Below are 136,171 nucleotides of genomic sequence, written 5' to 3' on the forward strand. Positions count from 1 at the left end.
AGGTGTGGGTGAGAAATGGAGTGTCTGTGAACGTTATCTCTCTCAACATCTGCAGCCTGGGGGAGGAAACCAACCACAGCCGCTGTGATCCACATTGATGTCCTGTTCAACACATCTCATTGTTTCTTTGCTCATTCTTTCTGTTTTTGTCTTACTTTCTTTATTAATTCTATGATGTTCTGATATTTCAAGATGATAGTATGCTCCTAAAGTACTGGAAAATTATTCCGGCAGGGAAACCTAAACATTTCAGGACATGTACTCACATGACAACAGATCTCGAAGGTTGTGCAACATACTTCTTTTACAAGCCAATCACTATGGTAGCGAATAAATCTTTTCAGCCAATCAGAGGGGGCCTCTTTCTTTGACCAATCAACAGAGGTTCCCTTTCTTCTTTCTCTTGTCCATTCACAAAAAAACATAATGTAACTCTCTCTCATATGTCAATTGTGCTTTTTGTCACCATTGTGCAACCAATTTACAGGAATTAGGAAGTGAATGTGAGAGCTGTGTGCAACAACTTCCATTTTCATCGATTGAAGGCATATTCACTTCTACTTTTAGTTCTAATTTGGTTTATTTTCACTGTCACATTGAATAAAAGAAAAAAGCCCAGATAAATGTTGAGATTCAGTTGAATGCAGCCAGACCACATGCAATCCCACACCAGGTAACCCTGAGGCCCTTTAAAACAGTCCTTTAATAGACGGGGTTTCTCTTGCTACACGCTGCAGGCAGGGGCCTAATCCCAATCGGCTCCCATCTGCGTAGCGTTTTAATTTCCCTTGTTTCCGGGAACAAACTGCTTGGACCAGTCTGTGATTTCATCCAGCGTTAAAGGTAGCATTGGAGAGGGAAACTGTGAACCATACCTTCATACTTGTCCTTTATGGGGGTGCGGGGGGGGGGGGGGTGGCAGGACGTCTTACATACAAGGTAGTCTTTCAGAAATCAAATCCCTCCGGTTAGTTTTAGCTGAAATGGGAGCCCTCTCTCACTCCCTCTCTACCGTCTAGCCTGCTTATGTAATCAACCCACCATCCCCCCCGAAAAAATTAACCTCCTCGTTCTGCTCGGCTGTCGTGGGAGGAAGGAATCTATAGGGTTGATGTGGGCGGAGGCTTGAAAACCTGAACAATCTTTGTGTGGAATGATTACAAAGACATACGCTCCATTGCTCTAGAGGCACTTTGTGCAGGCAGGCACTTGAAAACAGACCGATTTTGAAGATAATACACCCTCTGCGTGAAAACTGATTGTCTGCAAACATATTCCAATTCGCTGTCCAAGTGCAGACAGACAAACCAGTGCAGTAGAACAAAAATAAAAAAGATAGTAAACCCAAACAGAAAGAAATCAATCCCAGGAGATGTTAGAGGATTTCTGACCTACTGTAGTGACTTACAGAAAAAGTCTTACATAGTTGGTTTTGCTTGGTAATCATAGAGAAACTAACAAGAAAATAAATTATATAAGCTTTCAATAACATCTAGTCTTTTCCTTCCCTAAATTTCAACTGATGAGCTAATAGCCTTCAAAATAGCTAGCATGCGCTATGTTACCAGTGCAGGAAGTACAAACGTCTTCACGTGCAGCCAAACATCCTCAAAACAACTTCTCTATTTTTCCTCACAGCAAAATGTAAGCAATTGATTTTCAAAAGTTTTCGGAGCCCCTTTTTTTGTCTGCTGATCGTTTTTCCCCCCTTTCTTCACGCGTTGTTCGTGTGCGGTATGGAGACCGAGTGTGAGCGTGTAGAACGTGAGGCGGGCTGCATGCTGAACGATAGGCCCAGAGCACATGGCTCGGGGGAGAGCTTACAGAGGAGCATTACCCTGCCTAGTGTGTGGGCTGGGAGGCCTTTGTTGTAGATTACCGTCCCATGAGAACCCGGTGCAACAACTAGCCGGGGGAAGCAGGTGGGGGCGGGGGACTGTGTGGAGACAGACAGGAGCTTCACCCGAGGAATGCATAACCCCACCACCCCCACGCACGCCCTTGGGCGTGCGCACGCCCGTGCACAAACCACCTCAGTCACACAAAGAAAAGAAACATACAGTGCTACCATAAACCACTAAAAGCAGGAGGAATAAACCAAGACAGGTTTTATTGGAACAGTACACTGTCCGCCTCAAAACAAAAGCAGTGAAGGGTGTGCGCGCAATAAGACTTCTGAGGCAACTGCAGAATTCCCAGCCAGATATTCTTCCCTGATGAAAGATCAATGCTTGGAATTCCATTGGATTTGGCCCCGCTTAAAGTTGCGCTGGCGGAAAGTCTATTTATATGAAGAGCAAAACATTGGATTTTGAGTAGGCTTCGGGTTCATAAAAACGTAAATTCCTATAGTGTGCTTTGTGTTTAACAACAGATCTTATTTCATATTCTTAGTGAAATGTAAGGAATATTGCTGGTCGATGTTGGTACGTTGTGACCCGTAACACGCTTTAGGTTTTCCACATTTGGTTGAATGGAATGCTTCGTAATTCCTATGAAGAGAACACGTCCACGTTGCCCACCACAAGATCTACACTTCAGTAGCTGCTTATTTTGTTCTCTAGAATCTTATTGCGTGGAAGCACATAACTGTACACATACATATGCAGTTACATGATGTTCTAGACAACTGAATTGAATTCAAATGAATTACTTTATTCTCCCAGTACGTACTTAACCTGCGGCAGCCGGTAAATTATGAAGATATACGCAAATATATGAACAGCAGCGTACGATGATACAAAGGCTTACAAGACAAGGTCATGTTAGTCATAGACAAAGGAGCAGTTTTAAATACAAGATGAACGTAGGACACATACATTTTCAAGAGGAGCCGCATGGCTTCGAATCGTTGTGTAGTGGGAGAGTGTGCCAAACAAAGATATCCCCATCATATGAAATGCAATCCCTCCGAAGAGGGCACTGCATCTTATCCTTTTTCTACCTATCATCTCATTACGCATTAGTTTCTTAACTCCTTGCTTTCAGAATAACTTCTCTGTGTTTGTTTTCATTCTAGCCCATTACTAAGGAATTATTTGGGCCGGCCGGCACACCGGGTTGATATAGAAACCCACCAGGTAGGATAAAAGAAATAGTCTTGGCTGAGAACCTCTGCACACACAGGGGCCTGGCCTGTTCTCATTACACCTCAGCTAAGGACAGGAATTGATGATTTCCAGTGGCTGGAGAACAGTGAGGTCTTGATTACTTGCCTGTTAGCTCCGTCTCTGGGTATCTCATTCTGGCACTTACCACTCCAGCCCAGACAGATCCCACGCCTAGAGCTGAGTTGGAATGCAAGCACCACCTAGGGGTAGCCACCAAGAACTGTCTGGGTCTCAGAAACGTGGTTCAACACACTCCACGAGGACCAGAGCATGCTTTTTCTCTCACATTCTCTCTCTTCCCAGCTACAGTTACCCCTGCTGTGAAAAAGGAAGCTGTTGTAGGTTTGCACTTCATGTGAACCAGATAGGTAGTTTGATATGCAATGAGCATGATTATTTGATGCAAGCAACAGGTAAATATTGCTATGATAATAATACAGATTTTATAACAAGACAACAGACTTTCATGATGTTTACATTCAGATTCTGGTAACCAGGTTTCATATGGAATCCCATGCTGGAAGTGAACTCCCCATTCCTAATGCCAGCTACTAATTAGAAGGTTTGCTAGCATTGAAAAACCCATCGATGAACCCTTTTACAGTACCCTTAAAAGGAGGGTCAAAGGGCTGTAAAGCTAGTTAAATGCGAGGGCTGTGTGTGTATAACTACGCCCTAAAGACATGTTGTGATATTGATAACAAACGCATATCTTTCTGACCACATTTAGACTTCCATAACTTGAAGTAACAATTTAGTGTATGGATCTATTTCTGTACAAATATAAATAAAGGCCATCCTGTGGGGATCTATATTTTGAGACGCAGCGTTGAGAAAATGAGCTCCATTAAGCTTCTATTGTGTGCATGTAGCATTCATGACAGGCACTCTTGTGTCCCTCTCTGATAACAACACAGCATGTAACACCCCATCTTTGTCTCAGGGTGTGTCACAACAGACAATGACAGCGCATGTTGTCCTCATGCTACTCTTGGCATGTACGGTATAGCTACTTCATAATGAACATTTGAAAAGCACTTTGTGATCTCTACAGAGATCTGGGGCACCACATATCATTCAAATTAGTGTTGATGACAGGGTCTGCAGCTGAGGGTTTGGCGTTTAAGCATGATTTCTTTGTTAAATATTGGATAGAAGAATTCTATTTTGGTATATTGTAATCATAGTCTCCCAAGAGACAAAAAGTGCACTTACTACTGTAAATCTCTCCAGATAAGAGCATCAGGAAAATGGATCAAAAACTTAATATTTCTTAAATGTGGTTGGTGAAGATGTAACTTCTTTACAACCATTTGAATAAAGCTTTGGTGTGACATTAAGGAAGCTCTGACATGAAAATGTCTATACAATGAAATTATGTGACACATGACTGAACACATCAAGCCTGAAAAAGGGGGACTATGTACAAAAACGTTGTTGTCATTTCTAGATGGTGTAACTAAAATGTATAAATATACCATCAACGATTTACAATCCATTCTTAATTCTTAGTACTTGTTTGACTTCAAATGAACAAATAATTACAGATTGTGCAGTATTTTGCTAATCTGTACATTGTTATTGAAACCATTTTCTAAAACAATGTAACTGTTGAGGAGGAACCTCACTACCAGGTGTGTGTGGATGTGTTCACTACCAGGTGTGCGTGGATGTGTTCACAACCAGGTGTGTGTGGATGTGTTCACTACCAGGTGTGTGTGGATATGTTCACTACCAGGTGTGTGTGGATGTGTTCACTACCAGGTGTGTGTGGATATGTTCACTATCAGGTGTGTGTGGATGTGTTCATTACCAGGTGTGTGTGGATGTGTTCACTACCAGGTGTGTGTGGATGTGTTCACTACCAGGTGTGTGTGGATATGTTCACTATCAGGTGTGTGTGGATGTGTTCACTATCAGGTGTATGTGGATGTGTTCACTACCAGGTGTGTGTGGATATGTTCACATGTGTATGCGTGTAGTGCTTCTGAGCATGTTCTTTTAATTGTAGATTGAATTGTGAATTGTAGAATATGAAAATATATTGCAAAATCAATTACTTCCAAGAATATACAGACTTTAGCAATAGGAATTGTCTGAAATGTAAATCATGTCATGGTTTACATTTAACCCCATTGCTTTCCATATGCCTAACCCTAAACTTAGCCCCACTGCTATCCATATGCCTATCCCTAAAGTTAACAGCACTGCTATCCATATGCCTAATCCTAAACTTAACCCCTCTGCTATCCATATGCCTAACCCTAAACTTAACCCCTCTGCTATCCATATGCCTAACCCTAAACTTAAATTACTTACATTTTCTTGTTCCATTTTTTTCTTGTGTTTATAGAACATATGTTGCTGGTTGTTAAAGTTAGTATTAAGGAGTGATGTCATCTTCACTTACTGCATTTATTATAATATTGCATAATTTCATGTTAATTTAATGTATTTGATTTTTTTAAAGATATTTTCAGGCATTTCATGCATTATTGGACAGAAAAGTGGTGGCACAGTAACCCACACCACACTAATATATGTTGTACCAGTCAACGGTTTGAACATATCCATTCCCCTGACTTTGACCGGTACTGTACATCTATTTATAACCCTTGACCACTTTAGGCCATGTCTTTTCATGCAACATATTAGAGAGAAGTTGCCTCATAGGACATTCCAAATTTGGTGTTCATTTTCTGTTCACTGTATGAGTTTGTAGACTGTAGCACACTACGCATTTGGTTGAAATGTTTTATTCACTGTATGAGTCCGCAGATGATCAAAACAAAGTATCTTCTTAACCCTACAATGAAGTGTTTTCACAAATGCAAGTAAGTTATGCATGTTTTCTGACACAATGGAGTGAAAGAAAGCTGTGGCACGTCAACCACCCAACTGAAGTTTGCCACTATTGTCCTTCCCTTGCTGGGAGGAGATTAGTTCAGCCTGTGTGAACCCAAAACATCCAGCTGTCACACAGTCCCAGTGAGCTGGTGAGAAACCGTGGAAATAGTTGTTTTCAATCTCAATATAGTCAAATTGTAGATAGTCATATTTCCATTAAAATGTTGGGGGATTCACATAATTGTATAGGAACGTTCAGAACCACCTGAACAAGATACATGGATTGGAGAATCAGTCCTCCGTGTGACAGTACGTTCAGTACTGTGTACGGTACAGGGGTACAGGGGAGACCAAGTGACCTTGAGAAGCTAGAAAGGAAAAATCATTCCTACCCTGCCCCGGGGACATTAGACCGGAGCACTCTGGGTGTATACAGCAGCACAGAGGGAAGGTCAGCCTCAGTGTAACCCCAAAACAGAACATCTCATATTTAGCCTGGGGCAGTGCTTGACCTGTTCATGATGCTATCAGTCAAAGTAGGATGTACCGAGTATCAGAACTGTATAGGTTTGACCAGGAGCCTCTCAAAGTTACCATTTCAATACCAGAGGTTCATGCTCATTCAGGCTGTCTGACCTGTTCAGTTGCCTTTGTAAGTGAGTCGAACAAGAACATGGACGTAATGGAAGTGCTGACAGACACCTTTAACATGTTACCTGCGTAAATAATATGAGGATTAGGCCTAGTGCTCTCAAGAGACTGAGCGCTTCAGGGAGAAAATAGAAAGGATGGATACAAACACTCCCCAAAGTAAACCATTCGTCCCTTGGGAGAAAACAGAGCATTGTTGTAGGGCCGTCATTTTTCATTTGCCGCTGTTGAATCTGTATTGACAAAACGACACAAACTTGTTTCGCTCTTCAGCAAGTTAAGTATTTTGTTCGACTGAATATAAGCTCAAACACCGAGACGCAGTCCATTTTCTTCTCATATTTTCTCTTGGCCCCGGATATGATAACGTGTAAAAGCACGTTGTGCTGAAGCCAGTTATATAACTGCGTTGTTAATAACGGCAACTATAATAACAGACTCCGTAGGTAAACACTGGTTCCACCTCTACTGTGTCTGCTTGAAGTTCCTTCATCCACCCCTGTTTGAACAGTGGAGGTGACTTATCTCCTCGGTATTTGTGAATGAAGGAGGTAGTCCCATACAGGGAGGGAGCCATTCATGCATTCCTGGCTCGCGGAGTAACCTAAGCCCTGTGGAAAGAGGGGGGGCCTTCAGCAGTTTCCACTGTGGACAATGAAACAGGATCCGTCAACCCCCCCATGACAAACACACCCTATCAAACATCATCATATATTCATCTTCAATCACAATCAAATACCAATACGCACATGTGTGAAATTAGAACTTAATGAGCGAATCGCTGATTGAGTGAATCAAAAGGGCTTCGTTGGCAGAGAGTCAAATCCTTTCATTATGCTGTGCAGACATGAAGAACAGAGAGGGGAACACATCCTTATCTCACACAGCACAATCCAGCCCCTATCTTGAACACTGTTTTATCATTTACATCCACAGGTCAGTATATCACCTTCTGCTTCCTGAGGAAGTACCAACAGTAGGTTAAGTGGCTGACAAGCACAATGATACTGGCAAGTTTTTTTCTATACATGCCCAATGCCGGCTGGCCGAGCAACTGCTATTCCTAGAAGTAGTCGATACGCTTCTCTGGCAGAAAAGCCACTGACAGAAGTGAAGGGGTGACTTTGACACGAACGTCAGCCTGTGTGCGGCTGATATAACTAGCCTGTCCCATTGCACGGTGGGTAACCAAACTCCATGGCCAGCTGTTGCGTGGTGGCTGTCCCAGAGGCTGGGGAACATTGTTCTTCACTCTGGCCCCTCTGTGGACGATTCTTCAGCTCACGTTATAGAACTGGGGGCATGGCCCTAGCGGACCAGCTCATTCCAGCACTCCTCCCTGACCTTCCCGCATTTAACCTTTGACCCGGAAGGCCAATATTAACTCTTGGGCAATTGTCTGGGGGCTCCCGACTTCCACAGCGCTGCCTGTGAGAACATTCCTGGGGTGGTTGCCAGGCAAGACTGGGTGTTTGAGCGTTGACCTCCAATATGTCCCGGGTTACCCTTGATCTTCTCCCCACCCCCTGTCCATGCCACATTGCACCCCCCACCCCCACCCCATAGTTAGGGCTACTGCTCTCTGTCTCTGGAGGAGGCCCACCCAGCCAGCCTGCCCTGCTATTTTGTCTCCATTCCCCTGTATCTGCCCCCATTTTCTCTGATTAACACAAAACACTTGCAGCCAAAAGGTCTTGGTAGGCCTATACATGATTGCAAACACAGAGCATTCACTCCGACACTGGTTCCCTTGTTCATATGCCATATGCACACAAACAGAGAGACTAACAATAACTTCCTGTGGTATTCCTAAAACCCCTAGCAACTAGTGGTTACCTCAGATTAAGGAAACATTTGAAACCAGCCTCAATTACAGGTACTATCCACTGCATTTTCCCTATAAAGCTCAAATACTCACTGACAGACAACAGAGCTTAGAGAACACTTTAAGGTAGCTGCCACTAATCTTATACATTTGTATTATTATGTTTGTTTTCTAGAAATGTTTTCTCTTTATATCTTTGTTTTTTACATTTAGTGGAGGGGTGAACTGGTTATCTTCCAGGCCATTGGTGTTTGAGAATGGGACGGAGTTAGGAGAATTTGGTATCGCTGCCTGCCTGTGTGGGAGGATGAAAGGCCCGACGCTATCAAGAATGAGCAAAGGGCAGCTGCACCAACCAAACAAACAAAATATAGCTACTCAGTTCACAGCAAAAACATGACCACAGTTTCACTTTTAGAATGAGAGACCCTTTTGAATGACATGCATGAGGCCTGTCAATTTGTTGCTCTCTGCAAATAAACCTTCAGTCAATGTGGACGTAAATGTAAAGGTTGGAAAGATACTATCTTACCCAACAACAAAAGTTCATACAGGCTCTATGTGCACGTAATGCCTTTACCATTGGTCAGAATTCATAACAAAAATGTAATGCACAGACACTCTCATTTACAAGGCATTTAGTAATATAATGGAAATAAAGCAGTTGAGCTATAATACATATGTACATACTGTACCAGAACAGTGATATTTCTCATATGCAGTAATTTGGGCTTGGTATGCCCTGTTTGCTTTGCTGTTCACTAGCCTGTGTTGAGTTGTTGAAAGCCAGCCTGTGTTAGGCTGTTATAGCTAGGCTCTGTTATAGTCCAGCCTGTGTTGGTCTGTTGTAGGCTATCCTGTGTTGGGTTGTTGTAAGCTAGCATGCGTCATAGTCCAGCCTGTGTTGGGCTGTTATAGGCTGGATCATGTTGGGTTGACATAGGCACATAGACAATGCCCAGAGTTTATTACAGGGCATTACATATTGGTTGTGAGATCCATCTTAGCTGTTGGCTTGGAAATGCATTCTCCTCCGGTGAGTGTGCAATAGCAAAAACCTTCTAGGGGTTTGAGAAATGTGATTATGAATATATATATATATATACATATATATATATATTTCATATTAGCCAGTTCTTTTACAGTTAAGTTTTCATTTTGAATGTTCCTTTTTATACCATTTAACTTTCATCATAATTTTTGAGAATTTGGCGATATGTCTAACCAGCCAGACAACTGTAGTGTAACCACACCAGTCCAAGGCCACCATATCTGCCATCTTCACCTGCAGGATAGTCTGAGACCGGCCACCCAGACAGCTGATGGAACTATGGGTTTGCACAGCCAAAGATGTTCTGCACAAACTGTCAGAAAACATTTAAAGGGAGCTCATCTGCATGCTTGTCATCCATACCAGGGTCTGATATGATGGCTGTTTGGCATTGTAACAGATTTTAGTGGGAAAATTATCACCTTTGGTTAAAAAATGCCTGTCTGCAAACATTGTGAACGCAGGTTTCTTTACATTGGCAAATGTTAAAGTCTAACCAATGTTCCCATTCTGTGGAATATATTTCAGAATATACTCTGTTCGTAAAAAAATAAATCCATCATGATACATCAGACTTTTACATCAAATGGGTTCTGATCCGTCTGAAATAATAACAATTAGTAGCAAGTTGGCTTGCTTGCTAGTTTATCACATGACTGAATCAGCAACTATTTAATAGGTGAATTGTCCCTGTTTGGGGTGTCTGTTGACAATTCAGCAGGCCAAGGATGTCTGAATGTGTGCCTGATGTCCTGCATCCATAACCGTCAGCTGCATCTAAGCTTGCCGCTTTCCACCAGTGTCGTTCTTCTACATCTTGCCTGGCGCAGCGGGAAAGGTTTTTTGTTGTGAATGCATATGCAGCTAACAAGGAAGATGTGGGCAGAGTCTGGGAACACAACAAGCTTACTTGAATCAGGTTTCCACTCAGTTACAGAGAGTCAGGCAACAGTTGAGTCCTGAGTTCTGAATGCTGAGGAGAATTGTAATAAGGATTGAACACCACACCAGTGAAATGAATTAATAAATGTTGATTCACATATGATAGGTTGCCTGAATGATATTTACATGCATTTACACCCACATCACCCATACATATCAAAGTATGTTGTGCAGAGAAGAAACTCTGTTCTGCTTTCGCATCTTACCATTCTAGAACAACAACCTTTGTCCCTCATTTGTAGAACAATGCGATATGACTCACAGGATCTATAGCGGTCATTAGTCAAAATGTTTATCAAAAATGCCAGTTGGGAGACATATGTGATTTTGAAATTTGAATACAAGTATGTACTCAACACATAATGTTTTTTTTTTTATCAGGGCAAAGGAGAGAGCCGAGACAAATTCTGATTCCCGGCTGCAGGATGAAATGACCGTAATTTTTTATCAATAGGGGCTATATCAAATGTACAGTCCCTGACAAACGTCTTATCGCTTATCTATTTTGTAGAAACACCTGCTATTAACCTGACTTTTAATTAATCAATTGGTGTTAGAAATAGCTCATATGAAAAGCTAAAACCCTCCCAAATTATGTTTAATGCACTGAAATAAATCAGTTTCACTGAAAAAAGATTTATCATTTAATCAAGACAGAAAGGTCAAATTTTGGCAAGACAAAAGTTTTGTCGCCTATACAGAAATTGAACAAATTTACTGCAAATACAAAAATATGTCAGCAAATCAAGTAGTGGTGCTGTGAGATCCAAATTTAATATTTTGTATGACTTCCATGAGCTTGAAGGACTGCATCCATGCGGTTTGGCAAGGATTCATACAATTTATTGATGAAGTCATCAGGAATAGCAAAGAAAGCAGTCTTGCATGCCTCCCAGAGTTCATCAATATTCTTTGGTTTCGTCTTCCATGCTTCCTCTTTCATCCTACCCCACATATGCTCAATGATGTTCATGTCTGGTGACTGGGCTGGCCAATCCTGGAGCATCTTGATCTTCTGCGGGCTCCAGTAGGTCTCCTGCAATATTTGTAGCGACTGTGGTGTAATTCAACAGAAGATTCATCTGAAAAATCCACCTTCTTCCACTTTTCCAGCATCCATCCTTTTAGCAGGTTGTGGGCCTTGGCAAATGCCGCACGGTTTTTCAATTGTCTTTTGTTTAGTGCTGGCTTCTGGGCACTGATTTGACCATGGAGGCCATTTCGAGAAAGAATCCGACAAACTGTTCTGGTTGACACAGGGACTTCAGGTGACCAGGTCTCATGGAGCTCTGCTGCAGTGGAAAAGGAGCTGGCCTTGGATTTTCGAGCCAACAAACGGTCCTCTCGAGCAGTTGTCTTGCGGGGTCTGTCTGACCTGGGCTTGTCAAAAACCTCTCCAGTGTCTTCAAATGTTTTTTTTTATCCTCTGTACTTGACGCTGAGACACATTGAAGGTGTCTGCCACATCAGCAGTGGATCTGATCTTCAGCCTCTTGATAATCAAAACTTGAATCTTAGGCATGTTTGCAGAGGTCTAATTGCAGTTGATGTGAAGGTCTAGTGTACAGGGGTTGTTTTTATACACACCTGAGACCTAATTGATCCATTATTAGTCACAGGTGAAGCTCATATGACAAGGCGACAACACTTATGTCTTTGCAAAAATTTACTCAATGGGCTTTACCAAGCTGTGAATATTAGAATACTTTTTGACAGTTTCGTTTTACACTGAAACATTATTACAAAAGCTATTGGGATTAAAATGAGCCATTTCTTGTAAAGACATCTTGATTAGAAATATATTTCAGCTGCACTTCAGGTAAATTTGTACACAAGCGACAAGACTTTTGTCAGGGACTGTATATACCACTTGCAGTGTTTATGGGGAAACAATACGTGGGGGCACAAATTCTATCTGCGGGGCGATGCCCGGCGTTGCCGTCCCGTGGATCCTGGCTTGATTTCAATTTAAAAACCTTCTCGATAACACCACTATTATTTAACCACTTTTGTGGTTAAATAATAGTGAAATTAAATAAAAAATGAAGAACTGTGTATGATCTTACTGTAGAAAATAACAATATAATTTTTTGTAGATTTTTCCTCCAGTCTAATTTATTTGCTGGTTCTGTTCTCTATGTTTTACACACACTCATTCTTGAGGTTCTTGTACTTCTGGTATAGAGAAATAAACATTTTTGTCACCTAAACCACAATCAATTAATTGTGACAGTTGTAATCTGTGTATTACAACTGCTTTTCATGGCAACCAAAGGTCATTCATAGATCTCCGGGTTTATTTTTCAAGCATCTATTTTCTAGTTTCTCTTTCACATATAGAGCTCCGGAAAAAATTAAGAGACCATTGCATCTTTTTCTTTCCCAAAAAGGAAGGTTTTGAGTGAGGAACAGAAGGGTTAAAATTAAGAGACCACTGCAAATTGAATGCTTCTGTTCCTCACTCAAAACTTTCCTTCTCAACTTTTTTGGAAAGGAAAGAAAAAGTGGCAGTGGTCTCTTAATTTTTTCCGGAGCTGTATTTTGATATCTGATTACCCCACATGGGTCACAAACACTTAGTTTGGGAGACACTGGCGAAAAAAACAATTTAAATGTTATTATAACTACAACAAAATCCACTGAGGAGTGCAGAAGACATTGTGAACAGTTGCTTGTGATTTGTCAATCAATGACTCTTCAACTGCGGCACATGTGAAGTCAATTATCCTTGCTTGAGTGACTTTAAAAGCATTTATGGAGGTTAGTTAATGATAACAGACCTTGACAGACTGATACGAGAGGTGGCCTTGGACACATTGTGTCTCACATTGGAAACTTTGTGAGAAACTTGTGAGATTGAAACTGAAAGACAGCTCACAGTGGTCACTGTAAGTTATTGATTATATGGATAATACATTGCTTACCTTTGACATGGAAATATAATTAATGTTTATAGATAATGAACCCAATATTGGTGCACTGTTCATCCAATTAAATTATGCAATATTAAATGTTTCAACTAAATGATCAAGCTCATAACAGAGTTACACGCTCTGTACTCTAGTAGCTGTAACTAATCATTCCTATTGTTTTTTTTAAGGTGGCACTACCTAGCCTTAAGGTCTGTTAAAACAGAAACGAACAACAGTGAGTAATTCATTCTGTCATTGAACAAATTAGTCACTAACATTTTACGTTATGACTAAGCCAGTATGTGGCACCGCAAAGACCACTGCCTTGTCAGGGTATATATTAATTCAGGACTGTTGTCTTACTTACGGTAGGATATGAGAAACCTCTACCCTACTTTCATTCGAAGAGCATCTCAAATCTAGAATTTATGCAAGTTCATGGGTGCACGAGGTGTCCTGTGACGTCCCCCTGGTCATTAACATTGTGTACTGGAAGTGTTACAATGGACTTGCACTTACAGGCTCAAGTGCCGTGGGTTTCCATGACTCCACAGTCAACATGGTATTGATCAAAGGGGAACGACCGGCTGGCTGTCTGAGGGGGCACCACAACATCATCGCCCTCCTGGCCTTCGGTGGTTCTGACCCAACACATTCACAAGGAGAATGTGAGTCAGCAGGTTTCAGTTCAAGGGGCTGGATAGCTTGTGTAGTTAACATCCAGACAATGAGTGGTCGAACACAGGCTCTGATCACAAGGCTACAGGTCTGTCAACAAGGAAATTAGAAATATACATTAATATGGAGCAAATATACATCAGTATGGAGCAAATACACCACAATATGGAGCAAATATACCTTAGTATGGAGCAAATATACATCAGTATGGAGCAAATATACCTTAGTATGGAGCAAATATACCTTAGTATGGAGCAAATATACCTTAGTATGGAGCAAATATACATGCGTATGGAGCAAATATACATCAGTATGGAGCAAATATACCTTAGTATGGAGCAAATATACCTTAGTATGGACCAAATATACATCACTATGGAGCAAATATACCTTAGTATGGAGCAAATATACATTAGTATGGAGCAAATATACATTAGTATGGAGCAAATATACATTAGTATGAAGCAAATATACATTAATATTGAGCAAATAACACACTTTTCTAGCTTATTAGTATTGTAATGAATGAATTATAATATTTAAATCTCTAGTTGTTAGGGTGTAGGTCAGCTTAATCATTATGAATGTTATTCATACATACTGAACGCATTAAGAAATAAAGTAATCTATATGGAAATTAATGAATGTATCGAAGAGCAGAAAAGGAAGTCGGACAAAAAAGCTATTGAGAAAGAGGGGAGTGTAAAGTGGAGCGATAGGGAGCCAGAAATAGGCGTGGCCGGTTAAAGAACAGTGGGCTCCCACGGCTCGGGAGCGAGAAAGCTCTGCCAGTGTTTGTACAGCCTGGAATTCGCTGGCCAGGTGAGAAAAACACAGCATGGACCCGCTTGTGAGGAGAGGGGAGTTTGCCACGAGGTGGCCGCAAGAAAGACATTCCTGTGGTCAATGATTGAAAGACCAGTGGTCACTGTGGTTTCACCGCCGCTCACAGCCCAAGCCATGGCCCCAATTCGGTATCACAGGGGCTGCAAAGGTCTACCTGTCTTACTGTTTGCTTCGTACATTTTGGATGAGTTAAAGTGGTCCAAGGAGGTGTCTTCATAAAACACTTCACAAAGACTCCATTGTTCTCCTCCAATGATTATTACATGTTTTTCATTTTGAAAGGTTGATAATTAATCTTGGGAGGTGAAGCGAGAGGCTGGCTGAACGATGGGCAAAGTCAAGTTTTGTTTTGATGAACATTCTTTCTATTAGCTGGTACGTCCCTAAGGAATCCCAGAAAACCAAATGGATTGAGGTGGTCTTGCCTCAGTCTGAGGACAGACATATTACACATCGCGCGAGCTAAAGGCGTCTTTCTCACGGCCAGTGGGAGTCAGACATGGGAACTAGTGCCAACATATCACACTGAGAGGAAACTCCGCTTTCATGTAACAGCCCACAGACAACATTGTCTAATTAAAACCAGATACAGGTACTGAGAACAAAAGGCATGAATCTGCAGCCAAGGTCACATCCTGTTTCCCAACAGCCCAGAGTGCAGGTGCCGGCAGGGCAAGAAGAGGTGTCTTTACAACGGAGCCTTTAGAGATAAGGCAAGCAAAGTGACCGTCTGAAGGTCTGGTACCGTCAGCTGCCAGCCCACCACACCCTCCGTGCTTTACGATCTCGACCTCACAACCGGTCCCCGTTAACGTTGTCAGTGAGACAGCCGGCTTGATAATGCTGCACACTCAGCAGGGCCACTCGTTTCATAGCGAACACATACAGGTAACTCCCAAGATCTTCAGACAGGTCCAGAGTCACTACGGCGATGTTTCGCTTTACGTCTCACAGAGGGAATCGTTGTCTGTCTGAGGCGCGGTCGGCATGAGACAAGCGAGTGCTGTTGGGGATTAGTGACCATGATCCAGTAGGGACAACAGGGCCAGGGTGTAGAGCGGGTGGGGGTTAGTGACCCTGATCCAGTAGGGACAACAGGGCCAGGGTGTAGAGCGGGTGGGGGTTAGTGACCCTGATCCAGTAGGGACAACAGGGCCAGGGTGTAGAGCGGGTGGAGGTTAGTGACCCTGATCCAGTAGGGACAACAGGGCCAGGGTGTAGAGCGGGTGGGGGTTAGTGACCCTGATCCAGTAGGGACAACAGGGCCAGGGTGTAGAGCGGGTGGGGGTTAGTGACCCTGATCCAGTAGGGACAACAGGGCCAGGGTGTAGAGCGGGTGGGGGTTAGTGACCCTGATCCAGTAGGGACAACAGGGCCAGGGTGTAGAGCGGGTGGGGGTTAGTGACCCTGATCCAGTAGGGACAACAGGGCCAGGGTGTAGAGCGGGTGGGGGTTAGTGACCCTGATCCAGTAGGGACAACAGGGCCAGGGTGTAGAGCGGGTGGGGGTTAGTGACCCTGATCCAGTAGGGACAACAGGGCCAGGGTGTAGAGCGGGTGGGGGTTAGTGACCCTGATCCAGTAGGGACAACAGGGCCAGGGTGTAGAGCGGGTGGGGGTTAGTGACCCTGATCCAGTAGGGACAACAGGGCCAGGGTGTAGAGCGGGTGGGGGTTAGTGACCCTGATCCAGTAGGGACAACAGGGCCAGGGTGTAGAGCGGGTGGGGGGACAGATTGAGGCCTGATTTGATCTCCAGATGGGGCACTTAAAAAGTACTGCAACCTCTCTAAGCTGTAGTATCAGGACAGTCTGACTGTTAAGGTCTGTAACCATGGCTACAGTAGGATATGGGGTATTGAGAGGGGCGGTGTTAGTGACTATTACGTGTATCCTTTCTTTTATATATTATTTTTATAAATATTTTATAATTTTTACATCACATTTAACCACTCTATATTTCTGTATTCTCATTACTTTGTCCAGTGAAATTAATTAGCACAACAAAAAAGGAATGAAACAATATTAAATAACTGTAAGCACAGCACAAGTGCTTTTACTTCAGATGTGTGAACATTGTCGAGCCACTGTGCCCCTCACCCTGCCTAGGACCTTGTTTGCTAAAGACACTTCCCTTGTTGGTGCTTCCCTAAAAGAGCACAGGTGGCCAATGTCTAAAAGAGGGAAGTCATTCAGTTTTATACAACGGTATTGGCCATCAACAGGATATTATCATCCACTCTTTCAACAACGCTCTTCTTTTTTATGGGAGGGAGTTTTCATGATTAAACACCTGCGCCATCTCCCATTCACAAAAAAGTTGGTTGGTTTATCTTGGGCGTGTTGCTGCTATGTGGAAACACAGGCTATACATAAGCCAAGTCAACAAAGATACACTTCCTTGTATTAACATTTACAACCACAGCGATTAATGGCTTTTTCACAACTTCCTGTTTGGCTTCCCATCGTGTTACTCGCACAGTTAATGAAAACTAATTACCCTTCATGAAACAAAAAAGCAGTATCAAGAACTCATTTGTTTGCATAGTGTAGCAGGTTCCCATAAAAAGGGGCTTTCGAACCTAATGCTCAACTGGCGCTCCCAGATCAACTCAGTCGGTGCTAGCGCCTGTCGTTTGTGCTGACGTGGAGTACCAGGTATCATTTCACACAGTGATGTGTATATCCAGCGAAAGTAAAGCAGCTTGTGAGATGGTTGTCCTCCCGACCATCCGTGGAAAGGCCCAGAGGCCCAGAGGACAATTAAAAGAGAGATTTCCCGCTTACCCCCAGGACAATCAGAACTGCCATTACAATTTCCAGTGCCGCGTTAGGGCAAATTACTTCTGGCCCACTGATTGCAATCACCAGATGTAGAAGGACTCATGTGTGGCACGTCCTGTCAGGAACCTCTCGTACTGTCACCCACACGCTGCCTCTGTATCAATGGTCAGTTATTGGAATCGTACCAGGAGGACGTGCGTCCTCTCCTCCCCTCCCCTGTGGAGCGTGGCCTATTCCCCGCGTCCAACCTTCAGTGTGCGTGTGTTCGGGTGCATGTGGATGACCTATTCAATTGCCGCTTATATTTTGCGTCAGTGGACAATGAGGAGGACATGGATGATATTTATCACTGATGGTCATCGGTTTTGGCACAGCCCGCCAAAAAACAAAGCTGTCAAAATGCTTACTGACTGGGTATGGTCAGGGTCTTTGTGTCCAACTGAGTGAAGGATGAAGTTATCTACACAAAGCACCTCACGTAACAAACCCCAAAGTTGGAGTAATGTATTATTTTATAGTAAGGTATTATATTACCGACAAAACGTGATTACAACCTGCATGAATGTGATAGTGAAGGTGAAACACCCTTGTTCAATTACACTCTGTGACCTACTAGATGATTCCGGAGACCTCTAAAGGCAAATCCTTGAACCTGTTTCATTTATGCTCCTTGAAAAAGCTGCCAGAATAGTGGGATTAAAAACATGCTATGTAGATCATGGAGATCTCTCCGTTGACCAGAAACAAAGGAACATATTCTTGTGATTTAGCTCTCCAGACAGCTCGTGGTTCGGGGAGGGCTAGGAATCATTCCTCACCTGTTAACCCGATCCTGCTGTAATGTTACCCTGTGTGACCGGATGTATCCGTAGCCTTGTGAACCTGTCCCAGCGCCCTGCTAAACCCACCACAAGGAATCTGCATCTCATTCAACCCACACATCTCTCCATACTACCGATTTGTTGATACAAAGGAGAGATTTAACGTTGAAAGGGAACATACAAATAAAAAAAAAGTTCAATGGTTCAAAACAGAATTTGCATGATGACAGTCCATGTATGAAAGATAGTTTTTTTTTATCACTCTTACAAATAATTCACTGGAATAAAATAACTGTTGATTCAACATACAATTATAAGGCGACCGATTGGAACGGGAATATGAGTTTGCCAAACCAAAACATTTGTCTGAACATTCGTTGTCTGAACATTCGGCTGAGCAAACTCACAATCCTTTTGCAGCTGGTCGCTTATTGTGCATTGGATGAAAAAAAGTATTTTCTCATTCATTTTTTTTTCTTTACATGCCCCAGACTAATGATGTCCCCCCCGGAAAAAGTGTCTGAGCATGACGGCATGGATATCACCCTGCTGTCACAGGGCGCTTACTCCCAACTAATTGAAGTGATTCAGAGTTGGGGAGGATGTTGTTTCGCGATGTGACTAACATGTGGCAAAAGCGTGTCTCTCATTACCGCCACAGCGCCTGCCAGGCATCTGCTCCACTACACAACAAGCCTGGCTCTCTTTCCGGCGTTTTCTGGCTGATTTCGTTACTCGTTACTCTACGAAATCTGTTCGGCCACTCTTGTCCTGTTGACCTTTGTCACCCCGGGCCCTATCCCGTCTCCGTCCCCGCCATGGAAGCGACGGGGGTCTTCTCTCTGGCCGGCTTGGTTCCTGTGGCATCTTCTCCACTCTCCCATCTGTTGCCAGTGGGTGCGAGCGCCACACTCCAGTCCCCCAGTGCCAGAACCTGGCGCCCACTCACGGACACCAGCTTGGATTCCCTCTGTTGCCACTGACTGTACTGAGGGGGGCCCACATTTGTTCCGACATAAAAGAAGTCCTTGTATCTTCACTGAAGGGTGGAGCCGTGGCGGTGGAGAGGTGAGGGGAGGGTCAATGTTGGTTTTGTGCCTGTTTACCAGCTCTTGACGTTCCAGAGTGATATCTTTGTTGTTGTTTTTTGGGTTTTTTTGTTGGGCTTTTTTTGTGGGTTTTTTGCCGCTACTTTACGAAGGCCACTCCCCTGCTGAGCTCCACCTCCTTGGGACAGTTCCCAGGCGACATGCGGAGGGAACTGAGCTGACACAGCAGATGACAAGATAACTCACACTTATTCTGTTATCGTTGACAGTAATTGCCATCAACAGACAAAACAAAAAAGGTGGGATGGGGGCAAGTGGGGATCCTTGGGAAGGCCTGGTTGTTTGGATTTCACATGGTTTCACACTAACTGTTGGAAGACAAATGTAATTAGGCAAGAAACAAAGGCCAACAAATGCTTGATAATAGAAAATGAGATGCCCCGTGCTCATTCATCCCACTTCACGGTCATTTAACTGACAGCGCGGAAGCATAAATAGAACCTCCCCAGTTTTTTGATGTCTACCTCTATTATCACGTGCATTCACAAGTATTTCCACCACCACTGATGGCGAGAAAACATGCCCCGACTGGAATAATCTCCGACTCCCACAACCAAACGTTGGATTATCTACGCTGTGCGTTTGAACCGGTTGCTCCGAGACAAGACATATTGCCAAACGAAACAACCACGAGCAGGGGATAAAACGGAACAAAGATGAATCCGGGTCAGAAGCTCTGAGTCAGTGAGACAGAGACCCAGGTCCAGACAGGGTTGTTGGGACGCCACCGTACCATTTCCGTATAGTGTTCCTGTTTGTGTTCCACCCAAGGTCGCGAACCACAACCACCCTCGTCGTTGCGTCAGAGACGCGTGGACGAATACGGAACGACCACGGGCGGCCTTGACACAGCCGTCTTTTGTGCTGACTGGCAGACCTAGAAACAAAACAAAGACAGCTGACTAATGTACAGTCCGGACATCCCCTGCCAGCTACCAGCCTCGCACAAGCGCAACACTTTTTGTGAGGTACAGCTGTGAACTTAGCAGCGGGGAGGGGGGGGGGGGGGGTCAAAGGCCGTTGTAAGAGCGACTAATGAGTTTTATACAGAAAGGGAGAAGGAGGTCACAGAACCGTGGGGAGACAGTGGCCTTCCGTTGACGGGGAGCAGGGCGGGCTGGTCCACGAGCAGCGCCACCTAAAGTGGGGCACGCTTTTCTCTCTTCCCACACGCTGACCCGCATATTTGCTCGGGAGGAAACTCGCCGAGCTTCACATGGGGTCGCTACCGGTGGCACGGTTTCGGAGCTGCCGGTTCATATAGTCATTCAATCATGCATATTTAATTTGTACAATGTACCGTACAAAACCGGGGATAAACTGTTCACATGCTTTGTAATTAATGATATTGTATACATCAGAGGCTGTGTTGGTGTACTGTAAATGGAAACTGATTTGCTGTGTATCAGTCATTCAACAATGCGCACGTCTGAGCATAGCGGAAGTGTAGGGGACAATTGACTGTTTGCTGAACAAGATGATAAGGTCCCCACGACGCTGTGTCGGTAGAGCACAGGGCCTTGCCAAGGCGGGGTTGTCAGTTTCATTCACCATGGGGGCCAGTATAAAAAAGGATGGGAATGTATTCCTTACTACTGTGTATGGCATTGCATAACAGCGTCTGCTAAATGACTTTAATGTAAAAGGTCACAATACGAATGGTGACCTGCCCTCTTCAGACACAACTATGAAGAGAGAACAGCCATTTGGATAACAGCAGTATTATAGGGTTAGAGTAAAACTTGCAGGTAGCGACAGTGTGCGGGTGTATCGCTTGTCTTCCACGCACCTGGCTGTGAGTTTATACAGGTGTGCAGCTATTTTGTTATTAGTGTATAGTAACATGCATTCTCCAGGTGCACATCAACAAGTCGGTGAGTCTCTCACTGGGAGTTTCAGAGACCTGATGTCAATAGACAGTTCTGTGCCTTTAGCAAAACAAAAACCTTTGATGCTACAGCTTGCGTTTCTAGCGAGTCGTAATTCTCTTTCATTTTTCTTTACCTTAAACATGTTCCTGCAAATTTGCCTCACAAATGTATGTGACATTTGCAGCAGAGCAGCACGGAACAGTCTGGGTTTTGTTGCTTTGCCTTCACAAGGTATGAAACGAAAGCGACTCGAGCTAATAATCGGGCTATTCTTTACACATTTGAGCGTTGTACGATCAGAAGCATCTCAACTCATTAAACCAACTGATTGAATTAAAGACATGCATTCGGGACATCCATGTCTGTCTTTCTTTCCCGCTCACACTACAGCGTGTGTCTCAAACGCCACACACCTGCCCCACATGGACCCCATGTCTGTCCAGACCGCCTTGTGGGGATCAAAGTTGAGGCCCCTCTAGCTACCATCACTACGGCGTAACAAGCCAAGTGAGCAAAGTGACAGTGGCTGGGGCCATTGTCTCTCGGTACTGTCCCAGAGACAAAAGGAGCACCTGCCTGCTAGATCATTCCCAGCGCCTCCATGAGTCCATCCGTGCCCCCCGTCCCCACAGCCCTGCCATGCGCCCGGCACAAGGCCTCCGTTGTTACCCCCCCCCCTCTAATTTGTTGAGGGGCATGTGGGGAGGGGTAGGTGCAACAGCACACCCCAGGGTCAGTTGGGGGGAGAGTACGGTGCCAGGCGTGTTAGATTTACATCTGCTCAACCGCATGTTTGCCTCAGAGAAGAGACCCCCCCAAAACCCTCACCCCGGGTAGGCGAAAACCCCAGCATATGCTCATCCTTCTTCAATGAGCCGTCAGGCTGTGTCTTGTCCGCATGAAAACCGGGCTCGCGCCAGGGCAAGCTGTCCGCCTGCGAAGGTTCTCCCGTGTCCACATCGGGGATTGGTGTTGAGCACAGGTGTGGTTTTCCCCTGGCTGGCGCCAAGTGTTTCAGCGTGGACAGATGGACATGCAGTGTGTGGAGAGGATCGAGTAAGCAGGGGAAGCTATAAACACTGGCTACGCATCTGACTGTCAGTGCATGCCAAATGAGTAGCCCAGGGTTCGTAAGGACTTGAATGTGGACTTCACTGAGGAACTTTAGCCTCTTCATAACCGGTATCAAAATGAGCTGAGCGGGCTTGTTGGTTCCTTCAAGCACACGACTCCCATCGGTTCATATTTTGAAATGACTAACAGTTGCCTGGAATGGCCGTTAGACATATTATGTTCTTCAAGAACAACATAATGTAAATCAATCTTCACAGTTGTGGGAAAGAATCAGTGCCTTAAGGTCTTACCACATAATTGGAAGACAGTAGACATACTTCACGTTTCCAAAATACTTGTCCACTCCCGTGCAAAATGGCTTCCCCATTCCACTGTACTCCGGACATGTGTCTCGTGGCAATCCACACTGAAAGTGGAGAAGAACGCTTGGAAAATGGTTTGGGGGTTGGGGCTCAATTCCATTTCAATTATAGTCTATTCAGAATATGAACAATGTTAACATTGCCATTAAACACATCCTTGAGTGAAAAAGGATCGGGGACAATTGGAGGCCAGTGTACTCTTTGAGTTGACTGTGGTCAGCTGTGCGTCAACTTTCAATGAACAGGGTTTGGATGGAGCGCAGCGTCTCTGGTCGGCTCCAAGTCTGCCAGTGGATATTTCTGATGATTCCACAGTGGGATTCCCTGTGTCCTGTGATGACGGCAGTGGCAGGAACATCCAGAACAGTGGAGCCACATGCTGCAGAGAAGACTCGGAACAGAGGAGCCAGGAATGGGACTCACCGGTCACTCTGCTCCCACATAGGTGGGTCAGGTGCACGTTTCTCTGACGACTGGAACTCAGCGTACACAACGCTGGCCTTGCTCTGACACACACACACACACAGACTGCTGCTCGACTGGTTCCAGGTTAAGGGGGCAGCCTGGTCCGAGCGGAGCCGGCTGCCTGGTCCCAGGTTAGAGGGGGCGGCCTGTTCCGAGCAGAGCCGGCTGTCTTAGCATTGCCTGTTTGTTTTGGCAAGCTAACAGAGAGAAAACACAAAGCAGCCGTCACTTTGTTGAGCTATCCAACTCTGGTCGAAGAAAATCGATCGATTCTGGTGTGTTGTACACAGAGCCGGTGTTTCTGAATGCAAGGTAAACCGTGAATGAAGAACAAAATGTTGACAATGATAACTTCTTCAGATAAATGTACAGCATGTGTGTAAATTGCGTTTTCATAAGTCACATTAGATTGAACTTAAACGTGTGGTCTATTGCGGTGCAGGTTCCAAGCCACTGACTCCTGTGCACATGTACTGCTGCAGCATGGCTTCAAAACACTACGCTATTTTAACCCACATGTCCGTCAAGCATAAAAATAAAGCATAAAAATGGCTGAAACAAATACTAACCAAGACAAAATACAAATGTAACGCGTTTTGAATTTTTTACACTGGCGCGTTGCCAATGTACATCAGTGAATCTTCAATAATGCAAGCCTTTATTTGCAGACCGTTCACCTTTTATTCAAAGTTCCTTTGGGGAATGAGTGCCACCTATTGGCAGAATGCGGAACTAGCGCTTTGGAACATAAAAGACGCAGCAGCAGGATCCTCACAGTAAAGACTGTAGAATGGTTCATTGTGCCCCTAACAAGGTCTCCACGAAACAGATTTCTTTCTTTTAGTTTGCAGCATTTCAACAAAACAAAATGCTAACACCACATGCAAGTCCACGGAGGGAACAGCAGAGAAGACAAAATGTTCTTTCACAAGAGGGAGTTTCTGAACACATAAATCCCAGGCCGGCTCTCTTTTGATAAGACCTGAATTCACCGCCGATCATGTAACACTACAAAAGCCACCGCAACCTCCGCCCCCAAACAGCGCCGGGTGAAAAACACCAGGCCATACAACACGTCTGAGACCGGGCCAAAACGAATGGTGTCTTGAGATGCTACCGCATTCAAGTCACCCTAATGCAAGTGGACAGGCGATCTCTCTTCCATAGTCTGCAGGCACAATATGTCATAATTACGTATTCACAAAATGCAAGCATCTTAAATGTTTGTGCAAAAGGAACTAAAGCTTTTAAACCTCAAAATAGGGCAAGGGGAGATGCTAAAGGAAGTGACCACAAGTAAATTACAACTCATGTTCTTTGCTAAGTAAAGGAGTGCTAAACTCATTCTAAATAAATACGCCAGTTAAACCCTACGGTCAAACTGAAAGGAAAAAGTAATGAGGAGCCCGTATTTACAATGTCCTAAGTAATATGTGGGTCTGGCGTTTTTCCAGAGAGAAAGGATATTAACAAACATGGAACTGTGCTAGTAGTTTTGAACATGTTGGAGAACTTTTACATCCACTACATTATTTTTCAAGAACACCACTAATAGTAATTGCTTGTTAAACTTTTTGAAGATCACACAAGAAGGCACAGCTATTCATTAGTTGTGTTTTCTCCTTTCAGGGGCTATGGATGGAGACGATGTTAGCAGATGTCCTGCTCCCCTCTTCAAATGCTGGGGGAGATTGATTGGGTCATAATTAGATTGCAAACCAACCTGAAGAATAGTTAACTATAGGGAGAACAACAGCAGTTCAACCCCTGGGAAAGGGCCTTCACTCACTACATTACACACAATTTAACAGAAACACCATTTTGGATTTTCATTCCCTAACAGTGTCAGAGAAGGCTGTTGTCATAGAATTTGGTAATTCACAGTGCTACAATGCAATGATTGCACTGAACCGAAAACCTTGTAACATTTCAAATGTCCCATGTCTATGTTTATTCACATTAACACCGATCTGCTTCGATTATTTCAAAAGTATACTAATGAAGATAAACAGTCCACAACTGCGATGTAAATTGCATTATGTCCGTACAGCAGCAGCAGATGGAGTTTTTTTGGGGACTGTGCTGTCGTGTTTTTCTGGGGTTGTTTTTAACAGATGGGTTGCCTGCACTGAGAGGCTAATCGGGGTGGGTGTAGCCCTCAGAGTGCACGCATTCAGTGATGCAAATGCGGGCCGCAAACAGATGTGGCTCTAAATAGCATCACACTGAGCTCCCCGCGGCTGTGGACCGGTGTGGCCCCTGACTGCTCTGGTTGGGGGGTTGGGGGCACACCGCACAGAAATGAAAATAAATGAACCTCTCTTGGGCTGAGGCACCGATTGGCTCCAAAGACTCTGGGAAATACAGGCATCGGAGGATGGTAGCAGGAAATCCACAGTTTGCGCCGGTGTGTGAGGATCTGCGGGGGGTGAGGCAGGCGGGGAGCGAGGGGTGAGGCAGGCGGAGAGCGAGGGAGGTGGACAAGGGGAAGTCTATTCTATGGAGAGGGCATTCAGGAACCAGGGTGGCGCGCTGTGGTAGTTAATGATACAGCTCATGGATACAGATTGGGAGGTTCTGTGGTTTCGGTGGCTGAGCAGGTTAGACGCAGGGGGTTTTCGAACATAGCTTGGGAAACCCCAAACATTTCACCTTTACAAACTTGGGGGCTAAATCATTTATAGACAGCTTGATGCGCAAGGTAGCTAGCTTTGGAATACACCTAACAAATGGACTGGCTGGGGGGTCCCGATGAGAGGTCTAAGAACTACTAGGTTAGATGTTGGTGATGAGGATAATCAGGGTTGAATTTCGCATGGGGCACTGAGTGTTTATGTCGCTTGAACATATCAGTTGTCCTATCCACTCAAGTCACTCAAGTGTCTGGCATAGGGGCTACGGCAGGATAAATGCTGTTCTCCTGTTGTCACCCTACACAGAGCTGGCAACAACCACATACATCTGGTTCACAGGAGAAATGGAAGACTTCTGCTTTTCCACATTCCTCCCCCGACAGTTTCTTTCTTCTCATCAAGACCAGTGTTCGCAACTAGTGGCAGGCGTTTCTGTAACGCCTGCTATGTTAAGTTATCCTGTTAGTGAATCAATGTTTCTCTTTCCCAGTTCATAAAGCCGTTTCAGGTCACTAAAAAACTCGAAATAAAATCTTCAGCGGCTGGCCAGGTGTTGAGCCGACACTTCCAGTGTCAGATGACAGCGTGGAACAACAGCTCTTTTAGTAGAAGTGGGCTGTTCACACACTCTCTGTGATTCACAGTGACCTGCTCCTGGCCACTGAATAGTTTCTTTGAAGTCTCTTTAGATAGCCCGGCTATGTGGCCACTGAGTGGACGGGTGCCGTCTGAGCTGAAGGAACCCTGTTGTCAGGGTGTCAGGCCGACAGGAGAGAAGAGACTGGCTTTGTCTTCCTGGATGCTTTAGTGGTTTTAATGCATGGCCTTCTGTCCCAGATCTTCTCATCCAGAATTTAGCTCCTTGTAAATGAGCACTTCTGCTCATCTAGTAAGACAAACTGAAATACATTCCAATAAGAAGAGAAAAGAAAACTCAAGAGCAACGTATATTGCATTTAGTTGGATGCTTTCTTATTCTCCTTTTTTTGTTGGTTTATTGTTTGTTTGTGGAAGAATGCGTGGTAATAATGTGCACATTCCTGGAGACGTCTGGAGGCTCCGCCGTACTCCTCAGTAAAACAGAGCCTCAGCTGTACCATCGAGACAGTGTGTCTCGTAAAGTGCCGAGCATTTTAAACCGTTTCACAGCCGTCTCTGTGAGCGTAGGGGAAGTGAAGGAAGTGTTTACGGGCCTGCTATGCTACAGGGATCCTGCCATCACTGGTGGTCCCATTAGGGACCATTCATTTTATAGCCATTTTTTTTAAAGGCCTTGGCATGCCAGTTGACCCGGAGCTTAACCCTCCCCTGGAGAGGACCATTCCGCGGCAGGGGCCTCCTTTTAACCCGGCTGGAGATGGCGCTCTTTGGGGAGGCAGCAGTGTGAAAGGCATCTCAGCGCGGCAGCATTATCACTAGGGTGATTTTGGGGAGTGTCCATCACGACATGGCCCCGCCCCCATGGCATCCCAGGAATTCTGCGAGTGTCTTTGCAACCCGGTCACGGAGGTGACAAAGACGTCAAGGATCCACTCAACCAGCTGCTGGGATAACGGTAGGCTCGTCTGTGTCTCGACACCGCTGACGGTCAAGTCTGTCAAGCACATAATCAGAGAGGGGTTTCGATTGAGGCACTTCCCAAAATGTGATACAAGGAGCTGGGACAATTAATCCGATTCATCAACAACTAACTTCCAATGAGCTGGGAAACAGTAGAAACACAATACAGCTCATTCTACTTCTACGCTCACATTTCAAAGTGTACTTGTTTACTATTCAAAGAAATTGTCGACTGGCAATTGTTACATGGGAATTTTCATTGAAATGTGTTGACTGTACATACAGAAAATTCTCCATTAAGCAAAAAATGAGGAACAGCTGAACATTTGGCCGTTCTGTTTTTACAGGTTCCTTACAACATGTCCTCTTTAACACTCCGGATGTGACTGTTGGATTGCTGACATTCCCCCAAACCCCTGCCTCCCCTATTTCCCTTCACCACCAAGTCAGATCCATGTCCAGGTTGAGCCCATCTGCACCACTCAACCCTCTGAGCCCACAAAAATGCAATGTTAGTCAGCCTTTCGCTGGGCTATGGGCTAGTCAGCCTTATCTACGACCCTTTGTAGCAGCCTTTAGAATGGACCTTTGCCTGCAGGGAAGACAACTCTCTTTCAAAGAACTCAGGCCATTCTAAACGTCTCCGATGAGGCGTAAACCGTCTTTCGGGTTTATGATGACATGTGCCTTAAAATACATTCCCCAAACTTGCTGGCTGAACACGGGAAACATTTAAAGGCTTTGCTTCAAAAGGGCATCAAATGTCAGGTTGCAAAACATGTTGGCTACAATACGTTTATTTGGGAATAACATTCAAAATGGCGATGCAAATCAGATCAGGAGAAAAACAGACTAACATGGGCAGGTGCTTTAAAAAGAAAAGTCTTATTTCAAAAAGTAAAAAGTAAATGTAATGAACTATTCATTAAATTAAAAAGATTAGGGTGGTATGTTTTTAGCATAAAATGATATGACTAAAACCAAATGTAAAGTATGTTGAGACAATAATGAACTGATATATTTTTATATCAGTTCATTATTATATAAAATCCTCATTGAGAACTAACCACCAGAAACTAAACGTACACTGATTGGCCAGTTCATTAGGTACACTGCCCAGTTCAGCCAGAAAACACCACAGATTGTTGAACCTTTTATTGGAGAAATGCACAACATAATATATACAGGTTCTGCTCCTCTGGGGTAACTCACTGCCATCACATGATTGTGTATACAATACTACTAATCATTAGTAGCAATCCCCACAGGCAATGAGCAAGTTACGTAGTACTGATCCCACCCATGAAATGGAACCACAGAACCAAACAGGTGGAGGCAGGGTTGGTGGGTGGGTTTCTAACCTGCATGCTAGGTAATGCTTTGGGCAACAAGTTTTTGTCATGCTATTTTAAATTTAGCTATGTTGTTTTGTGCACCATGGATCAATATTTTCAACAATGTTAGAAAAGCTAGCATAATCTTCTAAACTTGCTAACATTAACTAACCCATAACTATTCCAAGTCAAGCATCAACTCTTCTCAGCAATGCAAATTTTAATTTACTAACTGCTAAGTTAGTAGCTGCTGGCTACAATCATGATGATATTTTGCTACAGACCTTGCTAAACCTTCCACTTAAGACACATTTTTATACAGAAAGAACCCTGACAAATCTAGGGTGGTCATGACTTTGGCATTCCAGTGGGGAGGCCTAAGCCCCGGCAGACTGGTAACTCCATCCGTTCTTTCAGCTAACTGCTTTCATCCTGGGCTGGAGAAGTAGCGGAACTCCCTAAACACGGTGGGTGACATTGTGCTGATAGCCCCCATCCGTGTGTCCACGCACCTCTGGCAAGACAAACACGGTCTGGAATTCATAAGGGGTCACAAAGGTTGATCATGAGGCCAAGATTTTGTTTTGTGTGTGTGTGTGTGTAGCACACTAACAACTAGTAGAGGAAGTAACCCCTCCTCTTTCACAGGCAAAATTTTAGAACATTACTAACCAGCCTGAGAAAGACAGGAACAATGAGCTCAAGTGTTCTGATAGACCACCCCCATATCGCAGAGATATACTCTCCCTGCTTTCCTGTGGGTGAGGCCCTTGACTTTGAGGGCTAATAAAACAACAAAAGTGACAATAAAAATCTATCAACAACAAGGATCTGCTGAGGGAACGGTTGTATGCAGTCACACCCTCCACATCACAATCCGCAAACCCCAGAGTAGTACGTTTCGAGGCCGTGCTGTCAGACAAAGAGGCGTTGTGCTTTTGTTTAGAAGCAACAAAACAACAGTCACAAAAAAAAAAGTAATAAAAAGGGGGACATACAATGGTCCTGTTCTAGCATAAATGACAAATAAATGCAGTCAAGAGCTAATTTAAGGCAGAGGACCCTTCTGGTGAGAAAGAGCGCATTCTTTGACCCCTCCTCCCTGTCATCCCCTCGTAAATGTGTCACTTGTCTTTGAGTTACGTAGAACATTCTGCTCATGCGTCGGCTTGCGTCTTTTTCCAGCTCTCGCTTCATAGGGCCACAAACAATCAAATGTCTATTTTCCCCATCATAAACCAGTCTAAGGAAACATCCCAGCTGAACAATGTTTTCAGAGACTGAACAGGCCGAATGGCAGGGTTCCTGTATTATTGCTCTTGATGAAGTTTGTACTGGTAATGGGGCTAAGGAGTGGCCACACACCCAGAACCACAGGATGCTTAACGGGGCGCCAAATATAAATAACGGCACCATTACCAACTAGCGTATTTATTTTTGCTGACCCATACCACAGAGGTAAATTAACAATGATTTGTCTTGGCTGGGGGTCAGACAGCCAACACTATTCAATGAAACTGCTAAGTTGACTGTAACTGCACTGCATTGTCAGCTGATTCCTGCTAGACCCAACCAACCACAGACTATGAGACCAGTTGACCTAAAAATATCCCAAAATGAAGTAACGACAAAAAACGAAACTCTTCCAGAGTGATGCAATGTTCTTGTTTTGAGCAAACAATGCTCAGCAGACGTTACCGGGGCTTTTCAGCAATATAAATAGTCTTTAATAACACACAACTCTGTGATCACAGCAAACCTTCCCTTGAGATTAAGTGAGAGTATTGTAAATAAACTAACACCTGGAAGTTAACTGTATGTATTGTATATAAACTTTTATTTTGATTGAGGGAGATTTTTTCTGCTAGGGAAAACACTGTGACACATATAACTTCCTTTCATTTATATTTAACTCAAATTGTTTTGAGTGCGAAATGAAATACTGTCTACACACCGATAAAACAATGAGTCACCCAGGTCACAGTCACACAAATGGAGAGAAACATCTGCAGTCAGATACACATGTATTATATTTTTTATTGTGATAAGTTAATGCATGGAATATCCACACACACATTTTTTGTCAATGTAAATGCCCTTGGTGAAGACATGGTGGTCATGTGAACACATCATCATCGTCATTATCATCATCACCATCATCATCATCATCGCTCAACTGCCTGTTTTTCTTAACACGACGAAGAGCCGCTACAGCTGCTTTGGCCTTCATGGGCCTGTTGAGCATCTTGTCCCCGATAACCAGGCAGACAGTGTGCCATATGATTCTCCTGAAGAGAATGAGAACCACCAGCACCACCATCAGAGCACCGGAGAACATGCTGGCGATGACAACGTTGCAACTAACCGCTTGGGATTCAGAAGGATTTCTGTCAGTACTTCCAATAACTTTGTTCAAATGTTGTCTACCGTAAATGTGAATCTCTTCATTCTAAAGATATAGAACTGGCCTTGCTAAGTAACGTGATTGTACGCCGCTCACAAGCCCAACCTATGGAGGCGACTCTGAGGCGGTGGAATGGGGGGTACGCCCGGGGGGGGCGCGGGCGACCACAGTCTACTGCACTATTCAGCCACTTCAGTCGGCTAACAACGATAGCTCTGTCAAGAGCAACTCCGGAGCAATTCCCTGCTCCCTTCTGAAAGGCGCCCTGATTTGTGGAGTGTGCCTCACACCCTTCTCCTTGTGCCCCCTTTTTCGATCCCTCCTTCTCGCCTTTCTTCTCGGCTGCTGCTGATGTAATCCAAAAATCATCCAGAGGAGCAGCTGCAGGGCCAAACTGCGTTCTCTCGCTCTTTTTCTAAATCTCCTTTCTTTCCTTTCTCTTTCCAGAGGCACGCAAGGCTGTCACAGGGAGGGAGAAGAGGGCTGCGGAGACAATTGGGGTCTTTCTGTCCTCTAAAAAGGGCTATCACTTCAAATCTCTTTCGCTGTCCACCACTGTGTACTGTTTGAAGAGGTGTCCTGGTTCAGGGCCGCCTGTGGGACAGACAAGGCTATAAAACAAAACAGACGACTGGAAGAGAGCCTGTAGCAAGCTACCTGAAACACTGGATTTAATTGGGCCACCAAAGCCTTTTTACAACACGTTGTAGTCTTAGCAGACTTTCTAGGTATACAAAAATAAAAAGCCACAAAAGATGCTCACCTTGTTGGACTGGTTTTTCTGTGTGACTGCAGACAAGGCATTACCTTCTGTGGTGAATGGAGTTGAGTGCCTTGATACGCTGGTAGTGTTAGGACAACCTTATCTCGGATACTAGTTCACAAAGTTTACCTGTGTGGGTGTGATTTAAAGTCCTTGGTTTTGACTTTCCTGATAATATTAAAGGAAAACAGCCGGCTGACATCAAAAATAATTCCTAAGAGCAGTTTTTGGGATATTCAGTTGGAGAGCATTGATGTGAAGACAATACACAGATGCTTCCCAACATTCCCATCGTCTGCCCAATCACACGCAGACCCTTTGCTCAGATCCACACCTTGACGTTTGACTCATGCTGTTTTCATTCTGTCATTTTGTTCAGGGACCGATTTAACCTTCGTTCACAAATAAACCTCTGTTCCTGTCAATTTATGACATTTATAAATTGACGCAAACTCTAGCGGTTGAAATATTGTTACTATACTGTCGCTAGCAAACATTAACATGTTAGGTTCGCATGGATTGTAATAACAATAATAGAAAGATTTTGAGGGAACGCATGAATTTACTGCTTCTAAAAAGATTGCCCTGCAGCATATCTCAAATTTGTCCATTTCTTCTGTACTTGCTATAATTTTGTAGGCAGTATTGTAATCAGGTTGCTGGAAATGTCTGTCTCTGTCATGACTAGAATATTACTATTGATGCATTGCTCATTTAGACCAAAATACAGATGTTTCTTTGTGTTATAGAACAATCATACCCTATTTAATGATATCCTGCCTTAGAATAATATTCTATTCCAAGCCTGTGGAAACACAATCATCTATCCATTACGAAGACTTTTAGCATCACTTTGACTATTCCAAACAAGTCTACAAGCTCATTTACTTGTGTGTATTGACAGTCAATCTTACATAATACACAGCCTGTGTTTGGCAACCAGAATAGGTCGCACCCATGTTTCATTTGAAATTAATGTTCAAACATTCCTTTCACATCACTAGAAAATGTATATTAATTTTGTCATTGCTCTATCCATTTGGGCACAGGACATAGCCGAGTTTGAACATTACCAAATCCCACTGCAAATGAGGTCATCATTGTCACCTAAAAGGAGTTTTTCAGACGGGGTTGTAAGACTTGTCCGAGGTGGGCAGAAATATAGCATGGCTCTGATTTATCAATGGAAATAAGTTCCATTCATTGATCTCCACGTGCAGTAGGCTTTAATCTAAAATGTACCCACAGTTGATAAATGGAGCAACATGCAAATGACCTGTTGTTCAAAGAATTGACATGAATCAATCAATGAATGACAATCAATACTATGAAACCTTTATGCTCAAATGTTCTTCTCTCCCGTATAGAAAGAATGAGCGGGGTATATCCTTAGTCAAGAGGGGTCCATCCGGAATGGCCTCCAGATCATTGTGGCCAATCTACAAACTGCCATCTAAACACTGGAGGGTCAGTGGGTCTGGCTGCAAGGCGTAACACACCAGGAAAACAAACGTCTAAATTGGAAGTCATTTTCTAATGTCTCTGCTATCTCCATAAAAAAGACGTATCCCAGATATTCTGTTGACCCGGTTGACCCCAGGGTAACATGAGGTAAACCACACGCCGGGGGACGGCTCACCCCCAACACCCCACCCCCCAGGCTTCGCTTCACTCAGTCAAGCAGAGAGGAGGTGCCTGAGAACAGAGCAACCTGACATTTGTCAGGGGCCAGCAGGGTAGAGGTGTGTGGTTTGAGGGTAAGAACCAGGGGGCCTTTGCTCAACATGGCTTGGGGCTGGAGGAAGTCCTCTCTGCTCGGCTTAAGGTGAGAGACAACAGTAAATAAACACCAGTAACCCACCTCTCACTCGAACCACACAGCACATGATTAGCAGCCCCAAGTGATCAGCCGTGGACCTGGACAAGCTCCGGTTCTCTGAGAATGGAATGCCTTGCTAAAAAGCTCCCAGGTCAAAAGGTTCTTCATGTGCGACTGATCAGAGGTGAAGCAGACAGAGCGCAGGGCGACAGGGCATCCGGAAAGCAAGGGGAGCTCGCCTCATTACGACGAAGGTCAATCTACTGGGTTTGTTTAGAGGTCCACAGAGATGGACTCACCCAGTTAGTAAGGAAGTCACAGCGCAGGTAAACCAAACCCTTTAAGAAAAAAACGAAATCATACAGGCCTGTTTGTGAGTTGGGTGAAAGTGACGCAATTTGGCAAATGAGACGGTTGGTCTGGACACATCTTACATACTCCGGCCGGCAGACAGATCGCCTCTATCGCCAGCCCGTCTTTCCTACCAATACGCGTTAACCTCCCTTCACCCTAGATAACGGGATAACCCTTTTCAACGCCAATGACTTTATTGTCATGATCAATGACCGTGAAAACCCTAAACAGGGAAGACGACGTCGGGAACGGGCGCCACCTAAGAGCGATTGCTCAGTCCCATCAGTGACACTTCTAGACGGATTAACAACTTTCTGCAAAGGAAAGCCTCACTGCACTGCCACCTTTGGATGGCAGAAAGCGTCAAAGCGCACAGGCGAGGGAAGCAGTTAAAGGTGGTGTGTGTGTGTGTGCACCACTAAACAGACAGTGGCGTCTCCGGTGGAGGAGAAGAGAGAGAGAAAAGAGGAAGTGAAAGTGACAGACAATAACAAAAGCAGAGAGGGCTGACTTCTGCTCTGGCACAAGTTGAAAGGGTGAAGGAGGGGGCAGGGGCGGGGGCGGGGGGTGTTTTTGGGTCGTCCTCCATTGCAGTGGCGGTAGCTACCGTCTGGGTTCCCGTCCAAGATCCGACTACCAGCTTGAGAGAGCCAAGTAGCCAGGGCACAAGGCTTCAGCCTGGGTGGGCAAGCCTCGCCCCTCGATCCTTCGTTCGCAGCTGAACTGATGCCTTCCAAAAACACAGATACAGGCAGGAAGAGATTACGACATCATGAAGCTATACTGTATTAATGGGAATCCAATGGCATTTGTCCAAACTTCCACCCAACCCTTTTACTCACCAGGGCCTGTTTAGAGTGCAGTTTGAGCTTGCTTCAAAGACTTTGGCAACTTTAAGAAGGTTCAAAGTTTCCCGGAATAATCACAGCCAATGCCAATGGTAACATTACCATGAATATATATGTGTGTTTCAGGTATTCATTATAGTGCACCTTATTTCCATCAAATCAGCAAATCCAATGATTTCGGGACATGCCCCTTCCGCAACCCTCTCTGCTCGCTTGAACACAGTGTCGGGGAGGGAAGCCAGACAGGAGCAGGACTGCCAGGTTTCGCCAATCACCATCCAACAGCCATACACTGCTATGCAAACCCAACAATTGCCTGCAGAGGTCACAGTAAATTCCCACTAGCAGACTTCCCAGCATGCCATGCAACAGCCAGGCCACCAATGATGATCCGTCTGGTGATTGTACAGTGATTATGGATGAGAGAAGATAGCCCTCATCTTTAACATTGCCTTAAGAAGTTATGCATGTTTGCGCCATTTTCCTACTGTAGTTTTAAGCCTGTAATAACCTGTAATAAGTTAAATGGACATGATCTTCTTGAAAACAAGAATCCCTGGTGGTTGATAGGTTAGCGTTATCGGTAGAAAAGGGGCAAGTAATAGTCAGCACCATTCGACCTTGGCTGTTAAAAGGAAGGTGTGTGTGTCGGTGTGTGTGTGTGGTTGGGTCAGGGTCTGCCTGTGCCCTGAATGCAGAGCTGTTCAGGGCAGATTTCACGGATGGCTGATCACAGACGTCCATGGGCCGACCCTCGCGACAGCTGCAAGGCCCCGCCAGCTACCCCCCCCACCACCACCACCACCACCACCACCACCACCACCGGCCCTTCCTCCAGCACCCTCCCCACCTTGGCACAAAGGAGGCCCCGCACCGCACACCACAGCGCCTGACAGGCTTCTGCCTTCGCTAACGACGGCAACTGTGTGAGGCGGGGTGGCGGGGGGTTGGGGTGGGGGTAATGCTGAAATACAGCACACCGTGCTAATCAAGCAGACGAGCGGGAAGAATCCCAGAGCCCCCCACCCCCCGCCCCCCGCCCTCCCTCTAGCATCCTCTCTCCCTCGGGCCTCCCTCCATCCGTCCAGACTCCGAGGAGCTTTCTTCTCCATGAGATTATTCCTCTTCATTATTCTCATTTGCTTTGTCCATTTGTTTCGTTGACATCATTTTCACCCCCTTTTCATTTCCCGCTCTCCCTTCATCTGCTGAGTCCGCATCCCAACGAAATTCGCGGCAGATACACCGCTGCCCCCCCCCCCCCCTTCCACAACCCGACAGCCCCCCTCCCCAGCCCGTGCTTCACTTGTCACTTCCCCGGTCTGTTGGTCATCTGCCCTCTCCGGGAGAGCCACGAAGTGCAAAGTTCAAGGGTTAAGGTGGCTTGGATACTAAGGGCCTTGGCAGCCATGTTATATCAGAGGTCCATGAGAGGATGTCTCTTCCTCACCTCCCTGTCTCCAACCAATCTTCTGAATCCAGCCTTGACTTTCATAAACTTACACTTTTTTGAGTCAAACAGATGGTTTCCACTGACAGCTCACAGTTCAGGCTCTGAGAATGGAGAACGGATGTTGATTGGGAGCGCACGTTTATCACATCAGCCTCGTTATATGGCGTTCCCTAATTTGACCCCTGAATGTTGACCTTGCGACCTTTGGGGATCAGCATCTCAGCTAGTCACAACACGGCACTGCGATGAGCTTAGGTAGTTATGTTGAAACTGAGACCGTTTCTTTTGGAGCGCATCTAAACTGCTTAAACTTTTTACTAGTGTTTGCATGAGCTTTAAGCAGAGACTAATCTTTCCACAGGATGCTCAGCTAACATGCCAAATAAACATACCAGTAAAATGTGTGCAGGAAGCCTGCTGCAACACATCCATTTCCTTGAGGATCTTGGTTAGGCGCAGAATTGTGCCAGAACGACATTGCATACTACGACACCATGTTTTCTAACACCTGATTCCACTACCTGTAACTGGTGTGTGATAATTTGTCCTATTCCACACATGGATAATATTGGGTGTTTCTGCATATTTCAATGGACTGTCTCAGCCAGGTATCAACCTTTATTGACAGCAACACTGATGGCAATTAGGGCTGGTTCTGGGGACACAGGACTAAAACAATGACTAAAAGGACAAAAACAAATCAAGCTCAATGGAAATCTTAATTGCGAAACTGGCCCTTTAGGGTTGAATGTCTCGCTCACAGGCCAATCTACAGGTTTTGGGATTTCAACTGGCAAACTTTCCATTACCGGCCTACTGCTCTAACCTCCAGGCAAGCCGCCGCCATGACCATAACCAAACTGACCGGCGTGAAAAACGCCACTAAGAAAACGTCCAGCTTCGGACTTCTTCACGGTACAGTTGTCGATCTATTAAAGCCCATTTAATCAGTTCCATTCGAGCAGTATCCATTTCGTGCCCTCTGCGAAGAGACTTGATCTATGAAAATATGTAGGCTCCCTTTCAATTGAGAAGGCTTTGAGAGATTGGGAGGGAGAGAGGTGAGGGGTGAGGGAGAGGGGTGGCAGGTAGCTGCGTTCCACTAACCAAGACTAGACTCATTGTCCCGTCTCTGTGGGAAACTCGGAACACTTCCTTCAAGAACGATTACCAGGAAACTTAAGATGCCACATCAGTGACCCTTCTCACATTCACCGCAACTAAGAACAACTCTGCCCCGCACCACGGGAGATGGTTTCCCCTGATCTTGAAGCAGACACACGAATGTGAACAGTAGGCCTTTACAGAGAGGTAGATATGTTTCATATCTAAAGGAGGGGTCAATCAACGGGACTCCAACCGCAAGGCAAAACTGCCAGTATCAGCGAACGAGAAATCGGAAACAACATTGGGAAGAGCAATAGTCTGTTCATGTTTGGCTATACAAGAGCAGTGCCATAATGGACATCACATGCTGACCTCACCGTGGCAATACAGAACAGGACACGTCCAAGCTCCTTCAAATTACAATTTTAATCTAATTTTATATATACAAAAACAGCCTGACTGTACAGTCAACTGTGTTTAACAACGAGGACATGGGCTGTTTTCATGTTTGCCCACCACGCCTGATAAAACTGTAATCACTTGTATGCTTATTTCATGTGTGTCTTTGAAACATCCATAAAGCACAACCTCTTTGTTTAGCCTTTATATAAAAAAATGAGGGTGGGGGGGGGCAGCTTCATAGAATTCACCACCTGTTGCATATAGGGGGACTACTGCCACCTAGCAGTGGCCTGAGGTCCCTCTCATTCCGTTTCGGAAGTTCCCCATAGCAGCTATGCTCTTGACAGAGACGAATGGCTGGCTTGCCTCCTACAGAGAGCAGAGAACACAGCAGCTGGCTTCTCTCTCTAAATGCCAATGTTGACCTAAACCTTTCTGAGGGGGGTGGGGGGGGTCCCGCTCATTCGGTCCCCAGAACAAACACCTTTGCTTCTAGCTCCACAATCGTCACCCCTCTCGTTCCCTATTCCATTTATCAAGACCTGCCTCGTCGGCTTTCTTCTTCTCACCTGTATGCAAATCGTCCTCCTTTCGGAGTCTAATGAGCAGGAGAGTTTGGGCGGCACGGGGCAGGCTGAACGCTTCCGCTGATGAAGAATACATTCCGCACCTTGGCCACGAGTTAATTTGTTACCGGAGGGTTAACAGTGGTGAACACGAAGCAGGGAGTTTGCAGAATTCTTTTCATTTCATGTGATTGCGCTTACGGAATGGAGCGTTTTTCTGAAGTGCGCTCGGTCAAAGTACGAGACAAACTTTTAGAGTTTTAAAGTTTTCTTGTGGGTTTATAAGAGAATGGTTTATCACTGAGAAGGGCATTTGAGTAAATATAATGTAGCTAATGTTCGTGCACTGTCAACTAAAACAGTTACCTTGGTGTTAAGCGCGCAAAGTAAAGGTTCCCCATGCCAATATACAGTTGTCTGTTACAGAGAGGGAGACAGAACAAGAGAAAGGACAGAGCGAGGAGGGGGAAAAAGAGAAGAGGAAAAAGAAAGAGAGGAGAGCGAGAGAACCAGCTGCTGATTGCTAAAGACGGGCTGGGTGTGAGACGGGCTGGAAGTGGAATGTCCTGATCTTTTTCACCCCCACGTTCAGTTTACAGCCCCCCTTAACACCGCGTGGGAAGTAAAATGGGGAGAGGGAGGGAGGATGGGGGAGGCAAGTGTCACCTGGCTGGCAGATGTCGAAGGAGGTTGCCAGGGCGCACCGTGCCCGTGATCACCCCCCCCCCCCGATCACCTGAGCAGGCACCGGCTCCCATCAGAGAGGGACAGGGCGGTGCCTGACCGACAGGTGCATCTGCTCCCACTCAGGAGGGCAGGGTTGGCAGTGGCCATCTAACAGAATGAAGGGCGGGTCAGCTGGGCGGCTGAGACACGGTGACTGAGTTAACAGGGTGATGAAGGGGAGTTAGCATTTGTCAGGAGGTCAACATCTCCCGTGTGTCCAGATAAAAACCTACAGGTGATTTAGATTTCACCTCGTATAGGATTACATGCATGTGAGGAGTTTGAATGGAGCGTCCAAATGATTGACTTGAACGGGCACCCTGTTGTTTTCATTCTATATCTGTGCATTTAATCCTATCAATCAGATCCAGTTTACTTTTGAGAAAACAAAATGGGCCCTGGTGTCAAAGTGAGTGCAGGGGGGTGGGGGGGCTGGGTTGCCCAATCCCTCAATGCAAACACTAGGGGTGACGCAAGGCTCTTTCCCAGGAGCTACATTTAAGATCGGAGTGGCAGCTTCAATAGGTTGGGTTCAAGCAGACCTCTCGCATTCGGGGAAACAGCAGCGAGAGCAGGCCAAGGCTAACAGGTATCATTAGAGCTTAGAGGAGCGGGTTAGCTAAGCCAGCAGGTGAACAGTGAAGGGTGGGGAAGTAGGTGGCGACAAAATCTGCCCCTCGACAGTTGTTCATGGATCAGCTTCCTCGCTCATCCACTATTAACCACGGTGGTGGGACTTAAGTAAGATGATCCGCAGCTGGCACCTGGAAGTTGAATGGAATCGTTTTGTGCGATGTTCTTCAACTTTCCGGACGCCACACTGCTTATAAGGGTGACAGCTTGAGATTCAATAGGAGTGAATCAGGCCTTCCATTGGATTGTCGAAAGCTGATATTTTAGAGCTATTCAGCCACGTAAGAATACAGTCAAACCATCTGACTGGTCAGGTGGGGCATATTGATCAGTAACAAAAAAGAGCAGTAATTCCCTTATTACAGAACGAGAGAGAGATTACAGAAAGAAACTCCCCCCGGTAATGGGTGAGAACACGGTGCAGCTGCTGAGAACCCTTTCAGGAGACTTAGGGCAGCAAGAACGACAAGGAAAGTTCTGGAAGGATTAACGACCGCCATAATGAGGTCACTTGCAGGAAACTACATAGGCGGCGGGAATTGTGATAATTTTTCGGGGGTGGGGGCAAGGGCAATTCAGAAACAAAACAAAAGTCAGTCCAGAGACATAGAATCATGAGCTAACTGTCAGCCAAAGCATAATACTGGTAAGTAAATCAACCAAGAAGGAGGCTGTTGAAGTCTTTATGTTCAGTTTTAAACATTACTTGCATGTAGCATAACCAGAGGTCAGACCCACACACGCTGACTGGCGCCGATAGATAGCTCTGACTAGTGCTTTACACAGGGAATAACGTCCAACACGGGTTACATATCAACCAAAACCCAACAGACAACGCCTTCTTTAAGCAGGACAGGAATTCTGTGGGAGGCAAGGCCAACCGGTCTCACTTTGCCCTTGTATGCAATGCCCTCACTTTATTACCAATGTCCTTTCAAAAGAGAGAAAAGGTGAGAAAAAGAGCGAGAGTGTATTTGAACATTGTTACAACCCTACACATAATGAAATCCGTTTTTCAGTTGGCTTCAGCTTTTTGAAACCTAGGTATAATACATATTTCCAATGCCCTTTATAAGTAACGGGATAGTACAGCATTTTTTACAACTGAAGGCATTCCTGTCATTGTTGGTGTCATCATTTAGAAATAACATGCTTCAAACATAGTCCCCATACCACAATTAAAATGGCCACATAAAATCACGCCTGAGATTTATCTCACCAGATGCTGGGTGATGCTCATACAGGCCACAGCCATAAGACCCCTCCACCATCTTTCACTTGCAGACATACATGCCCAAGCCATAACACCCCTCCACCATGTTTCACTGACAGACATACATGCCCAAGCCATAACACCCCTCCCCCATGTTTCACTGACAGACATACATGCCCAAGCCATAACACCCCTCCATCATCTTTCACTTGCAGACATACACGCCCAAGTCATAACACCCCTCCCCCATGTTTCACTGATATACATACATGCCCAAGCCATAACACCCCCTCCCCCATGTTTCACTGACAGACATACATGCCCAAGCCATAACACCCCTCCCCCATGTTTCACTGACAGACATACATGCCCATGTCATAACACCCCTCAACCATGTTTCACTTGCAGACATATATGCCCAAGCCATAACAATACTCCACCATGTTTCACTTGCAGACATACAGGCCACAGTAAAAACACCCCTCCCCCATGTTCCACTAGCAGACATACATGCCCAAGCCATAACACCCCTCCACCATCTTTCACTTGCAGACATACATGCCCAAGCCATAACACCCCTCCCCCATGATCCACTGGCAGACATACATGCCCAAGCCATAACACCCCTCCCCCCCATGTTTCACTGACAGGCATACATGCCCAAGCCATAACACCCCTCCCCCATGTTTCACTGACAGACATACATGCCCAAGCCATAACACCCCTCCCCCATGTTTCACTTGCAGACATATATGCCCAAGCCATAACACCACTCCACCATGTTTCACTTGCAGACATACATGCCCAAGCCATAACACCCCTCCACCATCTTTCACTTGCAGACATACATGCCCAAGCCATAACACCCCTCCCCCCCATGTTCCACTGGCAGACATACAGGCCACAGTAAAAACACCCCTCCCCCATGTTCCACTAGCAGACATACATGCCCAAGCCATAACACCCCTCCACCATCTTTCACTTGCAGACATACATGCCCAAGCCATAACACCCCTCCCCCATGTTCCACTGGCAGACATACATGCCCAAGCCATAACACCCCTCCCCCCCATGTTTCACTGACAGACATACATGCCCAAGCCATAACACCCCTCCACCATCTTTCACTTGCAGACATACATGCCCAAGCCATAACACCCCTCCCCCCCATGTTCCACTGGCAGACATACAGGCCACAGTAAAAACACCCCTCCCCCATGTTCCACTAGCAGACATACATGCCCAAGCCATAACACCCCTCCACCATCTTTCACTTGCAGACATACATGCCCAAGCCATAACACCCCTCCCCCATGTTCCACTGGCAGACATACATGCCCAAGCCATAACACCCCTCCCCCCCATGTTTCACTGACAGACATACATGCCCAAGCCATAACACCCCTCCCCCATGTTTCACTGACAGACATACATGCCCAAGCCATAACACCCCTCCCCCATGTTTCACTGACAGACATACATGCCCAAGCCATAACACCCCTCCCCCATGTTTCACTGACAGACATACATTTCCATATCAACCAAGTTATTTTGGTTTTTATTCTATGTGTGCATTTTTCAGTCACCCACTCCAGATGCTGTCCTTGGCCCACCATGCCGTTTATAATTGCCAAGCTCACCAGTGCTTACATTTTTTGGGTTGTTAATTCTAGCTGGTAAAACCGAAATGTAAAGAAATCCATAAATTTACCCAATTGTAACTGTTTGATTAAAAAGCCAGATTTTGGAGAATAAAGACACACTAAATTTTTTTATCCAGAAATCATTCACATCCCGATAATTACTGAGGTCAATTATATTCATTGTAAGTGAATGTTTTGTGTCACTTCCAATGGCAATGTAAACATTCCAATAGAACCCTTAATATTGAAAAGAGAGAAAAGGGCTAGATTCTTCACATGCTGAAGGAACTGACATCATGGCCATGTCAATCACTGGCATTCCAGCATACAGGTCAGAAGGTCGCCTAGCAATGACATATTTTACCTTGCCAGGTGAAATAGAAGGGCTGACTTCACCAGAGCCTTCTGCAGGGAATGTTTGTGGGTCAATGGAGGTACTGTCCATGACAGGTGGGGATCAGAAAGACTGTGATGGCTTGGACACACCCTCAACTTGAGATGTTCATGACAAATGTTATTCAGTTGCAGGTCATCCCATGGAAAAGTTATTTGGAGCAAGTTTCGACTCCTTTAAAAATGCCTGCAATTTACCCTAAAACAGTAATCTTGATTCATCACGCTATTGCAAAATCAGCCCTAAAGGTTGCACATGGTGTTTTGTTTAGCACCAAAAGAAGGATTTAATCGACTTAGAGCCCTGGTTAGTCAAATCCTCTGTTTAGTGCATCCAAAACTGCACCCCCTCAGGGCTGACGGGACCGGATTTGGAAAAAAGCTGACTGTTGAGAAAACTGAGTGCATGGTGAGAAGTGAGGCTGACCAGTCGAACCAACATTGAGGTAGCAGAAACAAACAGTAGAGTTCAGTGACTGAACAAACAAGAGGGCAAACAAACTCAGGTCTGGTAAATAAACACACCCAGAGAAAATCTGAACCTCATTGAACCCAGAGCAGTCTTCAGTGAATCTTGCTAGGCAATTTAACGACTAATTAATCCCGCTGCGTTTGGTACAATCCAACTGAGGAAACTACCCTGTGGAGCAACCTTTGTCCCGTAACCGTGTATGAGCTGGATGGCATATCTAGTGTATTTCAGCACATACATCTTCGCTGCCTTCATTCCTCCAGCAGGCACCGGCTGTCCCTCCTGCTAGCGTTGGCATTCCAGGCAGCCGTGGCTTTGTTTACCCAATCTGTCGTCACCAAGCTGAGTAAACAAGAGCGTGTTGTGTTCATTAGTCTGCCGGCCTCATTAACCATCTGCTTCTAATTATCGCCAATCACGCCTCGACTCGGGAGCCTCTGGCTTCAATGCACCGGCAGCCTGCCTAGAACATGGCCGACACATACAGTGGGGAGAACAAGTATTTGATACACTGCCGATTTAGCAGGTTTTCCCACTTACAAAGCATGTAGAGGTCTGTCATTTTTATCATAGGCACTCTTTAACTGTGAGTGACGGAATCTAAAACAAAAACCTAGAAAATCACATTGTATGATTTTTAAGTAATTAATTAGCATTTTATTGCATGACAAGTATTTGATACATCAGAAAAGCAGAACTTAATATTTGGTACATAAACCTTTGTTTGCAATTACTGAGATCACACATTTCCTGTAGTTCATGACCAGGTTTGCACACACTGCAGCAGGGATTTTGTCCCACTCCTCCATACAGACCTTCTCCAGATCCTTCAGGTTTTGGGGCTGTCGCTGGGCAATACGGACTTTCAGCTCCCTCCAAAGATTTTCTATTGGGTTCAGGTCAGGAGACTGCCTAGGCCACTCCAGGACCTTGAGATGCTTCTTACGGAGCCACTCCTTAGTTGCCCTGGCTGTGTGTTTCGGGTCGTTGTCATGCTGGAAGAGCCAGCCACGACCCATCTTCAATGCTCTTACTGAGGGAAGGAGGTTGTTGGCCAAGATCTTGCAATACATGGCCCCTTCCATCCTCCCCTCAATACAGTGCAGTCGTCCTGTCCCCTTTGCAGAAAAGCATCCCCAAAGAATGATGTTTCCACCTCCATGCTTCACAGTTGGGACGGTGTTCTTGGGGTCTTCCTCCAAACACGGCGAGTGGAGTTTAGACCAAAATGCTCTATTTTTGTCTCATCAGACCACATGACCTTCTCCCATTCCTCCTCTGGATCATCCAGATGGTCACTGGCAAACTTCAGACGGGCCTGGGCATGCACTGGCTTGAGCAGCGGGACCTTGCGTGCGCTGCAGGATTTTAATCTATGACGGCTGTGTGTTACTAAAGGTTTTCTTTGACACTGTGGTCCTAGCTCTCTTCAGGATATTGACCAGGTCCTGCCGTGTAGTTCTGGGCTGATCCCTCACCTTCCTCATGATCATTGATGCCCCACGAGGTGAGATCTTGCACAGAGCCCCAGACCGAGGGAGATTGACCGTCATCTTGAACTTCTTCCATTTTCTAATAATTTCGCCAACAGTTGTTGCCTTCTCACCAAGCTGCTTGCCTATTGTCCTGTAGCCCATCCCAGCCTTGTGCAGGTCTACAATTTTATCCCTGATGTCCTTACACAGCTCTCTGGTCTTGGCCATTGTGGAGAGGTTGGAGTCTGTTTGAATGAGTGTGTGGACAGGTGTCTTTTATACAGGTAACAAGTACAAACAGGTGCAGTTAATACAGGTAATGAGTGGAGAACAGGAGTGCTTCTTAAAGAAAAAATGAACAGGTCTGTGAGAGGAATTCTTACTGGTTGGTAGGTGACCAAATACTTATGTCATGCAATAAAATGTAAATTAATTGTTTAAAAATCATACAATGTGATTTTCTAGATTCCGTCTCTCACAGTTGAAGTGTACCCACGATATAAATGACAGACCTCTACATGCTTTGTAAGTAGGAAAACCTGCAAAATCGGCAGTGTATCAAATACTTGTTCTCCCCACTGTAGGTGGAATTGATTGAAGTAGCCAATGAAGGACTGCTCGGAAAACGATCAGAGAAGTGTTGTCGAGTAGCCATTCCTCCGAAATACTTTGTTGTCATGCCTCGGAGGTCTGGAGGGTTTCTGTATAGTTTAGTGAAAGATGGTGCCAAGGATGATTTCTCATTTGAGTTGTCAGTCAAACTAAAAGGGACTTGTATGGAGCCAGATTGAGCTCAAATGTATTGACTGTAAGAAAAGAAAAACATATGAAAAAACTAAATTCAATCATATGAAAAAAATAGATTCAAGCGTGCAAAAACTGTATGCTAAAATCATTAAAGGGATTTTCACATCCAATTTTAAAATGTCTTCGTTCAAACACGTTTTTCCCACGTTCGCTTCTTTTTACGATTACAATTTGTTCTCACCTTTTTTCTAATCAAGTTTCCTCAAAACCAAGGCTGTTTATCAATTCCAAGTATGCTAAGAACGTACTTGTGTCCTTGAGAAGAAATTTCATGCCAAGCATCGTTGTGAGAATGGTCTCGCAAGTTCCCGAGGACAGAGAACATGCCTATCTGGATTGAGATGCATGTGTACTTGGCTATTGCACCATACCGCTCCACATGAGGGCTGTAACCTCCTCATAGTGCCTGAATAAAATATTAATGTGAATATGGAAGGCAGAAGGTTGTATGGAGACTAGCCATAATCATGTGATATGACATTTGTATATGAAAATCAACTGCAATTCTAAAACAGATGCCCCTCTCTACCGGTACTGTAATTGCTTAACTTAGCTAACGTTAACTAGCCTATCCACCTCACTGAATAACGTTAGCTAGCTGATTAAAAACTCGGAGCAAATTTATAAATTAGCCGTTTCTAAAATAAAATAAGCAAATGTTTAGTGACTACAATGCCCATTTCTCGTATCATTTTTTTTCAGATGCTGATTTACAGGTACCGTTTACCTGAAATAAGAAAAGTTAAAACGTATTACAGTTGTGGAGTTTTTCCTGCTCTCCTGACATATTGCAATGACTTCTGGGATATCAGATGTGTTCTCGCTGAACAAATAACCAACCCATGCATCGTCGATAAAAGAGGCGGATCAAGTGCACATCCGGGCATTTTATGCGTTCTTGGTAACTTTCGTTCTTTGGATTGGAACCGTACTTGGGCCATGAAAGATGACGTCAAACGAGTTCACAAGTACGGACAAAAACGGGGATTGATAAACGGCCCAATTTTTGAGCCACAATTGTTTGAGGCGGGGCCCAAGTTTTGAGGCGGTGCTTTATCTGGGCATTGATTTCTCGCACCTAATTAGCCATGAATCACACCATTATAAGGTGAAAATCATAGCCTTTCCATGCACAGCTTTCCCAATGCAACCCGTGGAGAGAATTTTAAGAATTGTAAAAACTAGGCTAAATGTGTACATTTATACCATATAAACAAAATAATAAACTGTTATTCCCAGGTTTCATTCACGTCACTGTTGCCATGGTTACAGACAAATATTGATGAAAGTTTAACGTGTTCAAGTGACTGAAGTTAGACAGGGGCTACTAATTACCCTTCGTTCTAAGCCTAATGGTTTGGAAACATCACAGCAAAAAAAATCCAGTTAATAAGTATAAACTTTTTTTACCACCCCAATGACAGACAATTTTTTACTTTAAGAACAACTTTATATAAAATTAACATCGATAGTTATTAATAAAAATAAAAAAAAACAGCACACACTATAGACTGTGCACTGATAGGCCTGATGAGCCGTGAGTTTGCCGTTTTTTATATGCTCCTGTCACCCTTAATCTGGGGGAATATTATGTTGGGGTACATAGTGCCTCCAGAACACGTAAAACTTTCAGCAAATCTGTGTCTGTGACCATGGCAACAGTGACGTCGATGCAACCTGTGAAGAACTGTTTATTATTCTGTTTAAATGTACACATTTAGCCTAATTTATACAATTCTTAAACGTATCCCCACAGATTGCATTGGGAAAGCAGTGCTATGATTTTCACCTTGTAATGTGATTCATGGTTAATCGGGTGCGAGAATTCAATGCGCAGATAAAGCCCCTCCTCCATGCCAATAGAGGCTCAAAACTTGGTTTTGAGAAAACATGACGAACGAAGGTGGGAAGGAATTGTAATCGTGAAAAGAAGCGAACGTGGAAAAAACGTGTTTGAACGAAGACATTTTAAGATCGGGCGGTAAAAAAATCTATGTAATGATTTTAGCATACACTTTTTCCACGCTTGAATATTGAATTGAATATATATTTTTCATACGATTGAATTTAGTTTTTTCACACTATGAAATATTTCATTTACGTTTTTCTTTTCTTACAGTCAATAAATTTGATCTTAATGTGGCTCCATAGACTTGGATTTAAATACTTTCATTGAAATGTATGATTTCTTGGTCGACATGCACACTTTCGAAGCTCCTCCCAAGAATGATATTGGATTGGTTTGACATTGCTTGTGAGGCGTCACTGATTTACACCTTGTAACAGCTCATGTTTCTGTTTTCTAACGTGGAACATCCCCAAGGTTCCGGTTTAGGGAAACCTGGTTCTCGACCAGGCTAAGCTAGACATCACCTTCACGGTCTACTGTAGTTAGCCTACATCATGTCTCAGTGGACCTTTAACCAGGTACGTGGCAACATTGTGATTCCATTGTTGGTGTTTAAGGGAAGGCCTAGCAAAAGCACAAACTTGCCAGAAAGAGCAAATAAGAGCAAATAAATAGTGGGAGGAAGAGAGGAGGGTCAGCGCTTTGATGTCAGGCCCTCTGGAGGTTGGCCTGTTGGCCCTGGTCTGTTTTCAGTAAACATGCCCTGTGCATGAGTGTGTGGGGTGTGGAGCATCAACATCTGTGTGTCTCCTCTTGTCCACATTATAAGCATAGGAGCACCAAACAAACCTCAGGGGAAATGTCTAGAATGCGGCCATGCCCACAGTAATTATGTCCAGCACACACAAACACTTCAGAAATCTTTCTGATTCCTTGTTATGATGTTATGAAACATGCCAATTATTTCATGTATTTTTTTTTAAAGCACACCATTTTGAATCGTGAGATTTGGAATACAGTGGTATTGACACTTTTACAAAAACTTTCAACAATTAACAGGCTCATTAAGTCTTATCTAACATTTTGTTAGGTGTTTTCTAGTCATATTACAGGACTTGATGGATTTCCAAGAGACCATTCCCTTATGTCTAACAGAACAATAGTTCCTCTGTTCCCTGAATATTCAATATGAATTTTCTAGACAAGGTTAATTGGAACATTAAGAACATTTGTGCTTAATGTTCCCTCAATTTCCTGAGATATTGATATTTAAATCAATGTCGCAAGCAGCACATGATCCAGAGGTAATGACACTGAAGACAGCACTACAAAACCCTGCTCAGCAATGATCCAGAGGTAATGACACTGAAGACAGCACCAGAAAACCCTGCTCCACCGCTGACTGCTCAGCAATGATCCAGAGGTAATGACACTGAAGACAGCACTACAAAACCCTGCTCCACTGCTCAGCAGTGATCCAGAGGTAATGACACTGAAGACAGCACTACAAAACCCTGCTCTACCGCTGACTGCTCAGCAATGATCCAGAGGTAATGACACTGAAGACAGCACTACAAAACCCTGCTCTACCGCTGACTGCTCAGCAATGATCCAGAGGTATTGACACTGAAGACAGCACTACAAAACCCTGCTCCACCGCCCACTGCTCAGCAATGATCCAGAGGTAATGACACTGAAGACAGCACTACAAAACCCTGCTCAGCAATGATCCAGAGGTAATGACACTGAAGACAGCACTACAAAACCCTGCTCAGCAATGATCCAGAGGTAATGACACTGAAGACAGCACTACAAAACCCTGCTCCACTGCTCAGCAATGATCCAGAGGTAATGACACTGAAGACAGCACTACAAAACCCTGCTCCACAGCTCACTGCTCAGCAATGATCCAGAGGTAATGACACTGAAGACAGCACTACAAAACCCTGCTCCACAGCTCACTGCTCAGCAAATACATTTACAGTAAAAAAATTAAAGTTGGATCGAGTGCGAGAGCTTTACCATGCAATCTGGAAATGATTCATGCTGACAGGCTTTGAACACTCAGCATGAATATCCCAAACATAATGATGGCTTTTGTGTCACAAACTTATTTGAAGGGAGGGGGGGGCATCCCTGTTCTTGGAGAGCAGTAGGCCAACATTTTGAGCTGAGCTAATTGATCAACACAGCGATTGTGTAAATTCGAACATACCTGCTCTCCCAAGCTGGTACCTGCCATCGAATTGGGTCACTCTCTAGGACTTAGAAGTTGTGTGCCAGTATATTCTTTCCCAGTCATGCTGCCCTCTAAGTAGACAAACTGTAATTTCTTCCATTTCACACTGTGGTATGCTAAACATACAACGTGAGCATGGTTCTTCAGTCAAAACCTGCATGCCTCCAGGGTAGAGCGAAGAACCCTTATCTAAAATGAGAATCACCAGGACGCATCAGCTGAAATCTTCCTTGGTGATTGCCACTGATTCGCCTGGCTTGACGCGTGTGAATTGGAGAAGGGAGATACAGGTTTGTTCTTTAGACACCTTTGGGATCTCTGCAAACACACGCAGGTGAGAGAGACACAATGGAAAAACTTAAACTGACTGCAACGGTCAGGTAAATAACACGCCTTCCGATGAAACTGTGGCTTTGTCTGAGAGCAGCGTCAAGATGGCTGAAAAGAAAACACGGGCAGGCCTCTTAAAATAAAATTTTGAACACATTTATTTAAGCAAATTTTTACCAGCCATGCTGAATGTATTTAATCATTTTGTACAAATATTAGCTTTACATTTAGCTTAAGACAAACTTAAAATGCAATCCATGTTCCTCCCCCCATATTTTTTTTTTTTTTTTTATACATTTCCCTATTTACATTGCAAAGCATACAGTTACAGAAACAGCCTTCAGTACATGTAATTCATTAAACCTAGTCTTTTTCCCTTTTTACTCACCATTAAATCATTTAATTAAGAACATTAGTGCGCTTTGTTTCCTGATACCACACAACGAATACAATGACCAGACTGTAAAACACTAACATTAAGATGAAACAAAATAAGTCGCTTTAAGTAAGGCACCGAGGCTGGTTCAGTGGTCTGAATGCCAAAACATACAAGATGTGTCTAATCAGAATCAAGAGGACCAGAACAATATGGCCCATCTGTGCTTGTGAGTCCCTGCCATTCAAACAGCCAAGGCATGTTGGCAGTTAAAGACCCCATTAAGTTTGGAGTGTTAAAAGCCTGTGTGGATAGTATAGGGATGTGTGGGGGGTTCATCCGGTGAGATTCAGGTGAGGGTGCTGGTGTAGTTGGGACAGCAGCTCCTCCTCTGTAGGCTCCTGAATGTGTTCTCTGAAAGTGGCACATAGTGACGTTTTAAAGAAACTGTATCAAGAGACACCAAAAATATGAGTTCAAGCAAAGTGTCCTCCTCTAATCTACAGTGTTTAGGGAAAGGCATTCAGGGCTGGTCTTCCAACTGGCTCAAATTATGAACAGAAATCACACCTTCAGAAAATATGTGAGGGGTGGATTTTTACTGCAACTATATAATGAAAGCTAAGTCATGAAGATATGCCAGCACTTTGAGACTGCGACAGTCCTTCAGGCCTCAGAACAACAGCTAGCAGCAGAAAGTTGCAGCCAACCAGACCGTCACAGCTTTTTTTAAGCTGCTACAAACAGAATTTTTTATTTTTTACACGGCCTCAGTCTACCTGAACATCAGTTGGACTGTGGACTCATAACCGGTCCACTCGATGTCCTCAACCGGACACGTGACACTCCGGTCCCACTTGTAGATGAAGTTCTGGGACAACGCAACAGAGGTAATCACTGGGTTGAAATGTTGTCGGGAACAGCTTGCGCTCAAGTACAAATCGGGCCACCGTGTCTTGATGTAGTACTACTTACCTCCAAGATGAGAGCAACAAACAAGTTGACCCACATGACAGAGGAGGTAAGCCACCAGGATACAAAGTAGACCTTGGACCACCTGGGAGGGGGGAAGAACCAATCAGCTGTTTACCGCGGCTAAATTATCATCCCCATAATCACAGCTTCCCCAACTTAGCCCTGCGCACAATTACCTTGTGTTCAGCCTCTTTTAAGCAGGAAAAAGGAAAAGAACGTTAACTGTGGCCTGACTCCTACGCACGTTTTCCATCGTTGCTGCCCTCGTTTGTGAGACTGGTAACTAAATAAATAATACGTCTTGTTTGCACAACTGAACAGATGCTTTATTTTTTTTAGGGAACAACTAAAAGGAGACGCATATGATGAAGCGGACACTCATTCAAAGTAAGGCATGTCCTGAAATGAAAGGAGCCGACACACTCTGGCGTCCAATGCTGCCCTCTAGTGGAAACAAGTAAATAGTCTGAGAGTTGGATCATATGACTGCTGTGTTTTGCATTGTTGTTGGCTTACTCTGTGGTGTATCTGCTGTAAGCATCCATGAAGACCTGCCAGTTATTCACCACCATGACGTTGTACAGGAGAACAAGGGAAGACTGTGCAAAATAGAGGAACAGATTAGAAGAAAAGTGTTGTTTAGTGTCCACTCAGCATAGACCTGCAGCAGTTTTATTTTCATATAAAATGATTTGTGTGTAACAATATTGGGACTGTGATTCAATTTAGTGTCAAAAGTAAATTAATAAAGATGTTTCAGAAACAGACATCCCCTACAGCGTTTGCCTTTCCAGTTAAAGCAGATCAGTCAGAGATAGAATACAGAGGATGGGTTTTACGGTTTCATTCCATTCAAAGCAAATTCTCATTAAACCAGTGACTTGTTAGCGTAGACGACTATGCGGAGAATGCGGTCGTTAAAGGCAAAACCTTGCCTTGCGGTTAGCCTCCCCTGTGAGACCGCTTCTGAATGACAAGGGTACCCACCGCAAAGTCGTCAAAGTTGTTCGGCCAGTAGCCAAGCTGCTCGTAGGAACCACACTCCATGGTGAAGTTGATGGTGACGTTCTCCATACTGGAATTGGAGACCTCACTGTACAGGACACACATACAACCGTCACTACAGTCAGACACTTCATATAAAAATCCCACTTTAAGCTCACAGCAGGGAGGCAGTGACCATGGTGAGGGTAGAGGCTATGATGATAAATAACAAATGAGTAACAACGACCATACTTATCGTAGACCTTTGGCTGACATATCATTAGAATTAGTCATCTGTACTAAAGGAAATTCATATCTTTATGAAACAGGCTCGGTGATAGTTGAAGACATACTCCAGTCACATGACCATCCATGTGAAACGCTGAAGTCCTAGCTTGTAAACCAATCACTGGTTTAAAAGGCAAACTATAACTGACAACAGATTCGATCCTCAAACATCTGCGGTACACCTAGTATAGATTGTGATTGGTGGTAATATGTCTGAAACAGAGTGAGGTTACTCTTAGACAAGGAGAGATATTCAAAGGAGCTTGGCAATTTCTGTGGGGTAAATGTGACCGGAATGAAACTTTGACAATGTATTGTTCTATTCATCCATGGTCACTGTAATTCAAGTATTTTATTGTTATATTCATTTATGTCCATGTCACCCAGTTTTGTCCAAGCACAAGATTCCAAAATGATTGTTGTGTCAAACAGTTCACCGCATCAAAGCGTACCTCATCTTCCCGGGGGCAGAAATGGCACCCTGGAACAGCCAGATGCCGAAGACAGCAAACACATAGAAAACCACCTAATGTTCAGAGAGGAGCACGAAACATGAATTCCTAGTCTAGTGTACAGAAACAAATTCACACTCACTGGCCACTTCATTAGGTACGACTGCTCATTAATGCAAATAGCCAAACAGGAAATCATGTGACTGCAAATCATATAAAGCATGGTCAAGAGATTAAGTTGTTGTTTGACCAAACATTTAAATGGGGAAAACATGTAATCTTCGCAACACTGACTGGTATGATTGTTGGTGCCAGACGTGATTGGTTCCAGCATCTAAGAAACAGCTGACTTCCTGGGATATCATGCACTACGTGCTCACAAGTTAACATAGAATTGTGCAAGACACAAAAAACATCCAGTGAGCGGCAGATGTCGGCAAAAACACTGTCAATGAGAGAGGTCAGAAGAAAATGACCAGACTCGTTCACGCTGAGAGAAAGGCCACAAATAATTGAATCCACACTGTTTACACTGGTAGTGTGCCGAAGGACATCTCTGAATGCACAGCGCATCAAACCTTGAACCTGACGGAGGCAAAAAGGGGGTGCTACACAATACTATGTACGTGTACCTAATAAAGTGGCTGGTGAGTATATTAATAACTCATAAAATTCACACATTTCGATTAGAGAAACAAAACATGTAACAATGTTTCATTATGTCACTCACCACCAGTATTCCAGCAAAAGCCCGGAGGTTTTTTACCAGGTCAACCAAAGTACTTGCTACAAGGGCCATCAACTAAAAAGGCATAAAAACACAAGGCTGACTGTTTCATAGTGTTAAAACAGTGATATACAACAGTCAGAGGAGTCACGTTATTTTCCTAAATGTTAAAGATATATTTTATGGAACTTGTTATGCATTATTAGACAGGAAAGTTGGGAAAGAGAGAGGAGGGTTTTTCCTGATACAGCAGTGGGACAGATTCAGACCTACGCCACTTATCAACAAGTACATGATCATTTGTGAACTTAACTTACTTTCTCCTCTCTCCCCAATAAAATAACAATTTTAAATGGTAATATCATAAACTGTCCGGCATAAGAGTTCAGAAAGATATTCGGCATACCAGCAATACAACAAATCTCCTGTCAATAAGTAAAGAAATAAAATATTCCACCACAAGGTGGAACCGAACACAGCAACATTACCCTTCATCACTGCATTGTAGATGACTGCAGCACAGCTACCTCACCTAGCAGAAACACGTCTCACCTAGCAGAAACACGTCTCACCTAGCAGAAACACGTCTCACCTAGCAGAAACACGTCTCACCTAGCAGAAACACGTCTCACCTAGCAGAAACACGTCTCACCAAGCAGAAACACGTCTCACCAAGCAGAAACACGTCTCACCTAGCAGAAACACGTCTCACCAAGCAGAAACACGTCTCACCAAGCAGAAACACGTCTCACCAAGCAGAAACACGTCTCACCAATCAGAAACACGTCTCACCTTGATATCGGGGATTATGCGGAGGAAGCGAAAAACGATGAGCATGTTGACAAGACGGACCATCTCCCAAAGAGACAGCAGACCATATGAGGCTGGGTTCCTGGAAAACAATCACCATTAGCTTATCAACCTTTATTAAAAGGTTTTCAAAAACAATTCTAACAAACAGATGACTTGGACAATGGATAAAGACACGCTTTCCTTTTTCCTTTTCTTCTATACATTACATCTTGACTGAATTACAGAACTAATGGAGTTGGGGGACTTGGGAACTCTGGTTATGTAACTTAAGGTTTTTCATCAAACGCCCTCTTATATGAATACGATACTGTGTAATATACCAAATCAAGAAGCTGTGTTCTTTTCATAAATGAAATCTTTATCAGGATTTTTCCTGCATTCAAAACTAAAAGGTGACAGTTTCCCCCAAATCCTGCGATGCCTCTGTGTTGGCATGGTAAAACATGATTTTGCGCTCATATATAAAATACAAACGAAATACTGCAGCTGATGTGACCATAGGAAACTTTTTCCATTATGACATTGTTGCCAGGTGGAGTGTTTCCTACATAACTGGGCTATTTTTAATGGGGTTGGGCGGGTAAATGTTTTCTGAAGTCTGCAGGAGAATAGCAGTTTACTGACAATGAAATCTGGCAACCTTGCATACAGGACCACACGGATACTGACATTGCAGAGATGAGTAACATCAGAAAAACAAGTTCCAATTATTTTACACATTATTTTACTGCTTATACATATAGAAGTCACAAACAATATAAGTATATGAAGGTGAAGACTTTGGATCAGCGACAGCAGCAGAGCCAGTACATCTGAAGGAAGTCGAAAGAGGAAGATAAACGATGTGACATCAAGGCAAGGATGGAGGGGGGGGAAATAATGTAAAAAGGCTGTAATATATACAGTTCTGTTTTTTATACTATATTATAAGTCTATATTAACAAGAACATAGCATAACAATGCTAAAACTGATGAGTGATTTCATATTGCCTTTTAAATAACATGTTAATAGGTCTATGTTAAGAATAAACATATTGCTTGTATATTTTGGTTTATATTAGGGAGGATATTGTAGCGTGCATTAGCTGCTCTAGTGGAAATAGACAACAGGCTAGATTTAACACTATAATAGTTATCTTTTTCAAATGTGTAGCCAGATATTATATTAGATTCAACTTTAGTGTCACTGAACAGCATGAGTTCAGTACAACGAAATTCAGTTAGCATCTAACCAGAAATGAAAATGGAGGAGGACAGAAAATCTATGTATTAAGTATAGTGTATGTTACAAGTGGATTGTATAGATGTGCAATGAAGGCAAATACAGTGCATATAGCAATTCTGACTGTGCAATGATATATGAAGTGTATCACAGGGGAGCGTCCGGTAGAGTGCGGGGGTTGGAGTACCACCTTTACCTAAATTTGAGCCAGGAAAAGCCGTTTGTACTCCATTGAGCCCATGTTATACAATATCAGGGTTTGACAGCTCATTAAATAGTCAATTGGTAGACTGGGAAGGAGCCAGAGGAAAATTAAAGCAATCAATGCAGCAAGGTTTGTGTGTCAAAGGGTTTTTGCACCCATCAAACCCAGGAAATGGCTATAAAGGACAGCTTCTGGCTAGGCACTTGTCAAATCAGTAGTAACATATCAAAATAAGCACCATCCGATTAACAGATTTCCTTATGCAGGAAATATATTGATTGGTAGAAAAACATGATCAAAGTGAAGATAAAGAAAACACCAACCATTTAGGATGTGGAAATCCGTAGGTAGCAAAAATGATGATCTGAACAATCTGTTTGAAAATAAGATAACAGAAACATGTCCTTCAGATAAAAGAAATGCTTTGGTTTTTGAAAAGTTATTTTGCAGATGTTCAGACTGTACAATGACTTAATACTTAGCTTGTTTTGTCACCGACTAGAATTAGGAGAACTGTCAAAAATAAAACAAGGAAATGGTGGCGCAGTTCCCACAAATGTCACCTTTTAATTTACAGACCAGACCTTACCAGAAGGCAAATCGTTAGAAGGCCGTCAAAGATGTTGTTTCTGTAAGAGAGGTAACCTCTGCAGCCGAAGGCAAACATCTTCAGACTCATCTCCAGCAGGTAGTACAGAGTGAAGAACAAGTTGATGACTTCCATGTAGTAGTCGTCCCGGATGCCGACAGACTTCTCCGAGTCCAGCATCAGTACGGTCTGCAACGCGGAGAGGAACCGGCCTGGTTGAGCCTTGTGTCTGAATCACTGCACTGAGAGACACATACAAACTGTGGCCCGCATACGGCCCAAAGGTCTTCCTGACTTACACAGATGCACATGACGTTGCCCAGGGCTACGGCGTTGCCCACCACGGTGATGTAGGGATGACTGAACACCGTCTGGAGCCTCTGGAGAATCGGGGATCCGTACTCCGGCTTTGGAGGGTGCTGCGTCAAAAAAGGTAAAGAAAAGACTGAGATTGAGTCACAGGTTTAGAACCGGCGCTGAAGTCGATCCAACGGCAACATCGAGCCGTGCCGGCGAAGCCGCGGAGCAGGTGATTGACAAACCCAGACCCACCTCTTTGACCGGGTCCTTGTCCAGCTCGTCGAACAGCCTGCGGAAGTCGTCCCACTGAATATAGCCGTCAGTGAACTGCTGCACTTTCTAGGGGGTTGATCAAGGCAGAAGAGGAAACGTGTGAGGGAGATATTGCCACCGGAAAACCCAATCAACCCCACAACCACAAACGTACGTCCAAACCCATGTCCAACACCAAACCCTCAATTTTGTTATACTTTTTATAAAATTCAAATGGAGAGCCAAAAAGACAGGAGTTTTTTTAATGCAAACCGTTATTCACATTAAGGTGCAGTCAGTCTCACCTTGATGATGGCATGTCTGCAGTAGGACTTCATTTGGACCCTCGCCATCATCTGTAGCACCGCATCCACCCGCACGCGTTCTCTGATGGGTACAGGATATGAGGTTATTCTGTGTGTGTGTGTGTGTGTGTGTGTGTGTGTTTGTGTGTGTGTGTGTGTGTGGGCAGGGTGGGTCTTACAGATGTTTCTCTAAATGCGAGCCGTCCTTGCCACGCCCTTCACAAGACAGGACCTCGAAGGCAGCTCTTATGCCCAGTCGTCGCCTCAGAATGGATGCCTGGATAGACATCTGACAAGAGAAGAGTCTTTAGAAAATGTACACTACAGCTTAAGATGCAGGGCAATTTTGAATTTCGCCCAGTGCCATTCAAACTCACCAGCAAGTATCCTCTAAACTGGTTGTAAATGATGGCAGTCAGTAAATTCATCAAGAAATATGTTCCTGGAAGAAAGGAATTATAATTTCACCGCATTGGAATCTCTCTGATTCGCTCATTCACCTCATCGCGTAGCAACTAATAAAGCATATCCTCTTACCAAAACCGCTAAAGAGGATGAAGAAGATGGAGTATCCACGGTTTATGGAATATGCCGGAATCATCACTGTAAACAGAAAAACAAAGCTTTTATTCACTTAAGCAATCTCAACAGGTAAGGCTGACTGAGAACACATTTTTAGGGGGACCGTTAAAAGGTGGCGGTGGTTGGGTGGGGGTAATAATTGACCCCAGAAACTGGAGAGGATGGGTGGAGGAGACGACAGAGCAGATGGGTACAGGCGTAAGGTTGGAACTGACCATCAGGGTTATTGGCCGTGGTGAGGAGCACCAGAAGGGAGGACAGAGATGTGGGCAGATCTCTGAAGTAGGTCTGCCACTCCCCATTGCGGTCCGGGTCCTAAAGACAAAAGCAGCACTACATTTAGGCAAAAGGGAACTAGGGGTTTGGTACATGGCCGACACCATGGCTCAGGGCTCTTCCCAACCACAACGTGGATGGCCTGGATTCAGCCCAGGCGTGCTGTGTTGACTCTATACCAGGGTTTCTTAATCCTGGGGACCCAAAGGGGTGGACGTTTATTTTTTTTGCCAATAGCACTCACACACCTGATTGAAATGTTGCCCTACCACTCACACACCTGATTGAAATGTTGCCCTACCACTCACACACCTGATTGAAATGTTGCCCTACCACTCACACACCTGATTGAAATGTTGCCCTACCACTCACACACCTGATTGAAATGTTGCCCTACCACTCACACACCTGATTGAAATGTTGCCCTACCACTCACACACCTGATTGAAATGTTGCCCTACCACTCACACACCTGATTGAAATGTTGCCCTACCACTCACACACCTGATTGAAATGTTGCCCTACCACTCACACACCTGATTGAAATGTTGCCCTACCACTCACACACCTGATTGAAATGTTGCCCTACCACTCACACACCTGATTGAAATGTTGCCCTACCACTCACACACCTGATTGAAATGTTGCCCTACCACTTACACACTTGATTGACATAATCAACTTATCATCAAGCCCTGTTTGAATCAGGTGCGTGAGTGCTAGGGCAAAAACAAAAATGTGCATCCCTTTGGGTCCCCAGGACCAGGATTAAGAAACACTGGTCTATACCACAAACTACTGCATTAATGCTTTTAACAACAAGTTATTAACATTGAACATTAAAAAACTATTTAAGTTAGTAAATAATGATTTATAATGAATAAATTCATTCCAAGAATCATGAATAGGATATGGGTATAAGTTCCTTGTCTTGAGGGGTTGTTGATGGTCATTTCATTGAGGAAGGTGTAATGCTACACGTGTACCACTGGGAGGCGGTAAAGTGCTGCAATAACTGTGCCAGGTGGAGAAAACTGTCAGGATTGTGCAAGAGTGTAAGGTGAAAGTGCATGTTGGAGCTTGACTACTGGTTGCACAGGCAGCAGGGTGTGACAGTGTGTACCTCTCCTTTAGCAAAGAGCAGCATGCCAATCATGGTGAACAGGCATAAGTGAAGAGCCAGGAGCAGGAAAACACTGGGGGAGGAGGGGAAAATTAGGGTGAACACAATCATGACCTTATTAACTATTTGCACATATATAACCTCACTGTACATAACCTATAATAACACTCAAAATGCCTTAATCCTTTTAAAACATGTGTAAGATCAACTAAAAATAATAGTTACTTTTGGTATTTATTATAGATATTTGTTGTTTTCCCCCTTTTTTAGCAATGTAAAAGTTTAAAATGCCAATAAAGCCCTTACAATTGAAATTACAAGCGAGTTGTTAGTGTGTTAGTGTAGTGTAAGAGTGTGAGAGAAAAAGGTTTGTGAGAGAGAGAGAGAGAAAGAGTGTGAGTGTGAGAGTGTGAGAGAGAGAGAAAGAGTGTGAGTGTGAGAGTGTGAGAGAAAGAGAGATAGTGTGAGAGAAAGAGAGATAGTGTGAGTGTGAGTGTGAGTGTGAGTGTGAGTGAGTGAGAGAGTGAGTGAGAGAGTGAGAGAGTGAGAGAGTGAGTGAGTGAGAGAGTGAGAGAGAGAGTGAGAGAGTGAGAGAGAGAGAGAGAGAGAGAGAGTGAGTGAGAGAGAGAGAGAGTGAGAGAGTGAGAGAGTGAGAGAGTGAGAGTGAGAGAGAGTTTGAGTGTGAGAAAGAGATTGTATAACAGAGTGAGAGAGAAAGAGATAATATTAGTACATTATTATCACATTCTGCTGAGTAATCACTTTCCACATCCATATCAAAAGGTCTCAAAGCATTTTATGAAAATTACTGACCCCCCCCCCCCCCCCCCCCCCCCCAAAACCCACACTGTCTCTAGACTGATTGTTATGGTCAATAGAACATTCTAGACAGGTGAGTTTGGACAAACTTGATTTTACTTTTATAACAGTGACAGTCCTGTTATGCTACCTCAGGACATAGACAACTCACATTGACAACCAAAACTTAATGCAAGAACTGAAAACAGCACTACTCACACATTGAAGCTTATTGCTGTGTACTAAAAGCATTTGTCGGCAGTCGTTTTGGCCTAAGGATATGCAACCAAATACCAGCTCCGGGATGCCAATCATTTTATCCATGAAAGTGGTCAAATTTTCTAAATTAAAACAGTAAATGTAAAAGGTAAACTCAGCTAAAGAACATTGTTATGATCAGCAAAAAAGTGTTTAAATCCCTCTGAGGTAAATGCTATAATTACAGTCTAACACTGATTAACTTTACTGATTGTCAGTTGCTGCTTGGTTTTTGGGAGTTGTTTTTGTTTTTCAGAGAGGCAGGTATATCCAATGTAAAATATGGGCGCCTGGTGCAACAAAGCTCTGAATCATTAAAATGCTAGAGTAGGGTTATGCCCAAATTAGCCCCATTAAATGATGGAAGAGGTTGTGTAATAATAAAATAGTAGATTTCCATTGTAGTGAGTCACCAAAGATCATAAGGCACCGCCAGAAAGGAAAGATTCTCCGTTTTCTGCAGACAACCGGTTTATGAGGATAAGGGCAACAGTTCTCAGACTGATTTGAATAATTTTACATACGTTCCCTGGATATGGGGTTCAAACATTTGAAAGGTTAACAAAGAACAGATTGGTGTGCTTCTGCAGGTGTATTTCTTAGCACGTTAATTTAGAAGAATAAGCACAATATCTAGCTGCAAACCTCTGTGGGTTTTCACATTCCATGAACTGAGATTACATTAGAAACTACAGAGCAGTTTTAGGGAACCATGTTATCACACTGTGTTTTGAGGTTAAAGATAATAATCGCAATATTGTGAATTGAAGAGATGTGGTTTACCAATGGGTTAGTAGCAAACACTGTTACCTGGCTATCTCTGGGAGGGTTCTCTTGATGCACTTTAATGTTTTCTTCATCAACGATGAGTTTTGGAGGAGGAAGAACGGCCGGATGAGTCTCCTAACTCGTAAGCTCTGCCGTTGTCAAAAAAAGGGAGAAAAAAACATTTTCCCCATCTGCATCATCCCTCTATTGTAAACAGTGCTTACGTGACATTATGTACTCACCTCATCACACTCCATACTCAATGACAAAGTCCAATCAATTATCGACGCCGAGATGACCACGATATAGAAAATCAACCACAGACATTTCCTGAACTCCTCCCAACCGATCAAATAGCTCTAGGGACAAAAGATGAGATGAGAGCCATAGTTACACTTAATGTGAACCAAGAGACTTGAAATAACGATGGTCACATAGTTTGGGCTGACTTGTGGCTTCTCTCTTAAACCGTTTCGGTAATGACGTTGGCTGAAACCCAGGTTAAGGGTACCTTAGTGGCGAAGTCGATGGTGAAGATGATGAGGCAGACGATCTCAATGCCCTCGGTCAGGCCACAGGGGGGCTCCCAAGGGGGAGTTCTGAAACGGGGGTCTGACGTGTAAGAGAGGGACGAGGGCCTCTCGACGAAGGCCAGCATCAACACCAACGCAATAGTTAGGCCCAGCCCCCTGAGAAACAATAAGTTCACATGAGAAAGAGCTTTTCCTACCTCAGTTAACCACAGAGGAAGTCAGAACAGCGCTGAGTAAAGTGGATGGCGGTGCAACTTGCACGTGGTCATATATTTCTGAGAAATCCACCCATGAACGGGCTTGACTAAAACAGTTCAGGGTCAGCTCCTTAACTGTCAATTTCTGGGGGTGCATTACCATGTTAATAGAGAAGAAAAAAGGTGCCAATAACTAGCTATTCATTTTGATTTCCTAAAGAAAATAATGTATAGAAACCTTCCAAGCTTAGTTCAATTGTCATCCCCATACACGACAAGCTTGTTGTAGTATAACCTCATTCCCAGGCTATAGCACATGAGCCTGGAAGACTTACCATTCAAAGATGACCTTTAGGCAGGGACTGTATCAGTCAATTGGGGTAAAAGTACCGGTCATCTATTGAATTTAGTGACTCAAATACACCAAAGTGTGGCATCAAATGACGCAGCACTGCTGACGTTTGATCAAGTAAACTTCTATCAGGGGTAAGGATATGGATGATCCATTCTAACCTGAGCCAGGCACTCCATACTACCATTTAGTAACCTACAACACTTAGTTATCATAAAAAACACATTTGTCAATCAATGTATTTATATAACCAATCAGCAGTGTTCACAGGCTGGGTGCTTTTACAAAACACCCAGCCTGAAACTCCAAGGAGCAAGAAACAACAGTGTTGAAGCACAGCGGCAAGGAAAAACTCCCTAAATGGGTATAAAATTTAGGAAAAAACCTAGAGAGGAACCGGGCTCTGAGGGGTGACCAGTACTGTTCTGACTGTGCCGGGTGAACATTTTAAGAGTACAAGTTGTGATACTTAATAAATGCATGTGGGATGTGTCCAGAGTCTCTAAAACCTAATCCAGGTCAGAAGCATGACCAGATGGACAAGGACAACCCAGGGAGGGAATAGTCAGCAGTGTCTGCTTTAATCAAGAAATAACTGCCTTGTCAAGCCACAAGGCAGCTGTCCCGAAGTGTGAAAATGTGGTGCTTGGGTGGACAAAACACTTGAAGTAACATTTTGAGGGACATATGCTAATAAATGCATTTCTGGGAACAAGATTAGTTGCACAGTAACATTTGCAAACAGTAGAACACCAAACCATAGTTCAAACGTATTGATGAAATAACACATTTTTGGTCCCTTCACTGACAACTACACATGTTAATCAGAGAGTTAGAATTCTCTAGGCATATCCATCTGGTTAATACCATGGTGTGATTTTTTATGATGTAATCTAAATATTCTCTTTACAGATAGGTCAAATATAACAATAGAAACATGGAGCACAAATTACTTTGTCACCTCAATCATGGTTGGGAGCTTACCATTGCCATATCCTGGAGTAGTACCACCGGTACAACCGTAACGAACTTGGGTCCACCCTATGGTTGATGGATCGGTACTGTGGAACGGTATGAACTTCATTTAAAAAAAAACAACAGTTTTGGTACAGTTCATAATCAAAAACACAACGAGTCTGTATTATTCAGTCACAGTCGTTAGAAATAATATGCTCCACCTGTATGGCATCCTCAATAAACACAATAGCTTGCTGGAGGTAGAGGTCCTCGTCATCTGTGTCAGAGGGGAGGCAAACAATTATTAGCAAATATATAACACAAGATCGCACTAGCATTTGACATGCGGATTAGAAAAGCAAAACCACTCTTGCAGTAAATTGGTGTGTCTTGCTGCTAGCTTTTTATTCCTGGCAACTGGTTTGAAACAAAAACAATACAATGAGGTCCAAGCTGAGCCCTTATCCTACTGTGGCCTATGTGAAACTTCAACCAGCATGACTGAATTCATTGTATCTTTCAAACAAATCAAATTACAACCAAGTTGTGACAAATAACTTCTGTTTACATCAGATTAAATTAGCTAATGATTCCAGAGTTTTTTTTCCAGAGATGGACACATCAAAAATGCTCAACAGAACCCTCTTTCACATACTGAACTGGACACTTTTCTATATTTAAGGTAGACGAGTTATAACAATTAATTCAGTTCATATAGCAATTTCTACATCACAAAGCCCAATCATCTCAGTCATCTTTCCCCATTTTATGTCATGATATGTTGGTGTCTGAAAATAATTGTCAAGGGGTTGTGACGATCACAAAAACAGTATGTGTTAAGGGAAGACTACTCCATGGCAGGATATGAAGAGCTTGGTATTCCAGCCTGGTCTGGATGTTGATTTTCCCTCCATTTTGTATCAGGAATATGTTTAATCTCAATTCTAGACAGAACTGTTTACTTGTTTGCTGACTAAACGTGGTTGCAAGCAATTTCTGCTAACACTGATCATTCCTGAAACTTCAGACCAAACAAAAATATGTTCAGGTATTTCAAGTTCCCAGACTCCCACACTGCAATGTCACTTGACTGGTCTAACTTTTCCACAGCCCCACCGATGTTTCAAATGATCCCCCCCCCCCCTCCCAAAAAAGTAGTAATTTTTTCCCCGTTTTTAAAGATGTCCCAACTGCCCAAAATGTATTGTGGCCGCACACACATATGAGCAACTGTTTGAATCTTATGACTCATTTCTCCCTCCCCCAAAAGAAGGCTGCCTACCACCATGTGTCGTCACACTACACGGCAAGAAGTAATGGGACACCTGCTCGTCGGACAAGTTCTTCCAAAATCACAAGCATTAATGTAGAGATTGTCCTCCCTTTTCTGCTATAACTGCCTCCACTATTCTGAAATACTTTCCACGAGATGTCGGAAGATTGATATAGGGACTTAATTCAGCCACAAGACCAAACAGCCAAAACACTGGAACCTCATCATTTTCAGGAATGTTACTTTAAGTTATAGTGTTAAAATATCTATTAATTGTAACTAAGGGGCACAACCCTAACCACAAAAAAACCCACCCCAGACCATTATGATTCCTCCTCCACCAAGCATTACAGTTTGCACTCCAAGCATTTGGTCAGGCAACATTCACCGGACATCCGCCAAAACCAGATTTATCTGTCAAACTGCCAGATGGAGAGGCATAATTAATCAATCTAGAGAACACAGTCCAATGGCGGCATGCTTTAGACCATTACATTCAACGCTTGGCAAGGCATCTGGTGATCTTTAGCTTGGGTGCAGCTTCCCAGCAATGAAACCCAAACTGATGGAACAGTTCTTCTGCTGATGTTTCTTCCAAAGGCAGTTTAGAACTCAGTAGAGATGTTGGAACCAAGAACTGATGAGTTCAAGGCGCTCTGAAGTCAGGTTCTGTTACCTAGTGTGGGCTGCCAGTTTGTGGCTGTTATTAATTTTAGAAGTTTCCATTTCACAATAATATCATTGACAGTTTACCAGGGCAGCTCTGGCAGGGCAAACAATTTTAAGAATGGACTTGGAAAGGTGGAATCCTATGATAGCGCCACACTGAAAGTCACTGAGCTTTTCAGTACGGGCCATTCATTACCGTGGGAAATCGCATTTCCGTGTCGTTGACTTTATTCACCGAGTCCACTGAATTGAACGGTTGTCCACATTTCGCCAAAGCGTTCCACAATGTATCGCTAAAGAAAACTTCCTGTCAAATATTTCAACTGCATGTCTACAGGTCAGTAAAGCAGAGACGTTGTCTTTCAATATGATCTTGGCAACAAAGCACTTTTCAGGTAGTCTCTATCTTAATCCTAAATAGTAATTACTTCTTAGCTCTTTCAACATCTTACAGAGGCAAATCTGTGTGAGCAATACAGGAACACAGTAATGGGTTTTGAGTTAAGTCACCATCTCATCTGCCTCCCAATGAGTAGGCCTACACTGTATTAAGAAAATATTGGTCCCATACATTTCTATTAATGACGTTGTAAGTTTACTTTTGCTTGGTAACTAGCAATATTTACAGGTTGTGAACCTATTGAAACCCTGCAACACTTACCCCCCTCGACACAGCAGGACTCAGCAGACACCGAGTAGGACAGACGTTTCGTCGTTGTTGATCCCTTGAAGATGGGATCATTGTTGTTAGGTTGGGAGCCGTAGTTAATGCTTCCAGCAAGAAGTGGTTCCGATTCCATCCAGTTAACTTCAGTAACCAGTGAGGACTTGTATATACCGGTGCCTAAATCAGGTAAATCTGAACCACAGCCAATTGTAAATGGTCACCTAATTACAAGAAAAACATGTTATATAGTGAGAAAACACGACTCGTAAATTCCTTGAATCCATAGTTTTATATTTACTGATAGTTTCTCCACTTACGACAGGACGGGAAATGTGTTTTTAGGAAACGGACAAGGCAGGCTACTCCTCCCCTATGTCCTCAAGTTTCACTTTTCACCAGTAGGTGAAAAACCGCGCGCAGCTCAAAAAAATTCAGCCGACAGCACAGCAAAATGTGAAGACGATTATTTATATTTTCCTTTTGCCAATAATTTCCTTTTACGTAATCAAGAAGCTTTAACGCGCCAATGAACGTATGGTGCGTAAAATACGTTTAACACTTCACTGCCACTTCCTTTGTCGGTCTTTTTCGTTCATCTTGCCTTTCAGTTACTTAAACAAACGCCTGACACCAAAACAAACCAATACAAAACGTGTTTAATAGTATAGCTAAACACAAACATGTCACTGAGTAAGTGTTTTGCTTTTCAACCCGTGAATAAACTGTTGCCAATACGTCTGGTAACCTTTTGGCCTCCAGTTCAAATACATCATAAAGTTACAACAGATATTTTTAATGTCCTTAACATTCTCCAATCCTTTGGCAGTTTAATCCAGAGTCTCAGAAAAAAACGGAAAAAAACTATATTAATTATTACTTCTTCTCAAAACCATTTGAAGGGTTTTTAGTCAAACACTAGTCTTCATCATTCTAGGATCAACATAATCATCTTCAGGATGTTGCTCTTGCATTGACAGGCATCTCAGTAGAGGTGTTCATTCCCAGCTTCCATCTTGGACACCTGTGTAAGAAAAAAAGGGTTAACAGAGAAAATATCAGTATTTTTGCTTTTCTTGAAGTAATGGTTCAAACCTTTACAATTTAGTGAAGTCAAATTTACAGTTATGGCCTTGCCTCATCCGAAAACTCCCAAGCAGGTTGGGGAAAGTGAAAGATCAAGATGTGTCCTCTGCTGTACATCTCAATAAGTCACACTCAACCAGGGAGCACTTACCAGCACACGTGCTGAGAGCACATTCCCCAGCCAACAACCATGATTGAGCTTGCAGGCATCTAAACTATCACATGGTCGCTAACACTACAAGTCAAGGCAACCCTGTCTGATATCCATCCCTCTAGCCCAGGACGGCGCAGAACCCATTTGCACAAAACAACTCTCGGGCACTGTCGATGTCTTGCACACAACATTTTTTAAATTCCAAATCCAATAAAGTAGTTGGTGGAACAATGAAATCACAGTCCAGATCATCTGTAAATGATGACTGTTGGATCCCCACCTGATCATCAATGGCTCGGAACTGCCAGGACCAACGTGTGTTGTAGAGGAAAGGCCTGAGGTCAAAGCGGTTGTCATCAGGGCCATAGCTTTCAGCATGGTAGGATGGCGTCACAGTTGTCATTTTGTGTCTATTCACAGAATACATCTTGAAAAAGTGCTTCACCTTGGCCGCCACCTTGAATGAGAATGTAAAGACACATTTCTCAACTACACAAATGAACTAGATAGATAAGACTGTGTGAAATGTTGTAGTGACCTGCAGAGGGGAGAGGGCCTCCCTCCATGTGTGAATGAGTTTACAGAACATGCTGTACGGGCCACACTTGGAGATCTTCCTCAGCCGGCCAATCACAGAGAGCTCAGAGTATGTCATCCCCATATCAGACTGATGAGGGAGAAGGAAGAGGTCAGATTACACCATAACAGAACAAGCCATGTGCCCAGATTACATCCACGCATTCAGAGACATTCAACGTCCAAGCGTGTGAGTATTTATAGACAGTAAGCCATACACAAGGGGAAGTTGAGACACAGTCAACACAACCAGAGGAAAAACACGACTGAGCAATAACAACAGTAATTGATCTAAATAAAGCCATTAGTATGGATGACCAAGGCTGTCAAGCTAGCTGGTCCTTTTATGCATTATTGAAGCATTGTGTTCTAGAATGTTTCTGAGGAAATTCCTCCTCTGGCAAATGCATGTGTGTCATAACCCAAACAATTTACTTTTAGAAACTTTGGCAAAGGATTGTGTCTAAAAAATGTAGTCCATTGTAACATATTTTACATGTTGAAGCAGAAAACTGTATTGTACTGAAGCACTACCCTTGAAGCTTCCTTGCCGCGTGGGACTGAAAGTGACACCTTGATGCCTTGCATTGAGAGCAACGACTTGCATTGTTCTAACAGTTTTTTCATCTGTATAATCACATTATTCCAAAACAATGTTTTATTCTGAACCAGAGTTTAGGGCTCTTAAGGCCTTGCTCAGGAAGAACAATTTTCTCAGTAGACCAATGGATTGCAATGTTGTCTGTGGTCTTTGTCCTGAACTTGTCTATGTATTCATGGTCCTTATTATCGTTGTGTAATGTTTCATGTGAATGGCAGGCAGAGAAGCTGCTGCGTTTGGAAGTAGCTAATAGGGATCCTTAAAATCCATTTAAAGAGCCCCCTTTGTGAGCTGTCACACACATATTAGCAGTTCTGGCAAAAAAATTTTTAACTCATGACCATTTGCCACTTGGCATTATAAAAGAAATGCAAAGACAACATCTCAGTAATCAATAGCCACAATTAAATAAAGACATCTATTATAATAAAGCATGCTGGAAAGTTGAAATTATAAAATTAAAACTGATTGCTTGTTGGATGAATGGAGCATGAATGAATTACAATCATGGCGGGCTGAAACTCCAACATCACTTTTCTCTTCTCTAAAACAATAGATTTAAACAATTACAGGATAACCTGCATTTACACCAAACAATGCCTTGTGCCAATGTGAGCAAATCTTCGTAAGAATGTATGTGATGTTTCAGTCCGCTAGAAATGCCAGTCTTGTATGCAAAAAGATGTCTCTTCATATGGCTGGACCACACCTGGCAAAAAGCAGTTGTCAAAACAGTTGGAAATCCCATGGATTCATGGCTCCATGACAGGACTTTAGACATTACCTCATCAGTCTGCGAAACCTGGCCATCAGCAAGGGGCTCTAGTTCTGCAGTTGGTGGTGCAGCCATGATGCTAAACAGGAAATAGACCGTTGCCAACATAATTAGTGTCCTTTAGAAGTGACTGGCTGTATGATCCTAGTGAAGACTGGATTTACCTTTTAAGGGCAGTGAGCTGGAACTGCTCGGCACAGTACTGCAGGAAGCTCTTTAGGTCTGTCTTACTGATGCCACCGATTGGATTGATATCAGCGCTGGAGCAGTCATACTTGGTGAAGTATCCGGTGAGGCTGCAGAAAAGAGGACATAGTGAAGGTCAAATGAAGAAAAGGGGGTCATCTGTATCTGTGCAGACATGCGACGTCACGTGGCATCTCAGACAATGCTGGCCCGATTTTGACAACATTTGGGTGAATGAATGCAGTTAGGTTTTCAAATCCTGGTGGCGTCTTACTGACAGCGCCCAGGGGTTCTGCAGGGCGAGGCGGCAGAATTGTCTCTGCATGGGTATAATATAGGGTTGCCTTGTCTTGTTGCACTAAGGGGACAGCTTGTGGCCATATGGAAGTATGTACACCCCCAGCGCATACGTGTCAGCAAAACCCTCCTGCTGATATGGATGATATGTAATTGTTTAATGGACCATGTAAGCAGAGCTGGCCAAGAAGAGAACATGTCTCTGAGTGAGTAACTGACCGACTTCCCATTGTTAATTAGTGTAGCGCTAAGAGACAGACTGCCGCAGAGGATACAGGGTATCGAATCTGGCCGGAGACAAGAAAGATTAGCTGAGGACAAGCTGGCTACAAACATCAGTAGCTACATGAAGTAAATCAAGCGAACATGCCAACAAATGAAAGTAAAGGCCTTTGAAAGTTTACAGGCCTTTGAAATGCCGAGCTGAAATCCACTAGTATGGAATGCTTTTTGGGTCTTTGCATCTCAAAATAAATCTGTTAGATAGCAGTACATTACATGCCTCTTGACCAATCAGCTCTTGAATATGAACTATCTTGACTTAATTCTTTACATGTACATTCTTTTTCATACGTAGGAATAACATTAACATTCATAATGCACGTCACAGTGATTCATTAGTACGTATGTTATGATGACGGGACTGTTTTGTCGCACACCTGTCGTAGCAGTAAATTATGTAATGATGGGCAGAACGATGCTTACCGAAACAATCAAAACCTTTGTGTCAAGGCTTTACGAAACGCTCATAACGTATTTAAGTGTCATCTGCTGGTTAGAAATATCTGCTAGTGTGTGTGCGCATTGAAAAAGAACATTAGAATGTGGGGTTTGTATCCCACAATTCTCTTGCCTTCACAGTTTGCATTTTATTTAACCATTTATCCATTATAATACATTGAATAATAAAGGCGTGTTCATGAAAATTGTGTCTTAGGATACAATATATGAAACAAAATGGTCTCAAAGAAAACCAGTGGGAAAACCAGAAAAATCGTGTATCAAATACTTGTTCTCCCCAATGTATATGTTGGGTCAAAATGACCTGATAATGTAATATCTGTGTTTTATTTATATGGGTCTAAATACTTCATTTTCTGGAAGATAATTTTCAGTGTTGATTTGGACCTTTCAATAAATATTTTGTTTGAAATGTTTTTCTGTCGCTTTTGAACCATTTGATACACTTTTCAATAAGATTATGAAAACCTATAATGGTTATTGAAAATAATAGAATATTTTTTCATACAATCAATCTTACAAAGTTTCATATTCAACCTTTGAGTGTGAATCATAAAATACAACCACATGTTAAAAATATTTTAAAAGATTTTTATAAAATAAAAATGATATAGTTTCAACTATAAAATAAAGTGTGTGTGTAACGCATACTTATGCATTCTTAGTCCAAGCATTTGTTACAAACCACAAGCGTGTGACGGTGTGTTACACTGAGAACACCAGCAGCTGACTTTCTCATCCTTTGCGCTTGGGCAGAACTGGTCCCTCTTCTTCTTTTGGCCCTGGATGGTGAAATTTCTGCAAGTGTGGGATCACAAGCTCTTTGACCAGCTCCTTGAACAGCCGGCGGGTGCGGTTCACACCATCCATGAAGTTGGGCTTCTGTGCCATAAATATAGTGTAAGCATTGATGGTGGCAACATCCAGCCATTGGTCACCACCTTTTTCTGGCGTTTGCATGTGAAATTAAATGAGTAATGCGTAACAAAGGCCTTTTGTTCATCTTTGTTGACCACTCTCTCCTTTCCCTTTGGCTTTTCATTCTACATGTATACACTTTAGTGTTCAATGAGCTCCCAGACATCTTTTGGTGACAACTGTTGACCCCGGCACAGGCCCTGGGCAGCTCCTCAGGATGCTATGTCTTCTGCAGCTGCATTTAGTGAGGGAATGTTCACTCCAATAAGACCCCTTTTTACTCTGTGCATTGGACTGGTTTTCACTCTTCTTCTCGAAGGGGTCCTCCCCATCTGTAGGCTCATCTAGGACAACTGGACTACCAGGAGCACCCACAACTCCAACCTGACCCACAGGCACACAGTCTATGTCATTGGAATTAGATAAATCCGACTCGAGTCAGAGCCACCAATGGCTCTCTCATCCAGCATCTATAAAACCATTTTGGTTGTACACAAAAAGCCAGACAATATGTTTATACTATTTGATCAAATGAAAAATAAAACTCAAAATATATTTAAGCATTAGTGTGGTTAAATGTAAACCACCCCCTTTGACCAACCAGAACACAGAATAAGTTATATTAACTGCATGGTTACCTGGCTAAGATCAAGATCAGACTAGAAAGATATTATTATTATTATAATACAGTTGTGCTCAAAAGATTGCATGCCCTTGGAGAATTGGTAATATATGTAAAACATTTTAAGAAAACATGAGTGAGCAGGCAAAACACATTTATGGGATTCACATTCAACTGTAGGTCATACCAGAATGGCACAATCATAAAACAAAACAAAGAAAAAATGAAATGAAATGACCCCTAAAGTCTGCATACCCTTAGTTCTTAATACTGTGTATTGCCCCCTTCACCATCAATGACAGCGTGTAGTCTTTTGTAATAGTTGTCTATGAGGCCCCGAATTCTTGCAGGTGGTAAAGCTGCCCATTCATCTTGGCAAAATGCCTCCAGGTCATGCAAAGTCTTTGGTCATCTTGCATGAAACACGCGTTTGAGATCTCCCTAGGTTGGCTCAATTATATTAAGGTCAGGAGACTTTGATGGCCACACCAGAACCTTCACCTTTTTCTGCTGTAATCACTGAAATGTCAACATGGTCTTGTGCTTAGGGTCATTGTCGTGCTGGAAAGTCCAAGTGCGTCCCATGCGCAGCTTTCGTGTAGAAGAATGCAAATTGTCTGCCAGTATCTTCTGATAACATGCTGCATTAATATTGCCATACATTTTCACAACATTCCCCATTGCCTTTAAAGCTCACACACCCCCAAAACATCAGTGAGCCACCACCATGCTTCACAGTGGGGACGGTATTCTTTTCACTATAGGCCTTCTTGACCCCTCTCCAAACAAAGCGCTGATGTTTGCGATTACAAAGCTCTATTTTGGTCTTGTCACTCCAAATTCCAGTGTGCCACAAGCAGTGAGGCGTGTCAAGGTGTTGTCGGGCATATTGTAACCAGGCTTTTTTGTGGCATTGGCGCAGTAAAGGCTTCTTTCTGGCAACTCGACCATGCAGCTCATTTTTGTTCATGTATCATCGTATTGTGCTCCTTGAAAAAATCCCACCGTCTATTTCCAGAGCAGCCTGTATTTCTTTGTATCCTGAACAATTCTTCTGGCAGTTTTGGCTGAAATCTTTCTTGGTCTACCTGACCTTGGCTTGGTATCAAGAGATCCCTGATTTTTCCACTCCTTAATAAGTGATTGAACAGCACTGACTGGCATTTCCAAGGCTTTGGATATCTTTTTATATCCTTTTCCTTGTTTATGAAGTTCCATTATCTTGTTACACAGGTCTTTTGACAGTTCTTTTCTGCTCCCTATGGCTCAGTATCTAGCCTGCCCAGTGCATCCACTGAGCTAACAAACTCATTGACTATCTATACAGACACTAATTGCAATTTAAAAAGTCACAGGTGTGGGAAATGCAACTTTAATTGTCATTTTAACCTGTGTGTGTCACATTGTGTGTCTGTAACAAGGCCAAACATTCAAGGGTATGTAAACTTTTGATCAGGGTGATTTCTGTTATCATTATGATTTAAAAAGGAGCCAAACATGATCATATGATTGGTATCCTTAAATAAAATAGTTGTGCACTGTCTGCCTAGAAGGACAGCATCCTGGAGTCACCTCTTCACTATTTATGTTGAGACTGGTGTTTTGTGGGTACTATTTAATGAAGCCTCTGGTCACCTATGTAGATATTCCATTAAAAAAAGCAGCTGTTTCAAGCTACAATAGTCATTTACAACATTAACAATGCCTACACTCTGACCATTTTGAAGTTATTTTAATAGACAAAAAAGGACATTTCTACAGTAAGTGACCCCAAACTTTTGAACGGTTGTCTATATGTTTTAGATTATAATCAGAATTGGCTTCTAATATTGTGAAATTGTTGACTTCAGATGTTTTGTCCACTGGAAATATATTCCAGATGGTAAAATTATACTAGGATCAAAAGTTCCTTTTAAATTCTATGAGAAATGTATATAGGTCATTTTTGACCCAGCATATGCATATGCAAACTTGGGTAGCTATTCAAAAACTACTTATACTCAATGAGTTAAAAAGGATAAATAAAAATGGTGATTAATGAATATTAAAAACCAGATATTTTAAAAATACTTTAATTACATTGATTTTATTGTTTTAGCAAAAGAAAAGGTCAGTTTGATGAGTGCAATGCAGTGAATTCCAAAGTAATTTCATATGGGTCACATATGAAAGTTTTTACATCACTATCCCAGGTTCACTTAAAAAATAAGAAATAAAAAAATGAAAAACAATGATGTTGGAACATTTAAGAGGGGGGGACAATACAGCAAAAAAAAGCATTAGGACGGGTCATTTACCCATGGCCCGGATTAACTATGGTTGTCTAGTTTTTGCCGGACCGCATAAGCGGAGCCGGCTAAGAAGAGCGAGCCAGCCAGCCAGACTCTTGTTAAATAGCGTAGTGGTTAGAGAGGCGGGCTCCAGAACAACAGGTCCCATGTTCGACTCTCATAACAGTCAAAACGCATTATGTCTGAGGTTCAGGACAGAAAAAACCTCGCTGGCTACAACCCAATGTAACTACATAATAGGAAGCCTAAAATCAAACGGTTCTGGTGGATATTAGAATTTGTTCAGGATGGACAAACACTTCGCTGGCTTCACAATTCTCTTGTCTTTTCACTTGACAATAAAGTCAGTTATCGTTAGTGATGGCCATTCAAGACTTACCGTTCTTCTAGCAGTGCTAACTCAGATTTTCTTTTTCAAAATAAAAGCCATCATTGAATTATATAAGTTACTATAGTTAATCTTGTCTGTACATTTTATGTTTAATGTCCGTTCCAATGTTGTTCTTGTCTGTTCTTTTTCAAAGACTAGATTGTTAACTATATTGCAGTATACATTTCAATAATGGCTTTTATTGTGATAAAGAAAATCAGAGTGCTGCCAGCATAATATCCTGCTGCTAAAATAACACTAACGAAGCCTCCAATGGCCATCACTAGTTATTGTCACCTATATTGATAGATGTATAGACTGTAGACTGTATCTATGTCATTCACAAATGGCTAATTAGCTGTTAAATGGCCAGTGGCAAAAGAGGATTTGTTCAGGATTGATAAAAACCTCACTGGCTACAACTTTGAGTAGATACATTATGGGAAGCCTAAAATGAAACAGTTTACCATATTGCAACTATTTCTGGTGGATTTTCGAATTGTGTTTCAGAATTTCTTCAGGATAGAAAAACCCTTCGCAGGCTACACGATTCTCTTGTCTTTTCACTTGACGAAAAAGTCTGTTATCGTCACCTATATTGATACAGTAGTTATTGTATCAATGTCATTCACGAATGGCTAATAAGCTGTTAAAATGACCAGTGGAAAAAGCTATACATTTCATAGATGCTATTTGTGGTGGAGGTAAACTTAATAAAAAACGTTACTCAGTTTAACACAATATAATGGCGTCTAGCGACATATTACTTGCTAATAAGCTTTTAAAAAAGGCCAGTGGCAAATGTCAGAGTTCATAGATACTATTTGTGGTGGAGGTAAACTTAAGAAACATTACTCAGTTTAACGCTAGTTAATGGTGTCTAACAAAATATTCAAACTTGGCATGATGTTAATGAGTGTAAATAATATAATGTGAAGAGGCTATACTAATGCCCTGCATGTGTGCAGTTCGGTGGCATAGTGGTTAATGACAATGCCGGCTGATCTAGGCTTGTTAAATAAAACGTATGAGTTAAAATGCAAAAGCTCTGTTACAAAATGACTGATCTTCAAAGCCTGTCCATTATTGACCAATTTGCATTTGAGTTGTCGGACACATAAATGCATATACATCTCGGCAAAAAATTAAGAGACCACTGCAACTTTTTCTTTCCTTTCCAAAAAATTTGAAAAGGAAAGTTTTAAGTGAGGAACAGAAGCGTTCAATTTGCAGTAGTCGCCTAATTTTAACCCTTCTGTTCCTCACTCAAAACCTTCCTTTTCAACTTTTTTGGAAAAAGTTACTTTTTTCCTGAGCTGTATATCTGCCAAGGATATTTTAATTGTAACAAAGTTCGGTACACAAGAGGCAAACACTTAAAACTAAACATATGCAAGAACACTCGTATGGAACACAGAGGCGCTATAATGGGCACATGTTTATACAGTAGCTCTGGATCTGTTTGAAGGAATTTGGCATACAAGCTGTCTGACACACAAAATCTTGGATAACACAGGCCCAATTATGACAAAACATGGGTAAATGATGTCTTCTCATAGAGATTTACAAAACGAATTAATCATTCATGGGGGACGAAATTTTTATTGTTGTCCTGTACTATGGTGAGGCATGAAATAAAATGTCAAAAATGTACATTACACACTAACCTCTCATCCACATTGGCAGAGCCAAGGACAAGTAGGCCACCAGGTTTTCCCAGAGCCCACTGATTGAGCTGAGCAAACAGGTAGGCCAGAATCATTCGGATGCGAGCCTAAGTAGAACAGAGTAGTGAATGAAGGATCCAGAAATGTGCAGACACAAGACAAACCAACAGTTGCTTAACCAGAGTAGACTGTTAAACTGAAACATAATAGTGAGAGAATTGGGGTGAGCATGTGTGAAGTTGTAACCATAAAACAGGATGAAATAGATAAGGGATGACTGCTCATCTCAGAAAGCATATTTATTTCCCCTCATACTATGCTGTGGCAGGCAATTGGTTTGTGAGAACTGTAAAGCGGTAGCCTTTGACTCTTTTCACCAAACTCACCTGCACATTCTGTAAGGCTAGGTTTTCTCTGGTGCTTCCACCATTAGCACTGAACTGGGGCCACTTTCCAGTAACCATGGAGAAAATTCCCAGCATGGCTTTCACTGCTATGTCGATGTTGAGGCTCATGTGTGAGCTGAAAAACAGTTGTAGAAAAGCCTTGGGTTAGATTTATGACAAAGGCGAGTCTCATTGTAGTAGAAGCCCAGAGTCCAAATTAACACGGTGAAGCTGTGTTTAGCAGTTATGCTGCACACAACTGGGATAAACTACCAGAAGATTAGACGTTCCCCAAACGTATCAATTTTTTAATCCAGGATAAAACATTTCTCTATTTTCACGTGCCTATGACTGAGCACTTAGTGTGGTTAAGTTTGTTAGCTTTGCAGCTATTATAGCTTCCTCATGGAATCTAATACAGAATCTACCGGTTATGTTTTTATGTTGTTTTTATTCTATTTCTATTTTCTTATTCTATTTTATGATTGTTTTATTGTTGTTTATTGGTTTTATTCTAGTATGTTTTTTTCTATTGTATTTTTCTATTTCTCTTATTCTTTGTAAAGCACATTGAAATGCTTCTGTGTATGAATTGTGCTACATAAATAAGCTTGCTTGCTAGAAAAAGTGATTATATGACTGTAAGTCACTCTGGATAAGAGTAAAAACACTGTACTTAGTTTGCTATCCTGTAACTTCCTAACTATGATGACATCATTTATGAGTCACCTGCCAACCTGGGCGGCCAGGTCTCTAGCCCTGTTTCGCGTTCCCTCCGAGGAGTTTTCACTGGCCATGTAGCATGTGGTGAAGACGCGTCCACACAGCTCCCGTGGGTCCACGGGTGTGTAGGACACATCACTCACCACACGCTGAACGTCCTCCAGCACCTGGGAGTCTGATACAGGCATAGAGGAGCACAGAGAATGGGGTTAGAAGCCACAGTGACACACATTGTCTGAAACATCCAACTTTTGCACGGGAGCCAGGTGACTCTGAAAAGTGTCCAGTCCACTACTCACTTCCATCTCTGACGGCTTGGCAGACTAGCACACACATCGAGTAGACGATGCAGGCAGTTGAGGAACTATCCACACCACCACTGAGGGGAAGAAGGAAACCAGCCTGGTGCAGGGACGTAAAAACAGTCATTTTTATGGATCGAGAGAGACAAACCCTAAGTCAATAATCAGTATGTATTGTAGTAATATTCTGTAAGCATAAACACTTTTACACATCATTAGCTTATCATAAACACGGAGTACAGACAGAACCACCCACCTGACCACTTCTCCTCAGGTAGTCCCACAGCCAGCATGCTGGTCCCAGGCTGTAGACACCGAAATCATGGAAGAAAAACAACATGCGTTCAATTAAAGGTCATAATTAAAGCCTGTGCTAAGTGGAAAGGTCTGGGTACTGAAGATGATCTGGAAAGTAGCTTTACATTTTTTTTTTTTGTCTTCCTAGTATTAATTTAGTTCCCTGAGACAATGATTGACCACAGCAAAGACAGGGAGCACAGTTTCTGACAAAGGAGCAATCAGGGTGAACGAATGACATAAAAAAAAAAAACTCTTGAATCCCGTGTGTGGCAATACTTAGTCTGCTATCTCAGACTGCCTCTTACTGATTCCAAGGTGAAAACTCAATACAGCACAACACAGTAAACAGCTAAATATTTATTTTGGGGGAAGAATGTTACCCTAGCAACATCCCTCAGGCTTGACATGACAGTCTTTGTCGGGGGGTGTCATACCTAATCTCCTCTTCGGGGGTGTGGAACTGCCACTCAATGGGCTGGTGAGTGGGGAGGTAGACACCATTGCAATCAGACAGGGAGAAGTCCACTTTGACCCTATGGCACGGTTTGTGCTCATACTCCTGCACACACACAGTGGACAGATGCACACACAGTGGACTGAGGACATATCAGCAAACAATGTGACATTTTAAGTGTCACAAGCAGGCGTGTTTTGAGTGTGAGTCAACAACTGAAGGGAGAAGCTAAAATGACTAATTCAAGTCAATGATTCCAGGGCAGGTGTGGAAAGACCAGCCTGGGCACATGTACAGACTTGGGTTCGGGGAGTTGAATGTTGAAGAGGATTCCACGACTGGTCATTTTTGCCATGGGCAAAAATGTCTTCCATTTTGAAGAGTCTTCCATTTTGAAGAGAGTCGTCAGCTCACCACGTGTGGGTGGCAGTGCTCTCCTCTATAGCTGCGGACGTCTTCTAGATCCAGACTGGCAGTCACAACCTCCTGCAACAGGGACGGCAACACAAAAACACTTTATCCCAGGGTTAACCTGGAGAATGGCTAACTGCTCTGATAACCTTAACCTGACAAGCTACCGCAACTTTGTCTGTCCATTTACACCAATCAGCCATAACATTATGACCACTGACAGGTGAAGTGAATAACACTGATGATCTCGTTATCATGGCACCTGGCAGTGGGTGGGATATATTAGGCAGCAAGTGAACATTCTGTATCAAAGATGGGTCTCCAGTCGGCAGGCCTTGTGGGGTGTTCCCTGTCTGGAGTGGTCAGCACCTATCAAAAGTGGTCCAAGGAAGGAAAAGCGGTAAACCGGCGACCGGGTCATGGGTGGCCAAGACTCCCCAGATGCACGTGGGGAACAAAGGCTGGGCCGTGGGGTCCGATCCAACAGACGAGCTACTGTAGCTTAAATTGCTGAAAAAGTTAATGTTGGTACTGATAGAAAGGTGTCAGAACACACAGTGCATTGCAATTTGTTGCGTATGGGGCTGCGTAGCTGCAGACCAGTTAGGGTACCCATGCTGACCCCTGTCCACTGCCAAAAGCGCCTACAATGGGCATGTGAGCATCAGAACTGGACCACGGACCAGTGGAAGAAGGTGGCCTGGTCTGATGAATCACGTTTCCTTTTACATCATGTGGATGGCCAGGTGCGTCACTTACCTGGAGAACACATGGCACCAGGATGCACTGAGGGAAGGAGGCAGGCCATTGGAGACAGTGTGATGCTTTTGCAATGTTCTGCTGGGAAACCTTGTGTCCTGCCATTCATGTGGATGTTACTTTGACACGTACCACCTACTTAAGCATTTTTGCAGACCAAGTGCAACCTTTCATGGCAACGGTATTCCCTGATGGCATTGGCATCTTTCAGCATGATAATGCACCCTTCCACAAAGCAAAAATGGTTCAGGAATGGTTTGAGGAACACAACAACAAGTTCAAGGTGTTGACTTGGCCTCCAAATTCCCCAGACCTCAATCCAATCAAGCATCTGTGGGATGTGCTGGACAAACAGGTCTGATCCATGGAGGCCCACCTCGCAACTTACAGGACTAAAAGGATCTGCTGCTAACGTCTTGGTGCCAGATACCACAGCACAACTTCAGAGGTCTAGTGGAGTCCATGCCTCGACGGGTCAGGGCTGTTTTGGTGGCAAAAGGGGGACCTACACAATATTAGGCAGGTGTTCATCATTTTATGGCTGATCGGTGTATAATGGAGCGAGGCAGGGTTCAACATTAACGATGGCCCGCTGGCCCAGGACCAGTAAGACCTAATGTCGGGCCAGTACACTAAGACAGTCACTGGCCCGTTAAATTTATAGTATCATATTAAAACGTTTGCTTGTCATCTTTGTCTCTTCCCCCTTAAACATTCGCTTGTTCTTGCATTAAAATGTGTCTGTACCGCTTCTTCTCCCCCTCCGTGCAGTACAGTACCGGTGGCATCTTTTTGACCAATCACAGTTCATATTGCATTCTAGAGCCGGACCAAAACATCGCATTGTAGGAGGCAAAGTGAATGCGATAATCTTTGCTTTCGTGGAAAGAACAATTTCTGTGGATTGAAAACAATAATGGCAAGAGATGCATTTTCTGCCGTACTTGTCATGCATTCCCGATGAAAGCCGATAAGACAGGGACATTTTAAAAGTGAATGAACAACTACCGAAAGTCCCTACAGCATGTGGCGTGTACTGCGGCCAAACGGGATGCTGACAACCCTGCGGCTGCACCCATGAAAAGTCTGCCTGCTCCGAATGAATGAGGTGGTGCGTAACCACATTGAAAAACAAATTACCAACGCCTACCATGATGTGAAGAGGGAGAAACCATTCACGGGCTACGTCCATGACAACTATTTATTAGAAAGTAATCATGTAGGTTGCATCATATTTATGTAAACAGCAATTGCCTGTATCAGCATCACATGCAAAACTGTGGTATAAATAAATATTCTGATGATTTGATATTAACATACAATATTTCTGCCCAACAATTGTATTGTGTTTTTTTTGTTTTTATTCAGTTCGGGACCGTAAAAATCTGTCCTGGCCATCAGATTTCAGACCAACTGGCCCGATTGGGCCAGTGAGAAAAAAAGTTAGTGTTGGACCCTGTGAGGGGTTAGTCAACATAGCCTATCCATATATAATGTAGCTGTTCCTGAAGTGAGGGGTTAGTCAACATAGCCTATCCATATATACTGTAGCTGTTCCTGAAGTGAGGGGTTAGTCAACATAGCCTATCCATATATACTGTAGCTGTTCCTGAAGTGAGGGGTTAGTCAACATAGCCTATCCATATATACTGTAGCTGTTCCTGAAGTGAGGGGTTAGTCAACATAGCCTATCCATATATACTGTAGCTGTTCCTGAAGTGAGGGGTTAGTCAACATAGCCAATCCATATATAATGTAGCTGTTCCTGAAGTGAGGGGTTAGTCAACATAGCCAATCCATATATAATGTAGCTGTTCCTGAAGTGAGGGGTAGGTCAACATAGCCGATCCATATATAATGTAGCTGTTCCTGAAGAGAGGCGTTAGTCAACATAGCCTATCCATATATACTGTAGCTGTTCCTGAAGTGAGGGGTTAGTCAACATAGCCTATCCATATATTATGTAGCTGTTCCTGAAGTGAGGGGTTAGTCAACATAGCCTATCCATATATAATGTAGCTGTTCCTGAAGAGAGGCGTTAGTCAACATAGCCTATCCATATATAATGTAGCTGTTCCTGAAGTGAGGGGTTAGTCACACTGACTCGCTGTTAAGCTTGTTCTTACCACTTCATCCAGGGAGAACTGGGTTCCTTGTGCCACTATATCTCCGTTGATGGCCACCATGGCACAACCGTCGTAGTAGAGTCTGTCTCCATCGCAGCCCTTCTGATTGGCAAACATGTAGATCCCTCCACTCTGAGCAAAACAATGCAATTTTCCTTATTCCACTTAAAACAGCGGAAACTACTCCATTTTATATTGGCATGTTAGTCGTTTTCTTAATGGTCCCCTATGGGAATGGAACCCATGATCGTGATATGGAGTTCACCATGCTCTAACAACTGACCTGGTCCGGTTCTAGGCATAAGCAACATAAGCGGTCGCCTAGAGCCCCTGACTGCTAGAGGGCCCCTAACCGCTTGTGTGCCCCTAGCCGCAATGGGAGAGGGGGCCCCAAATCAAATACATTTTATTACGCATGGCAAAGGTGTTATTACGCATGATAGTGTTACTTCAACTCATAGTAATTAAGCTATAAGGACAAAACTCTTAAGCGAGGAGCGACATATTAAGGACAACAGTGCCTCCAAGTGGTTGGCATGACCACATTTATTACACAGAACCTTATTAACTTTATTACACGTACGTTCACTAATGTGTGGGCCAGAGGTGTAAAAGCACAACGTGGCGCTGTTCACCAGGTGAGGGAAGTTCATAATTAAGACCTAAATAACCAGGTGAAAGGAGTTCCTTTAGGTTTTTTTTTTTTTTTTTTTACACCTCTGGTGGGTGTGCGTTTGAAAATCACTACCTTTGTTGTGGCTGATTTGACCAGGTTGACACGGTGGTCTGCCTTGCGTAGTTCGTGGTAGCTGGCTGAAGAGTTGGTGAAGATCTCCACACCATCCAAACCCATGTCCACATGAGGGCTGCCAATCACAATGACGTCCCCACATATGTACATTACTACATGACTTCATAGAAAGGCCCTCATGGTTTATTAAAGGGCACAGGCTGTAGCACAGACATTGGCTCTTTTAAAGTAAACTGAATACAGACACTTCACACAACATCATTAGAGAAATTGTAGACAGTCTGACAAAAGTCCTTAATTTGAGAGTGGTCCTGATGTGTACCTCCTTGAGTTCCATAGCTCAGCGCAGATCTCACTCCCGATGCAGGTGTCTTTAGTTGAGAGGACGCAGTCACCAAACGGGACAGTGTCCTACAGGAGAACGGTTTCATTAACAAACATGAAGGATGGTTTAGTCTACAACCCTGTTTCCAAGAACGTTGCGACGCTGCGTAAAATGCAAATAAAAACAGAATGCAATGATGTGCATATCATTCATCCCTATATTTTAATTGAAAATAGTACAAAGACATCATATCAGATGTTGAAACCGAGGAATTTTATTGTTTTTGGAAAAATACATGCCCATTTTGAATTTGATGCCAGCAACACAAGTTGTTTGTTTACCGCTGTGTGGCATCACCTTTTCTTTCAACAACTCTGTAAGTGTTTGGGAACTGAGGATGCATTCCCATTCTTGCTTAATATAGGATTTCAGCTGCTCAACAGTTTAGGGTCTCCTTTGCTGTATTTGTCATTTCATAATGCGCCAAATGTTTTCAGTAGGACACAGGTCTGGACTGCAGGCAAACCAGTTTAGAACCCAGACTCTTACTACAGAGCCATGCCTTTGTGATTCGTGCAGAATGTGATTTTGCCCTGCTAAAATAAGCAAGGGTTTCCCTGAAAAAGACATGGTCTGGGTGGCATACAGGTTTTGGATGCTCCAAAACCTGTATTTATTGTTCAGCATTAATGGTGCCCTCACAGAAGTGGAAGTCACCAGTGCCATGTGTACTAATGCCATACCATCACAGACGCTGGCTTTTGCACTGTGCGCTGATAACAAGCCGGATGGTCCCTCTCCTCTTCAGTCTGGGGGACACAGCGTCCATGATTCTGGAACAGAATCTCAGATTTTGAGCCGTCAGACCACAGGACAGTTTTCCACTTCGCCTCAGTCCATCTTAAATGAGCTTGGGCCCAGAGAAGGCGCTGGTGTTTCTGGATGTTGTTTGTCTATGGTTTCTTCTTTGCATGGTAGAGTTTTAACTTGCATTTGTGGATGCTGTGACGTACTATGTTCACTGACAATGGTTTCTGGAAGTGTTCCTGAGTTCATGCAGTGATGTCCACTACAGAATTGTGTCTGTTTTTAATGCAGTGCCGTCTAAGGACCTAAAGATCACGGCCATCCAATATTGGTTTACGCCCTTGTCCCTTGCGTACAAAGATTACTCCAGATTCTCTAAATCTTTTAATTATATTGTGTACGACGAGATCCCCAAACTCTTTGCAATTAAACGTTGTGATGTGTTTTTCTTGAATTGTGAACCCCTCCCCATCATCACTTCTGACAGACCCACCCTCTCTGGAATGATCTTTTAATACCCGATCATGTTACTGAACGTTACCAGTTGACCTAATTAGTTGTGTGATATTCCATTAGGTTTAATATTTTATCATTACACAACTTTTCCAGTCTTTTGTTGCCTCTGTCCCTGCTTTTTTTAAACGTGTTGCTGGCATCAAATTCAAAGTGAGCATGTATTTTCCAAGAAACAATAACATTTCTCAGTTTCAACATTTGATATGTTGCCTTGGTACTATTTTCTATTGAATATAGGGTTTAAATGATTTGAACATCATTGCATTCTGTTTTTCTTTACATTTTACTCAGCGCCCCAACTTTTTTCAAACGGATGTACAAATTGCTGGACTGGTATTCTGAAACACTGTCTGTAATGTCAACCCACCAGTTGGTTTTTAAATGTAAATTTTACTTTTTCTCTAATGTCATTTTCATTATGTGTATTGTATTGTCATGTGAGCCTAATCATTTAGAATGAAATGAAAATTTCTACCTCTCCGGTCACATCTTGAATCATCCTGGGCAGAAAATACTCCTCCACATGTCTGTGGTACAAAGGAAGGTAAGGCATTGTTATTATGTGTGACGTGAAACAAATGTCCTTCATGAAATCCCCAAGACCATTGATTTAAACATTTATGTTCCCTCTTTGTCAAAGTATTATCGTGGTGATCACTAACCTAAGTTTATTCCAGGGTGAAAACCAGCGAAACTCCCGGTTGTTCCCATAGTTGGCCAGCAACATCTTGGGTCGGATCAACAAGATCTTCCTTTAACAAGGTAAAAACAATTAGGCCTACACCTAATTACTATCAACAATGCACAAATCAGCATTGCAAATTTTAGAGACTTACCTGTTGAGGAACATGACTCTGCAGTTGTACCGAACATTATGATGCATGATGGGCCTGGGGGAGACAGGTTCCAGAAACATTACAAAATCTTAGTCACAGTTACTGATTTCTTATCTGCATAAGAATAAACACTACTTTCTGAAGCGTGACAGTCCAGGAGGAAAGAAGAGCTAAAATACTTGGGAACTGTGACTTACATGCCCACATCACAGATGATGTCCTGGGTGACAGGTGATTCTAGCAGCTTCCTGAGGACCTGAAAGCAGTGCAGTAGGGTGTCCGACTCATAGAAGTGGTCAGCACAGCCATACCCACTGACAAACAGTGGCAGAAAGAGCAGCAAGAGGGTGAGTTCAATCCAATGTAGGCAGCTTATTCAATGTAAAAGAAAAGGTGATTGAAGACGTATGCACTGTGTAAAAAAAAAACTAATGTGTCCTGCAGGCTATACCAACTTTATTTAGTAATGTCAATACTACATTCACACAAATGCAACTCAGAAAAACAAGATTTAAAAAGGCAATACCATATTTCCAGTTCGGGTCCCAATCTGTATTTAGCTCCCACAGATTTGGCTTTCTCTATACCTAAGAGAATATCATGAAACTCAAAGGTGTTTCCTGATTTGCAAGACTTCGGTCAGAGAAAATAGCCTAGCAGTAAGCTATGCTTATAACATACAAAAGTCAATGCGTAATTTGAACCCTATTACTTTTAACAGCTGTATGAACCTTGTACCATTTGAGTAAATTGATAATGCATCTTCGTTTCATGCATTTCATTTCTAACAATGTTTAACCAACAATTCTTCAATAACTTACTTCTCAAGATTCTCTCCAAGTTCCCGTCAAAATCTAGTGCCCATTGGTTCAATGAGCATGTAGCTAATATGACCTTTCGTCCCATTTGATTAAAGAATATATAGCGACGAAGTAGTCTTACTGAAATTCCTATGGCGGAAAATTTAGACTGTTGTAAAATTCGAGATTAAGTTATTGTTAATACTCTATTGAATAGCATCTGTTCTTCAACGTTGTGTCACTTTGATCCGGGGACTAGGCTGCTACTACTGCCCCTCCTCCTTTCAGATATATGTTTTAAAGAGACAGGCAGCACTTACATAACAAGCTGCTGAAGCTCTAATGCAAAAACAACCTCTGTTGCAGTAAATCTTACTCGGTAGCTCGATCTTCATAATCAAGATTCGGGATGCTTCTAAAACAAACATATTGTTGTGCAATAACATGATAAAACGGGCTGTATACAGTTGCTGGTCATATAATTAGAATGTCATCTAAAAGTTGGAGGTACTGATTCTCATCCCCACTGCTTCACACTCGGCTGCAAACCGTCCCAGTGCATGCTGAAGGGGCCAACACGACAACATCTTCCGCAAAGAGCAGAGACGAAATCGTGTGGTCCCCAAACCTGACACCCTCCGGCCCCTGGCTGCGCCTGGAAATTCTGTCCATAAAAATTACGAACAGAACCGGCGACAAAGGACAGCCCAGCCGGAGTCCAACACGCCCTCATCCTCTGCTTCCTCAATGGAAGACGTGACGGCGGGATTGAGGAGATCCTCGAAGTACTCCTTCCACCGCCCGACGACATCCCCAGTTGAGGTCTACAGCTGCCCACCTCTACTGTAAACAGCGTTGGTAGGGCACTGTTTCCCTCTCCTGAGGCGCCGGACGGTTTGCCAGAATCTCTTCGAGGCCAGCCGATAGTCCTTCTCCATGGCCTCACCGAACTCCTCCCAGGCCCGAGTTTTTGCCTCCACAACCACCCGGGCTGCAGCCCGCTTGGCCTGTCGGTACCCGTCAGCTGCCTCAGGTTTCCCACAAGCCAACCAGGCCTGATAGGACTCCTTCTTCAGCATGACGACATCCCTTACTTCCGGTGTCCACCACCAGGTTCGGGTATTGCCGCCTCGACAGGCACCGGAGACCTTACGGCCACAGCTCAGAGCAGCCGCTTCGACAATGGTGGTGGAGAACATGGTCCACTCGGACTCAATATCTCCAGCCTCCCTCGGGATCAGGTCGAAGCTCTGCCGAAGGTGGGAGTTAAAGATCTCTCTGACAGGAGACTCGACCAGACGTTCCCAGCAGACCCTTACAGTACGTTCGGGTCTGCAGATCAGGGGGGCCGTTCCTCCCAATCACGCCCCTCCAGCTGTCACTGTCGTTGCCCACGTGGGGGTTGAAGTCACCCAGTAGAACGAAAGAGTCCCCAGTTGAAGCAAGAAGGTTGGGTACTCTGCACTGCCGTTCGGCCCGTAGGCACAATCAACAGTGAAAGACCTATCCCCGACCCGTAGGCGCAGGGAAACGACCCTCTCGTTCACCGGGGTAAACTCCAACACATGGCGGCAGAGCTGGGGAGCTATAAGCAAACCCACACCAGCCCGCCGCCTCTCACCATGGGCAACTCCAGAGTGGTGAAGAGTCCATCCTCTCTCAAGGAGTGTGGTTCCAGAGCCCAAGCCGTGCGTAGAGGTGATCCCGACTACCTCTAGTCGGAACCTCTCAACCTCACGCATGATCTCAGGCTCCTTCCTCGCCAGCGAGGTGACGTTCCACGTCCCTAGAGCTAGTTTCCGTGTCCAGGAATCGGGTTGTCTAGGCCCCCGCCTTCGACTGCCGCCCGATCCTCTACGCATTGACCCCTTATGGTCCCTCCAGTGGGTGGTGAGCCCACGAGAAGGCGGCCCCACGTCGCTACTTTGGGCTGAGCCCGTACAAGCCCCAACCCCGGGCCTGGCTCCAGGGTGGGGCCCCAGCTGCGCCATACCGGGCGACGTCTCCAAATCCGAGGCTATGGTCCTCAATCAGAAAAGGGTGGCTTGCCCACTTCAGGTTGGTGGAGAGTGCCTGCCTGAAGTGGAGGAGTTTAAGTATCTAGGGGTCTTGTTCACAAGTGAGGGATGGATGGAACGGGAGATTGACAGACGGATTGGTGCAGCTTCTGCAGGAATGCGGTCGATGTATCGGTCCGTCGTGGTGAAGAAAGGCAAAGCTCTCGATTTACCGGTCAATCTACGTTCCTACTCTCACCTATGGTCATGAGCTTTGGGTCACGACCGAAAGGACAAGATCCCGGGTACAGGCGGCCGAAATTAGCTTTCTCCGCAGGGTGGCTGGGAGATCCCTTAGAGATAGGGTGAGAAGCTCGGTCACCCGGGAGGAGCTCAGAGTAGAGTCGCTGCTCCTCCACATCGAGAGGGGTCAGCTGAGGTGGCTTGGGCATCTGTTTTGGATGCCTCCGGAACGCATTCCTGGGAAGGTGTTCCGGTCCCGTCCCACCGGGAGGAGATTCCGGGAAGACCTAGGACACGCTGGAGGGACTATGTCTCCCGGCTGGCCTGGGAACGCCTCGGTGTCCCCCGGAAGAGCTGGAGAAAGTGTCTGGGGAGAGGGAAGTCTGGGCATCTCTGCTTAGACTGCTGCCCCCGCGACCCGGCCCCGGATAAGTGGAAGATGATGATGATGATGATGATCTAAAAGTTGATTTATTTCAGTAATTCCATTCAAAAAGTTAAAATTGTATATTAAATTCATTAATTGCACACAGACTGATATATTTCAAAGGTTAATTTATTTTAATTGTGATGATTATAACTGACAACTAATGAAAAGCCCAAATTCAGTACCTCAGAAAATTTCAATATTACTTAAGAATATACAAAAAATATACTTTTAGAAATGTTGGCCAACTGAAAAGTATGAACATGAAAAGTATGAGCATGTACAGCACTCAATACTTAGTTGGTGCTCCTATTGCATGAATTACAGCTGCAATGCGGCATGGCATGGAGTCAATCAGTCTGTGGCACTGCTCAGGTGTTATGAGAGCCCAGGTTGCTCTGATAGTGGCCTTCAGCTCTTCTGCATTATTGGGTCTGGCATATCGCATCTTCCTCTTCACAATATCCCATAGATTTTCTGTGGGGTTAAGGTCAGGCGAGTTTGCTGGCCAATTAAGAACAGGGATACCATGGTCCTTAAACCAGGTCCTGTTGGAAAATGAATTCTGCATCTCCATAAAGTTGGTCAGCAGCAGGAAGCATGAAGTGCTCTAAAACTTCCTGGTAGACGGCTGTGTTGACCTTGGACCTCAGAAAACACAGTGGACCAACACCAGCAGATGACATTAGAGAACATAACTCAGCAGCAGTCCAGTCCTTTTTGTCTTTAGCCCAGGCGAGACGCTTCTGACGCTGTGTCTTGTTTAAGAGTGGCTTGACACAAGGAATACGACAGCTGAAACCAATGTCTTGCATACGTCTGTGCGTGGTGGTTCTTGAAGCACTGACTCCAGCTGCAGTCCACTCTTCGTGAATCTCCCCCCACATTTTTTTATGTGTTTTGTTTCACAATCCTCTCCAGGGTGTGGTTATCCCTATTGTTTGTACAGTTTTTTCTACCACATCTTTTCCTTCCCTTCACCTCTATATTAATGTGCTTGGACACAGATCTGTGAACAGCCAGCCTCTTTAGTAATGACCTTTTGTGTCTTGCCCTCCTTGTGCAAGGTGTCAATGGTCGTCTTCTGGACAGCTGTCAAGTCAGCAGTCTTCCCCATGATTGTGTAGCCTACAGAACTAGCCTGAGAGACCATTTAAAGGCCTTTGCAGGTGTTTTGAGTTAATTAGCTGATTAGAGTGTGGCACCAGGTGTCTTCAATATTGAACTTTTTCACAATATTCAAATTTTCTGAGATACTGAATTTGGGGTTTTCATTAGTTGTCAGTTATAATCATCAGAATTAAAAGAAATAAACACTTGAAATATATCAGTCTGTGTGGAATGAATGTATACATTATGCAAGTTTCCTTTTTTGAATGGAATTACTGAAATAAATCAACATTTTGATGATATTCTAATTTTATGACCAGCACCTGTAGATTGGGTTCTAGGTCAGACTACAGTATTCCACCACTCAAGCTATCTATAAAAACAGAATAATGTCAATTCAATTGCGTTAAAATAACAAAACTACATAAATACATAAACAAAAATAAATAAAAAGTGTAGTTTGGTGAAAGTCCATCACTGATTTATTGAAGTATATGTCTTGACCATAGACCTGAAATTAAAGTATCCTTATGTAATGTCAAGTGGTTACAATACACTACACAGAATTCCTGTCTCTTCCATTCATGTGACCAATTCATAGGAACAGTTCATGTAAGTGAATATAATGTGTTCCTGTGAAAACATCTGCCACGTTATATTTGGATATCCTTTGCTTTTAGAGCCAGGTGTAATAATGCATAAAAATTCTGACCAGCACCTGTATACACTCACCTAAAGGATTATTAGGAATACTAATTCTGTGTTTGACCCCCTTTCGCCTTCAGAACTGCCTTAATTCTACGTGGCATTGATTCAACAAGGTGCTGAAAGCATTCTTTAGAAATGTTGGCCCATATTGATAGGATAGCATCTTGCAGTTCATGGAGATTTGTGGTATGCACATCCAGGGTACGAAGCTCCCGTTCCACCACATCCCAAAGATGCTCTATTGGGTTGAGATCTGGTGACTGTGGGGGCCATTTCAGTACAGTGAACTCATTGTCATGTTCAAGAAACCAACTTGAAATGATTTGAGCTTTGTGACATGGTGCATTATCCTGCTGGAAGTAGCCATCAGAGGATGGGTACATGGTGGTCATAAAGGGATGGACATGGTCAGAAACAATGCTCAGGTAGGCCGTGGCATTTAAACAATGCCCAATTGGCACTAAGGGGCCTAAAGAGTGCCAAGAAAACATCCCCCACACCATTACACCACCACCACCAGCCTGCACAGTGGTAACAAGGCATGATGGATCCATGTTCTCATTCTGTTTACGCCAAATCCTGACTCTACCATCTGAATGTCTCAACAGAAATCGAGACTCATCAGACCAGGCAACATTCTTCCAGTCTTCAACTGTCCAATTTTGGTGAGCTCATGCAAATTGTAGCCTTTTTTCCCTATTTGTAGTGCAGATGAGTGGTACCCGGTGGGGTCTTTTGCTGCTGTAGCCCATCCACCTCAAGGTTGTGTGTGTTGTGGCTTCACAAATGCTTTGCTGCATACCTCGATTGTAACGAGTGGTTATTTCAGTCAAAGTTGCTCTTCTATCAGCTTGAATCAGTCAGCCCATTCTCCTCTGACCTCTAGCATCAACAAGGCATTTTCGCCCACAGGACTGCCGCATATTGGATGTTTTTCCCTTTTCACACCATTCTTTGTAAACCCTAGAAATTGTTGTGCATGAAAATCTTCATTTATTTATTTTTTCTTAAATGTTTATTAATATTATAAAGGTTTACCATGATCATGGATGTTGATCATAGTAACAAAGCACAAAGTACAACCTTTATTATTAATAGTATTGTTATTTTTTCATCCTTCAAAACAATAAATACAAACTTAAATACAACTGAGTTGTGCAAATATGATTGGCTGGAAAAGCCATAGGAGATAAAATAATGAAGGGATTTCAGGTTAATAGATGGTGACTGTAGGGGGCACTGGACAAAGGTTGCTGAAATACCCCTTTCCTTTTGTCACTAGAGTAAAATACTTGTTGCGGCACACACTACTGGTCAACATGAGCTGCCAAATTTATTTAGACATTTGTCAGACCTTCCTGTGTCATGATAGGGAGGGAGGACAATTTTCGGAAAATGAGCGTTTGAAATGAAAATGTCCTACAATACAATACGGAAAACGTAATAACTTTACCAAACAATATATTGTTTGCTCAAATAAGGTCAGAGAAACGTAGGCTAAATTGACAACGAAGGGAAGAGCGAAGCTGTCTGGAACATCTCCATACACGCAAGCAAACCGCAGCAGTGGAAAATATAGTGTGCGCGTTCACGCGATGGGGTCAAATTCTGGCAGGGGGGCAGTTTTAGGCACAACACCTGTAAGATGTCGTTCTGTGGATGAGACAGGTAACCATTCCTCGGGGAGGTGCTTGGACTGGGTTAAATGCAGAAGTCAGGTCTCATTTGGACCTTGTATGCAAACCGACAAGCATCTCTTTATCTGAATGTAATGCGATGTGTCGAAATTTTCACGGTATGGCCCACCCATTCACGAGCTCATGGGGCGCTAGTGGCTCCAGGTCCGTGTTATCCAATCAGAGTTTTATATGGCATTGTGGCGCCTGCCCTGCTGAGACGTTATTGGTTTTACGGTTCTACGTATTTACCATATGGGCGGAGCTGTTGTTCCTGCAAAAACCATTTCATTTGTTATATCATCAACACCTGGGCTAATATATTTCGCAAAGGTGCCTAGAAGCCGGTGAGTACCAGACAAAATTATGGTTTAGATAAACTCGTTGCAGTGAGAACTGTAAATGGTAGTCTATTTAATTAGTTCGTCTTACATCCTCGCCATTATGCATGGTCCATTGTCAATATGAGTTATGGCTTCGTAAATTGTTCATCAAATGTTGTGATAGTTTCTTCGATCCGTTGTTGTCATGTCCTACCGAATAATAGACAATACAGTGTCCTGTAAGCTGTTTGACGTGTATGTATTCAATAGTCGGGTTAGAAAATAGGTAGCCTACCACTTTTTCGGTAAAAACAAGTAAAACAGCGGATAATGAATTCTATGCATTTCATGAAACCCACTTCCTTACATAATTCAGGTTATCTTGTAAACAAAAGTATAAGATAAATAGAGAATGTGTCACATCTGTTGCTGCCAGATGGTACCTACCTTGTAGAACAACTGTTCTCTCCAGCGTCATTTTGTGTTGGCTTTCGTTCAAAACGTGTCAACTGACATAACACAACCTCTGCCCAGATTTTACTATTCCCTCGATCCTGACTCAGACTCAGATAGTTGGAAGGGTTTTGCAACATCCTTGCCGCAGACTCAGATGTGAGCCTACTTCTGTTATTTTTATGACAGGCTGTGACTAATTAATGGGGGGGGGGGGGGGGGGGGGTGATATGAATGCATGAAATGTTTAACTCTTTCATGAGACTTGATTCATTTATTTTTCTCCAGAATGTTTACAAACCATTACAGCTTTCAAAAAACCATTTACCACCATTAGCATCTTAGGTTGACTAATATAATTCCAGCCCTTGAACCATGTACCACTTTCACATAATTGTTTTATTGCATGTCCTCAAGGACACATTTAATGTATTTTTTTGTAAACTTTTTTTTTTAGGTAGGTGCTTATGAGGTGTGTCTATTAAATCTAGATAATTACCTTAACTCTGTCTCATTTAAAGATGTTTTCTGCAGTGGCCATGGAAGCCACAAGGAGACGCCCTAAGCACAGCTCTAACAGTGTTTCACCTGATGTAACGGAGGAGCCTGCTGGGCAGTGGGGAAGAGCATGGTAAGACAAAGCTTAACTACGGTAGGCCTGTGGTTATTAAATCTCTAAACATGTAACTGGTTTCACTCTGTTTTTGTGGTATTTGTTTTAATCAGGTTGTATTATGGGTGTTGAAAAAGCACAAAAATTATATTTTGAGCACTAGGCTCCAGATGTTAATGCAGAGGCTGTTTTCTTTTTCTGACTACCAAGGACTACTTCAATGTCTGACAATGTTAATGTTTTCGCCACTACTTATTGAACAGGGACATGTCAGTAGACAAATTGTATTGACAGTGCCGAGTCAGCCCCTCCCTAGAATTTCCTAATGCCTTACTGAATATGTAAAACAATGTCATATTTCAAATATTGCTACTGTGCATGAGGCTGCACATTTCAATAGTACAAAGCATAAACCTTGGTTTGAGGAGCTTAGTTAATGTGGTCTGTGTAGAAGTGTCTGAATATTGTAATTACATGTAATTATTTGCTTATTTTTACATGGTTTACAAAACACAAACAACATACCAAAGGACAGTTAAAATAAGATAAACTGGTAATATATGTATAAAAAACATATTTGGCATATCAGGTAAGGCAATGTACGGTGAACTTCATTCTTGTCATTGGAATAATGCCCTTTATAAAACAGAAGGAATGTGATGGATGTCAAATCTGGAAAATGGACACCGAATCCATTACTCTTTATTTAATTATATAACTATATATAGGATATAAGTATCCTGCAGCTTTAGAGATGCCAGTAAGAACAACAGAAGTGACAATATTCTGGATTCCCACAAAAGAGCTGTGCAAATTTTGTCAACAACTTCGTAGAATTTAGGTTGGTAGAAGGGATGTTGGTCCGTTGTAATGCAATTTAGTCCTCTAACAACTCCTTGTGGCAGGTTAGTTGCCTGCAAACTTAATTGGGGTTGTTAGCATCAGATGCATTCTCCTCCAATCTCATTGGTTCCGTCATTGGTTGAGCAAGCAGTACGGCCTGACTAGATATTCAGAAAGAGTTTTTTTTTTTTTTTACCAAAGGTTCTTCTCCAGTGTTCATCAATACTCGGCTATGTTCACCACTTGAGGGAAGTTCCTAATTAAGGTTGGTTAGGTCTGAATTAGGAACTTCCCTCCCTGGTGAATAGTCATGTGCTTTAACAATTGGAGGCATCACAAAATGTTTTGGAAATGGGTGTAAATGGGAAGAAAGACTTAACATAGTCTCATAAGCATAATCCTGAGTGCTACATATTTCTCCAAATTATCTGTTGAGCTGCTGGCATGGGTCACTCCACAGAAAACCGCTAGGGTCTCAGTTATACAAAAATGGGAATGGGTTATACCCTTCATATACTGGGCCAAGTGAAATCCAGGAGTTCCTTTTGGAGTCCACCATAAACACCGGGTATACAGGCATAGTGAATGTGGTCTGGAATGTATACAGGCATGTCGTTCCAGCCGCCCAGTCCAAATATACACTGCTACTCTTTTCAAGGTTTTGGTAGTTTCAAAGTTGGGGGTTGGAAGAGGAATATCCTCCTCTTCGTTGTTGTGGCAGACTGAGTAACCACGCCAACCGATCCATTGTGCAGAGCAGTGAATACACCAGGATTTGTCATTGGATCCAAGATCTCCTTTTTGGCAGATATCACCCCTATCTTAACGTTGATTCCATCCCACTCAACCTCCTAGTAATAGCGTCCAGTTAGACCCTCCCTACACAGCACCTTTGGCCAGTGCTCAAACCTCTCTTGTGAATTAGGGTGTTGTTGATTTTCCTCTCTCGTCCACACTTTTCTGTTACACTTAGGCAAAGAGAGGCATGTGTGCACAGTGTTTGGGTCCGGTGAGCGATCAAAACCATACTTCCCAAGCAGCCATGGATTCACCTAGAACTCATTACGGTCCATGTTGAGTTTCTCCAGACTGCAGTGTGGATCCTGCAGTCTACCTGAAAGCACCTTAAATCCAGTCCCCTGCGTGATTGAAGCTCACTTTGCGTTTGAGCACTTGGACACCCCTGTGAAGCAAAGATCTCATCATCACATCTTATACAGTTCCTCACCTCCAACTCTCAGTGGAGAGTCTTCCGATTTTAGATTGGAGACCAGTGATTCACATATGTTGTACGTGAGATCGAGACCGGCTTAATGTCTTCAATTTACAGTTTGGAAATTTCAATGAAGTAAAGAGAACCTTCACTCTGTTCGCCTCAGGATTATTTACCCCCTGTCTTCATATAGGTAAAAACCTTCTAGTGTCAATCTGATATTCAGATAAAGCTTGCTCAGATGTGTGTCTGCTGATTGGAGAATGGAAGCTAGTGATTCACAATACTCCTCGGATGGTGTGAAGTCAGGAGATTTTGCCTTTCTGCATTTCTGTACTGCTGGGCTAAGTCTTTCACACTCGTTCTATGTTGTTTGCTCATGTCAATTTCATCAAACACACCCCTAGAAATCAGCAGCACATTAGCCAGTGCTGAAAAGTTTGTTTCTGGCAGTTTTGTCAGAAACAAAATATCCTGACTCCAGGAACCTTTGAATGTCTTTGTGTACTGAGATATTTCATCTCAGTCAAGCAAATGAGATTGGTGTACTGATCAGGTGAGACATTCCTTTTAGAAAGATGCCTGATGTATTCCTTAATTTAGTGTATGAGCTGTTCTGAGACTGTGGAAGTAAGCCTTATAATTTATGATGATTATATTCCAGAGAGATGCCAAGAAGGAAGCGGAAGAACAGGTCCTGGTGTCCATTGCTACTCTCCAAGGCTATTGTCTTTAGTAGGTCGGCCAAAGGAAAGCTCTGCAGACACGTTCTGTATTAAAGACTTACTCTCCAGGTGATTGAGGAGGTGATTGAATGTCTAAATCAGAGTTGTGATCTCCCCACTCATCTTCAAACCATCTTATTGAGCAAAATCATCTCAAGAACCATGGAAGTTATCCAACAGAAGACTGGCATGCAACACTTTATGTAGACACTCCTTATTCCCTTTATGTGTGAGATGATTCAACTGGCCAGTTTCTTGTCATTGAATCACTTTCTGAAATATTCCTCTTTTTGGTTGTCGTCAAATCTATTTCTAAGTCAGAAAAAACAAATCATGTGAATTGCTGCTTCTAGTCTGAAGAGTGCTGTTGGGAGCAGATCTATTTTCATGAGGTCTCTCAGGAACATCCACTAATCACGTCTCTGTTACAGTAGATCACTCAACTTCTTGTTCTGACAAAATTATAAAGGAAGTCTGCTTTCATCCAGGCCTTCAAAGATGGCATCACATTATGGTGAAGATATGTCTGTGTATGTTTTACATCGTTAAGTTCTAGATGACAGGAATTAAGAAGTCCTGGAAGTCTATGCTGGTCCTCTTTAATCAAATTCAGCTCTCGGAAAGGAAGTACAAAGATGAAGTCAACATCCTGATTTGCTTTTACTTCTGCCCTGTCAATTATCAACTTCTGAAGAGAGACTGTTTACACAATGCCAGCAATACCTTCTGTCATTGCAGTTTCAATGGGTGTTTTTTGTCCAGATTTGGGTTTGAAGATATTACAGTTAAATGGAACCTTTGAAGTTTTCCTCTTTGCCAAACCTCCATGTTCTTCACTAACCCCTTCACTTTTCCCTACTGTAATGTAGAGCTGTGTGTACATATACTTCCAAGAAGTGTCTTATCCTCTGACATGACTTCAAACATGAATGTAAACCTTTCAGATATGCTTTGTTTTTTAACTTTCCATATGATGTCAACCACTTGCTTCTGTGCAGTATTTGAAGTCAGTTCCTCATGGCACATCTGTTGACATACTCCAATCAGCCATAACATTATGACCACTGACCGTTGAAGTGAATAACACAGACAATCTCGTTATCCTGGCACCTGTCAGTGGGTGGGATATATTAGGCAGCAAGTGAACATTGTCCTCAATGTTGATCTGAGCAGACCAGTCAGGGTCCCCATGCTGTCCTGTCCATTGCCGAAAGCACCTATAATGGGCACGTGTGCATCCTAAATGGACCACGAAGCACTGGAGGAAGTTGGCCAGGTCGGATGAATCACTTTTCTTTTTACGTCTTGTGTTTGGCTGTGTGTGTTGCTTACCTGGAGTACACATGGCACCAGGATGCATTATGGGAAGGAGGTACGCCATTGGAGGCAGTGTGATGCTTTGGCAATATTCTGCTGGGGAACCTTGGGTCCTGCCATTCGTGTGGATGTTGCTTTGTCACGTACCACCTACCTGAGCCTTGTTACAGACCATGTGCACACTTTCAAGGCAACAATATTCCCTGATGGTATTGGCCTCTTTCAGCAGGATAATGCGCCCTGCCACAAAGCAAAAATGGTTCAGGAATGGTTTGAGGAACACAACGAGTTCAAGGGATTGACTTGGCCTCCAGATTCCCCAGATCTCATTCCAAGACCCAAACCCAGCGGGTCAAGAACATTACAAGACCGCTTTGAACACAAAACAAGACCAAGACTGAGAGACCTTAAACTGTCTAATGTTTCCCAAACATAAAAATAATATAAGGAAATATATATATATATATATATATTTTTGTAGGCCACAGCATAGCATTGTTTTATAGAAGTAAATGGGATATCCCTATTTGGAGCAGAGGGTAGTGTGCCCCGCATGAGGAGCCGAAGGTCACTGGTTCGAGACATTGCCCGCCAGACGCTACAATACGTTACTAGATTAAATTACTTTAGTGATTATAACAGAAATTATTAGGTTGAAATTAGTTTACAAAGACTGAAATAAGAAAAATAAGCTATGTGATGTGACACATCCATATGTTATAGCTTATTTTAACACTGCTGTGCTTAGCTAGCTAGCAAACATGTTAGCTAACTGTCTAGGTAGTTACCTAGATGCCCAACATTAACTTTGCTCAGTCAGGTTTGTTCTGGATACCCATAGTATTGACATCCATGGCTGTGAGTACTTGTCAAAACTGGAAATGGCATTTTCATGTATTGTAAAGGTTCTGTCCACAATGAAAAGTTTTGTCCATCTCAATGTTAACGCTGGCCTAATTATTTAGTGTAGCTACCAAGCCTAGCTAACCAAGACTTTAGCTTTGTAATATATATGATAATATTACAGCAGTCTGTACTGTAATTAGTTATGTCAGAAGTATAACTGAACAAATAATTTCTTCTGAAGATAATGAGGTGCGTATTAGATAGCTAGCAAGCTATGATTTACCTGCAGACATCAAGAGTTGTAGATGGCTGCAGACCTATTTGGTGCCAGTTCACAAGCAGTTCAACAACACAAGATAGAAAACGCATGAATACAGTACTACAGGTGCGCAAAGGGACAAGCTAGCCTCCATGAGAAATCTGTCTCGTTATACAGAGGTGACCAAGACCGCAACACTGGAGGCCGAGCCACACACCAAGACCCCGTCTATGTGGGCTCGAGTGGTCTCGAGACCCAAAGACGGAGGCTCCATCTCTGTCTCATTCCAATCGAGCATCTGTGGGATGTGCTGGACAAACAGGTCCGATCCATGGCGGCCGCACCTCACAAAAACGTACAGGACTTAAAGGATCTGCTGCTAACGTCTTGGTGCCAGATACCACTGCGCACCTTCAGAGGTCTAGTGGAGTCCATGCCTCCACGGGTCAGGGCTGTTTTTGCAGCAAAAGGTTCATCTACACAATATTAGGCAAGTGGTCATAATGTTATGGCTGATCGGTGTATCTCCATCCAGTTCCTGCACCAAGAACATCTCATTGTCCTGTAGGAGTCTTAGGAAGGCTGATTTTTACTTTTATTCTCCCTGAATGTAAGGCAAACAGCTAATTTGTTCTTCACTGGTCTGGGCAACACATGTTTGAATACACCTCTTTGAGGATCATATTGATCTGGAGCAGGAAATCTGCTATGTGCATAACCATGGAAACACTAACCATGGAATGAGATCAACCCAGTGCCTGTCCACGAAGTCAGCATTTAACATTTCTGTTTGTCACATTCAGTCTCTCAATAAAATGTCTCCTTTATTGAGGCATCAAGTCTTCCCCTGATCCTTTTCTCTGCAGTGTCCCCCCTTGTTACTGTCTATTCTAACTTCTGATTTCCCTCTTTTAGAGTAGTGCTGCTCGAATTTCCTTACGCTAGTCTTAATGTGCTTTTTGCCGTTTGTCATTCAAATTCAACTATCTTATTGTCAATGACTAAAATGACTAACACATCTTTAAAAACCGGAAACCAACTATTCTGTCTGAAAGTGAGTAGGGGATTTGACAAAATGTAAATGCAACAATTTCAAACATCTTTCTTAGTTGCGGATTGTATAGGACATAAAAAAAAAAGGAATGACGTTTTTTGTGCAAATGGAACATCTTCTGGGATCTTTTATTGCAGTTCATGGATTATTTTATTTTGCCCACTTTTTGTTTGTATAGTCATGGCTAAAAGTCAAAAGTATTGGTGCCAATGTGCCGCTTCCTCTAGAAAACTGTTGAATTTAAAACTTATTTTGGTATGCACATATATGTATTTATTTGGTTTGCAGTTGAACAAAAACGAAAAATCCTAAAATGGTCTACAATTATATTGGCACCTTCTTGAAGCAGATATAATTAGATTTCAAGATTTACTTTGCACCTTTGATTGGACAGTTTGTGCCTTCCATCAGGGGAGTGGTGGCTCCCTGGGAGTTCTTTGTAGGTTTGTCTGTGGCTGATTGTTTAATGTAAGTAAAGAGAAGAGATTGTTGTTGAGATTCTGTCTTGTAGACATTTATGGCAGGATTATACACAGTGAATATTTGAATGTTGGAATCACAAGGTTTATCGCCTTCACATCGATTCCAGATGTAATTGGATTATTTGTCCCTTCCTTTAAAAAATAGGTGTGTTTTCATGAGCCTCAATAAAATACACCAAGTGTATTTCTTTCAAATATTGCAAAACCTATTTGTTTTAGCCAATCTATGTTAATGAGAATTTCTCCTTTGACAGGACAGTCCATCCACTTGACAGGTGTGGCTTAAGAAGCTTATTTCATAACATTAGTAGTATTCAAGTGTCCCTGTAAAATAATCCTAGCATGATAATCTCTATAAATTACAACTTGGAGAACTTCATGCTGGAGAGCCTTAATTGTATCTCACGTGTCAAGTAGTATGCACCAATACAACTGACTGTGATATCTCCAATCTGTTAGGGAGGTGGACTGGTTTTCTCTGAGCGGCGTGATCCTGCTGCTATGCACAGCCCCCTTCCAGGTGTTCTTCTTTGTCATGGCCTGTGACCAGTACCAGTGCTCTGTCACCCAGCCCCTGGTCGAGCTCTATAGCGGGGAGGCCACCCTGGGCTCCATTTGGGACAAGGCTCCCTCCTTTACATGGACCGCTGCACAGATCTACACTGCTTGGGTGTCCTTACAGGTAAGGCCGTTATCCACTTGATTCTGATCCTGTCCCCGATCAGAAAATATCTTTTGTCCAATCGCATTTGTACTGCCAGTGTGAATGCTGCCTGACTTTAGGTTTAACTGGTGATTGTTTTAAGATGGTTAGAATGACCATTTCAGTGATAGTTTTTCAGCGATGGGAGATCTGTAAAAGTACACTGTTTCTCCACCAGGTCGTGCTCTACATGTGCGTTCCAGATATAACTCATAAGTTCCTGCCTGGCTATTCAGGTGGTGTTCAGGATGGAGCTCGTACCCCAGCAGGTAAAACATCTGAGAAGAAATTATTGTATATTTCGTACAGAAATAATTTTCTAATATAGATATTCCAGATTTGATCGTTACATTACTTTTAAATGAGATTTTATCTTTTTAAACTTTGTATGGGCTGAGAGAAAATTGTTATCAATGGTTCCATTTCCTTTAAATATTAATAACAAAATTCCAGTAACTCCATTGTCTTTTAGTATGTGGCTAACAGCAGAAAATGAAGAATCTCAGCAAAGAAACTTTAAGTTATACATAAAGCTTTTAGCAGCTTACCACCCTCCATTTTGTCTCCTCTAGGCCTCATAAACAAGTATGAGATCAATGGTCTCCAGTCTTGGCTGATCACCCATGCCTTATGGTATGCCAATGCTAAGTACTTTCACTGGTTTTCCCCAACCATCATCTTTGACAACTGGATCCCGCTCCTCTGGTGCACCAATATATTGGGCTACTCCGTGTCCACCTTTGCCTTCATCAAGGCCTACCTGTTCCCCACCAATGCAGAAGACTGGTGAGCACCACTCGATTCTAATAATACATCAATGCTTTTCATTCAACCATGTCACTCTGGGGCTATTTGATCCGAATTGCCTTTGTCATTTTCTAGCAAATTCACAGGCAACGTCTTCTATAACTACATGATGGGCATCGAGTTTAATCCCCGCATAGGGAAATGGTTTGACTTCAAGCTGTTCTTCAACGGGAGACCTGGTATCGTTGCCTGGACGCTCATTAACCTTTCCTACGCAGCCAAACAGCAAGAGCTCTATGGATACGTGACCAACTCCATGATCCTGGTCAATGTGCTGCAGGTGAGACACTGCTTTCCATCGGTCACTAGATGGCAGGATAGGGTGGCAAGACTAGATCTAAGATTGCCAATGACTGAACTGATTTAGGTAACCATTGCCTTCAAAGAATGGCTACTCATGTTAACTCTTTCTCCAGGGAATCTATGTCCTTGACTTTTTCTGGAATGAAGCATGGTACTTGAAGACTATTGACATCTGCCATGACCACTTTGGCTGGTACCTGGGCTGGGGCGATTGTGTGTGGCTGCCCTTCCTATACACCCTGCAGGTAAATCAGAATAGCATACAGATCAGTAGTCAGACACGTAGTGAAGAAGGCACAGCAGAAATGGGCTAATACAACTAATAGTAGAGTCGCTCCTATTTAAAGAGTGAGTCTTTTCAAATCCCCATTCTGGTCTGGATGTGTACTGTGTTGTGTGTATGTGCATAATATATAGCTCAAATCATTCATGCCTTAGTTAGCCATGAAATGTGAAAGCGATGGTTTTGATGACACAGGTCGCATATTACCTCATAAAAGACAGTACATAATTTCCGGGGACCCGTTGTGACTTGGCATAGCCACTTACAACCAAAAATCACAGATTGCATACTAGTAGCATAGCTACTTTTAAATTGTAAATTTAATGTAGACGTTTTGCGGACTTCCTTGTTTTTCTATTCAACAGTCCTGACAACATAGTGTATTAAGCAACATGTCCCACTTCTCAGGGCCTGTACCTGGTATACAACCCAGTCCAACTCTCCACAGCCCACGCTGCCGCTGTCCTCCTCCTGGGTCTGACGGGCTACTACATTTTCCGCTCGGCCAACCACCAGAAGGACCTGTTCCGTCGTACCGACGGGAAGTGCTCCATCTGGGGGAAAAAGCCCACCTTCATCGAGTGCGCCTACCGCTCGGCCGACGGCTGCCTGCACCACAGCAAGCTCATGACCTCTGGCTTTTGGGGCGTTGCCCGCCACCTCAACTACACGGGTGACCTGATGGGCTCGCTGGCGTACTGCGTGGCATGCGGCTTCGGACACATTCATCCCTACTTCTACATTTTCTACATGACTATCCTCCTGGTGCATCGCTGTGTAAGAGACGAGCACCGCTGCAGGAGTAAGTACGGAAAAGACTGGAAGCGCTACACGGACGCTGTTCCCTACCGTCTTCTTCCTGGAATCTTCTAGAGTCCAGAGAGAGATCCAAGGAATCCTGGGCACCTGAAAGAAAAAACGTGTGTCCGTGTGTGTTAGACCTAAAACACACACACTCCTCTGCAACACATTTACCATGAAATGTGAACAGTTTGTCTAACTATACTCATGGGGACCATGAGGCAAAAGTCAATTTCCGGCAAAGGGTTTAGGTTTAGGGTCAAACTTCCAATACATTTTATAGTTAGAATTGGGGTTTCTTTAAGGTCCAGGTGTTGTTGGTTAAGTTTAGGGTTAAGGTTAGGCAATACATCTAGGTAAAGTTTAGCCATAAATGTTACTTTATTGAGGTTAGGGTTATGGTAAGGGTTATGGTTAGGTTAATAGACTAACAGACAAATCTGATTTGCTCTGGCACAGGCAAACTTAAAATAAATGGTAAAACAAGTATGAAATACTTCAATGACTAAAAAGGAAAATAAAAAAACATAAGTTTTGTTTAGAAATGGGTTTTCAAATCAAAACTGGAGAATGTCCCTTTACTCTAAAGGGGAATTCCAACCTTTTTATCCAAAAGGGATTAATCCTAAAAAAAACTTGCGGCCAAAATCAAAGGGTCGAAATTAAATGAAGGTTCTGAAGAAATCCTTAATTAACCTTTTCACGCGTGAGTTTCAAATATTCCTTACCGACCCCCCAGCGTGAGTTCTTTTGCATGTGACTTCAGTACTCTCCAGCATTTTAACTCACACCAGCATTTGAACAGTCACCTTGCTAGGTAAGGAACACTACATGCATTGCATTGCAAGCTTCTCTCGTTGACTCGAAGAGCTGCAAAAGTTGGTTGATTTATAACTGTAGCTAGCTAGAAAACGTCAGCTAACCGCTAGCAAACGTCAGCTGCCTGCTAGCCAACAAATCGTGACCAGTAATTCAGTGCAGTGAAAATGAATAAACTATATAAAATGCATACAACGGGTAACGTAACTTCTAGAAAGTTTTTGCAATGGTTTTGATCGGTAGTAGTCGCTAATATAATTTGTTTTTGTGTATTAGTGTTGGCTGTCTGTTGGTACATAAGTAACACTTCTTGTCCCGATTTGAATGCTTTCTACTTGGTTAATATCATAGTATGGTCTTGAAACAATTACAATCAGGAAATAAAGTTATAAACACTGTTTGAGCTAAATGTGAGTAAATAACAGCGCGGTCTGACCAGCCATTGTTATGTTACTTGTAGCTAGGCATGCTAATGGTGCGTTCTAAACACGACGTTCTAATCACACCGGTGTGATCGTACGCTTCAGGGACCACTCTAGATTGATCACACTGGTGTGATCGTACGCGCCTAAGGGTTAAGGTTAGGCTTAATACTTACAGGATTAAGGTCAGGGTTAGGGGGTCTGGAGCCAGAAAACCTTGGAATCCTAACCCTAATTCTAGTTAAGGTTACGGTTAGGTTAAGGGTTAGGGTTAAGATGAGGGCAAGGGAGCATGCAATTTCTATTTTCTGGTCCCCATGAGGATTGCCATACGTCTGTGTGTCTGTGTGGCTGTTACTATGTTTATCTGCCTCAGAAGACACAGTGAGATGTTCACTTGGTGTCAGACTACCAGCTTTGTGCTATAAAAACGTAGCTATTCTCAGAAATCTTTGTAAGTGACGGAACTCCTCTGACAGGTGCCTAGAAGTATTTCAACATAGATTTGGGTTTTATCTACTGCGGGAAACCCTGTGAAATTGATTTTTAATAGAACAAGAGTCTAGTTAATAAGCGTCTGCACAATACAATGGCACTGTTGGTGTTGGTAATATAACGACAGTTCCAGGGAGCAAAAATCCAGATTTATTACAATACTCTGTTGATAAGTTTATTTTACTTTGGGATAGTGCCAGCAAGGAATTTGGTGCTAGCTGCAGACACATATACACTTTTCAAGGATTAATTAAAAATAAATCTGCTAAAATACACATTTCTTTGTCTGAATGTGTAATGGGTCCACTCTTTGTAATTTCTCCAACAGCCTTTCTGACATTTGATAATTTTTTTCGTTTCAACCTTTCCTTAGGAAAGTAATAAAACTGTACAGTAATTCTTCTGATTTCTTTGCTTCGATTCTCTTCAGTCATATTTGTTTGAACCTGTGCAACCTGTGTGTGAGTAGAGGAGAGGACATGACGCCGGTGTTGTCGCGTTACGACAGAGCTGTTCCTGTGCTTTGAAGGGTGCTGACCTGGACTTGGAAAGGTCACCACTTCCCCCTACCCCCAACCTCCTTTAGATAGTCACAGCTGCCCGGATACTAAGAGTTAAACAAACACACACAGTTGGAGATGCATGGAAGGCTGGCATTAGGCTCTGACAGACAGGAGGCGGCAGGGGGAGGATGTGAGGTGGCGGCTGGTGGGAAGTCCCCCGGAGTGGGTATGAAAGGGATCACTCACTGCTAATGGAGATGGTTCTAAGAACGCAGCGTTCCCTCTTTTTCTTCCTCTATTCTCTGCTTGTTTGTCCCCTTCAGCCTGTTCTCTGTTCCAGACTGATGGTCAGCTGTAGGGGGAGGTATAACACTGTATATAACCTGAATATACAACAATCTATCTGAGCAACGGTCATCCTCCAAAAGATTTGGTAAAAACGAATAAAAATGATGACAAATATATCACCATTACTGTTAGTAAAACAACTCAGAAGATTACAACTATTCATCCAGACACACACACACACACCTTTAGTCATTAATCACAGTGATAAATAAACAAAGACCTGTACCGGTCCCTCTTCAGTCATTCTTACACACACACACACACCTCTGAGTGTGTCTTCATGCAGACCCACATAAACAAACAATGGACCCTAATCACAGTACTATAGAAATACAACTGCACAACAACTCCCACTCCTGACACTACACAACACACACACGCACCAATAACCCCTGATGACCATGGTGGAGAATAAGGATATTTCTCAGTGCAAGAACCGTCCCGTTACGTCTTGTAAGCACTTGCCCAGTGACTGCACCACTGATAAGATGCTTCACGCTAGCAATTATGGACACGAGTCATGTTGAGGTAATGCAATACGCATCGATTTCCCCTATCTTTATTCATAGTTAATGCAATGTACAGCACATTCATTACATTGCCTCACGTAGAAAATTGCTTTTCATTTTGTTTGTATTCACGCCTCTTGGAGGATGACTGAGAGCAAAATGAGAAAACACTACGATGGCAGATAGAATATATTAGTAGTTCTGATGCTCTAACATGTTTTATTGATTTGTGTTAAAAATCTATTTGGGTTCATTTTAGGGGAATAAGACAAAAAAATAACACTGCACAACCTTAACATCTTGACTTATTTGAAATGTGGCTGTGTTTCATTGTGACTCCAAACACTGAGGGTCTGTCTATAAAGCTCTGGGCATCAACAGACAGAGGAAGAGAGAGTGAGTGAGAGAGAGTGAAACATAATGAAATACACAGAAGAAAGCACAATGAAATGTTTGGACTGAGTGCCAACTGTGAATAAACTCTAAATGATTTCCCTGGAGACCAAATTCATTTTATGGGGGTGTTTGGATGCAAAGTGTGGATTTGGGGCTTGACGTGTAAGCACAGAAAGCAGTGACGCTTAGGTCTTTGTAGGTGACAATGAACAGAAGATCTCTGCTTGGTGGACTTTTTTTCATGGGTGATCTTGCAAGTGGAAAGCGCAAAGTGAGGAAATGGACAAATTCTAAGTAGACTGCTCTTCTATTTCTCATAGGGATAAACTGGTACACTGAGTGCTACAGTCATTTCTTCCAGTGTCTCTTTCTGTCCTTGCCTTTCACATAGCTGAGAAACTAAGGAATCCCTCATCATCCCCCTGTCCTAACCTTTGGTTCCTGTCTCCAGCTGTCAGTATCAGGAGCAATGAAAGACCCAGGGAAAGCCAGACTAAACACGCCTGGTCTTTGAGTGACAGTTTACTCTTGTTCAACAGAACCCCAAACACACCCAGTGCAGCGCCAACCTTTCATCTGACCCCCATTCAACAATGGACTCTGAGCCACCGAAACTCCAGCTGTATGTTTTAAAATATACAGACAGGAGACAAAGAAAAAGAAAAACGTGAATGAGTGGAGGAACATAACAAATGCAGATGCTTCAATACAGGTGTACTGCATGATACAATTAAACAATTAGCATCTTATCAAGCTCTGTGTGGCATGTCTAAAAATGCTCAGCCGGCCCAGTTGGCTTGGGTTTTTGATCAATATGTCAAGAGGAATGGATCTAATGGACTTTGAGAGATATTTTATTATTGGGGCACGGTTGGCACCGAATGGTTTGATGCGTATGAAAATTGTAATGGCCTTTGTAGTCAACAGATCTCAACACAACTGAACATCTGGGGGAGATTTTAGAGAGATATGTTAGACAGTGCTCTCCAGCACCATCATCAAAACACCAAATGAGGGAATATCTTTTGGAAGTATGGTGTTCCATCCTTCCAGTAGAGTTCCTGGGACTCAGAATCAATGCCAAGATGCATTGATGCTGTTGGCAGATTGTGGTGGCTCAACAACTTACTGAGACTCTTTTTGTTGGTATTTCCTTTAATTTGGCAACCGTCTGTATGAAATACTTCCCTTAACTGACAGCATTAATAGTTCCAGGAGACTGTGAGGCAGGAAAGTGGAAGTGTAGAGATACATTTATAGAGAGAATGTTTGGTGCTCAGAGTAGTTTTGGATCCTGATATGACAGTGTAACAGATCTAGACATGCTGTATTCTAATTATTCCAGGAGCGTTCATTATTTCAGTAGTCTTCATTATTTCAGTAGTCTTCATTATTCCAGGAGCGTTCATTATTTCAGTAGTCTTCCGGGGGTTACGAGCAGTACGTTACCATGGAAATACCTAATCAGCATCATGTCAGTCCTGGAAAATCACTGATGTGCATATATCAAACAGTAGTGTCAAAGGCATTTTTCTTTGGACTTTCCCATCCTGTCCCTACGCGCACACACACTTACAGGACAGACATGTTGAAGTACTGTAGGTGCATATGTACGCACCTCCCCACACCCTGACCTTACCAATATGCCTCTCTGGGAGAGGTCTGCAGTCGGAAATAGTCCATTAAATTCCAATGGAGGGTGTAAGGGGAAAGGCTTCTGCCCTGGGAGGCTTAGTTCACGTTCTTGTGGTTAGGGGTGGTCCTGAGGTGTCTATTCACACATCGCAATACATACCTTTATCATTGATTTTCTCCAGTCTTCCCTGGTACAGCATTAAAACCCTGTGACTAACTCTCCACCCTAAACAGAACAGGTGGCGGAGTTTTCAAAAAAACATTTTGGTTACTAAGGAGACTAGAAAACATGTTTGGCCTGGAATGGGTGTGAAAGGGTGGGGCAGGGTGCGGGGATAGTGATCAGCTGTCCAGGGGGGGGGCTTGGGTGGTAACAGAACCCCCCCGACCTGCTGCCAAAGTTGTCAGAGACTAGCCAGAAAGGTCATCCCATCATCCCAGGTCTCACTGGCAGACAGGACTGAGTCATACCCAGGGCAAGGGCTCAGCCCATTTCTGTGGCTGATGGTTCTCGCCTGTACCGGACCTCGTTATTGAATGAGGCATGGAGTAAAGTGCTTCTATGAGTGCACAACTTTAATGGGCTGTCTTTAATAAATCATGGGTGCCATCATTCTTCCATTAGACTCAATCACACATGAAATGAAAACAAACGATTATGCTGCACCCGGTACACAGATTAGGACATATTTTTGGATTAGAAAAAATATTATGGAAATTGACTTTTGTAAAGATCAAATACATTCATGGAATGTGACAGATCTAAAGAGCAAACACATGCATGTAAAAGTGAAGAGATCTTATAGAGCCTGGCTTTGGTCCACAGAGAAACAATCACTAAGTAACCTTCTAACCTCTCTGCCGACCCAGCACTCTCATCTTTTATTATGAATCTTTTTCTTCAGCTCTCCACCTTGTCTTTTAGTCCTTTTGCAAATGTGTCTCTTAAATTACCCTTTTTTCAGGAAAGGCTTCTTTCCCTTTCTCTGTCCTACACCTCTTGTTCCCTGTCTAATCATAATATGTGGGATAATTTAGGCTGGTTCAAGTTTCTGCTTCTTCAGCAGGTATCATATTGACTGAGGTTCACATGTTGTTCATCATTGAGTGATTCCACTACTATGAAAAGTGCTTGATGAGAGATCAATGTGTTATGACACCTATTATGAAGCCGTCCTCACAAGAACGACTGAAACGCCATCAGCATATCCAATTGTCAACATGCCATAAGCAGAGCCATAAGCATGCCATAAGCATAGCTCAATGTCACCCCCCCCCCCCCAGTTTTGCCTCAGAAATTGGTGATATAAAATTTCTGATAAAGAACCTACTACATTGCAACAACATCCAGTGGACCCGGGACAGTTGATGTAGAGAAATGTCCAGGATGAATCTGCAAACAGTACTCAAATCCTGGTGATGCAGCTACAATACTGAAAGGCAGTGATTTTCCCTCTTCACCTGTCAGGAGCCCCTGGATCATTTTTATAGAACACAAAAGTAATCATATTTAATTGTGACTTCACACTAAACCTAACACTTAAGGCCAAAAAATTGCCTTTTTCAAATTGAGGAGAGGAAAAATCCCCATTAGTCTACTTTTTCAGATTGTTTGGGGAAATGTATTCCTGTTACAAAGTCAGAAACACACACGCACACAGACACATTACAGCCTAGTCAGAAGTGGGTGACATCAATACTAGGAAGGAGAACAGAGAAAAAAAATCTATGGACCTTATCTTTGAGATCCAAAAATAAATAAAGTCATTGAAAGCTCACAAAGCAGCGCTACTGTCAAGGCCCCAGAGGAAGCAGGAAATACAGATGCTGAATAGTATACAAGATGTGTGTGCATGTTTCTCCTACCTTCTGGTCCAAGATGTCCTGACATTACATAAAAACACAAGCTAACATAGCAAAAAGACAGGGCTTTCTGCAATGTTTGAGGTTAGGTTTAGGGTTACAATTAGGGTTGGGCATTACCGGTTAGGTATAGGGTTAGGCTAAGATACAAGGGCTAGTTAAATTAAAGGCAATAATGTTAGGATGTTGCGGTCAAGTTTAGGATTAGATTGATGTTACAGTTAGCATTAGGTTTGTGGTATGGTTCAGGGTTAAGATTTGTAGAAGTTATTATTTTAAGGGCAATCAACTCTGGTGTCCCCATTTACATTTGTGGTTGGGGGAAACATTTCAGTGTGAGTAAAAACACAGTAAACTCAAAAATGATTGTATAAGATTTTTTGGGGAGAACAAAAACAAGGCTAGAGGAGGGGTGAACTATGGAGAAAGTAGACCTGCTGTGTGTGCATTAAAACTGCAAAGAAGTGAAATCCACAATGATCATGTTATGAAAGATATACTCCTGGTTTTCTGCTTACTCCTCCTGCCAGACATGTGTTAGAATATACTTTGAAGGACAGGGAATCTATCAAAGATGTACTAATCGTCAAACAAAAAAAAGACATCCTTGTGGTTAGAGATGCCATGTCTGCTCATCAATCTCTCAGTGTGTATACTTTAGTCCCGCAAAGCGGTTTGCAGGCTTGGCAGAACAAAGCCCATTATTAAATACCATCAGTCAATGTGGCAGTGATGTATTGACTTTATAGGCTATGGAAGCTTTTTTTAACCATACTGAATGTCATTGGCTTTGTGGCTGATACCAAAGCAACTGCAGCTTTGAACACAAAAAGGGCCCATACTCACCTTCTCAACAGCACAGAAGTATAAATTAAAGGTCTAGATAAAAAAAATTTATGATCTCTCAAAAACAGAAACTAATTCACAATTTCTTTAAAGATTAATTATAAACTTTAGCTAACTTTTGGCACCGCACGCTCAATATCAATGGAAGCGTGCAGTGCTCTTTTTGTTTGATTTGAACACGATGCTGACACATCCCTTAAAAACATCCTAGTCCCTCTACCCTCATCAAGAGGCAAATGTTTTTGCGGCAACTATTAAAAAATTGTTTTTACTGTTAATGCCAACAACATCAGAATATGGTTCCAACTAATACCTAAGTTAAAACAAGTTCATGATAACCTATTACGTACTGAAAAGATGGTTGGACTGGATCCGGAAGAATGAATACAGACGCAATGTTGACGTGCATACTGACTCAACTAAAATGGCTTCAGCACCTCTTTTAGCTACCATTAATACATTTTAGTCATTAAGCAATCACTCTTATCGATGAATATTTATCTGGTGCATAAATATTCATACTGGTCTTGTCAATGCAATGCTCTACCAACTAAACTACACATGAACTATAAATCTTGTTGTATCCCCATTTATTTCAGTGGTGTAAGGCCGGCTTCAACATTCCAAACTGAAATCATTTCCACAATCTCCTCATAACAAAAGACGGGTGGGGGAGAAGTGAAAAACACATTACATGGCTTATATGGTAATATACAAGGAACCACTTTTATTATGAAATAGCAGCCTTTTACTGGCCGTAACATATGTCCTACCACTCACCCAGCAGCTATGGAAGACCCCCGTTTCCTCCACCTTGGCTCTAAGCCAGAGGACCCACTCGGAGGCCTGTGCCTTGCTGGCCTCTCCTTTCCCAGACAGTAACACAGACATGGGCTAGACCCCAGGCTTTTCCTGTGAATGGTCCCTAAACGTTCAGGAACCTGTTTTCTTTTCCCATCTCTCTCTCTCTCAGTGGGTTTGATTGTTCCACAGTTCTATGCCATACTATCCCATGCATGGTACATCCGCCATACGAAGCTGCATCCTGACTTTTTATGACAGCATTCTGTCTTGTGTGTCTTCTGAGGGAAATATCTTAGCTCATTAGACATCCACTAAAATCCCCCCATGGTACAACAGGACTATTTAGTTATGTGCTTTTGACTTTGCATTTGCCTTTGTGGTGTAATATTTTTCTTATCTATTATGAATTGTTATATATGTTTATACAAGCTGTCCAGTTTAGCATGTACAGTTGAATTTGGCTGACGTATAACAATGCGAATGTAGAACAAAAGAGGAAGGGATGAAGTCCTGCTAACGGATGATAGGAGCAGAGAGTAAACGTTTCTTGTACTTCAGATGAGAATACTACTTATGTGATGATTCATTCACTAAGGAGGATTAATGTATCTGAGATCTATCAGAGATAGACCCATGCAAAGATGTTCCTAATGAGACTAGAAATATATCTTTCAGAGTTGGAATAGGGATACAAATTAAATGTGTGTCTGTGTGTGTAGCTGTGTGCATGCCTATAGGTGTATATGTGTGTTTTCTGTGTGTCAGGGAATACTCTCTGGGGCTCTTTTTAAACAGGCGGCTGCCAGTTTTCTAGGTAATTACATGACAACACCGCACTCAATGTCCAAACTTTCCCTGGTGTCCTGCTGCGATACTGGACACATTGTATGGTCTATGTGTTTGGGTAAGTGAGTGTATAGGAAAATGGAAGTGCTGACAGTAAAAAAGAAGAGCCTGGCTGTGTTAGCTGGGGCCTGACTGAGTCCAGAACTCCTGTCATCCAATCACAAGTCAGAGATGCTGCCTGTTGCGGATCACTGCCAGACCAGGCCCACTTATACTGCGTATTAGATGAAGTGACTGACTCCATGATTAGCATGAGTTCTACGTATTGTGGAAATCATTGTGACCTCAAAGCTCCATAAACTAATGGGAATGCTTGTTTCTGGTTTGCATTTGCTTTCTCCAAGAGTGAAACGCCCTCTCTATCCACTTCACTTCTCTTTCTCCATCTCTTTCACTGAAAGCCTTACTGGTCTGTTGTGGGAGATGTTGTCAATCTCTGTATGATATGAAATAAATAAATAAATATATGTATGGAAGCAGTAAAAAGTGATGCCTATAGTGTGGTACTGATGTATGTGTTTGTTTCTATATGTGGTTGTTCGGCAGCATTACACCTAATAATTTTTTTTGCATATGTTTGCCTGCTGTGTGCGTAAGCATTTCTTGATCCCATTTTATAAAACTTGGCTGCCAGCTTGGTGGAATGCCTGATGTTCGGAGAGAGTTACGCCATGGTTTGTTACCAGGGCCACCCTCTGCCTAACAAACAAGGCTGTGCCATAATTAGCTGTGCACAAGCCATTACAGATGGGGACAGCAATGGAAACAAATCCCAGTGCCTAGCTTAGCATTTTGGAGAGTGATGCCTCAGATGCTGGAGTTACCATAGTGATGTGTTCCATCTCAGACCTGTGTCTCCTGGTGTTTGGACTGGACTCTCTGCAGTGTAATGCGGCATGGGTCCCTGGGAGGAACATGGCACATACTAATGGGGCGTGGCTGTGGGGGCAGGAAATCCCTGCCGTTGACATTTAGCAAAGCCCAGCCATTCGCTTTACCCACAACCCCTCTCCTTTTAGTTTTACGATGCGCTTAATTTAATATTCTGCTTTCATCTAAGTCAGTCTTTCTACACCCTCACTGGAAGAGAACATTGGATCACTTGTACGTTTTTGACTCAACCTTTCCAAATCCCTTTTTAGCGCTTTAGCCTCACAATGTTGTTAATGATAGTCCCCTGCCTTTTGTTTTATAGGCCCTGGACAAGCCATGCCTGCTTATCTGCCTTGATAGCTCCCAGTCAAAAAAAGCAAGAAGATTGAAAATGTACTCCTAGGCAAAACTGAAGAGATTAACCCCTTCCTAATTCACCAACTCATAGGAAAGCAAGAGGCCCGTCCGCCCAGCCATGTAGACTCACATCCAGAACAAAGCATGAACGGAGCCCCACGCACCTACTTCCTGTTCATGACATAACAACACTCTGACCAGCCAATCCTCTCACTGTTGGAACCCCTGTTTACGTCATTTAACACAGACCACTGTAAACAATGAGACTGTATACAAAAATGTTTTGTATAATTTGAGTTTTCAGAGCGGTGACACACATACAGGTCGTCACATTCATACCGCTGTACATAAACTGAGCTCTGTAAACGTCTCTAACGGAACGACGTGGAGGAAGTGATAAATGACATCTGTCAAGTAAACAAGGCATGAAAGGGGTGAAGGTTTTTGTGCTTTTTTGTTGGAACACATTCATGCTCCTAGTGTGGTGGTGGGAAGGAGACTAAGAGTTTAGAGGACGTTGGAATTTTGCATATAGAGAGCAAATGTTAACTGCTGCTTGAACAGCACATGGTTTTGCAAGTGTAAATAAATCAAGGGGGTGTAATTGTATAAAAGCAGTCTTGTACTGTTACATCAGTCACTAAAATACATCATCCTTACTGTGAAAGCTCCCCTCTTACTTGTCTTTGAAGATAGACAAGTTCTATTACGTGCAAAGACTGTGGACCTGCTGGTCATAAGGGAATCCACCTTTGTAGAAGTTCTGACTTAAATGAAAGGCATGGTGCTGCATTGCTGAGTCCCCCGCCCTTTGTGTAAAAGGCTACCTGGTCGTGGGAGGATCAGCCTTTGTAGAAGTTCTGACTTTCATCAAAGGAATTGTGCTGCATTGTTGAGTCCCGCTGAGACACCAAACACTTTCTCTAAATGGAATGGCTTAAGGTCCAACTTTTCAGAATCTTTACTTCTCCTTACTAAAGATTTTGCACATGACATAACCAGACAGTCCATTTAGGCAAGCCATTAGGCAGCATATCAAACACAAGTACTTCCCAGTCAGCTAGACTAAGAGTCTATTTTGACTGCCAGGGCCATGCAAAACAAACTTGCTCACTGTCACGCGATTCTCCAGAGGTGAAAATCTGGTGTATTTGATTAATCTGCTGTCTTACAAATCATGTGGCACTTGCATCCGCATTGCAAATATTGGCGAAGTAGGAGGCAGACATCAATAATAGTGTTTCATTTACTGTATGAACACAACACTTTCAGCGTTTTTGTCAGGTGGATGGATTATCTTGGCAAAGGGCAAATTCTAACTAAAAGTGATGTACACAACTGTATGAAAAAAATATTGTTTTCTGCATATTGAACATTGCAGGTACAGTGGAAGTCGGACATTAACTTAAACATCAGCCAAATACATTTAAACTTAGTTCCTGACATTTTATCCTTGTAAAAACCTGATTCCAAAAAAGTTGGGACACTGTACAATTGTGAATAAAAACAGAATGCAATGATGTGGAAGATTCACATTTCTATATTTTATTCAGAATACAACATAGATGACATATCAAATGTTTAAACTGAGAAATGTATCACTTTAAGGGAAAAATAAGTTGATTTTAAATTTTATGGCATCAACACATCTCAAAAAAGTTGGAACAAGGCCATGTTTACCACTGTGTGGCATCCCCTCTTCTTTTAATAACAGACTGCAAACGTCTGGGGACTGAGGAGACAAGTTGCTCAAGTTTATGAATAGGAATGTTGTCCCATTCTTGTCTAATACATGCTTCTAGTTGCTCAACTGTCTTAGGTCTTCTTTGTCACACCTTCCTCTTTATGATGCGCCAAATGTTTTCTATGGGTGAAAGATCTGGACTGCAGGCTGGCCATTTCAGTACCCGGATCCTTCTTCTATGCAGCCATGACATTGTAATTGGTGCATTATGTGGTCTGGCATTGTCACGTTGGAAAATGCAAGGTCTTCCCTGAAAGAGATGACGTCTGGATGGGAGCATATGTTGCTCTAGAACTTGGATATAACTGTCAGCATTGATGGTGCCTTTCCAGATGTGTAGGCTGCCCATGCCACACGCACTCATGCAACCCCATACCATCAGAGATGCAGGCTTCTGAACTGAGCGCAGATAACAACTTGGGTTGTCTTTGTCCTCTTTAGTCCGGATGACATGGCGTCCCAGTTTTCCAAAATTAACTTCAAATTTTGATTCGTCGGACCACAGAACACTTTTCCACTTTGCCACAGTCCATTTTAAATGATCCTTGGCCCAGAGAAAACGCCTGCGCTTCTGGATTCTGTTTAGATAGGGCTTCTTTTTTGACCTATAGAGTTTTAGCCGGCAACGGAGAATGGCACGGTGAATTGTGTTCACCAACAATGTTTTCTGGAAGTATTCCTGAGCCCATATTGTGATTTCCATTACAGTATCATTCCTGTATGTGATGCAGTGCCGTCTGAGGGCCCGAAGATCACGGGCATCCAGTATGGTTTTCCGGCCTTGACCCTTACGCACAGAGATTGTTCCAGATTCTCTGAATCTTTGGATGATATTATGCACTGTAGGTGATGATAACTTCAAACTCTTTGCAATTATTCTCTGAGAAACTCCTTTCTGATATTGCTCCACTATTTTTTGCTGCAGCATTGAGGGAATTGGTGATCCTCTGCCCATCTAGACTTCTGAGAGACACTGCCACTCTGAGAGGCTCTTTTTATACCCAATCATGTTGCCAATTGACATAATAAGTTGCAAACGGGTCCTCCAGCTGTTCCTTATCTGTACATTTAACTTTTCCAGCCTCTTATTGCTACCTGTCCCAACTTTTTTGGAATGTGTAGCTCTCATGAAATCCAAAATGAGCCAATATTTGGCATGACATTACAAAATGTCTCATTTTCAACATTCAATATGTTATCTATATTCTATTGTGAATTAAATATGAGTTTATGAGATTTGTAAATTATTCCATTCCTTTTTTACTCACAATTTGAACAGTGTCCCAACTTTTTTGGAATTGGGTTTGTATAAATTCCCTGTCTTAGGTCAGTTAGGATTAGTTTTGGGGGTAACCCTTTGATGACATCAGACATCTGTGTTGGGGTAACCCGTTACAGTACTCAGACTACCTTTTAATGGTAACGATTAACGTAACACGTTATGTAATGTAACTATGCACCGTCACGGTACAGTCACACTATTCGCGAAGGGGGTGATGGCTCAATTTATTTCAATGAGGGGAAGAGTGGCGAGCGAGTGGTTTGTTGGGCGATGCGGGGGATTCGTGAGAGGCGTAGAAAAAGTTCTGATTTTCCAACTGTATGCAAATCACCCGGGCCTATCGCTGTGGACTGACTAACTTAAGCAGAATTAAACTTTTCCCGTCCATTTTAAAAAGATGGATGAAGAAAAATGAGGAATATGAATTGAGTAGAGATATACAGTGGGGAGAACAACTATTTGATACACTGCTGATTTTGCAGGTTTTCCCACTTATAAAGCAGGTAGAAGTCTGTAATTTTTATCATAGGTACTGTTCAACTTTGAGTGACGGAATCTAAAACAAAAATCTAGAAAATCACGTTGTATGATTGTTAAGTAATTCATTCGCATTTTATTGCATGACATAAGTATTTGATACATCAGAAAAGCAGAACTTATATTATTTGGTACATAAACCTTTGTTTGCATTTACAGAGATCTGTAGTTTTGACCAGGTTTGTACACACTGCAGCAGGGATTTTGACCCACTCCTCCATACAGACCTTCTCCAGATCCTTCAGGTTTCGGGGGTGTCGCTGGGCAATAATGACTTTCAGCTCCCTCCAAAGATTTTCTATTGGGATCAGGTCTGGAGACTGGCTAGGCCACTCTACGACCTTGAGATACTTCTTACGGAGCCACTCCTTAGTTGCCCTGGCTGTGTGTTTCGGGTCGTTGTCATGCTGGAAGACCCAGCCCAGACCCATCTTCAATGCTCTTACTGAGGGAAGGAGGTTGTTGGCCAAGATCTCGCAATACATGGCCCCATCCATCCTCCCCTCTATACGGTGCAGTCGTCCTGTCCCCTTTGCAGAAAAGCATCCCCAAAGAATGATGTTTCCACCTCTATGCTTCACGGTTGGGATGGTGTTCTTGGGGTTGTACTCATCCTTCTTCTTCCTCCAAACACGGCAAATGGAGTTTAGACCAAAAAGCTCTATTATTGGCTCATCAGATCACATGACCTTCTCCCATTCCTCCACTGGATCATCCAGATCAGGGGTCTCCAAACCATTCCACGGAGGGCCATGTGTCTGCTGGTTTTTGGTTTTTCCTATAAATTGGTTCCCAGTCCACACCTAAGAAACCAGGTGAGGGTAGAAACGAACCAATTAGTAACCTAATTAGTCAATCAAATACAAGGAGAGAGCGAAAACCTGCAGACACTCGGCCCTCCGTGGAATAGTTTGGAGACCCCTGATCCAGATGGTCATTGGCAAACTTCAGACGGGCCTGGACATGCGCTGGCTTGAGCAGGGAGACCTTGCGTGTGCTGCAGGATTTTAATCCATGATGGTGTAGTGTGTTACTAATGGTTTTCTTTGAGACTGTTGTCCCTGCTATCTTCAGGTCATTGACCAGGTCCTGCCGTGTAGTTCTGGGCTGATCCCTCACCTTCCTCATGATCATTGATGCCCCACGAGGTGAGATCTTGCATGGAGCCCCAGACCTAGGGAGATTGACCATCATCTTGAACTTCTTCCATTTTCTAATAATTGCGCCAACACTTGTTGCCTTCTCACCAAGCTGCTTGCCTGTTGTCCTGTAGCCCATCCCAGCCTTGTGCAGGTCTACAATTTTATCCCTGATGTCCTTACACAGCTCTCTGGTCTTGGCCATTGTGGAGAGGTTGGAGTCTGTTTGAATGAGTGTGTGGACAGGTGTCTTTTTATACAGGTAACGAGTTCAAACAGGTGCAGTTAATACAGGTAATGAGTGGTGAACAGGAGGGCTACTTAAAGAAAAACGAATAGGTCTGTGAGACCCTGAATTCTTACTGGTTGGTAGGTGATCAAATACTTCTCATGCAATAAAATGCAAATTAATTATTTAAAAATCATACAATGTGATTTTCTGGATTTTTGTTTTAGATTTCATCTCTCACAGTTGAAGTGTACCAGCATAATATTCCTGCTGCTAGGTGACGATAACTCACTTCTTCGTCAAGTGAAAAGAGGATAGAATCGTGTAGCCAGCGAAGTGTTTGTCTATCCTGAACAAATCCTAATATCCACCAGAACTGTTCTATTTTAAGTTTCCAATTACATAGCTACAGAAGGTTGTTGCTAGCGAAGCTTTTGTCTGTCCTGAACACATCCTGAGGCATAATGTTTAACAGGATCCTGCTGTTCCGTAGTCCGCTTCTCAAACCACTATGCTATTCAACAAGAGTCAATCAGTCAGTCAGTCAGTGAGTGAGTGAGTGAGTGAGTGAATGAGTGGCATTCGCTCTTCTAGGCCGGCTCCGCTTACGTGATCCGGCAAAAACTGACCTGAGTCACCAACTACCATCCTCCAATCCTTATTGTGCTTGTCCCCGGCTATAATTTGCTTTTCCTCCAGTTGGTAGCAGAATGTTTCACATGGAGCAAAAATAATTCACATGTGCGGCTGCACTACAACGATGGACCAACAAGGAAGACGTCTCACAGTGTGACCAGGGACCCTTCACACCCATGCCGAAAAACTGTTTGCCCTCCTCCCATCAGGAAGGCGATACAGGTACCTATGTTCTCCCACCAGCAAGCTCAGGAACAGTTACTTTCCATCTGTTGTAACCCTGCTGAACTCTGTAACTCCCCATCACTAACTATACATCCCTCTGCACTACTGGACTTTTTCAGTTCACGTGCTATTTCTGCTACTCTGTGTTGCACCTTAACCCTGCCCTCACTGCACACTGCACATTTAGAACTGCCACTGTACTTGCATTTTTCAATTTTTACAAACACACGTCTACCTTGGGAACCTCACTGCTGCTATCCCTGCATTTCAGTTGCACATGCTATCCCCAATCCTTCAATTTGTTTCAATTGCAAATTCAGAATGCCACTGAGAATTGCCACAACTATTTATCTCACTTGTTTATACACTATACATAATACCTGTACATTTTATGAAAATGTGTGAATTTTCCACAGCACATTTAGAATTGCCATATGTAAAGCATTTGCATTAATTGCACACCTATACATTCCACTTGTGTATATATACAGATGTGCTCATAAGTTTGCATAACCTGGCAGAAACAGTGACATTTTGGCATTCATTTTGAAAATATGATTGATCATGCAAATTTTTTTTATTTTATTTAGGCATAGTGATCCTATGAAGCCATTCATTATCACATAGTTGTTTGGCTCCTTTTTAAATCATAATGATAACAGAAATCACCCAAAAGGTCCTGATCAAAAGTTCACATACCATTGAATGTTTGGCCTTGTTACAGACACACAAGGTGGCACACACAGGTGAAAATGGCAATTAAAGGTTAATTTCCCACACCTGTGGATTTTTAAATTGCAATTAGTGTCTGTGTATAAATAGTCAATGTGTTTGTTAGCTCTCACATGGATGCACTGAGCAGGCTAGCTACTGAGCCATGGGGAGCAGAAAAGAACTGTCAAAAGACCTGCATAACAAGATACCAGGAACAAGCCTTTACTGCGCCAATGCCACAAAAAAGGGGTATTTTTTTTAGACCAAAATAGAGCTTTATGGTCACAACCATAAGCGCTATGTGTGGAGAGAGGTCAAGAAGGCCTATAGTGAACAGAATACCATCCCCACTGTGAAGCATGGTGGTGGCTCACAAATGTTTTGGGGGTGTGTGAATCGTGTGAAAATTGATGGCAAGATGAATGCAGCATGTTATCAGAAAATCCTGGCAGACAATTTGCATTATTTTGCATGAAAGCTGGGCATGAGACACTCTTGGACTTTCCAGCACGACAATGACCCTAAGAACAAGACCAAGCTGACCTTCCAGTGGTTACAGCAGAAAAAGGTGAAGGTTCTGGAGTGGCCATCACAGTCTGCTGACCTTAATATCATCGAGCCACTCTGGGGAGATCTCAAATGTGCAGTTCATTCAAGATGACCAAAGACTTTGCATGACCTGAAGGCATTTTGCCATGATGAATGGGCAGCTATACCACCTGCAAGTGTTTGGGGCCTCATAGACAACTATTACAAAAGACTGCACACTGCCATTGGTAGTATTAAGAACTAAGGGTATGCAGATTTTTTTTTTGTTACTCATGTTTTCTTTACAAATGGTATATATATTATCAATTCTCCAAGGGTATGCAAACTTTTGAGCACAACTGTACATAATGTCCCAGAGGTTCTCAACTGGATTCAGGTCTGGGGAACGTGAGGGCCAGTCAATGGCATCAATGCCTTCATCATCCAGGAACTGCCTACACACTCTGGCCACATGAGCCCGGGCATTTTCCTGCACCAGGAGGATCCCAGGGCCCGCTGCACCAGTGTAAGTTCTGACGATGGGTCTGAGGATTTCATCCCGGTACCAAACGTGTTGGCTAGCACGTGGAGGTCTGTGCGACCCTTCAAGGATGTGCCTCTTCAGACCATCACTGACCCACTCCTAAAAAAGTCATGCTCGATGATGTTGCAGTCAGCATAACATTCACCACGGCGTCTCCAGACTCTTTTACATCTGTCACATGTGCTCATTGTGAGCCTGCTCTCATCTCTGAGGAGAATGGGGCGCCAATGGCGGACCTGCCAATTCTGGTGTTCTCTGGTGAATGCCAATCATGCTGCATGGTGTTGAGCTGTGAGCACACCCTCATGGAATCTGTTTCTGGCAGTTTGGTCAGAAATATGCACACCAGTAGCCTGGAGGTCATTTTGTATGGCTCTGGCAGTGCTCCTCCTGTTCCTCCTTGCACAAAGGAGCTGATACCGGTCCTGCTGCTGTAGTTAGCTTGCCACAAAAATAGATTGGCATGCTACTGATTTATGATCATCACTTACCACTTTAGTTAAAATGTGATGATATTTCTAGCAATTTTTTGTCATTTCTGGTGAAATAAATATATATAATCACATGTAAATTGAGTAAATTGCTTCATCACACTAGTGGTGCGTAGAAATTGTTGTCCTTCTTCAACAGAGCCATTGTATAGTGTATGTTTGCACAGCGCTGGATTTCTCCTCCGTTGCACAGAACTAGACTCCTTGCAAGTCTAGTTCTCCAATCGCAGTCTCCTGCTCTCTTGACAATGTATAAATCTAGCTCTCGGGTGTTATTATGACAGCAACAAAACTCAGCATGCTAACCTATTTCATACAAAACATTTATCAAATGTGTGATCCAGGATTTACAGCCTGCCTATGTCAGAGTGGGTTCAAATCTGGTGCTACATGAATGGACATTCACGGCTGGTCTATGAATCTCTGTGCACGTCGATCACTGGAGCACTTGAGTTTCTGCACACTTCTTGACCACTTTTGCTGTACAAAAGTGTGTGCATGTTTACACACAAGCAGTCATTTATAGGAGATATACTGGGAATATGCTGACAGTTTCAGAACAGTTCCCAATTTTCATGCACCACTATCATTTTAATAAACACCCCCAAAAAAGTACATAAAAGGAGTTTGACTGCCCCACAGTTTCTAAAAGGTACGGGAATTAGTATAATATCCTGGCATTTAAAGCATATAAAACTTTTGGACAACATGTTCAACAACAACAGAAAATCTGCCAGTGGCCCTATTCAGAAAGGGCCTATGCTTCTGTGCCCCTCCTTTCCTCTGTCTCGCATCCCCCCCAATGTCCCTGTGTTCCACCTCCACATCCCCCTCTTTCTCCTTCTCCCTGTCTCCTCTGGCACATGTTGGATGTCCCAGCACGTCGTGATGAATGCCAATGGGTTCCCATGTCGCGGAAGTGGAGTTGAGGAGAATGGTGGAGGGGGGGTGGTCAGTAAACCCTACAGGCTCCATTAGGCTGATGGGTTTTTTATTAAATTAGACTGCAGGGCTCGCTCTCTTTCTCCTCCACTCACTCTCTATTTGTCCTTCTCACTGTCTCTCTCTCTGTTCCTTTCTGTTTCCCTCTTTTTCTCTCTCTCTCTTTGACTCTTTCTCTTTTTGTCTTTCTCTATACACTTCAATCTCTCTATCTCTCTCTATCTTTCTCTGAATTTTACTGGATGCTCAGTCAGTCCCAGATCTCTCTGCTCTGCCCTGTACTGTTAGAGAGCGCCAGCCAATCACATTATGGCCCTTATCTCATTTGCAGAAGAAGCCGAGGGGGAGTTATGATTCTCTATGGGCAGAAAGAAACAAGACATCGTAAATAGAGGAAGAACACAGGCGATCAGGTCTAAGGGTCAGGGGCTCTATTTGTCGCCACTTTAGGGAGCGACAGAGTATTACACAACCCCTCTACACCAGCAGGAGCCTCTAAATTGGCCATGTCTGTTTACACTGTTCATATAGCACACTTTCCAGAAGTAAAGACAGGGGACAGGGAGCCCAGTGCTCAGGGCAGAACAAAGCTGGACGGGTGTTCGCCCTTCATTTAAAGGTGCCCCAGACGTGTGCATGGACAGGGGACATCCAGCCGGGATAATGGAAAGAATGAACACTTTAGAAATAAACAGGGGGCACCGTCACCTTGCAGAGGAATACATCCAGAAAAAGGTGACCTGAGGGGCAGATGGGGTTTTGGGAGGGGAGGTGAGGGGGGGGGGGGGCGTTTACAGTGTAGCAGACAAGACAGTGTGTCCCTGGAATGTATTATCAGTGGGGTGGGGATTAATAACACACAGTGAAGCAAGCAGGCTGCCCCTCACTAGCTGCAGTGGAGACACCGACCAATTAAACTCGCAGGCTGAGTGGGTGACACTGACCAATTAGAGTGAAACTACAGGGGACAGCGAGGCACAATGCTGATAATGACAGTCCTGCTTACACACAGACAGGCTAATGCCGGCGTGGCGTCCTCTTGCGCCGGGGGGCACGTCTGAGAAGTTGCATTCCTTGCCACGAATTTCGTTCGTACGCTCTGTATTTTACATGTCGCCCACATGCTCACAACACCCCTGCACGCCATCGACCATGTCCTCTCCACATCACAGCACCGGTGAGATTAAATCAGGGGTCTAAAGTGCTTACGGTCGGTGACATCACTGTTTGGTTAATGTGTACTCCTGTTTGCCTTCATGCGAACAATACATATAAGCACTTCAAATGCCCTCATCTGATTCCCAAGTTTGGTTTCATCTTTCTGTTTTAACAGGCATCATTTCTGTACAAAGTGGAGCACGTCCCTCTCCGGGTCACCCTGTCCCACTGGTGAGTGCACTGAGGGGTAAACACAGCTGGGAACCTACACGGAGCCAGGAACCATGCTGTCTAAACAGCAGGAGAGACAGACGGCTTGGGGGTAATGATCAAACTCCTGGTTGGACTCCCCCTCTCCTGTGCTCAGGTTGCGCTGTGCTTTAATGTCAGTCGATAGCGATCTCTGAGTTCCCCTTTGAAGGCCGGATCAGAACCAGCTTCACCATTAAGAGTGTAAACTGCGTGACGTTGGTCAGGACCTCATAGGTGGGGCTAGGGAGGGGAGCCTGAGTGTTAGACTCTGTCACAGCTCGCTTGGGCTCACGTGCAACCCTTTACTACCTAGAGATCTGGGGTCAAATGGGCTCACATCAAAAGCAAACATTATACCACTGATTTTCTGGGAGGGAACGGACTGATTCATCTTAAAATTACAATAGTAAATGCAGTGTCACAGTTCAGGGGTTATTGCAACCTTTATTACTTACAATAAATTTAGCAATATCCTTCCCTCTTGAGGATAGACATTCTCGACAAAGGTGGCTTTTCTTTTTTTTTTTACTGGATATTAGCAACATAAGAACATTGAACACGTAGCACTTGAAGGTGTGAGAAAAGGATGGAAGATGGATGTGACTAATCATATTACGCAAAGTCTTTGACGGCACACCTCTCCAGTACGATCAACCCCTTTCTATAGCTGCCCTGAACCCACTGCACGTAGTCAGCGGAAACGGAAACAGGAACTGATCACACAAATCTCTTCCTACAGGAAATGTTTCCCTCAGTTGGAACGTAACTACCCCCCCTTCACTCTCGTGCATGCTTTTTTCTATCCTTTTCTGGGGCATGAGTCTGTCTATTCTTTCACAGACAGGACATTCATTGTTCCACTTGTCCTTGGTGTGGCTCTGTCTCAGTGCCAGCCCCGGGCCCTGACCAACCGCCTTGGCAACGCCAGTATTTACCTCAGCCTGCTTGACAGGAGGCTGATAGGGGGACAGGGAGAGAAATATAACAACCGACAATACTCCTTCACTCTAAGCATTTATCAAATGTAATAAATATAGTTTTTTATGATACTTTATGTAACTTCTGTAAGCAGCACAAGCAGGTAAGAGCTTTCCAAAGGCCAGGGCCGTCCAGACAGGACCTCTGAAGCGGTGACAATGGAACGCTCCTCGCATCGAAGCGTTGGGCCGTTGAAACATGATGGACTGGCATGATCATTGATCCCAGGATTCCCATTGGAATTCTACATGGGGATTTAGGTATTTTTTTCATCAGTGGGAAGGAAATCGATGAGCTGTAACGACTTTGCAGAGAAGATCGTAGGGAAGAGTGTGGAAATGAGAACCTATGGAAATTAACTGATCATATTTTTTTATTTGCGTCGTCTTAACTCACAAGGACTTTGATTTCATTAACAGTAGACACCTGAACTGGGATGATGATTTGTTTAGAGTTGGGATGTCATTTGGGAAAGGCTTTTTATGTGTATCAAATATACAGTACACGCTTCCATCGAAAAGAACGGAATGTCAGAAAGACCCAGCTGTGTTCCAGCAGACCAAATGTCCAATGTAACATCTGAAAGGTCAATAAGGCCATACCCTCATGTAGCACATTCCAGAAGAAGCTGATCCTCATCATCTCTCTCTCGTTGGATCAATGGGACTTGGTGATGTCATGCTCGTGCCTGGGAACTCTGATGGCTCATTTACAAACAGGCCCTCGGGCTCGGGTGGGGTTCACACAATGAGTCTGTGTCGACCTCCAGCCCTCTCCTAATTTTTCACTTTCATCAATCATGTCCGTTGCTCTTTGGCCTGGTGCTGTCTGAAAGACACAAGAATGGTCATTGTGGTGAAGGAATGATAGAACCGCCCTCTCCGACCCCACCTCCTCATTGAGACAAGCGGATGAATTACGCTAATTTTAACCCCACTTAAATCCCAACCAGTAAGCCACCACCATCTGGTAGCTCCTCCTCCTATTACATTATATCCCTTTCAACTGAGGCACATCAGCGTTCCAACCAACAACACAAACAGTACTTAGATTCAGATTTTGGAGGTGGTCAAACCTAAATTTTAACGCTGTTCCGTAATCATTTTACCATGCCATCTCCCATTCCCAGGGGCTTCCGATCTTTTAAATTCTGTTCCCCTCCAATTAGCCCCCTACACAGGCTGACACTCTGCGCCAGTCTGACGCGACTCTGTTGTTTTCAGTGGTTAAGCTGTCAGTGTTGAATTACTAGGCCACATGCTGTGCAATATGTGTTCAGCCTTGTTTTTGCAAACACAGCACATATAGAGAGGAGCAATACATTGGCTGAACCGCAGCCCTTACTCCCTGCGTCATTGGACATGGTCATTGAGACGCCAGTGAAATCCACATGGAATCAGGCCCCCACTGGTCTAGTTAAGCAATACAGCACAAGGGGGTGTGGTATATGGGCGATATACCACGGCTGAGGACTGTTCTTATGCACAACACAATGTAGTGCTTGCATACAGACCTCGGCCATGGTAAATTGTCCATACCCCACAAATCCCCAGGTTCCTCATTGTTATTATAAACTGGCAATTACAGGAGTAAAATAGAACAATACAAATCGAATTGTTGTCATACCCGCGGTATACGGTTGCATATATTACAGCTTTCAGTCCATCTGCATTCAGATTTCAACCCAGGCAGTTTGTAATGACAAATGTAGTATAGTGTCACAGAACTCAGCCCACGTGCTAATACTGTATGTTGAACACTAATCTCCACTCCATTCAAGGCAATGCGTTCACAAAGGTGACATTAGGTCCGATGCGATCTTGTTTAGCAAATTCATCCCATTCATCCGAGATATCATCTTGCAGTACTAGGAAATGCCCATCATATTGAAATACAAGGTCACAGCCAAAAGGCCGGCTAATAACCGTGACCACTGAATTAATCTCAATACACAGCTGTTGAGGAATCTAGAGAAAGGGAGATTTCTGGCCTACCACTTGACCTTTATATGAGCTCTGATTGTGAACAAGCAACCTACAGTACAACCATGCACAGTGCATTCCTTTTCCTCAGCGCTGGCCACCAACAGGTGTACTTGCCAAACCGTTTTTAATGCTGGAAACACCAGATTTAAGGCACCACAATCAGATTGGTGCACTCTGGGATTTACTTAATAGGGGATTTAAAAAAGTGTAGGCCAATGCATTTTTTTTCTTGTTGTCCCCTCCAAAATCCGAAAAGGCGAATGAGAATAATTGCAGGAAGCCATTCAGGGAGTGAGGAGGGAAAAGGCAACCAAGGAGAAAAGCGTGGTCCTGAACGCCGGAGATGGCTCGCAGATGACAGAGAGGTGCCAAAAACTTCCAGGGCTTTCGAACAAGCTTCAGCTATCTTCGAGAACCTCAAATGACAATGTTTCACTCGTGCTTCAGTCGTACTGTCACCCTGATCTCTTCTGTCGTGCCCAGTGATTGTGGTCAAAATTATTTTAATTATGACTATCACAGCTACAATGATGATTAGTGTGACAGAGCTCAGTTCAGCCAGCATCCTCTGCTCGGTTTCCACTGGAACCCAGATATGTGCTGGTGTCTAGGGTGTGTGCTGGCGTCTCAGCCAGAACTCACCGCTGACATAACCGCCTACTCCTGGTCTCCATGGTGACTCTTTCTCATTTCCTGCTTGCAGGGATTACAGAGCAACTAAGTGAAATAATTTCCCCTCCTGAGAATTGCCGTAATGAACTCTGACTTGCGCGGGCACAGCCTCTCAGAGAGCGTATGGTTGGCAGGGCAGCGGTTAAGCTCGAGCTGGCTGGTGTTGAACCACATTGTGATGCCACGAAATGGCGTCATTCATCATTTGCCGTGCCGGTCCTCTGAGGTCCTGTTCTGGTTCCTCCAGCACGGTCCAGAATTGGTTCAACTTCCCCTAGGAGCTTTTAGGATCAGGTTACATCATGGGTTACAGTAATAATCTGCTCACCACACTAACCACACTGGCTGCTCCGGGGAAAACAATGGGGAACAGGACTACCTCAATGATGAGATGATCAGCGGGAATCTAACTCAGTTTTTCCCCTTTCGCTGTACATAACAGTGCCGTACAGGTCAGTACCTTGCTCTCTTTGGCAGATGTGTATGACCTCATGCGTTTTAGACCACTGCAGGGATCCCTGGCTAGTCATCCATAAGGCATGGTGGAGGCAGGAGACGAGGGTTTGGAGACAGGATGACTCTGATCGACCAAGGCTCAATGTCCTGGAACCTTTCAATCACATTTCTATCCCCAGGTTCCTACAGTCATAAATTGCACTTTCTCTGTGTTAGGGCTTGCTCCATGGAGAGAGTGGTTCTGTAAAGCAGACAGTTTCGTTGACATTTGCTGCTGAGTTCATGCAGCAATCATGCAGGTTTTTAGAAAAAAAACTAATCTGTTAGTAGACAATGTGATGTTAGGATTGAGAGAACATTCTGGCTTAGGTCCAGCAATGTACCGTGGGCGGCTCTTTAAATGGGAGCTTGACCTTGATGGAGCCGACTGATTCCCCGGGACTCAAGCACTCCCCCACCCAAAGAAGAGCCAGTAGGCGGTCATAAATTGTACCCACCTACCCCGGGGCTAACGATGCATCTAATGCCAGGGTTACCGTGATCTATTACTACTCCATACGTTGCTGCCCAGCACCCAAGTCTTTTTTTATGTGTCTGAGCTTGTCTGTGTGCGCCTGTCCACACAGGCTCCCCAAGGTTTTTTAACCCCCCCCGACAATTCCACAGATGGAACACAGCGTAGACACGGACGCTTGCGGCAGGTTAGGCTGAGGGAGGGGTTTGACTTCAACAGGCGGATATGAGAGACGCATCTGTGTCTGATCACGGCCCTGTCTATCGGTAGAGCTTTAAAGAGATGCTGTCTAGGGCGTCTTTCGATGTAAGCTATGTGTCTGCTGCTGCAGGTCTGCCAGTGGTTGGGGGGGTGGCATGGAGACTGTGTGAACACAAAGCAGACCGCAGCAGACACAGGGCAACCTGGAGGTCAGACGGGTGAAAGAGCACAAAGGAGTCTGGGAATCTGGGAATGGGAATCACTTCCAATCTTACCTTGGACAGCGAGACAGATAACAGAACTTATGAGGGTGTTGAAATTAACTCTGGAAGCAAGGAGAAATGACATTGAGAAATGTCATTGACCAATGACATTTTTGTAAGAAAGAGGCAAAAGGTATCTATGTCTGTCTTGAATATGAACTTGGTCTGAGAATGGGTGTGTGGTCCTCAATTGAAGGGCACAGTGACCAGGTGTGTGTTTCTGTACTTGGTGTTTGTGTGACGGTCTGGAATTCTGGGTGGCAGTGGTAGAAGGTTGTAATGCCCCATATGACATACGGCCACAGAGGCAGTGAACTTCCAGTAGGAAGTATGATGGCATGATGTTATTCACAGGTTTTAGCCTAAGTGGAGCACATCCATACACCGTTCTCTGTGTAAATCCATACACTGTTCTACAATGTAAATATAAATCCAATTATGTAGATTGATCAGATTGTTAAAACAATAATTTAGCAAAAGTTAGACCATTTTATGTTGCTGGAAATGCAAATTGTGCTTTCACTCAGAGACATTCTCCTGATGGGATCTCCTGAGCTGATGCCAAATATCTTCTCAAACAGCCTTGGGAAGGAATTGCTGGCTTGTCTCCTGGCGCAGGAGCAATGAGACTGAGCGGTGCCTGGGAGTGCCCATTCCAAAGACATGATCCATATCAACTTTCCAAGTCAGAGGGACCACCAACATATAGACTTAAGGTTGGCGTGTGTGTTTGGGTGGTGGCTGGGTGGGAGGGGGTTGTGATGGAACTTATATAGTGCCAGGGGTCCTTAAGCCTTCAGGTTATCAGAGGTCAGTACAGGGCTGGGTTCCGGTCCTATCTGACACTGAACAGAGCGACAGAGGACGAGTCATCCAGCCCAAGTTCTGTGGAGCTCTCCTGTATACAGTTTACACAGGTCTGGTCTCCGCCATGGTGATAGATCAACTAACTATTCCTGGAGAGCCACCCAAGGCATTTCCAGAGCACACATAGCCATAACAAGTTACTGTATCCCTGGTATTTTGGAGAAAAAAACATTCCTGGCTCAAACTAGCCTGCCCTTAACAGACAATGCAGTGCAACGTTTGTTTTTTATTTTTCTATTCACCACAGCTACAAATGTGGAGTGACAGTGGAGTGGATTAAGCAGAGTGGACAGGATAAATAGGTCTATAAATCTGCCTGGGCTGCCTCCCGTTTCGTGGCCAGGAGTGGGTGTCCCTGGGAGGTGATAGTTAGTGGTAATATGGTGGGGGGGTGGGGGGGGGGGGGGTTGGTTATCTGTCTGCATTCCAGAGGGACCACAACAACACAAACAAGACATACCAGGCAACAAGGCAGGGGTGGAGTAAGACAGTGACTGGTGGTCTCACACTCTCTTGGTAATGGCATCTGATGGGAATATTCTCTTAGTTTTTGCATGATCTTAACCAGTGTTGGTTATGGCCATGGGTCTCTGTATGCCTATGTAGATATTCCACTGAAAATCAGCTATTTCCAGCTACAATAGTCATGAACAACATTAACAATGTCTACACTGTATTTCTGATCGATTTGATGTTATTTGTATTGACAAAGAATGTGCTTTGCTTTCAAAAACAAAGACATTGTGACCCCAAATGAATGGTAATGTACATATTTCCCAAAACCCAGACCTCCCTGGTACTCACCTAGTACCCTCCCAGATCCTGTCATACACACCTCCCAATTTCGACAGAAAATCACAACATACAACAACAATAAAAATTATATTGAATAAAATGATCCAGTGTCAGCCACTAAATCTCATATTAAATTCATAACATGTCCTGCAGAATTATGATGGCGTTCTAGTAACCCAATGGAAATGTGTGCTTCAGATCACAAACTAAATCATGAACTGTCCTCAACCAGATTTTCCCCCCTTGCTTTCTCTTTCTCTCTTTTCTTCTTCGTGTCCAGTCTATCTGTCAATTCCAGTTCAGTAACACCATTTTGTGTGAAACACTCTAGTGCAGATTCACGCACTCACATATCACCACGATCTTGATCTGACTTCGCCACCATTCCCTTGAAGTTGCCAGTACCACTGCCCTGGAGTAGATATGGCAGTTCTGTGAAGTCAGTCACAGCTAAACCAGTGCACCACTCTCCTCTCTGACAGTGCAAACCTATAAGGGAGATATGGTGCCGCTCTGTCATTTGTCTGGCTTATTTGGCCTTCAGAAGTCCTTTCATCCGACCTCACTCCCTCTCATCCCCTCCTGTCTCTGCTGATATGGAGCTCTTTGAAGACTACTCCAGCTAGAGATACATGACTCATCTGTTCTCGGGGGGGAGGGGGGGGGTGTAGATGCTTGTTTACACAGATAATCCATACGGTTAATTCCACAAGTCCACTAGTCAGGCAAGAGGGATTATGGATGGTCAATAATGTCTACATATTAAATCTACTGGACTGAATCCTTGCACAGTCAACCAAAGGAATACATCCAAATACTGTTCTCGCCCATGGCACAGTCAAAGCACAATGCTACTATTGAATCAACAAGTGCCCTGGAATGGAACGGGGGTAGGAATGCATGCTGAGGCGAGAAGTAGACTAGACCCTCTCATCCTGCAAATGTTCCTTTAAGATTATTTCTCATTCAAACGGAGAGCCTAGCGACAGTAAAGACAGAGGAATAAAATGACAAAGTCGCTAAATTATTCTTCTTCTTTTTTTCTGTGCTGTGTCCTGTTTCAACTCTAAAATGCTTTATAGAGAATTTTGGGCCTCACATCTGATGTCCAGAATTCTTCTCATAGTGCACAGAGGCTGCAGACCTTTACAGTCTCACTGCTGACAATGGCGCCAGTTAAAGAGCCAGCTGGGTGGAGGCAGATATGTCTGTCCAATGCTGCCTAAATGTAATCTAATTACAGCTACACTTCCTGGGTCACATTCAATGATCCGGTTCCTTTGAAGTTCGCATGCATGCCAGTGACCCCTACATTTTGGATTTTATTTCTTATTTCTCTCTGATAATTTGGATTAGAATATAATAATACAACATTTATTATATCTTTCATTGTTCAATGTGGTACAGCTCAGAATATACTTTATTTCATAGTCTTTTCTCTAATAGCTCTAATACGCACGTACGATGCCTGTGGTTGCATGATGCCTCTGTGCATATGTACCTCAAAAGCCGACCGTAAGTATTGAACTCATTGGAAGTCGAAAGTAACAACAAGCGAACAGATGAATGGAGGAACTCTCTTGGAGTCTATCCCTGCTGACCTGCCTCGTCTCACAGTCAATAAAAGAACGGATGAGATGCAACGTAGAGGGAGTGAAGGAGCATGACCGAATGACAAATTAGGATGAGCGCTAGGGAGGAAAACCAAGAAGGCAAAGAAATGTGTCGATTCTAAGAAAATGAGAGCGAGCAGGTGTTCAAACTTCGACTGCGTTCACTGCCGCGAGCGTGCAGCTACTATAAACAACACCTGGGAGGGGAGTTTCCATTTGGCAAGTGCATCTTTCTCTGCTTTACTCAAGGCTCTTGGTACCCTGCCTCAGCTGTCTGGAAAAACTGACTACATCTCCAGGGCTCCCCCCTCCTGGGTGACCCACAAACAGAGCCTCTCTCCGGGCAGTGTGCGTTCCAGATGCTGCCTGGTTGCCCTGGCGGGGGTTCCGGTGCTTGTGCCCAAGCAGCTGCAGACGGATCACTGGTCGACATCACGGACAAGGAATGTCTGAGTAAATCTTCTTACTGGGTACTGAACAGAGCACATGCTGCTGAGTCTGCTGAGTTACTCCGATAAACAGGCTTCACGTACACAGAAAACACATATCTGTTATAGTAATTTAGCAGTGTTGGGTGTAACGTTACCAAGTTACACGTTACAGTCGTGAGACAACGTTTTAACGGTAACGAGTAACGTGTTAGTTATTTAAGTAATTTCTTACTAGTAAATTTTTCAAATAACAGGCAATCAACTCATTTTTTTCTCCAGTAGCAAGTGGCAACAAAACGATGCAAAGATGGCAGCACCAGCACTTCTTACCGAAGTTCTTGATAGTCAAAGTTTTTTATTTATCAAACGCACCTAAAAACCACATGCCCAGCTCCCATTAATAGCGAATCAATACTTCATCTACTAGCGATTTGTGCAGCGGAAGACTGAGCTGCGTGATTCTGGCTTGGGAAGCAGTTTACTATTTTGACTACGTCGTTATTTCTCTTGCATATTAACGATCATCGGGGTAGCTGTTATGTTTTGGTGGAACCTCTTGCTTGTTGGACAATCCAAGTTCGATCCCAAATTATCCTCTGTCGGACAATCAAAGTTGATAATCACATACATGTTTTTTCTAAACGTGATTTTTTTGAATAATTTCAAAAATTGTAATTAAAGGATCTGCTTCTAACATCGTGGTGCCAGATGTAATTATTCACCTCTGAATCAAGTCATTAAACATTATTGGATCATGCACATTATTGCAAAGATATTTCAATTTCCATTGTGCCTAACGTTTTCTTTTTTGAGAAGGTATGTTTATCAGTGTACAAGTCCACAAATGTTTTTTTGTTTATAATTATTCACTGCAATTGATTTATCTAGTACTGAAGTCTGTACATACAGGCTGTTGAATAAGCCTGGCCTGAAAATGTGGAGGCACTTGCAATATGAAATTATTTATTAGTTTAAGAATTTCTTGATTATAGAACTAAATGCAAATATTGTTTCTCATTATGCTATATCAGGCATGGGCAACTGGCGGCCTGCGGGCAGCATTCAGCCCCCACCCCCTATTTATGTGGCCCTCAGAAGAATTAGGAGAACAGTAAACATATATACAAAAATAAATTGAAAATGAAATTGACTTCATTCCTTTGTTGCATGTTTACATATAATACAGTCATTTCAGGGTCTCAGAAAGCAGTTGTGATGTCTTTCTAAGTGTAGATGAGTGTGCTGATGTTTGAGCCATAAAAAACTTGAAGATACCTATTACAGAAGTCCAAAGGTTAAAGTAACTAAGTAACTTAATGCGATACTTTCTACAGCAAGTAATTAAGTAACATAACTAGTTACTTTATGGGAACCTTAACTACTAACTGTAATTAGTTACTTTTAAAAGTAATGTTCCTCAACACTGGTTATCAGCTTAATTCTGTTGTTTTATGCTTTGTCTCAGAGAAAGAAAGGGAGAGATAGTGTAAAAGACATCGAGAGACTTACAGTGGGAGAAGATGCATCAGTGTAGGATTTTGCTCTGGGCAGGGTACCTAGCATGTAAGCTCCCCATGAAGCTGGTTGAGAGAATGCCAAGTATGTAAAGCTGTCATCAAAAACCCTAACCCTAACTAAATGCAGCATGTAATGACCATCTTGATTCAGTTTGAACTGATTGCTTTAGCTGTGTATTTGGGTAATGTTAAAAAAGCTTGGAGGAAGAGCTTATCTTAACATATTATTGTCAAGTCATACAACAATCAATTAAAATAAATAAATAATCACTGTAATGATTACAATAATTCCCCTTGTATATAAAATAGCCCAGGATGTAGGTTACAACTCCTTGTGTGAATCTGCTTGCACGACGAGCCAGAGGATGTGCTAAATGTACGACCAGGAACAGTGCTACCCCGGTCAACAGTTCATGGCTGACTGCACAATGCCTATAACTTAAATTAATCGTTTGAACGACAAGTCGAATGACCAGCTGGCTTGGGTAGCAACGCCAGATTTGTTGGAACTACTTCTTAGTGGAAAGCTGAAAAAGTATGAATAAATGTATCAAAGGTATACATTTTTTTTAATCAAAATATGTCAGTCATTTGTTGAACATAATGTTAGTAACCTGTTGTAGAAAAGGAATTGTACACTTGAGGGTAAAATACTTAATCACGAATGTGCTGATCTACGGTACTCAACTTTATAATTGCGTTAGATTAACAATAAAACAAACTGATTACTTTTAACACAAATGCCCTTTTCACTTCATCCAATGGAATCTTGTTGCTAAGCTGTTGTTTTGCTGAATCACCCAGCAATCTTAACACCGCTAAATGCATCATTACTTCTCCGGCCTAGTCACATGAATATTTGTGATGGCTGCTCTGTGGAGTGGCCATGTGTTTGCCACTATGTCAGCAGTACAGAACTCCTTTGCCAAATTACAGCATTCCTTGTTACTGTAATGGGTTTTGCATCAGTCAAACCGTGGTCTGGTTGTGCTCTGTCACTCACTCGAGGGTCCAAAACACACACCTGGGTTTCATATAGAAGCGTGCTGTGGGGAGGAGTCACACAAAAACACTAGCACAAAACCAGACATGCTTTTTGGTAGTTTTTTTATTCCTTGAGCAGATGCTCTTATCGAGGGTAACTGCTCACATTTGGCCAAGTGAGTCAGAGTAGACACACATGTTATGCACACAAACAGTCTAATTCACATCAAATGGGAATATCAAAAATGTTTGCCCTCAACAATCGTATTTTAGCTACACTGACCATAACCATTTTATTTTTGGCACATCATTTCTTCTGACAGAGACAGGGTTAAGAGAGAAGAAAGTTTTTGCTGAAAGAAATGTAGGTCAAATTAAAACTCACTGCAGCAAGGAACCCAAATTTATCCAAACGCAAAATTCACATGGAAATGGCTGACTCAGGTCACCTGTAATTAATTGCACTGTTCACAGGTGATGACATA

General features: G+C 43.3%; 3 protein-coding genes and 1 long non-coding RNA gene across 10 annotated transcripts; 2 read left to right on the forward strand and 2 right to left on the reverse strand.

Moving 5' to 3' along the window:
* The first annotated feature begins 47,857 nt into the window (after positions 1 to 47,857).
* On the forward strand, positions 47,858 to 50,198 carry LOC109616706. Of its 2 annotated transcripts, none has more exons than XR_003782707.2 (3): positions 47,858 to 47,946; positions 48,275 to 48,378; positions 49,091 to 50,198. It is a non-coding gene; the product is annotated as an uncharacterized LOC109616706 (long non-coding RNA). The 2 variants fall into 2 exon arrangements; XR_003782708.2 differs by lacking the exon at positions 47,858 to 47,946 and having other exon boundaries at positions 48,103 to 48,378; positions 49,091 to 49,484; positions 49,537 to 50,198.
* Positions 50,199 to 50,503: 305 nt separating this feature from the next.
* tpcn2 (two pore segment channel 2) lies at positions 50,504 to 66,852 on the reverse strand. The gene is made up of 25 exons (XM_010881733.4): positions 66,628 to 66,852; positions 66,305 to 66,531; positions 63,923 to 63,978; positions 63,729 to 63,805; positions 62,174 to 62,351; positions 61,905 to 62,021; positions 61,705 to 61,811; positions 59,839 to 59,911; positions 58,655 to 58,754; positions 58,395 to 58,460; positions 58,235 to 58,299; positions 58,037 to 58,146; positions 57,858 to 57,939; positions 57,553 to 57,639; positions 57,300 to 57,419; positions 57,001 to 57,189; positions 56,735 to 56,784; positions 54,964 to 55,063; positions 54,175 to 54,246; positions 53,445 to 53,518; positions 52,708 to 52,813; positions 52,237 to 52,319; positions 51,721 to 51,802; positions 51,525 to 51,616; positions 50,504 to 51,159 (listed from the first exon to the last, which is right to left on the reverse strand). The coding sequence occupies exons 2-25, from the start codon at positions 66,441 to 66,443 to the stop codon at positions 51,081 to 51,083; spliced, it is 2,304 nt and encodes a 767-aa protein (XP_010880035.1). The 5' UTR covers positions 66,444 to 66,531; positions 66,628 to 66,852; the 3' UTR covers positions 50,504 to 51,080.
* Positions 66,853 to 66,948: 96 nt separating this feature from the next.
* On the reverse strand, positions 66,949 to 93,182 carry nadsyn1 (NAD synthetase 1). Of its 4 annotated transcripts, XM_020054536.3 has the most exons (21): positions 86,109 to 86,361; positions 85,814 to 85,874; positions 85,485 to 85,601; positions 85,288 to 85,341; positions 85,114 to 85,203; positions 84,927 to 84,978; positions 83,126 to 83,214; positions 82,801 to 82,918; positions 82,053 to 82,184; positions 79,171 to 79,242; positions 78,737 to 78,861; positions 78,259 to 78,307; positions 78,000 to 78,102; positions 77,707 to 77,875; positions 76,978 to 77,113; positions 76,592 to 76,698; positions 69,664 to 69,795; positions 69,509 to 69,578; positions 68,086 to 68,214; positions 67,828 to 68,004; positions 66,949 to 67,331 (listed from the first exon to the last, which is right to left on the reverse strand). In XM_020054536.3, the coding sequence occupies exons 1-21, from the start codon at positions 86,191 to 86,193 to the stop codon at positions 67,293 to 67,295; spliced, it is 2,106 nt and encodes a 701-aa protein (XP_019910095.3). In that variant the 5' UTR covers positions 86,194 to 86,361; the 3' UTR covers positions 66,949 to 67,292. The 4 variants fall into 4 exon arrangements, with proteins under 4 accessions (XP_019910095.3, XP_019910098.3, XP_019910104.3 ...); XM_020054539.3 differs by lacking the exons at positions 85,814 to 85,874; positions 86,109 to 86,361 and adding an exon at positions 93,019 to 93,182; XM_020054545.3 differs by lacking the exons at positions 85,814 to 85,874; positions 86,109 to 86,361 and having other exon boundaries at positions 85,114 to 85,199; positions 85,485 to 85,540.
* dhcr7 (7-dehydrocholesterol reductase) lies at positions 92,507 to 103,541 on the forward strand. 3 transcript variants are annotated; one of them, XM_020054555.3, is made up of 8 exons: positions 92,507 to 92,595; positions 93,546 to 93,676; positions 100,836 to 101,058; positions 101,258 to 101,348; positions 101,652 to 101,865; positions 101,962 to 102,166; positions 102,303 to 102,434; positions 102,881 to 103,541. In XM_020054555.3, exons 3-8 carry the CDS (start codon positions 100,912 to 100,914, stop codon positions 103,343 to 103,345), a joined length of 1,254 nt encoding a protein of 417 aa, XP_019910114.1. In that variant the 5' UTR covers positions 92,507 to 92,595; positions 93,546 to 93,676; positions 100,836 to 100,911; the 3' UTR covers positions 103,346 to 103,541. The 3 variants fall into 3 exon arrangements, with proteins under 3 accessions (XP_019910114.1, XP_010880022.2, XP_019910111.2); XM_010881720.4 differs by having other exon boundaries at positions 93,546 to 93,655; XM_020054552.2 differs by having other exon boundaries at positions 92,518 to 92,595; positions 93,559 to 93,655.
* The last annotated feature ends 32,630 nt before the right edge of the window (positions 103,542 to 136,171 follow it).

Source organism: Esox lucius, chromosome 2 (genome assembly GCF_011004845.1).
Source record: "Esox lucius isolate fEsoLuc1 chromosome 2, fEsoLuc1.pri, whole genome shotgun sequence".
Lineage (NCBI taxonomy): Eukaryota > Metazoa > Chordata > Actinopteri > Esociformes > Esocidae > Esox > Esox lucius.

Coding starts and splice junctions, on each gene's coding strand:
- nadsyn1 (XM_020054539.3), bottom strand. CDS start 93,164: ATGTTGCAAAACCCTTCCAACTATCTGAGTCTGAGTCAGGATCGAGGG. Junction 77,114..77,706: donor CTGGCCGCCCAGGTTGGCAG/GTGACTCATAAA, acceptor ACTGTTTTTCAG/CTCACACATGAGCCTCAACA. Junction 68,005..68,085: donor AGGCCCTCTCCCCTCTGCAG/GTCACTACAACA, acceptor TTCTCATTCAAG/GTGGCGGCCAAGGTGAAGCA.
- dhcr7 (XM_010881720.4), top strand. CDS start 93,546: ATGTTTTCTGCAGTGGCCATGGAAGCCACAAGGAGACGCCCTAAGCAC. Junction 101,349..101,651: donor TGGAGCTCGTACCCCAGCAG/GTAAAACATCTG, acceptor TGTCTCCTCTAG/GCCTCATAAACAAGTATGAG. Junction 101,866..101,961: donor CCCACCAATGCAGAAGACTG/GTGAGCACCACT, acceptor GTCATTTTCTAG/CAAATTCACAGGCAACGTCT.
- tpcn2 (XM_010881733.4), bottom strand. CDS start 66,443: ATGGAATCGGAACCACTTCTTGCTGGAAGCATTAACTACGGCTCCCAA. Junction 58,147..58,234: donor AGTTTAGAGGATACTTGCTG/GTGAGTTTGAAT, acceptor TTCTCTTGTCAG/ATGTCTATCCAGGCATCCAT. Junction 57,420..57,552: donor ACAAGGACCCGGTCAAAGAG/GTGGGTCTGGGT, acceptor TTTTTGACGCAG/CACCCTCCAAAGCCGGAGTA.